The 144,179-nt window shown below is 29.6% G+C and overlaps 2 protein-coding genes across 2 annotated transcripts; both read right to left on the bottom strand.

Annotated features, from left to right (window-relative positions):
* Window positions 1–72,684: 72,684 nt before the first annotated feature.
* LOC129969191 (guanine nucleotide exchange factor DBS-like) lies at window positions 72,685–119,868 on the bottom strand. The gene is made up of 25 exons (XM_056083630.1): window positions 119,791–119,868; window positions 101,984–102,098; window positions 99,521–99,611; window positions 99,301–99,414; window positions 98,401–98,517; window positions 97,144–97,418; window positions 95,067–95,181; window positions 93,981–94,100; window positions 92,116–92,307; window positions 91,354–91,560; window positions 89,406–89,591; window positions 89,037–89,167; window positions 88,870–88,936; window positions 88,077–88,192; window positions 87,820–87,889; window positions 85,964–86,062; window positions 85,347–85,439; window positions 85,112–85,237; window positions 84,084–84,281; window positions 83,140–83,241; window positions 80,928–81,006; window positions 79,730–79,814; window positions 75,891–76,134; window positions 74,791–75,013; window positions 72,685–73,880 (listed from the first exon to the last, which is right to left on the bottom strand). Exons 1-25 carry the CDS (start codon window positions 119,864–119,866, stop codon window positions 73,804–73,806), a joined length of 3,318 nt encoding a protein of 1,105 aa, XP_055939605.1. The 5' UTR covers window positions 119,867–119,868; the 3' UTR covers window positions 72,685–73,803.
* On the bottom strand, window positions 103,120–105,179 carry LOC129969192 (transmembrane emp24 domain-containing protein 7-like). The gene has a single exon (XM_056083631.1). It carries the CDS (start codon window positions 105,065–105,067, stop codon window positions 104,465–104,467), a length of 603 nt encoding a protein of 200 aa, XP_055939606.1. The 5' UTR covers window positions 105,068–105,179; the 3' UTR covers window positions 103,120–104,464.
* Window positions 119,869–144,179: the final 24,311 nt, after the last annotated feature.

The raw sequence follows: 144,179 nt of genomic DNA, 5'->3' as shown, positions 1-144,179 counted from the left end.
CAAAATAATATCTGATATATTTATATTAACTCTCTACCTACTCAGCCGTAGTTTGTTTATTTTTGACATTTTTTGTTAAAAAAGCGTAAAAACTACATTTATTTTCAGCGCATTTGGATGAACTCATTTACAAGTACAATATCTATAAATGCGTTTTCTGGACAGGATATCTCAACAGGATATCTCAAAATTCAATCCACTAAAATTTCATGAAATTTGCTATGCATGTATCCAAAACTATTGAGAGTGTGGTAGACCGTGAAATTTAAGGTAGCTTCAATTAGATAGATTTTATAAACACTTTAATTTCAAAAAATAGACAAATGTTGGCAAAAAATCATTAACGGCCACTTCAGAAGCTCATAAAATTTTTATTTATTAAAATAATTTTTATCTTGTGGTCTGTTATAATTTATGTACAGCTATATGTTTGAGCTATATATAGGTGAAATAAAAATTAAATATTTCTATTATTTTTTAATTTACTCTGTTTTTCCTAACATTGAAAAGGTTGCCTTTCCTTAAATAAGAATTTTCCTTAAATAAGAATTTTTTTTTCAAAAACTAAAGGCAATAAGTGTATTTTTTTTCTTCTAATGGTGATCTTTCAAGTCTGTTTTAGTTATCTGAAACAATAAAAAAAAATTATATACATTTTTTTTTTTTAAATGTGTCACCAAACTTTGTCGGATATCTTAACTGAAATTCGTATCATACTGCTTTCACATAACATGTATTTCTTGGTATCCGGTCAAAAAAATCTAGTATATTTTCGCCCGGCGTCCTGGCCTAGGGATAGCGCGTCTTCCCCTTGATCTGGCCATCCCAGGTTCAAGTCCTGATTCAGGCATGGTTCTTCTTTACCCTGGGTTCCGTGTATAAAAGAGCCCCCCCCCCCCTGTAAAAAGGGGTTGTGCAAGTGAGTGTCATCTTCATATGAGCTAGAAGTCAGACTTCTGCCCTCGGATGCTCAGGGGCCTTTCCCTTCAGAAGCTATGCACAAACAAACTTCCTTAGTTGGCTTGTCGATGTCAAGTGCCATAAGTAACAACAACAACCACAGGGGCATGAAGATTTATTATGTTTTTCTAAGAACTCATTTGTTATATACTATTTTCTGATTTATTTTATTTTTTTATTTTTTTCGTTTACAGAATACAAAAATAATTTTTCTTCTTCTTTATATAAAAAAGTAAGAATTTTTTTGTTATTTTCAAGAGGAATTATCAAAAGCATCTCATGGGCTAAAAGCATCTCATGGGCATAATCCACTTTTATTTTTATCATTATTCCCTTATATATTTATCTCTTTACCGATATGTACCTTTATTTGAGAGCAATAATCGAAAAGATTTGTCTTTCTAACTTGCTATTACTATTGTTATTCGTATCTGTTCCGAAATGAAAAAAAGATAGCATTGAGATTTATTATCCGGCCAGTTAACAAATTCCATTCACACTCGCTTTAGCAGAGTAGTCATAAAAACAGGTTAATCGCAATCAAGAAAGGGCTTACAGATATGAAATGTCTTTTGCCGCACTTTCAATGAATTTTCTCGCGGAATAGGAAATTGTAAATAAAAGTGATGAATGGTTTTCTGCGAAATGCCTTCGCATTGCTTCGATGTTTGGAACATATATAACCCGTCTTTTCCATCAGGATATCATTATTTTTACGGAGTTTTTGGAAGTTCAATAACCTGTTAAAGAATTGTAGCGCAACGTTGTTTTTCTGTTTTGCTTTTGTTGAGTATTTCACGTCATAATGAAATACGGAACTCGAATTTTTAAACACCGATGGTCGGATTTGTACAAGAAGAAACTCATTCAATGCTGTATTCCTATCGTATAAAGACTTCCGGCTAAATGTTGGCCCATTAAATGATATTTTTGTTTAATTCCGAATTAACTTTTCAGAAAGATTGTAAAAGAATATTTCTTAAAATTAAACTAGCTGTAGGAATAGAATAGAATAAATGCCCGATTCTTCTTAAATCAGAAATATATTTTCATGTTTAACAGTTATTAGAAAGTCAACTCAGCAGTGTTTCAAATTTTAAAATTAAGAGTAACAATTTTAAAGATCTTGTTTATTATAAAAAAAAGGCTGCAAACTGCGAAGTAAATTCAATGAACTCATATTAACACGATAAAATTTAAGTCTATATTCGCGTAGACTCCATTTAGCTAGTGATATACGATTTTATTAACCCTTTACACTAGAAAGGTTCCTTTCATGCACCATTCAAGACGGTGCACCGTTTTAAAGTTTTTTTTTTTTTTTGTTAAAAAATACCTACGGAAAGACACTTCTGTTAATCCTCGGCTAATCCACTAAGGGTCATCAACCTTAGGGTACAACTTATTTCATAGGAGGTACGTCCCATCATCGATAGTGACCCTACATCCACCAGAATGGCGAGAACCTACTACTATAAAGAAAGCTTCTCATTCTCATATGTGATGTATCCCCCCCCTCCGATAGAAGTGATTTGAATGAGAAATATAGTATAAATTAATATGGAATGCATGACTGGAATGCATTTAGTACGTTAAAATACTAAATTTCCGGCGTCCTGGCTTAGGGTTAGCGCGTCTTCCCCTAGGATAGGTGATCTGGTTGGGCGATCCCGGAAGAAATGAAGTAATCTGGACGTCCCGGGTTCGAGTCCTGGTTCGGGTATGGTTGTTCTTCACCCTGTATTTTATCTGTGAGATGTGTGAAGATGTGTGAAAGAGCCCCTCCGTAAAAAGGGGTTGCGCAAGCGAGTGTGTGAGTGTCATCTTCATATGAGCTAGAAGTCAGGCTTCTACCCTCAGAAGATACTTGCACCCCCTGTCCGTGATTACGCGGACACGACATGATCAGATACTAAACTGTTCACAAATTGAGAACGTTTTTAAATAGAAAATGCTCCCAGTTTGTAAACGGCTATGCAAATACTTTCAATTTGCTAGCAGCGATAGTAAGAAAGAGAGCATAAGCTGCTTTAGGACGTCTGTGATCTCGATGACCTGGGGTCTTTTTCAAATACTTAAGTAAAACTATCCGAATCTCAATCCTGAATTGCATCCGCATTTGTTTTATTCGCGGCATAAACAGGAAAATCCGATCGAGACTTGCTGTTTTCGGATACATACGATTCCTTGTCTCCAGTTCAGTTATATCAAGGTCCCATTTTGAAACAACTCGAGAATTATTTAAGGGTAGACTTTTGAACCTCTGTTCAATGCGATTCCTGAACTGGTGAAAGCCACAGTGGCCTAGTGGTAAATGATTGATCTCGGAACCGGAGATATTGAAAACCCTATTTCACTGCCAATCCGGGTCTGGTCGTTAAATCTGATGTCGGGGATCAAATTTTAGTTTAGTTTAGTTTAGTTATATTAACGTCCCGTTTGAAGCAACACAAGGGCTATTTTGGGAAGGACCTCGTAATTTTGAACCACGGTCAGATGACGAGGACGATACCTGAGCTGGCACCCCCCTCTCCACACCACACCAGCGGGAGGACGTTTGGTCATGACGGATTTAACGTGCAACAGACCCCTTTACACGACGGTTCTTCGGTGGAATAGGGTCTCGAACCTGAAACCCTCCGGCTCCGAGCCGAGACTTTACCACCAGGTCACCGCGGCCCTGTCGGGGATCAAATATCCTTCTGTTGGTGTGGTATGGAAGTTTAGAGAGGAATGGCAGCACAAATGTCATCCTCGTCATCTGACCGGGGTTCAAAATTACGAAGTCCATCGGAAAATACCACTGGTGTTGCATGCAATCAGGACATTAGTGTAACTAAATAAAATTAAATAATCTTTGGATATCACCAATATTTTGGACCACACCAACAGAAAGATATTTGAGCCACGATATTAGTCCTCCAGTCCCACGTATACTACTGAGTGTAGTGGGCCATCGGGCTATGAGGATTAACATAGTCGAAACATGACCACTATGGCATCTACTCTTCTTTCGATTCCGATTTAACAGTTAAGTATTTGTACATTAAGTGAAGTGAATGACCCAAATAAGGACATTATTAAAAAAAATTATGGAAATGGTAAATATTTGTTTACATTTTCTGATGAGTGCATTATGAAAAAGAAAAGGCATTTCGAAATGTATTGTAATTACGAGAAATGAGAGAAATGTGAACTTTTTTGGAAAGAAGGGAAACTGTAAGTTACTTTTAATTTAATTTTTTTAGAAGTTCTAAGAATTCTGCATATACATTAAGAATTTTTCAATGAAAATTGTTAAAAACTAAGGACATTTCTTGAAATTAAACTGGTTCTAATGAAAAACAAATGAATTCATGAATTTGCAAAGTAGTGACCCATAAAGTAAATAAACTCTTGCACTAAAAAAAGACATAAAGCAATACTCATTCTATGAAATTTTAACAAAAATGTGAAAATGTCGAAACTATTTCGAGAAGAGATTATTTACATTAATTAGAGTGAAAAGAATTGAAAATTATCTAAACTAACCAGGAGTTATGTATAGATTATTTTAATTCATCCATAAACATTATATTGATTATAGATAGTTAAATTTAAGGAGTGAATTTAATATCATCATCATGTCAAATCATTGTTTATTTAATTTGAATTCACTGGTTAAATGATTTAATAATATTTCAGCTGTTTATATAATTTTTTAATTAATATGACTTTCACACAGGTAAAAGAACTTATTTGGAGTAAAAATTAGAAGTCACAATACCCCGCAATAATAACCCATTAACCATCAGGGCTATTACACGCCATTAAAAATTTATGAGGTATTCAGATTTATTTTCTTTATCCTAAATATTTTCGACAAAACAATGTATATGTCGTAGATTAATGGAAAACTCCTGCTTGCTGTAAACAGTGTCATTTTGCAACGCGCCAGGCTACTTCGAAAACTCTTTAGCATTTCCTAATTCAGCTTGTTATTTTTTAAATTCTTTTTAATGAACTCGATCATGCACCTTGAGGATAGTTATAAAATGTGCAATTATTCGCTTAAGTAGTCTGCTTAAATACAGGTTTATTGCAATCAGCCGGCTTACTTACGTTTCCACATAATAAAAAAGATATTGTTCTTTCGGTTCTTAATCTAATGGAATTTTGGAATAATTATTATGTAGATGATAATAAAAAACTGCAATATAGAAAAAGTACAACAATTATCTTTGTTTCATGTATTAATACTAATCAGAGAAATTTATACAATAAATGCTGTTTCCTAAATATAATGCTAAAATCAAAATTGAATATAATATATAATTAACGAGTCAGATTATGTATATTATCATTTTAAATAAAATTCGAAATATTATTAACAATAGACGAATCTGTAGGCAGCAAAACTAGAGCTTTTTGGATTATAGAGGCAACGGTTTATCATTTTACAATGACTTCGATTAAAATGGTGAGTAAGTTGAAAGTGATTTTTCAGGTTGTTTATGTTGCAAAACCTAACAGAAATTTTTTAAAAAAATTTTTGTCGAAAAAAAAATAAATAAACTTATGTTGTCAATTGAAATATTTTCATCACCTCTATTCTCAGTACCACAGTTAATAATATAAAACAAAATGCAGAAATTTAAATGAGAATACCCATGCGTAGGGTAGGATAGCTCAAATAAAATGAAATTTAAAAAATTTGAAGTATTTTATTTATGTAGTGGCACTGGGATATCTATCAAAGATATGGCAGTAGAACGTCTGTGCCCCTATTTCAAGATCAGATAAATTTTATTAATAAGATTAATTTCAGTGTCTGTGATTCAAACACTTAATAGATGAGGATTCATTCAATTTGCGTTATTTGTCTTTTCAATCTAAGTAAGAATATAAATTTCGAAGATTAATGCATTAAGTCGTTTTCTTATTTAAAAATATCCACTTAAATACAGAGAAGCCCCTAGAAGGGCATCTCAGGTATAGGGGGCCGCGGTGGTCTGGTTATAAGATCTCGGCTTCAGAACCGGAGGGTTTCAGATTCGAGATTCGATTCCACCGAAGAACCATCGTGTAAGCGGGTCAGGTGCACGTTAAATCTGTCGAGGTCAAATGTCCTCCCGCTGGTGTGGTTTGGAAGTTTGAAGAATGGGGTTGCCAGCTCAGATGTCGTCCTCGTCATTTGACCTCGGTTCAAACTTATGAGGTCCATCCCAAAATAGCCCTAGCATTGCTTTTAAAAGGGAGTTAATGTAACTAACTAACTAATTAATTAATTGATACTCCATTGTATCCGAGACATCAAAAAACCATTTTGAAGATATAGGAGATATTTTTATCGATAAAATTTATAATTTTAGGGAATAAAACAGCGATTCTCAACCTTTTTAAATTTTGCACCTCATAAATGGGATTCAGAAAGTGTTTATTTATACCTTCATAAAAGTATTTTCCATTTGGGAATCAACGCATCCTAAATGCTGAGTTCAGAGTCGAAAGAATTTATGTTATTCAATTAAATTCGTAAATCAAACTTTCACATTATAATAAAATATAAATATATTGCGTAAATAATTGGCTTTTGGGGTCTTTTTAGTTGTAACCAATTTCGATTTTTAGATCCATTTCTAACATAAATCAGGTTCAAGTTGCAACCATTTCTTATATTGATTTTAAATTGATTCCTGCACATGATGATTATTTCAAGATACATTATTTTTAAAGATATAATTTGAGAAGCATTAAAAAATTTTATCCCTTTATCAAAAATGTATTTATATAGTTTTTTTAACCCAGAATTGCACCACTGTTTTTAACTCTTTGTACTCGGAAAAGTAATCCGATGCATAATTATTCACCTAATACAAGGGCTTGTTTATTGTTCCAAAAAATAAATTAATATATAATTATTTTAAGTTGAATTTCCCGAAAAATTAATCTACGTCTTTTTACCATTCTGTAGGCATTTTTAATAATCGAATTTGAAAAATAGAGTCAAAATGATGCACTGTCTTGAATGGCGCCTGAGAAGTCATCAGAGTGCTAAGGGTTAACTCATTGTTGAGATTTATATCACATGAAATAACCCAAAACTGTTATCTCTCTTCTTTTATTAAAGCATATCTAGAAGTAATATTCTATCTTATGAGTAATCTGGTCACGGCAAAAGGCGCCAATTTAAGGAAGGAAAGAGGGAAGGAGGTAAAAGCGGAAAACATAAAAATTTATCTGAATATTAAATATTAAAGTAAAATGTTTAAAACAAATGTTCACCATAAATAATGTTTCGCTTGCATCCCATGTACCGTAGGTTTCAAGCTTGTAGAGAACCTTTGGATTAGAGGACGATGGGAACATGTAACTAAAGATATTTTTTAATCTCTACTAATATGATTTAATCATAAAAAATTGAGCATAAAATAACCATTTAATTTTAATTTAAAAAGGCATTCCATTTATAATTCATTCACTTTGTTAATTAATTTTATATTATTGATTTAAATAGAAGTAATTCATTGAGGAATATCAAAAATGGGAAATAGGACACATAGTAATAAATTTTCTTTTCTTCTGATTACTCGATTCTGATTATTTACACAATTTTGATTCTTCATAATAGCTCCAATTATCTTGAACATTAAATTGCTTTCTCATTTGAGAATTATGCAAAAAGGAAGTTTTAAAATTATCAAAAAATTCGAAACTGAGGTGGACGAACCTCAGCATTTCAGCCCACCCTGATACCAAAAAATATTTTTGAAATTGTGTAATATGTCAAATATGCTTTTGAAATAATTCAAATATGCTTCCAGCTAAACGAATAGCATTTTGCATGTGCTGATACATGAAATTTATAGATTTCTGCGAAATTTTGAATAAAATCCCTCTAGAAGAAATTGAAGAATTAAATGAAATCCCTCTAGAAGAAATTGAAGAATTAAATGAAATCCCTCTAGAAGAATTAAATGAAATCCCTTTTGAAGAATTAAATGAAATCCCTTTTGAATAATTAAATGAAATTCCTTTTGAAGAATTAAATGAAATTCCTTTTGAAGAATTAAATGAAATTCCTTTTGAAGAATGTGTTTATCGATATCAGAGATGTTTAAAACGTGGTGATTCGTCAAAATCTCGAGTTTGCATTTTTTGTCGATTTCAACATTTTCCCTTTGTGTACTTCATATACGAGAAATAAAAAAAATAATATCATGTCTTAAGGCCTCTCTCCCATTGTGTTCCACAGTTTTAAAAGCTATAAATGGTAAGTTCTTTCCAGTTAGGATGCAAGTATCACAAGTATTCACAAAAAGAAAGAAGAAAAAACATCACATGCCCTATATTATTATATTCAACACGAAATAAACATATTTAAACAAACGATTTATTTTGAACCCTCTTGCTTTTGTATTCGATCCTCAAAGTACTTTACATCATAGCCTATTTATATAGATGTCTGGTCCTGATTGTGTGGCATGAAAAATCGACGATTTGCTGGATTTGTCATTTTATTGCAGAGGCTAACCTTCACTTGCGTTAAAGTGTATCTGCAGTGATATCAGGTCTCGAACTATAAGCATCCGTTGGTTCCGAGACAATCATCGTTGCATTTGCAATCTTTCACGTACGAACATCGAAAATATCAATTATAAACAACGCAATCAAAGAAATCATAAAAATCGAAAGTTCTATTTGTACTTTTGGTATAAAGTATAAACAAAACACACAATGAAATAACGATAAAAATTAAGCTTGGGCAAAAATAGGATGTAGCCGGAAATTCTTACCATTTAATAGCGTAATAATTTTAAAATTTATTACATGGTTTTCAGGCTTAAATGTATCAGCAACTTCTAATATCTTTCAATAGCTGTAAGCAACAGGCATGCTGAAAACTGATATAAAAGATAATAAATGATTTTTCCAATGCGGGAAAACGAAATTTTTACAACAAATGTGAAAGTATTTACTTTCTGATATTTTTTTATTTCCATTTCTTGGCATTTGTCGAGAAATTTGTGCAATCGAACTCGTAAAAATCAAATAGGAAAAATCGTTTGAAGATGACTTTATTTTTATGATTTCCGTGATTGTTTAAAATGTTTAAGAAAACGGTTTTCTGAATGGCTATAAAAGAAACGAAAGACGTTGAAACTGAAGTTAAACAACTTGTTCTGGAAAATATTTTGGCCATGAAACTTCAGTATACAGTTACGGCAGTGACTAAGAAGCGATTTCGTTTAATTTTCGAAGAAAAAAAAATACTCAGATTTTTTTGAGGTTGTTTATCATAATTCGTGAACGAATTCGAAAAATCACCGTTCATTATTTTGTTCATTTTTAAATCACACCAAATATGGTGGTTCAGTATTATGAATTTTAATCAGTTAATTGTTTTTGGTGGGTATAATCGTCATGGAAAAAGTACAGTATTTTGCGTTATGACGAGTTTATTGAATGACAATTGTTATATTGATATAATAAGTGTTTAATTAATATATTTATAATCAATTATTTATTACATTTGTACAATATATGTTTATTATACGCATTTACAGATACAGATACGCATTTTCCAAACTTGTCGAAACAGTTAACTGGTTAAAAAACGAAATTTCATTTTTACATTTCTTTTTTTTTATCCACGGAAAAATAATTCGAAGTATTGGTAGAATTTGATTGCGCCAACATTTTAAAATACGACAGAAGATATAAAATATTTATTTGAAGCTGTTCAATTGAAAGGCGAATAAAAAGTAGAAAATATTAAATTAAGGTAAAAAGCACAAAATGATAGAAAGATAAAGATAGATAAAGAAATCAACATGATAATGGATAGAAGTATCTTGCATAAAATAGAATCACTCGAAATTTGTATTTGGTTGATTTATGAAATATTTAAATTTTTCTCAGTTGCAAGATTTCTGAAATACTAGCCGTCTTTGGCGACCAGCCGGTTCGCCAATCTTAATGCTCGTTAAAATTTTAATAATTAAATATTTTATGGAACTCCCATTTTAATTGCTTCTTCATTAAACTATTTTAAAACTTCAAATTTTAATAGTCATATAATTCACTCATATTATAAAGGTCTTCAGCCGTAACGTAATATGTATCTCTCTCATTTTCTGTTAGCACCCGTAGAATTTATGCTTTAAATTAAAGTGGAAAGAATTTATCTTCAATTAATATAATAATATTTTTTACTGAAACAAAGCATTTTTTTTAATAATATGATTATTGATAATGGAGTCACTGAGCGTTTAAACCTTATGGGCACTAAAGAATATTTTTCTTAATTTATATAATATCTCAAGAAGTTTTCAACAAAATTTTCTCAGATTCATCATGACCAGATCGATTCATTAACAATGTTTAGTTTTAAATGCATCAACCACTAAAAAAATAAACAGAATCGTTTGAAATAATCTGTCGAAAACATATTAAGCCTTCAAAAACAAGTCCGTATCAGTTGAAAATAGTTGTCAACAATCAGAACACAATGCGCATGCGTGAATTTTCAACGCCAATTATGGTAACTGAATTTTCTACTCCAGTTGGGGTAACGCTATGCAGATTAGAAATTTTAATTTCCTTTATTCTGTTTTATTTTAATTCAAAAGTACTTCAGAATGAATCTGAAAGATCGATTCATTAACAGTGTTTCATTTTAAATGCATCAAACATTAAGAAAATAAACAGAATCGTTTGAAATAATCGGCCCAAAATATCTTAAGCCTATCCTCATTAGCGTGGGGGAAGAAAACTAAAGTCTTACTCATTTGGCGGTGGGGAAATGAAGAGATTTTTTTGCCGGGAAAGTTAGGTTTTAATTAATAATTAAAATTCTAATTAAAAATTCAAAAAAGGGGACCCCAGGTGCACATTCCTGACCTCCAAGGTATGCCTGTGCCAAATTTGGTTGCTGTAGGTCCAACGGTCTGGCCTGTAGAGCGCCAACACACACACACACACACACATTGAGCTTTATTATAAGTATCGATGAATAAGACTATGTGAGAGTTTAGAATATTTTTAGGTGAAAGAAGATTAATATCAACTGAACGTGCACTTATAGTTTTTCCAAGTAAAGTTTCGAAAGAGGTAGTTATCTCAAATTTTGTTTTACTCGAATGGAGGAAGTATTGATTTTTTTCATTTATGATCATTTATTTTTTCAGTAATTAATGATAAAATCTATCCTCCCACCAATTAATAATAGAGTGCAAATTTAATTTTAGCAGTCCTAATTTATTTTCTGGATTTTTACTTCTTTTTGCAGACCGATTGACACCAAAATTTGATCGAAAAAAACAGTTGTAGACACATGATAACATTCTGAATTTCTTGAAGTCATGGAATATGAGTTATTGCATTTGCATGTGTGCGAAACTACAGATCAACAGACGGTCAAACGTTTGATGCATTTGATACAAAATTTGATTAAAAACGTATGTATTTAATTTTATCTATCTAGGTTTGTTTGTTTGTTTAATTATACTAATGTCCCGTTGTAAAGCAACACTAGGGCTATTTAGGGACGGCCCTCGTAATTTTGAACCGCGGTCAGATGACGAGGACACCTGAGCTGGCACCCCCCCCCCTCTTCCCCACCACACTAGTGGGAGGACAATTGGGCCCAACGTCTATCTATCTAGGTATTTATGTTTGCAGTTAACGAGTTCACTTGTACTCGAAGAACCAGATAGATAGACTTCCAGTTAATGAATTTCGTTCAAATTTTAATAGAAATCCGTGTTATGCGTTCTCTGGCATGACAAATTTATTAGAAATTATGCGAGAAAGTTTTGGGAAGACACCTCCCGCTGGTTTGTTGACAAACTCACTAACTGAAATTGGCTTTGACTTCACCATTTGCCCTTGGGATCAGAATCTGGGTCTCCTTGTGGTCAGTTCGGGAGATGGGTGATTTAAAGCTGACAAAATTCAAATAATGACTAGGAGAATTTTTAAAAGCTTGAAATTCATTGAAATTTAAAGGTAAAAATTAATTCATAATTTCTAAAACATAATGGTAATAAATTAATCGGTCTTATAAATCGTTTGATGAAATTCGATCTGAATTCTTCACTTTTCTTAAATTCTGATTTCCTGATATAAAGATCGTTCAAAGAAAAAAACCGGATATGCAATTCCTTCAGATACCCGAACACCTCCCCCCCCCCACTCCTCTTATTGACTTTTAAAAGCAATTCCATTATTAAAACTCCATCAATATTTAACTCTTTGACTGAGTGGAGTTATTGAAAGGTTGTTATGTTAAACCAATCATCTCCCAATTAAAAGATTAAACAGTAAATTTTAGGATGCCATCATTCATGAAAATAAGAAATCAATTAAAAACCTTTTTGAATCCAATGTTTACGAAACTAAACGAGGTTGGGAATCATTGTTAAGTTAAAAATGTTTGTTCAGTGGTTCATCAACCCATCGAGGATGTTTGCAATTGCTCCACCGGGCAAAGTGGGTGAAGAGAAATGCCAATGAATTCCCACTGGGCACTCGAGAGGATCTCAATGGGAGGAGGAACGACCTTCCAGAAGTGGAAATTCAGCAATTAATGCAGTTTGATTTGAAATTGGGTTCTTTTTTGTTCGAGAGTTGTGTTCTTATCCATAAGCTCTCGTTCCAAAAGAGCCCTTGTCCATTAAGCAGCTAAATGATCGCTAGAATGCGTTTGAAGAAAGGCTTTTAAGAGAATCAATGTTGAGAAAACTTCAGAATATTATACGCAGTGATGTTACTTAAACTTTATCATATATGACTAGGGGGCTTTGCCCTCTTCTCTTTCCCCTTTCCAAGCCCAATGTTGTCCGTTACATGATGTTCGTCAATTCTGGTTAGCAAGCTTTTAAACTCCACTGACCATTTCGTTCAATGCTAGAATCTCAATCTTTCCATGATGAGAACATACTTCGGTATATTCTGATTCAAAACTCAAAGCTCCACAATCGGAACATTTTTTGCTTATATATCCAATATCTAAATATTGAATTAATTTTTCTCATTTTGCAGCCAATGTAGCAGCTTTATATCAGCCAGATTCTCACTCGATATTCTTCTTCGTATTTTTCCTTCATCTGATATCGCTGGATGCTCCATTATTATTTTTAAAAAACAATGCAGGATTAACACGGGTATTGCTTAGGTTTCAGACGATTGTTAGCCAAGAGGAACAATTTCCATTATTCGAAAAAGATAAACAAACCAGAAAGCTATTCATTAGTGTTCATCGGTGTTTGTTAATTCAAAATTGAATTAACAAACAATATTGTTTTAAACTCATTTGTTATTAATTTTGTGTTAATTAAAGCCTTATTTCAAAGCTTTTTGACACCATTTCATCGTCTCAGTGCAACATCAATACTTACTACGACGTAATAATAATTTTTATTAAATATTTCAAACAATACTGGCAAACCAAACCTCAAATCTGAGAGGTCAAGTGACTTCCTATCTTCCAATCACAAAGTGAATAAAACGCGATGCTGTTTACATAATAATTTTTATATATATAATTTTGTATAGCTGAGTTACATGCGAATGAAGAAAGGTAGAGATATGCAAGTAATATCCAAATATAGCATGGAGGAAAGTTAACATGCCCTATCGATGTTCACCATTATGATGAATATAAAATGTGATGTAGAATTTTTAACATAATTTGGTTTCATTTAAATATGATTAACAAAATTTTGAACTTAAAGTTCAGCTTTTATATTAAAACTAAGTATTATCTCCCACAAAACATACTCTTTGTGGATCTTGAATGTGATACGATTGATACAATATACTATATATGCAATATGAAATAATTAGAAAAAGAGTATAGCCAAATCCCAATCCCAATCACTGGTCCGATTTCATCAACTTTCGTTTACTGTGAAAGTTCGTGAACCCTAGATATATCGTCAATGGCCTCCTGTCTCTTACAACCTTGATATTTTAAAGGTACCTCTAAATCATCATACGTTTTCTACTGAAGAAATACTCCAATTATACCTACTGTGCTATTTATGTTACTACTGTACGCATCTTTCATTTAATATGAAAAATATCAATCTAACTAAAACTCAACTATAGAGTTAATCAAAGGTCACCTGTTCTCCATCATTTAAAATAATGCAAAATGGAACTTGGCAGAATATCATGTTTTGACGGTTGGATTGATTTTGCCAATTTTCAAACATTGCTAAACAATCAAATTACTATATATATTTATTGTCCAACTTAATCAAAAATATTTTTGTTGTGATAAAATGTAGTTTTTCAAAGTTGGTTGACTCGACTATATTAATACTATTAATGTGTTTAGTAAATAGCTGGTAACTAAAATATAGTACAGTTTTTTGTTTTATTTCCTATTATCAACTTTACTATCATCTATTAGGTCATATGTAATATACTTCTTATACTTTATTGTTGTGTTTCTAGATATTGCGAGAAGCCAACATTAACAATAATTTGCAAACAAATAGGTTTAAAGGGCGCGCGTGCGAGTACTTCAAGGTTTCACCGAATTAATCAAATTAAAGAAATTAGATATTTCCTTAGAGAAAGCAAAATCTGGAATATTCAAAAAAGATATATGTTTAAAATAGCTGTATAAAAAAATAGCGACACATATAAGGGCCAATTTTGTTCTATATTATATGAAAAATTACTTCAGACAGAAACAAATCGCAATTCATTACTGTCACAAACAATTGCAGGTCTAGCGAGATGATATGATGCCTATCATGGCTGCGAACTCATTTATCTCATGAAACTTGACCCAGCTCACGTTGTAGCATGCAATAAGCACAAAGGATACACAAATGCAGTTTGAACAATCAGATTAAAGTAAGAGATAATACGTCAATGATCTGTAGATGGTTCATTCTTTCACAGAAAGCATTTATTTTATTTTAGCATGAAATCCGACTACTTTTTTTAAATTATAAAATGATATATCGGGATAAATTAGAGTTTGATAAATATAATAATATTATTTAGCCTAAAAATGTATGCCTTGAATGCGATGCACCTGAAAGTGGAAATACTCTTTTTCATTACCACATTATCCACGAGAGACGGGATTCAAGTCGGTTCTTAAACAGATAATTCCAAATGTTATTATGTTTCTTATTTGGTCAATTGTAGATATTAAAATTTTAAGACTTTATAGCATCATTATAGTGAAATTTGATACAAATGAGAGATTAAAAGCTGCTTTAATCTTTATAGACCAGTGATTCAGTGATTTCACGCAGTGCTGTTATAAGTATAAATGAATGTGTTCTCCCTGAATTCCTCTGGGGAAATATTAATAATTTCCTCACTATTGAATTAGATGCTATATTGAAAGAATGTATTTTTTTAAACCAAATCCTGTCAAAAGAATGCTGTACTATCAGATTTTTTTAATCTAAGCATAACATAGTACAGCTATTATACTGATTTTTCCTCTATATCTACAAATTGAATTGATTACCATAATAATTGAATTGTTTCTCACTTTTTAATAGCTTCTATAGCCACTGCATTAGTAAATTATAAAGATTTTGCCTTGGCTAAAATAATAAGTTGTTAGTCATCTTATTAAATGTAGTAAGTTTTCACCTCTTATCTTATTTACCATCCCATATATGGAGGTCCAGGTTACGTTTCCAATATGTGATGGGAATGGTTAACCATAATTAAATGTCCTATTATATATCATCCTATCTGTCGGGGAGCTAGGTTACATTCCCTATAAAGGGGGTTTGGTTGCCTTCCCTAATCTGAATAAATGTGGGGATCCGAGTTCTCATTTCTTGTACTATCTACGTCTCATATATCGGAAAAAGGCAGGTAGCATTCCCATATGTCATGGGAATTGTTAACTGTGATTAAATGTCCTATTATGTATCATACCATATGTGGAGACTAGATGACATTCCCATATGTGGGGGAGCTAGGTTACATTCTCTATAAAGGGGTTTAGGTTGCATTCCCTAATCTGAGTAAATGTGGGGGCCATCCGAGTTTTCATTGCTTGTACTATCTACGTCACATATATCGGAAGAAGGCAGGTTACATTTCCATATGTGATGGGAATGGTTAACCGTCATTAAATGTCCTATTATGTATCATCCCATATGTGGGAGGCTAGGTTATATTCCCATATGTGAAGATATCTGATTAAATAAGAATTCTTTTGCCCTGTCTATTAAATATCATCCCATATGTAGTGGCTAAGTTATTAAATGTTGTAGTTCTGTCTGGCCCTATTATATATCATCCCATATGTCGAGGCTATCCAATTAAATATTATAAGTTCTGTTTATTATTATAATCCTATGAGAGGGAGGGGGCTATATGATTAAATGTGGCAAATTCTTCTTCCGTATTCTATTATATGACATCCATATGTAAGTTTATTGTTTATGAAAAAAAAGGTAGAGGACACTTCCTATCTCTTCCCAAAATTACAAATGAATAATAGATGTATATTTACGAGTCTTACAGCTATGGAAGGAGATTTAAGAAATTTATTAATATATATAGAGAGAAAGCTTCTTGAAATATAATAAATATACTTTCATAATATAAAATATCAGTAAATAGTTTTGGAAGTGTAATTCAGTGAAAGAATGATATGTGATCTCCAGTATTCGGATAGATATTCATATTCAGAATGATAATCCATTACATACTTATTGACATGTAATAGAATAACAGACTGTCTATTAACACTCTTTCCACTAAGCATGCCAAAAATAATTCTATTCTATTCTATTTCTAAATAAAATATTAAGTATTTTTATTTTATTCAGTATAACATTTAGTTTTAAAATATTAATATATTTTGGAAAACAAATATTAAAACAAAACCAAAAATAAACGTGTTTGAAATAAATGTTTTCAGTTATCTTCGTATGTACTTTTTAAACAAGAAATTCGGCATAATTGGTACAAAAAGAATTTTCGAAATAAAGATTTTATGACCGGTCGATCATATGTCATCTACTGAAGCAAAATTTCATTGATTATGTTGGTTCAAAAATGACTTGTACTAATTGTAATTGTTCTATTGCTAGTACAAACCCATTCAATACTTTAAATGTTGACTTATAACTTAATGATAACTTTATCACTTTCAGAACTCAATTTTGTGTTCTATCACAATTCATATTAGCGCTTGGGTAATCTGTTTTTGCTAAACTGTACGCTAAATAAGGGCAACATCAATAAATTCCCATGTAAAGTTTTCCCCTTCAAACCCAGTTGACTCAGAGAACATTGAGCATGACATAGATTGTAAGGGAAAAAAATTGTGCCATTTTACAAATTTGTATTTTGAAGAGTTAAAAAAAAAAGACAGTGAAAAATGATTTTATAGAAATATAATTAAATGCCCACCCCCCCAAAAAATAAAGGAAATGACAGTTATCACATTATATAATGTCACGGTTCTTTTTTTTAACAATTTGTTATATTCGTTTTTGTCCTTAACTGCGTCTTGTTGATATTGATTATTTGAAATTTTCGAGAAGAAAACGATAACAAAAACGCACGCAATAAATGAATTATCCTTTTGCATTTTAAACGTGACTTTCTAGAAAGATGCGATGAAAAGGCTTTCGTATCTTCACGATATAATTCATTGATAAAAAAAATCCTATCAGAACAAAGATTGCGTGTCAGTGTGGATAGTAAAAGTAGTAAATTCGGAAAAGTAATATTTACCGTATAATTTGAGCAAAATAGAACTCACGAAATTGTTCTATCCTTGTATATTAGAGTAGCGGTAAATGTTTCATATAGACATAGACAAGCAAAAAAAAAAAAAAAATTTTTATAATTTTATTACATTTTTTTTTTTTTTTTTTTTTTTTTTTTTTTGTAATTTTGCATAATATAAGTTATAATTGAGAGTGGTTCAAATAATACTAAGAGTATTTACATCTCTCTCTTGACGTTCTACAAAGCGTTCGACGTTATCCGATTCGAACGAAAAGTTTCGGTTTTAGGTCATTGCATACCTAAGTCTATGAACATTATGCGACCCGTTTCTGTTACAAATGATCAAATTAATTTCAGATTTTAACACATTTTAAGTTTAATCACTATATTAATAATTTATCTTTTGCTAAATTCTTATTTTACTAACTTTGTAGAATATATGTTATTTATTTTTAATGTATATATTTTATCAAAAAATAACAAAAGGTATAAAATTCTAGTAAACCTTAAAAATGATTGGTAATTAATATTTTCTTTACTTATAAAATCATTTAATAATTGTGATAGTTAGGAAATAATAATAAACTTTTAAACCAATTAAAAACTATTATTTTACAGAACGAAAACGCCAAGACAAGTCTAAAATAACCAGTTAAATTAATAAGTAATAATTCCTTATAAAGAAGTAATTATATTTTATTATATTTAATAATGACTATAATATATCTAAATATGACACATTGCAGTCCTAATATTTGATAATTCATGGAAATTACGAATTTATTTATTTCTAAACTTAAACAAATAACATTTTTTAATCAACTGCTTTCGGTTCCCACAACCTAACTGCTCAAAGATATTTAAGTTTTCTAGTCTAAAATCCGTCACTAGGCATGAACTTAATGGAGAAAGTCGTTTCATATCTCTGATTTATTAAAGATTATTTAAATATTTAATAAATCAAAATTTAAATAACATTTTAACGTTTTTCTACAATTATAACAAAAGGAAGTTGCAGTGACGAAATGATTACATCTTTTTAAATTAAAAAAATGCTTATTACCTCTGCAATTTAAATAAAGTCCCCCCCAATTTCAATAAGTTTGAGAAATTATTTCCCGTATCTTTTGCAATGATACTTTTTTAATGCAATAAAATCGAATCGTTTTCATTTTTTCGTCCGCTTTATAATTTTAACAGTAAAAAAGAATTGATTTTCCCTGGCGAAATTTTTAGATTATCTTAACTTACAGTTTATCTCAGATAACACTTCATTTCCTAAATAAATATTCTGTTCTATAATACAAAAATGTCTGGTAATATTTTTGGAAATTGGAAAAAAATATTATTAGATAGTGACCGTTAAAATTTTCGAATTGATTTTCTTTGTAAATAAACATTTCATTCATCAAATAATATGGAATACACATTCATACATGCTTTGTTTATTCAATTCTTTAGAGTTTTACTGTTTATACAAAAACCTAAAATGAACGTAACCCATTGTTTAAAATAAAATTTTAAAAACTCAAATTTCATCCTTGCGCCTTTAATATTTACAACTATTCTTAAAAAACACAGTACTCTAAATCGATTGAATGCACATTTATTGAGAGACGTTTTTCAAAGTCAGGGAGATTCCCCTAATTTTTTCAGCATATTCTCTAATAAAAATGTTATAAACATGAAAACCACAACAATACTATTTTTATAAGGAACATACCTAAAACGTCTAATTTAAATTCTTTTAAATTTGAAACATCTTGCGAAGGCTTAAACAAAACAGTACTTTAAATATATTTCCAACGATTACATTTCTCTTCTAAAGGATGTATATTTACTTTATGATATATGTTTGTATTCATAAATATACATGTATATGTATATAGCAAATTTTATTTCATGTTCTTGGAATATATAGATAACAAAATTTACGGTTCATGTATCTTTCACTCGAATATTCTATCAAACGACGCTCAAACTCCAAAAGTACTTTCTTGCCTTTTTCGGAATAGATAAAATGTCAGAAAATTTTAAAACATCTGAAATTCTAATCAGAAATTATGTAAACTACAGAGGGAGGGATGTTTAAGAACGTCTCACGCAATTCATCGTTGATAATCTTGATCTTGCATGAAGTCTAAACCTCACTGCTATGACGTCTGTTCCAAGGAAGGACATTTCCTCAGCATTTTGAAATAAACTTCGTCATCTCGACTCCTTTTTTTTCTTCAAATTTCAACTTCTAAACGTAGACTGACGTATAGATAAGAAAATTTATTTGCAAGTGAAAAAAATGGTGCATCAACTTTCCTTCAATTGTCTAAATCATATATAGAATATAAATTTTAAAGGCTGAATGCATATGGCGTAAAGACCAAGACTTGTCAGATTATACTGACGAAAATGAATACATGTATTAAAATTAGAATAGGGACAGATGACTTATGTAAAATACACTGTAATGTCTTGATCTAGATTGATCAAATAACGAAGCAAAATTTCCAGAAAATTCTTTATTTTACAGCCCTATATATACAAAAACAACTTGTTCTTTTTATATATAGTATTATCTTGTATTATTATAATACTATATATAAAGTAATACTATATTACTTTGTATATATAGTATTATAGTATTATTTTGGTTAAATAGTTATTTACACCTGTAGTAGGAGATACAACAGTCAAAGTCGAAGGGTTTTCTTGAAACTCAGTTGGTTCTCGGACTCCGAACTCGTGGGCGTAGTCCAACAGTCTCTTACAATTCGTTTCTTCTCTCCACCTAAAAAAAAATCTCCGCGCTTTATTTCGGCGACAATCTCCGCCTCTTAATTTGCATTGGTCATTTGAGCTCTCTTTCGGCCAATCGGGGTTCAGCAATATGCTCTCTCAGTGGCGCCAGTGGGTCGTGGGAAGGTCCTTTCACAATGAGAAACATCTAGCATCCAGATGTTTGGACATCCCTTTCTCTTTGAAGGCACTATCAATACCTCTTGGACGAGGAATTTCACATGTGGTCTTTCATTATAGTCGCTAATGAACAGATGTGAGACCACCCAGGTGAAAATATCCACCATCTGGATATCTCGAGGAATTTAGCAAGTAACAGAAACGACGCAGCTGGCTGTAAATGTCTTATCAGTACTGGGAAACGGGGAATGTTACAAAATCATATCTAACTACTTTTAATTATAAAGTCGAGTTCTTGTTTCATTTATCCCTTTGCCCTCGAAAGGGGACTCTCGCTGACTACTTTGTATGGTGCGGAAATTCGATGTGCGACGATAACCATTGTTTCTTTAAAAAAGTCAGCATACATTTGAAATATCGAATATAGGTTTAAAGATTAATACAGCGTGTGAATATAAAAGTTTTATACGCTAAATTTGTGTGTGTAAACATTTTAAATTAGAGATAAGAAATTCAAAGTGCTACAAGCTATCTCGAGTTTCTGGTTAAATCCTTAAATTAACCCTTTCACGGCGACCGGCGCCTTTAGGCACTCAGCTATAGATGCTCAGTCTGAGCGAACATCATCTATAGGCGCTCAGGCAGAGTTGCTCTCTGCGAACGAACAACGCTTTTTAGCACCTATCATTTGTGACATATCTTTCAGTAAACACAAAAATCGAATCGAAACATGATTTGAATGTAAAGATTATAACATTGGATTATGTATTGATCCCTGCTTTAAATTATATCATATAAAGTAAAATTATTTAAAATTATCTAAGATTATTAAAGATTACTAAAATTGTTAGTATTCAGATTATTATTTGATCAGCGTACCAGCCTGCCGCTTCAGGGAAATGACCAGCAAAATCAGCTCCGCACACCGAGTTCAGAATGACTCGCGTATCGTGTTGTCGTTAGATCTTCCACCGTCACGGCAACCTAGAGCGCAATTCATTTCTGAGCGCTCCGCCGCGAAAGGGTTAATGAATACAGCGTGTTTAAATTCTTATTAAAAAATAGAAATAGCCTATAAATTTTGTGTATTTTCCTTTAAAATTGCTTAGAATTAATGAAAATCTCATATTAAATTAAATTATTTATTTAATTTTTTTCTATGAATCTTTACTAACATATACTTGCATAATAATGAGAAATAAGGACAATAAATAATGTATCATTTTCATTATTTACCAGTCGCTTTTAGCGACCAGTTGCTCGCTAAGAATATTTGCTGAATTTAATTTCATTAAAATTTTGTATGTCATTTCATATTCATAATAGTCTCATCTATTTCAGTCAATTGAGTCAGCATCAAATTGAGGCAGACATCAAAACTGTTTTATTTTAATAGCTTTACACCTTTTCTATTTATTGAGCATATATCCTTTCTTTATGTAGTAGAATTTCAATATATTATTTATAAAAAATTTACATGTCCAGATTATCTTTCTTCTGCTTTTCCCGGTATTGTATAACTTTTTTATATATTTCATGCTGTTTACACAAATATAAAATTGAATCCTTCATTAACTTTCAACAATGGAAGGAAATTACACAACTAATATTTGACGGAACGAACGGAAACGATTTGAATGTCACTTCAACAATGCAACCTATTGTTCATAAACATGCAAATAATATTATTAAAGAATTTCCAACATCCATTTTTACTTTCCCGTATGCGTAGTGTAGAAAAAATATCGTAATCGATTCTCCACATTTTAGATCTCCCGAATTCGAAAAATACATTTTTGGAACATTGATTGAATTCGCAGCAATAGTGCAGGGATGAAGTAGTTAAAATATTTACTACTACAATACAATACTGTGGAAAAATTCGAATGTATACTTGGAATTTCTTCCTATTCACTAATATACTTCAAAATTTGATACATATGTTCAATTTTGGTACCAAGACCAAATACCAAGTATTATATATCTATTTCGTTGTGTTTTTAAATTGTCACTGTTATAATTAATAAATGTGCATACCAACAAATGATCAACGATTAGACAAATTGAGTCCAAAATTTAATAAGAATCTATACTAAGATGATAAAACTGTAATCCAAATTTAATTTTCCTAAGTTGTTACATTTTTACTGTCTTGTATACGGTATACGAGATATTATAATAATTGTCAAAAAAAAAATTAGAAACCGAAATTTTGACGAATCTCCATGTTTTAGCCCTCTCTAAATTCGAAAAACACATTTTTTGAAAATGTCCAACTGTCTGTGACAAAGATAATTTAAGAATGATTTCAGTTGTACAGATGAAATTTGTTATATGCTCTTAATATTGAGTTTATAAATTTCTATCAAATGTTTGAATTAAGTACGTCCAGAGGGAGTCTATCTGCCCAGGTGTTCGAATATAACACGATAACTACAAAACGAAGAAAACTAGATGCATTCAGTAAACATATTTAGCAATTATACTATTGCAGACACCTGTCAAATTTTGAGCTAAATCCAATGCAGTTCGCAATGTGTTGATCTGTTCGATCAGAAACATGTAAACGCGATCATTCAAAAGCACATTGGCTGAAATATATCAAATTAGGCATGGGCTTTTGTGATTGTAAGTACAGCTTTATGTCAAAATTTTTTGTTTCAATCGCTTGAAAAAAACGTGTCTAAAACACTAATTGGAATTTTGGATACTATTAGTCGTATGCCAAGGATGAATCGCCAAAACATCGCCAAGATGTCACGATAGATTCAGTAAAAATGTTATATTAACGCCAAAGGTTCTTATTTCGTAACTATTGTAAGCTAATACTATGCATGAGTGTGCGAGAAATTGTGAGGGGGGGACCACTTCCGTTGGTTTAAATTTAAAATGGTGTAATAATTAGTTTTGTGTAATAAATATTCTCGGAGTTATCATAGAAAAATGCTAAATTCTTGATTATTTATTTTAATTAATTAAAATTCTAATTACATTTTTTAAAATTTTTGAAAGCTGTATATTTTCACCCTTTAAAGAGACTGTATTAAATTTGATAATTGTGGATTAAAAGTTCTGACATACAGATCGGCAACACATGCATTTCCCATTATTATTAGTAGAGATTAGTTGTCTTTGATGACTAAATGATTCGTCAGCATTAATGGTTGCTTCAGATGTCGATTAAATTCCTTATGTGTAATCTGTTTTTAATAACTACCTTCGTAAAATTATTCGTTAATTTCAAACTTTAATTGAACAAGCAATTCGTAACATTTTAGAAACTTTACATCTTGTTCATAAATTAGTACAGAACAAAAATAAGTTTCCTATATTTTTTAACTCATTAAGCTTTTATTCATCTAATATATATATATATATATATATATATATATATATATATATATATATATATATATATATATATATATATATATATATATATATTGTTGAGTGTAAGCATACTCATAAAAATATAAAGGTAGAAAATAGAACTATTCAGTATTGGAATTTTATATATTATATGCAAAAACAGAATATTTAACATTTTATGAAATATCTCATGTAATTATTCAATAAAAGTACCTTTGGTTCATTAAAAAATTTGATATATCACAATAAGAAAACAATTCTTTAGTGAATATATTCTTATTCAACTATTTATATTACAGAAAAGACCAACAGGGTTTAAAAATGGAATAAGTAACAAGAAAAAAAAATTATAATTACTTCTGTAAAATCTTAATTAAAGCACAACGAATAGACTTTTATTAAAAGCATGCTTTAAAAAATCTGTTCAATATGAAAGAATAAGCAGAATCTTTATACGTTGATCATGAAGAAGAAAAGTGCTGGGAGAAATATATTAACAACAATGAAAACGATTTGAGATTCGTTCAAGAAGGTAATATATTGTCGAAAATTCTTTCCGAAATATTCTACTTGATTAAAATTCTACAAAAAAAGATTCGTACCGCATTTAAATTTGTATCACTAAGAGATAAATCTTTGAATTTTGTAAACAAATTTTTGTATTATATTTTTGGAATTTGTTCTTTTCCATTTTCAATTCAATTTCTTTTAGTATTTAATCAATTCAAATTTTTACAAAATCTCTTCGAGAAATACATTTCTACCTTAAAATGTCTAGCTGGGGCAAATTTGGTTGCTTTAGGTCTAACAATTCCTTTTTAGAGAGCCATCATACATATACAAATACGTATCCCCCCTTCATTTTCCTAATGGAGACAAATATATGTCTTTGCTGATTGTAAATGAAGTTGAGTAATTCAATAACTGACTGGTCAAGAACGTGAAATTCGAGATATAATTGCAAACATAACATCAATAATGCGCTATAGAATTTATAAAATAAATGTATAAAATACTAAAACAGAAAATGAAATAAAAATAAAAATAAGAGTCTCTAAAAATAAAGTACCAATCCGAAAGGTTAATATGAAAGTCGGGTGCTTATATATAATTACAAAATATTACATAAATTACAATTTACTTGAATAGTTTGTGCATAACAAACAAGACTCTAGAATTTTGAAAACAAATAAAAAATTCCCAAGGCAATTAAAATCATTTTATTCAGAAAATTTCATTGCGGATTAATTCTGAGAAATGTTATGCAATTAATTTTATTTCAATGGAAGATTTTTATTGTTAATAAATCGTTTAAACCAAAAGATTTTTTTCTTCCATAATTACGTTTATAGCATCATTAATAAAGATGAAGTTAAACATATAATGGTATAATGGTCCACTCCAAGATGGTATCATTTGATTACTTTGATGCATTTCACAATTCACTTTCAAAATATTTAGTTCCAGCAATCTATTACCCCGGAAAAATCCAGTCATTGAACCTTCAAAATAGAATTCAAATTTCAATCACCGAGCTCTCAAAGTGACAAAAGTGAATCCATCAAATCTTAAAATGCATGATTAAAAGTTGATTGTCAAACCATTGTACAGATTATCCAATCTTTTCTATTACCAAACAAAAAATATATAGAACTGTTCCTTTCAAGGAAATAATTAGAAGTCAAAAACCTCACCGCAAAAGGTTTTTCCGAATAATTAAAAATAATAATAGCTTTCAGAAAACGACAGGCGATCATTTTCTTTTGAGAACTTTCTCTTGGACTCGCAATCGAATTCAGTTTAACGCTCTGGAAGGCTTTCACAGAGAAAATTATGTCACAACTATTTAAATGTGTCTTCGGGTTAATTATTATTTCCGACTCGCTTTCACTTCTTCCGGTTCCGGCTAGAAAGAAAATACAAAGCATCCTATGTGTGCTTTTCATCAAATCAATCAATAGATGTGTTTGTTTTATTTTTCTGAAAGAAAAAAATTTTTATACTCAAATCCATCTATGTCAACTTCTTTCATTTATGTTTCTTTTTTCGACCTATTTGTATGTGGTTATATCCTCGTCAATATGTTGAATATGGAGTATTACACTATGTGACGTCAGTCACGTAATACTAAAAAAAAGATGGTAATAATGTCAAGAAATGATGACAGACAAATATAGTCGGTAATTCTAAAAGATATTTCTCAAATGAAAACCATTATCGAATTTTTTTATTTTTTATTTCGACTGTGATGTTTTTTCAGTGGTGGATTTAAGCAATTTGTGCCCCTAGGCAGAGCAAGTTAAAAGATCTTTCTTTCAATAAATTAAACAACTTAATTTTATGTATCAATGCACTTTTAATCAATATGCCAATACTTTAACAATGATATTGTGGGAAGCGCTGACAGATCCCGTATCCTGTATGGCGCCATGCTGGCCATGTTGCGTCACGTCATTAATCACGTGATGCTTTCCCGCCATTATTGGCAGACGAGAGTTGGGCAGTGAGACTGCAAGACGTGCAGCTCACGCTCATGTATCTTTTATGTTCTATGTAGTAATGTTTTGTCCTTTGTACTTTAATCTTAATAAATATATTTCACATATTAATGCTGGTCGTTGCCTTTTCCCACATTTTTGGGGGCTCGGCCTTTCTCGTGAATACCCCTAGCAAATCCCGCCAAATTGTTGAAAAGCTGTGGACGTTAGTACAATTTAAGACGTTAAATTGATGCTAAGAATTTTGATAAGAGGGGATTTTTGCCGTGGATATTTTAATGGACGTTAGTGCACGTTTTGGATGGATATGATTCAAGTGGAAACGTTAAAGGCTCAATTACTTCGTGTTCTTGTGCAACTGTGCTGACATATACTGGCTGCTTTTAAAAAAAGAAACTTTTAAGAGTGAATAATTCGACTGCTCCCAACCAGGTAGGCGCAATTTTTTCCCAAGTTTGTAATTTATAGTATAGTACGTTACTTTATTCCATTCTCCCTTTAAATTTTAATCCCGAGTGAATGTGCATTAGTTCTGTTTTAATTCATTACAATGTCTTTAAAACTAGGCGATATTGAATTAATCGCTAACTCCCTTAAATATACAAAAACTAATTCCGTAAAATTGCTTAACTCTGTGTTAGGTTACAGTAATTTTGACCATTCTTCTCGAAAAAGAATGAGAAATTTTGAAAAATTTGAAAATTTTGATGTAGAAAAACATAAACAAGAATTGCTGAAGATTTTTTCTTTATCTGACTTTATCTCCGTTTCTAATTTATTACACTTAGAAGTAACTGAGACCGACAAAGATGCTTTGTGTGAAAATATTTTTAAAGCCCTAACAAATTTAAATGAATTTCAGAACTCGCTAGATACTAGTTTTTTATCGGAAACAGAAGAAAAACCTTTGTCTCCTCAAAAGGTTTCTCAAACCGAAAGTTCATCTATTAATAACAACTCTATGAGTAATACGGGTAATAATTCTTCCTTCCCCATCCCCGTAACTTCAGACGAAACATTAATAAATAACAGTCAGGCATTAATTACTGGCGCCAAAAGGGAATCACTCGAAAATGATCCCTCGAATAAACAAACGATGAATGAAATAAACCTTCAGTTTTGTTTTTTATTACGCGATCTCTGTGGTAGTAGCAGAAACTTCACAGGAAATGATTCCTATTCGATTAAAAGTTTTTTTTATGATGTTGAAGAGAATTTTTCTCTTTTTCCTTCTTTAAGCGAACAACAAAAATTAATCTTTGTAAAGAGATTAGTTTCCGGCCCAGCTAAATCTTTTTTATTCTCTCAAAGAAATCTAAATTCCTATCATGCTTTTAAAAGTGCATTCATTAATGAATTTTCCGATAAAGTAACTTCGATTGAAATACATAAACAACTAGAAAGACGTAAAATGCGCTCGAATGAAACTTTTATGCAATATTTTATTGCCATGCGTGAAATTGCGAATCAGTCTGAAACCCTTATTGATGAATGTTCTGTTATTCAATACACAATAAATGGGATACAGGGTTCTCCTTCTGATAAAATTATTCTTTATGGTGCAAAATGTTATTCTGAGTTTAAAGAAAAATTACGAATTTTCGAAACTATCGTAAGTGCAATGAACGCAAATAATTCAAAGATGTCGTATTCTAGATATGCTAATGACGGCCAAAGACGTGATACAATACATAAAATCCCTGTCCAACAAAGAGAATCAAAATTGAATCTTAGTAATCCGACTAACAGTAAGACGCGTTGTTTTAACTGTAACGATTTTAGACATATCGCAAAGTCTTGCCCTAATCGTAATCGTGGTCCTAAATGTCTTTCTTGTAATCTTTTCGGACATAAATCTTCCGATTGTCACCGTACTACTCGGAATGACAGTTCTACCCCACGTGATAATGTCAACACTTTACATTTATTGCATTCTCCGTCGAATATGCATAAAGAGGTTGTTATTCTTAATAATACACTTTCCGGATTAGTTGATACTGGTAGTTTTTCGACACTTCTCAAACATTCTGCATGGATTAAACTAGGATCGCCGCCGTTGACGAATAACAAGATGACACTAACTGGATTCGGTTTTTCCCAAACTAAAATAATAGGTTCCTTTGAATCTGAAATTATTATTGACAAACAAAGTTTTCCTGTTTTTATTTCTGTGGTACCTAATAATTGTACTACTTATGACCTAATAATAGGTTGCGACGTAATAAATCAGGCAAATTTGACAATTAAACCTGACGGTGTTGTATTTTCCAAAATTTCTAAATCTGATGATCCTGTTGAAACTGACAGTTTTATAATGGCTATTTCTGCCGAAACTCCCACGTTTGATATAGGTCCGAATATTTCTAAACAAACTCGCAATGAGGTTGAACAGATTTTGTTAGCCTATAAACCTAACAAAACTAAAACCACGAACATCGCACTTGATATAACGCTTACTGACGATGAGCCAATTTTCCACACTCCTCGACGTTTACCCTTTGCCGAACGTGATATAGTAAATGCGCAGATAGACGAGTGGTTAAAAAATGGAATTATAGAACCATGTTCTTCACCCTATGCTAGTCAAGTTGTCGTAGTTCGTAAGAAAGATGGAAAACATAGTCTGTATAGATTATAGAAAATTAAATCGTAAATTAGTTAAAGACTTTTATCCACTACCATTAATTGATGACATTTTAGATCGTCTTCAAAATGCTAAAATTTTCAGTACTCTCTATTTGCGTAACGGATTTTTTCATGTGCCGGTAAAAGAAAAAAGTCGTTGTTACACCAGTTTCGTCACAAATACAGGTCAATTTCAATTCCGTTATATGCCATTCGGTTTAAGTTCATGTCCTCCTGTCTTTATGCGATACATAAATGCCGTTTTTCGTGATCTTATTGCAAAAGGCATTGTCCTCCCGTATATGGATGACATCGTCATTCCCGCAAATAATGAATCTGAGGCTCTCGAACGCCTTAACACTGTTCTAAAAGTAGCTCGCGATTATGGACTAGATATAAACTTTAAAAAATGTCAATTTTTGCATAGTCAGATTGAATTTTTGGGTCACGTAGTAGAACACGGCAAATTGCTCCCTTCACCCTCCAAAACTAAAGCCGTTCTTAATTATCCTGAGTTAAAAAATGCAAAAGACGTACAACGTTTTCTAGGATACTTTAGAAAATTTATTCCCTCATACTCTACTATAGCAAAACCACTTAGTGATCTTCTTCGTAAGGACAGCCCCTTTCTATTTCAAGCTCAGCAAAAAATTGCGTTTTTACGCTTAAAACAGCTACTTTCTGATAAACCCGTTTTAACTATTTTTAATCAAGGCAGTCCCATTGAAATTCATACAGACGCGTCAATTGATGGTTTGGGGGCAGTCCTACTACAAAAATCCAAAGATGATAACAAATTCCATCCAGTGTATTATATGTCCAAGAAAACGTTTGACAGCGAAAGAAAATACACCAGCTATGAACTGGAGGTACTCGCCATTGTAGAAGCTCTTAAAAAATTCCGAATTTACATCCTCGGATCACACTTTAAAATTATCACTGACTGTAATGCATTCGTCAAAACGTTAAATAAAAAAGAAATGAATTCCCGCATTTCGCGATGGGCATTATACCTTCAGGATTTTGACTACGAAATAGAGCATCGAACCGGTTCAAAGATGACTCATGTCGACGCTCTTAGCCGAAGCCCATGCTGCATGATCATTCAAGACTGTGTCAATCTTCAAATTTTCAAAGCTCAACAGACAGATGAGCATATTACAGCTATAAAAGCATTACTTCAAAATGCACCTTACGAGAACTACATAGTCAAAAACAACATTTTATATAAGAACTTAGACGGAATCGATATATTTGTCGTACCTGATGATATGCAGGCCAACATTATTAAATCCTGTCATGAACGAGGCCATTTTGCAGTAAAACGCACGCAGGAAATGTTAAACAAAGAATTCTTTATTCCGAACTTGAAAGAGAAAATTGAACGATGCATACGCAACTGTGTAACATGCATTCTAAATAACAGAAAACGTGGCAAATTAGATGGCACTTTGCATCCACTTGACAAAGACGATACTCCCTTTCATACATATCATATTGATCATTTGGGTCCTCTTCCCAGCACTTCTAAGAAATATAAGCATATTCTGGCGATCATCGATTCCTTTACGAAGTTTGTGTGGCTTTACCCGACCAAGTCCACCGACACCGCTGAAGTTCTCAATAAGCTCGAATGCCAAAGATCAGTTTTCGGTAATCCTTCAAGGATTATTACGGACAGAGGTACCGCTTTCACATCTACGTCATTCAAAGAATATTGTGAACATCAGCATATCACCCACATTGCTATTACAGCTGAACTTCCTAGATCAAACGGTCAGGTAGAAAGACTTAATTCTACTATCATATCTGTAATCTCCAAGCTATCCATAGAAAACCCTGAGAAATGGTATAGCCATGTTGCTTCCGTTCAGCAAATTATTAATTCTACATTTCAACGAAGTATCAATTCTACTCCATTCGAAATTCTGTTTGGAACTAAAATGAAATCTGATCATGATATAAAAATCCTCGAAATCGTCAACGAAGAGATCCAGTCTGCATTTCTCCAACAGCGTGATGAGCTCCCTAAAGATGCAAAACAACAAATCCTCAAAATCCAAGAAGAAAATCGCCGTACCTACAATCTGCGTAGGAAACATGCTCAAAAATTTCAATTGAATGATCTCGTCGCAATCAAGCGCACTCAATTTGGCCCTGGTCTGAAATTGAAACAAAAATTTCTCGGACCATATAAAGTGATCAAAATTAAAGCAAACGACACATACGATGTTGAAAAGTATGATTTCTTCGATGGACCATCAAAAACTTCAACTTGTGCAGAATATATGAAACCATGGTCCAGCAATATAGAACATATCACTTGAATTGTGTTTCAAAAGAAAACACTGAACACTACTTAAAGAGAAAGAGAACTATTTTCCTTCTTTTTGTGTGTATATTTGGACGATATAGACTTTGATGTTTTTTTCTCTGTTTATTTTGTGTTATTATATTTTTATATGTTCAACACTAATATTATTTTTATTTTTAGTTAGTTATTCGATATTTCCAGTGCACACTATTGTATTGCTATATACTTATGCTGTCACGGATGGTATGACTATTTTATTTGTTTTATCTTGTGAATATTTCAATTTTACATATTATTATTTTCCTGTATTTGCTGTTTGTTTTATATATTTACTTCATTGTACTGTATACCATAAGGCGAGGTCGCCTATCCTGTCATGATGGCCGATGTGGGAAGCGCTGACAGATCCCGTATCCTGTATGGCGCCATGCTGGCCATGTTGCGTCACGTCATTAATCACGTGATGCTTTCCCGCCATTATTGGCAGACGAGAGTTGGGCAGTGAGACTGCAAGACGTGCAGCTCACACTCATGTATCTTTTATGTTCTATGTAGTAATGTTTTGTCCTTTGTACTTTAATCTTAATAAATATATTTCACATATTAATGCTGGTCGTTGCCTTTTCCCACAATATTTTTATTTTCTCGTGCACTAAGTATAAAGAAAGTATTGTTATCGCCAAAAAATTCGAACTAAGGCTTTTGTTGAATTTCTACTTTCTCTGAGTTCAAAAAACTTTTTTTTTTGACATTATGTTTGTCTATCTGTCTGTGAACACGATAATTAAAAAGGATTTGAGCGAAAGGGATGAAATTTAATATATGGGGTTATAGCTAATTTGTAGATTTCTGTCAAATTTTGAATGGAATCCATCCAAAGGAAGTCTGGTTGTTCGAATACAAGGTAACACGATAATTTGATAAATGAAATTTGGTACGCAGATTTAACATATTTAACGCAGGTTCTTATCAAATTTAGAATCAAATCTATTGGAGGAAGTGGCAGCGGTGGCCTGGTGGTAAGGTCTCGGCTTGTGAGCCGTAGGGTTTCAGGTTCGTGACACGATTCCACCGAAGAACCGTCGTGTAAGGGGGTCTGTTGCACGTTAAATTCGTCCTGCGAAACGTCCTCCCGCTGGTGTGGTGTGGAGTGGAGAGGGGGTGTCAGCTCAGGTGTCATCCTCGTCATCTGACCGAGGTTCAAAATTACGAGATCGTCCCAAAATAGCCCTAGTGTTGCTTTATAACGGGACGTTAATATAACTAAACTAAAATCTGTTGAAGGACAAAAAATTCATTATTCATTCGGTCTGTACTTTCGCATACCTACAAGCGCAATAATTCATACAGCAGAAACATAAATGAAAGAAATTTGGCATGTGATCTTGTGATTACAATTATAATTCCGTGTTCGAATTTTTATGCCTTTTGACCGGCAAAAAGGCTTACAAAATATATAATCATAGCAAATTCAGTATAAATTCTGCATTTATGCAAAAGATCTATATTTCGCTACTATTCTTCACTCATTCCACGTAAATCATTCTTAAATAAGTTCTACAATTTTATGTTCGATTATTATTTTATATTCTAGTAACTGTGTAGAAATTATTTATTTGGCAATTTTATAGGCTTCATATTTATTTATTTATTTATTCATTGTGACTCCTTAGACTCATGATCTTTTAATAAAGACTTCCTGTATTAGCTAATAAAAATTACGAGACGATAATGAACTGACATTACCTCCCCTCTTTATATTAATAGTTTATTAATATTATCATAATATAGTATAATTCGTAAAATTTTCGTTTTCCATAATTTTTTGATATATTATAGCATTTTTAATCGGCCTGCCTAATGTGCCTAACTGGAAATCCACCTAAGTTTACTTCCTGTACTAGCAAATTTGCATGGTCTTGTTAAAGCACTATGCAAATCATAAAATAGAATGTTATATAAATAACATAATATTGAGTTGTATTATTCATTAATGTATTATTGATTAAATTCTGATAAATTAATTCATAAACTAAGAATAAGTTATTTCCTTTCATTTAACTATAGTATATATTTCATTACATACATCATCTTTCTTTTTATTAGGCCTATATATATCTTTGGTTTCAATATTAAGCCTATTCTTGGGTATCGTATTTTTTATGAGTCATGGATATAAAAATTTCATGATAATTAACTTATTTATATTATGTCTTTGTGTGAATTACCTTAACGAATTATCAACCGAAAAGAAGAGTTTGGGTACATTTTTTATTACAGTATTTATAGTTTGAATAGTGTGCGGGTCAATGTTCGACTAAAACTTAAAAGATTAAAGTGTGTAAATCAACTGATAAAACTTAAAACTTAACCTTTTTTTTTATCAAAGTTCTCCAGCTATTTTAAATAAATATTCCTGCATGCCTTAGACATTGTTATCTAATGGAGTGATTAAAGATGATTAAAACTCAACATATTTTTAGTTCAAACGTACTGAAACTGTAGATGAAGTATCATTTAGATTTTGGTCTTGTTATAGGAGTTTTAAATACCCCTTTCTAAACTTCGATCTTGGGTAAAATCTCATTTGCCTCTAAATTATTTTTAATTATTCACTTTACAAGCATATGTGCCGGCGTCCTGGCATAGGGATAGCGCGTCTTCCCCGTGATCTGGGCGTCCCGGGTTCGAGTCCCGGTTTGGGCATGGTTGCTCTTCCGTTATTCTATCTGTGAGATGTGTGAATGTGCACTCCTGTAAAAAGGTGTTGTACAAGCGAATGAGTAAGGCGTGAATAGCAAAGTCGTACTCTTGGCCCTAGTTGGCGCTACTATAAAAACAAGAGGCACTCCCCCTCAGGCTTAAAATCGCTGTCTTCGTAACAGCGGGCTTGTCCGTGGCAAGTGCCATAAGAAACAACAACAAGCATATGTTCAATGTAGTATCAAAATATCTCCAATTTGACCAAAATTTATGCCTATCTGCCCATAACCAATCGCCCGATAATCCCGATTTTTTTTTTTTTTTCAAAAAGTGTTTAAATTTTTACAATATGTTATTGCTTTTAAAACATAATAATATCAAATCAGAATTATTACAATTCAGGAGAAATAAGGATTTTTTTTATAAGTTTTCTTTTTCACTTAGAAACATGTATTACAAATAAGAAAATATTTATTGTTCCCATTTTTATAACAAAATATAAGTACATTTTGTTAATTCAAAGAGAGCTCGCTCAAAATCAGGATGGTGCTTTTCGTGCTTTTGCGAAACTGCTGAACATATCTGGGAAATAACTGATATGTTTCCGAATCAGCTTGAATACCACGTTTTAGTATTCCTCGACGAGCATGAGAAAAATATGAAACATTTTCATCTATACACAGTAGAAAATATTCACGACACATTATTCACAAGATTAATAAATTGTCCAAAAGTTACGAAAATTTAGTTGTAATTTTACATAAGTAGAAAATGACAATTTAATTGAAAGGGAAGCCAATGAATTCCAAATCCTGTTCTTAGTAGTTTGTGACAGATTACGCAAGCTGATTATTTATTTGATACTAAAACATTGAACGTGGCATTGAGTCATTTTTTATTTGATTGACAAAACTTACATTTATTCTTTCATCACTGACAGCGCTATCTTGCATAATTAAAAACGCCCTCCAACTGTCAGGAAGTTTTCGAAATCTTGACATAAACCTTTAAAATATTCAAGGAATCTCTCTCTTCCTTAACACAATGAAGTTTTTCTCCTTTAATAATAGCCATCCACTTCCAGTCTGGAAGACAATTTATAAGCATGTTGAATGAAATTGCATTATACGGTCACAGCTTTACAGTACAAATTAAGTGTTTATCTGTCAAATTATAACATAGAAAAAAAAAGAAAAGAAAAACATTGGAACAATTCACTGACCACAATCACTTGACCTGCATTCTGAAACAAAAACAAAAAGATTTTTCTGAGAGGTTCTATGGCTGGAACAACAGAAACAAACAGTTACTGGTGAAAGAAGCGGTCCAGTTGATGAATACCGAAGTAAATAGTGCCGCAGTTGGAGCTGTCAGGCCTCAGAAAAAACCTCAGCCAAGATAAAAGAACTGGTCTTAATGATTATAATAATGAAGTCATAATAATACTCTTTTCCTCATTACTTGCAACATTTTTTTGCCATTCTTGTGCGCGAGACAGCGCAAATAATTACAGGGATTACACCACTGAAAGAGGCAGGAGTGGCGCTAGATTTTGAAATCAGATCACTTTTTATTTTTCCTTTTTTTCTCTACCCTATTCATAGATTACTTTTTCCATGTCACAGAGTTCCTTTATCAGAATATTTATTTATTAATTTCTATTGCGTAAAAATTAATAAAGGTACATATTTATCATTAAAAGCATTTGAACAACAAACATCGATCATTTTGCTAATATATATTTCTTGTGTGTCTCAGTAGAATGGACAAAGAGATAAGAACTTAATCGACCGCACAGAGGAGAGGTTCTATTCTTAATAGATTAGGATACGATTTCGAAAAGTTCATATAGGGTGGAGCAATTTCTCTGTATTTATAGTGAGAAATGTGTCGATTGAAAGAAATTCAGATCTTAATTGTTATGCAAGGGATACCATAACCACTTCATCACCATGTAGAAATCGACTTAGTGAGATTTATTATTAAAAAAAGACGCGATTCCATGTTATTTAAACTAAGGCGATAAAAATAAGAGGACCGTTATTTTTTTAAAGTTCCGATGGAGTATAAAAGCCATATCTCTGACTCTCATGGATAAAATAACTGAATGACCGGACCGCTGCAACAACAGCACTGGTGGGAACTGTGGTTGAGTCTTAAGGGCCATCACCGACCACGGTACAACCCTTCCCAAAAGAAGAACGCCCCATCATCGATGGGAGGAGCCAGACCCTCACCTTTTCGTATACCCTCCAGAATGGCGAAAATCAACCACCATGCAGGAAGCTTCTCATCCTCGTTTCGAGATCCCCCTGGGGGGAACGATAAGCTATAAGAAAAGACAAGTTGAAAACAAAGTGAATTTAATTAGTAAAAGTGATGCATAATCCTGGTTACTTTTAGACGTATAAGCACTGTCGTTAACTTCATTCACATTCAAGGACGCAAGACTATAGTAGCAGACTATATTGTTCATTGATTGTGCTGATCAAGTAGTTGAAAGAATCATCAAATGCTGGAATTTCAGATAAAGAGTTGGTGGTCAGCGTAGCAATATTGCGACTGTGGAGGGTTAATGTCCCACATTTTTGTTGCATAATCTTTCTTTAAAAGATAATTAAATTCTAATGAAGAGCTTCAAAAGAGTGTTAAGGGCATCTCACAATATCAGCGGTAACGCTCTTCGAAAAGTGAGCCCACCGATGATTTCGTCATCAGTATCAATCATCGTGGCAATTATGTTGAAAAGTTGCTATGTTTGTGTTTAACTCTTGATAATAAATTCATTTTATTCTCTACACTTATTTCAGGGTCCTTCGGAATTAAAAAAAATATATATCCATATATACACAATATTATAAACGCCTTCAATAAGGATTGTCAAATTTGAATTGTAGGGCCGTGAAAAAAAATTGATAGTAATAATAGTCTATCCCCTCAAACAAAAGAAAAAAAGAACAAAATGAAGAATGGGGGAAAAAAAGAAAAAAATTATTAAATGCAAAATTTTCGTCTTTTCCGTGGGTTAAGTATCGTATCTCTTACTGTTATTTGATCATAAATGTATACAATATTGTTCGCCTTTTCTGTGAAGACGTCACCTTCAGACGGTACTATTAATTTATCGTTTGGTATCTTATTTTTAATGAAGTAAGAATTTCATATGTATTACTACTTATTGTTTGGTTTCTTACTTTTAATTAATTGATTTCCCACCACAAAGAATCGCGAGAAGATCGTTTGGTGTTTCCGAACTTTTTTTTATAGTTTTAATTATTGAACTTTTATAATGCACACCTTCTGTTTATTCATTAACGACTTTTTTTATATATATTCCGTGTAGGAAGACTACATATTGTATACTTTATAACCACACATTTACCACTTTAATCGCCCTCTTACGAATTCTGTTCCTGAAAGATTCTATAAATATGTTGTAAATATTAGAATATAATTTTAAAATCAAATAGCATTATATTCATTATATTTATCATATAATTATAGCTTCCAGAATCTTCCAGAACTTGTGATCAAATTATTTGCTGTTACTAATTTGTTACTTTCAACTATTACAACACATACTAATCTATATTTGTTTAGATTTCAAATAAATGTCGATTCTATGTTTTCTATTCTTCAAGAACTTGCGAACGATTATGATATCTTGTGGTAATTGAAGTTACTGAGGTGCAGAAGTTCATGCGTTTTGAGAAATATTGCATCTCTTAATGTTATTTGATCATAAATATATACAGTATTAAATCTCTTTTATTTAAAGTTAAAGGAAAATAAAATGTATAATAGGAATAATTTGTTTTTCTACTGTTTTGTTGAGTGGAGATTTTTTTTCTATTGTGTAGAAGCGAATATATAATATTCCTAACTAGCAAAAAAAAAAAAACTTCTAAAAGCTTGATAAGAACTCGAATCATGTTTTAATAAAAGAACAGTATTACGAATACCTTTTAAGAATCGAAAAAATAACAGAAGAGGTTTCTTTTCGAGTGCTTATTATTTTCAGTAAATGAATGATTGCCGTTTCTCTTAAACATTTGAAATTCCAACTTCTAGGTTCATTATCCATAGCGGAATTTTATGTTAAAATAGTTAAACTCATCCATTTTAAAAATAATAATTTTTTTTTCAAAATAACCGAAATATCCGCTGTTGTGGTCTGGAATATTAATACATGTACAACTTTGCTTTCGTCGGGGTTTTTTCAAATGAGACTTATTCTTTAAAAGTGATTACCTATTCATGATTCAAAGTAATGTCCATCGCTGGCTGCTACTTTTTGACATCTTTATGGCAATTTTCTGATACCATCTCGAAAAAGCAATGATCATTATCGTATAATCAGTTAACTCATTACAGTCATTCAAGAGATTGGGATTTGTTGTTGTTGTTAAGTTTTCGAACCAATTACTTGCTTTCGAACTTTAGGTTGATAAAAGCAAAATTTACTAAAAAACAAAATAAATGAGATAATATTAATTTATAACAAAAGATTAAAAAGTTTCGTGAAATGAAAATTTAAGTTAAAAGGGCTTTGATGTAAGGACTCTGTAGGTAAAAAATATTAACCAAAATAAAAAGGTCAGTTTTACAGGAAAATGTAAATGTTCCCTACATTTAAGAGGTACGTCATAGCATCTCTAAATGAAACAACACACGGATATACACCTTTTCATATATAAATTTTATAAAATGATGTATAAATTTTTAAAGTATCGAATTTTACAAAAAAATCCTTTTAAAAATGTATTTTTTGAATACAAGAAAAGGACATTTATAAAAATTCGTAAATATAGGACGGCAACATCTTTTTTTAATCTGACATTGTTTACATTCTCAAAGTACACTGGAGTGGAGAGAATGGAATTTCTGATTCAGAAAGTTGAAAAAGGTTGAAAACCTCGCTCTTGAAACATTTTGCAATTATGTATATTTGTTTACGGAAGTTTATTGGAGAGGATAAAGATTCCACGAGTAATAATACGGAACCAAATGTACATTTAAAAAAACCGAAAGAAAAAAAAAATTCTACTTTTAAGTCTCTTTCTAACAGGTTTCCTTAACTAGAACACTCCATTCTTGAAAAGAACTCTGAACTCAACTTTTTCCAGATGAACTCATTGACGAAGACACGTGACAAGTGAAAGGAATCGCATTGAAAGGCGTTTAAATTCCATCATCATCTTTTCGAAGGTTGCCAACCATTTATTTATCTTTGGAACCCTTTCACCGCGCTCATAGCAGGAAGCGATTTTGAACCCTTTTTCCGGGCGGCACCCGCAACAAAAGTGAGGCTTCGGAACACTTTCTCTGCAACAAAAAGCCTCCCTGCAACCGTTGCTAATGGTTTCTGGAATGCTGAATGCGGCCTTTCGAACAATCATAATGGTGGATTCTTCCTTGGCGCCATTAGCTGACACCTTCGGTCCACAACCTCGAAGAAATCAGTCGTGTATGCATAAAGGGGAACCATTTTGATCTCTTGGAATTTGGTAAATGGTTCGAAACCTGCACATTTTTGTACATCAGGAGTTTTTCATTCTTTTAAGGCTTTGTATCACACACACGTCATCATATAAACATTTTGCGATTGGAATTAAATGTATGTAATAAATCACAAAATGTGTGTGTGTGTGTGTGTGTGTGTAATATATTAATAGAAACTGTACGACGTTGCTTGCAACATGATAAATATTAGCAAAATTAAAATCACAACAATATAAATTAAAGGCATGAAAACAAAAACAAAAAAAAGATAATGATTTTTTCAGTTTATTTTCTTTGTGATAATAATATTGCTTGATCAATTACAGACGGAAAAAATAATTTAAATAATTAAAAAAATAAGACGCTTTAATGAAAAGTGAATGATAATGAAATTAAAAAGTTCTTACAAACGATGCTGCTAAAATTTCAATTTTATAACTATTTTCATGATTTCTCAGTTTGGCTCCTGGTCAAATCAACGAAGAAGTAAAACTTCATTTGCAGATCAACATTTCTGCCGTGAATCTGTAAAAAATAAACAAACTTAGAATTCACCAAAAAAAAATAGTTAAAGAAGAATGAAAAAAAATATTTTAATCTTTCTTGTTTGTTAGAAAAAAAAAATGTTTAAATAATCACCTGAATGAATTTGGAAAAGACAACGAATTTGGGTTTTCGATGCAGGAATTTTAATTCCTAACTAAAGTGAATAGTTTTTAAATTTTTCTCAAAATTCAGTAAATGATGTCAGAGGTGCAAAACCAATTTATTTAGTACAAAGATTGATTGATCTCTTCGATGAGACAATTTTTATATAATCATTAGAAACAATTCCCGTTCAAAATGTCTGTTTGTTTTAATAATAATTTTAGATTTTTACTTGTCTGTTTAGTATATTTAATATAATTTATTATAAAATATCGATACTCTCTGAAATCGATTTTTTAAGATATTTAAATTACACGAAGCACTTATAAAAAAAGTAAAGAAATTACCATATTTAATTTTGAAATACCTCTTCAAATAATAATAATTTGTTAAAATTTATTGATAATAATTGAAACTTTTACTTTTTCAGTTCCTTTCGGATAATCGGAAGATGCTTATGCCTCTACCCAAATGCTTAATTGAAAAAATTACGTTATGAAAATTGTAAGTGCAATTAAGATTATATTCATAACTATATCTAAACATTATTAAGTTTTATTAATTAATTGCAGATATTTCCAATTCGAATCGGAAATTAATAAATAAGTAAAATCAATTTAGAAGCAAAATAATTATAGAATGAATAAATGGCGCAAAACCGGTCAGAATTAAACAGCATATTATAGAATTTTGATAACATATATAATATATAGAATATTATACTCTAGATCCTACCGCCATTTATGGTTGAAATGCACAAAATCCACTATATTTATGTATTTTAATTATTAATTTCAAATATACATTTTGAAATTTCAACCATACTACACTGAAAAAGGATGAATTTGAATAGAATGATAAGCATAGCAAAGGAGTAAGATTTAAAATAAATCAACCTAAAGCACCTCATGAAAATATAACAAATTTTGGCTTTTCTTTTCCATATACGTAAAAAAAGATTTCATTTTTAAAAGAAAAGAAATGAAATACATAATTTTAGGTAAATAAAACATGCATGCATCTCTCTATTTTAATAAATATTTTTCTTCAATGTTGCATTTTTTTAACCATTTTAGTTCGATTTTCCAAAACTAAATTTCATTTCATTTAGGAACTAGGTAAATTTTTGATCTAGCATCTACATTATACAAAGTTTAATTTAATTTTTTTATTTAAAATTTATTTTTTGATGTGTAAATAATAATAAATCTCCACAATGATGCATTTTTGAAGTAAAAGATTTTTTAAATATGTCATTAGGTTTTGTTTTTTTTAATTATTACTAGTCACCTTTGGTGGCCTTTTAGTCACCTTTTCGTATAGAGAATAGTGGATTTCTTTTACTCATCAAATTATGATAAACATTTAAACTGTGTTATTTTATTAGTCTTACAACTGTTCTTTTTATTATCTATATGCAGAGTGTACCTACATAAACTGGTATCCAATATCCAGTGTCAAAACAACGACTTTCCTTTCCCTTTAAACCCTCCCTCCTGCAATATATATATTTATTATTCCCCCCATCAACTTTATTGAATAACTAACGTCTCGGGTGACCAGCCAATTCTCCAGGAATAGAGGTTATATTTGTTTTCATATAAATTTAGCTATTTCTAGATTTAATTAACTAAAAAAGTGAAGATTGGATCAAGGAAAAAAAGAGGACATTTTAGAATAAAGGGATATATTAATATGGACTAAATAACGATAAAAATTAGGAAATTAATTAATATTTAAATTAGATTTTAAAATATCATTACAAATATATTTCATGGCGAAACGGGCTTTTTACCTTTGTCATTTATGTGGAATTCTGATCTTTCTGAAGAATCGAAACAGGAAATTTTCGCAGTAGGTAAAATTCCTTCGCTTAATCCATGGCAACCATTCATTTCAATTTTTTTAACCTTCATTTTCCCTTTTCTTCCTTATTCCTGATGGCATGTTGAAATCAGATATGTTTTTTCTTTGGTCGCTTTATTAAAATTATATGTTTAAAAAAAGTATTACCATCACCATTACTAATGTTTATATTAAGTTGTTAGATTTGGACAAGCATGTGAATGATAAGGTGCTCTTGAAATTTTTCATTACCTAGATAATAAGGTATTACCGTTTATTTTCTACTTATATGCTGTAGATTGGCAACAGCTTTTAGTGAACGATCGACATGTTAAGAAGTCTTCCGAATAAGATGTTCTGTAGAATTCTTTTTGTAAATATAGTTAAAACATTTTATAACTTTAAGCCATATTTCCCCTTTTTCCAAAAGAATGTTAATATATTATGTTAGAAATGTCCTTGCAAAGAAAACAATTCGTCTTCTAAAAATGTTAACAAATTATTGAATGAGAATAAGAATTACAATTTATGAGAATTCAGAATTAATTTTACTTACATGGTATAGGTTGGCAACAGCTTTTGGTGAACGATCGACATGTTGTTAAGAAATACGATAAAATTCTTAGGTGTAAGAAGTTCTGTAGAATTCTTTTTGTAAACATAATTTAAATATTTTATAACTTTAAAACGTGTTTTCTATCCTTTCAAAAGATTGTTAGTATATTACGTTATATTTGCTATAAACAATTAATCTTTTAAAATATTAATAAATGAGAATAAGAATTACAATTAATGAGAACTAAGAATTAATTAGTTAATTAATTTCTGTTTATGTGCTATAGGTTGGCAACAGCTTTCTTCCAAATAAAAAGTTCTGTAGAATCCTTTTTGTAAATATAGTTTAGGCTTTTTGTAGTTTTAAAAGGTGTTTTCTATCCTTTCAAATGAATGTTAATATATTATATTAAAATTGCCATTGGGAAGAAGAAATTAATCTTTTTAAAATATTTAGAAATTAATGAATGAGAATAAGAATTATAAAATTAAAAATGAACCAAGAATTAGTTAATTAATTCATTATCCTCTTGAAGTCAAAAATTAAAAACATCGCATGAAACATAATCATCATTAATATATTATGTTAGATTTTTATACGCATGGAAATGGTAAGAGGTACATAAATTTTTCTATACCTACACATTATATTACCAATTATTACTTTCTCGTATACGTAGTGTAAAGTATAGTAATCGTCAAGAAATTCGAACTCGAGATTTTGTTGAATCTCCACATTTCAGATCTTCTTGAGTTCGAAAAACCTTGTTTAGGAAAATTTCCGTCTGTCTGTCTGTGACATATATAACTCAAAAATACTTTGAGCCAGAGGGGTGAAAATTGGTGTATGAAAATTGGTCTTTACACCACATTTGCATTTTTCTGTAAGAATTATGAACAAAATATGCTCAGAGGAACTCCGGTTGTTCGATTATAAGTTAACACGATAGATACAAAACAAAGAGAGCTAAATAGATAAAATTTGGCACACTAATTTAACTTCTATAGTATAGACAGCTATCAAAGTTTGAGCCAAATCCATTTACAGGTTGACTGTCTGTCGGTATGTACTTTCAGAAACATGTAGACGCGATAATAGAAAACGGAATGACTTTAATATATGAAATTATTATATAAGTATTGAATTTTGTGACTACATGTGCAGTTTTTGTGTAAATCTTTTGTTTCAATCGGTTGAGAAAAATGTATCTAAACCCACATATTTTTTGGGGGATATTTTTAATGACTGCCAGGCATTAATCGCCAAAAATATCTGCGAAAATTTTAAATTTACGCCAAAAGCTAATATGTCGTTACTATTTTACACCAATGTCATGTAAAGCGTTTTCTGGCATGATAAGTTTATTAGAGAATATGCTAGAAAGTTTTGGGAAGACCAGATCCGCTGATTTTATAAGTTGTAAGTTGCCAACAGCTTTTTGTAAATGATGAGAATGCTCTTCAGAAGAAATATGAATTATAAAATGTAAGTAAAAATATTCTGCAGAATTCTTTTTGTAAATATACATTAAGAATTTTATATCTTTGAGTCATGCTATCTATCTTCTAAAAGCATCTTAATATGTTATACTAGAATTGTTGAAAACATTTACGAATTAATGAATCAATCTCGTCAAAAAATAAATTGGGCTTTATTAGATTTGATGGTGGTAAGATCCCCTTAACACCCGTGCAAGTGGGTGTTAAGGGGTTCATCAATTTTTTTCAACCTGGGGAGCCGCCAGTCTTGATACTGATTTAAATTAAATGACGTCTCACGATGTTTAATATATAAAAAGGAATTTTTGTTTGTTCGTACCTTATGTGCTGTCGTATCATTAAATTATATCAACGATTTTATGGCGTAAATATATTTTCCACGTTTAATCAATTTTAAAAGAAAATATTTTAATCATATTTTCTTACATTAATCTTGAGAATTCTGAACGAATATTAAACGAATCACGAAAGATACAAAAAATAGTTTCTTTCGTTACAATTCTGATAGAGCACCAAACATTACAATCCCAAAAGAATACAAAAATCTAATATATAAATATGAATTTTTGTTTGTTCGTATTTTACCGCTGCAGTACCGTTCCTCTGATTGCGATAAAACTTTGCCAATTTATTTCTTGCACTTGCATGAAGGTTATAGGTATTGTACAATAGCACCTAGTAATAAGTAAATTCGAACTTCTCAAACAAACAAGGAACGATAAGCCAGCAATGAAGTAGATCGTTTACGAATTGCAAATTCATGTGCTTCAGAATTCGAAGATCAAAATGCGGCAACGAAACGGGAAATCGAATGGAGAAGATGTGCTCATTCCATGCATTCCCATTATTCCCACCGACATGCCTTTTGATTTCAAACGACTGCAGTTCCCCATTCGATATGCATTCTCGATGACCATCAATAAGGAGAAAGGTCAATCATTTCAAGTGTGAGGATTGAATTTAGAAAATCCATGTTTTTCACATGGCCAGTTGTATGTTGCATGCTCACGAAGTGGGCAGCCCAGAAATGTACTTGTTTTTGCTGCAGACGGAAAAAAAAATATCGTCTACCCTAAAACACTTGAATAATAGAGTTAAAAAAAACAGATTTTATATTTCTCCTTTACATATCATTAAATTTCAATGAATATATTCGTTATCGATACATTAATTAAACAAGATAGCTATTTCAAACGATATTTCCAAAATTATTTCATCAGCGGCAGCAACACGCCGGTTACTAGCTAGTTAGAAATAAATGTTTATCCTATCCGAAATTATCTATTTTATATATTGGATACTTTAAGAAGTTCCCGTTTTTTTCCAAACTCAGAACGATAAGTGTTATTGAAACTATACAATCTTCTTTTCTCAAACTCAAAACGATAAATACCTGTCGCAACAATAGCGTCTACCAAAAATAGAATTAAGTGATCTCGTCCTTCAAATCGTTCGCTTCTAAGCAAAATCGTTTGTGGAAGGGCGAGGACGGGCGGAATCGGTATCATTAAATAAACGCCATCTTCTGTTCCGTCATTCATTAACTCGTTCCCCTTCCCTTCCTCTCCCCCTACCTATATTCTACCGGTCACTCACCTCGCACTGACCGAAGTCCTGCTTTTATTATCCCCCGCCCGTGGTTATCTCCTCTCTTTTCTTCGGGCCTGCCCTTTCTTTTCAAAGATGGACTCGGCGATAATGGAAAAAATTCTTTGATTTGTTTTTGTTGTGGTTTGATGGTGAGCAGACATAAAAGATTTCGATTGATCCGAACAGATTTCTGTTGAATCGTATCGAGTGTGAAATCGTTTGCTCTCGTTTCGAATTTAGCCATTTCTTTCTTTTTTTAATTCTCAATGAAACAAAGAAGCTGTGGTGGAAATGTAAATTGTTCTAAAGTGCAAGGATGCAATAGGTGAATACGAAGGTGGAAAGGGAGGAGGGGAGAAAGAATAGAATGCCCTGGATAATGAATTCTATTGTAGGGAGATATCTACTAAAAAAATGTTGCCATAGAATGTGAAACAATATTTAAATGTTGCGAATATTTTCGACAATGTTAGTTAATAGAATTCATGGGCTCTGTTTAATTTTTTTAACTTTTAAAAATATATAACTTTTAACATTATAAAATTTAATAATCCTAAAATTTTATTTAATATATATATATATATATATATATATATATATATAATATATAATATAGTTTTAAAATATTGCATACGATGCGATTTTGCATTATATATAATGATATATAGTTAATAACTGAAAAACCAAGCTTCGCTCGGCAATTTTTTTGTAAAATTCTGTTTTTTCAGAGAAAATATTTAGATACGAATCACATATTAATTACATATGAATATTTTTCAATTTTACCTACATATGAATTGGTCATTTAAATAAAAAAAAATCTTGAATGCACTTAGTTTAACATGTTATTCAAAGCAATCTGTTATATTACAGTATTAATTTTATCGTTTGTCTAACGATTACTTATATTTTTGAATTTACAACAATGCAAGTACCACAAAAATTTACTAGATGGCGCTATAAAACATTATCAGCATGAAAGCAGATAGAAAAAGGCTCGAATAATTATGTATATATATATATATATATATATATGTGTGTGTGTGTGTGTATATGTAAAATCACATTTTTTTCAAGGAAGACATCTATATTGATAAACTTAAAAAGCAAAATGCTATCTAAATATAAAATTTGACCAAATCATTAGAGCTGTTTCCAAGATACACGAAATAAATTTATGTTTATACAAGATTTGCTTGTTTAAAGTTATAAGATATATTATATTTACAAGACAAGACATTATATATACAACAAGACAAGATATATAAGATATATTTTTCGAGAGTAATGAGATTTATATGTAAGATTATCTGTAATATTTAAAATGTTCATTGAAAATTAATCGCTAAGAAAATATATTCATAAATCTCTAACTTATAAAATCAGAAATGTTTTTTTTAAATAAAAATTTTGGAATGTGCTTTCACCTTAATACTTTTGTGTGCAAATAAGTTAATTTTTAATTAACATATAATAATTTTATTTTTGTCATTTAAATGATTGTGCCTATCCATCAGGCAGCCAAAATTCCTCCAGTAGTATCTATAGAAATACTGAAAAAAATTAATTCAAAATTACCTTTACCTCAGACAATTTATTACATTTATGCTTTTAATTTTATACTTATGATGCATTCTTTCGATAATCTTGGAAGTCATTATTCGATTATTATGCAATTTTTAAGCCATTTTAAAATTCGCACTGTTACCAATTCATTTCCTTCTATTTTGTTACCTTTCTAATTTTATAATTTCCACAATGAAAAATCTTTTAGTGTATCTCCAAACTAAGGAAAAGAATTAAAGGAGATTCGATCCTCAACTTTAAAGCAACATCCCATGATAATGCTTTAGAATTGATTCTCTATGCTTATCTTATTTTTTTTATATTCTTCTTAATAATAATAATTTGCGCACAATCAAAATTATATTTCATATCGCTATAATTAATAATTTTTGACGGTTACAATAGTTTCTCCACTTTTCGTATATGCAAATGCAAAAATTTGAACGTTTTATGCCGTTTGCGACCTTGCCGAATGTCACACAATTTTTACAGAATGTGTAAAAAAATTTTGGGGAAGACTCCTGCAAGTAGTTTTTATCTCATTTTCACAGCTTTATCGTACGTTATTGTGTTTTTGATTTTGCTCACAGTCATTGTGTCACATATAACACGTGTCTACTTTGATATTTATTGTTTAGGAAATGATTTGTCTTTCAAATGAAGTAGAACATGATCTATTGAAAATCAAGCAACACGTTTCTTGAAAGGCACTTAATCGTCATGTGACATGCAACTTCGAAAGTAGTTAAACAGGGTACCGTCAACTAAAAAGAAATATGATTAGTTCTCGATAGTTCCAGTTCAGTCCAGTATTACACGCAAGATAAATTTAACATTACACACACGCACGCACGTGCGCGCGCACACACACACACACTAATTTGTTAATTGCGAAGTAACGATATTGAAACGTCAAAAATTTCACGTGTTTTAGATGCCCCTGAGTACGAAAAACACATTTTTAACGTTTGTGGTGAAAGCTTATAAGCCAGTTAACAACTACGCTACCCGAGCAATTGCTTTTGTATCGTGGTCATGTTACTGGACAGCGAACCACAAGATCCCAGATTCTATCCTCGCGCATCCCATACCGCCACACTGGTGAGTGACCTCGGACAATGAACCTTCAACCTTCGTATAGCTCTTGTGGCGCCATCTACCCGCAACCAAAGTCGTCAGACTCACTTGGCGCAGCAACCCAAAGTCGTCAAATTCACTTGAAGCAGCAACATACACACACACACACAAAAAAAAAAGGCCGCAGCAACCCAAAATCGTCAGCAACAGCAAACACTCAGCCACACACGCTCGCCATAACGCTTGGCGCTACTCAAATGGGTGCAGGTGCATTAGAATCAACAGATCACCATTCAACAGCCATATCGTTCGTCTCACCTCCGACTCATTGGAGGGAGAGTCTGTGGTGAAAGCTCATAAACCAGTTAACAACTACGCTACCCGAGCAATTGCTTTTGTATCGTGGTCATGTTACTGGACTGCGAACCACAAGGTCCCAGGTTCTATCCTCGCTCATCAGATACCGGCACACGTTATATCTGTCCGTAAACACGATCATTCAAAAACATATTGAGCTAAATGGATGAAATTTTATATGTAGATTATACACCATATTTGTAGATTGATATCCGATTTTGAATAAAATCAATTCTGAGGAAGTGCTCTCTCTCTCTCACCGGCCGTCCAAGTACAAAAATGCAAGTAAACGCGATAACTACAAAGGAAGAAAAGCTAGATGGATGAAATTCTGTATTCAGATATGGTATCTAAAAAAACCATTGATTAAATGTGCTTTTCCGGTGTTACAGAATTTCATGAAATTTTATTGAAAGGTAATTTCATATCGATAAATCAATTCGACAAAAAAAATCGAGATAGTAATTAAACTATGCTAATCAACTCGGTTAATTAATATGTCAATTGCAACAAATCTGTTCCTTCGAATTACTTTCAGCAACATCAATTTTGTGAGGATGTGACAGTAAATAACATAATTATAGAGGTTTTCTTTTTTTTCTACCACTACACAAAAAAGTAAAAATTGATACTCAGGAGTCAGGTCTGTCCATATCACGCCCCTATACGGCGCAATACTCAAAAATTTTCAAAAAAAGGAAGGAAGGAAGAATGTTCTTGAGATTATTCGTTATGAAATAAACTTGAGTGTAAAAACTAAGAGAATAAAATTCTTTTTTTAATTTCGACAAAGCACTAAAAGTATTATAAGGATAGAGCAAATATTAGACTAGAAAATTGTAATATTAAAAAGCTGACGTCAGTTTTCGTTGGTAAACAATGCTGTCTGTGCCTTTGACTTTAACCTTAAAACTTTTCTCTTAAACTGAAGGTTAATGTTACAGCTGTTTCACAGAAAGAAGAAAGCACTCCACTATGAAAGCAGAAATAAACTGAAATTGAAGAAAAATATTTATTTAAGAAGTTTCCAGAGAAGAAGCAATTCACGTGATAAAGTTTACAAACCAAAATAACGTGTACGTTGGAGAGTCAATTAAGTAATAAACTTCATATTACTAAGCATCGTTACGTGGCTATCTTTACAGTCTTATATTTGAAGAAAATAAAGCAATAATTTTTTTAAGATGTTGCTAGTCAGATGTATTTAATAATAATAGAAAATGGAGGGAAAAAATGATATGTTATATCTTGTAAAAGCAATGGTTTTGGAAATTTTTTTAGCTATGCAACATTCAACTTTTAATTTAATTATTATTTTCTCGTATACTTAATATTGTGACGAACCTGTGATGCGGCTTCCCAGCATAGCAGGTTCCATAGGAGGTCCCAGAGCTTGGCGACAAACTTGGCAACCATTTGGCGACTTTGGCGCCAAAATAGATTATACCCGAAACATCGAACTTTCCCGATCCGTCGAATAGGAACGGAGATACGCCTCGAACGTTCCTGATTGGTTGAGAGGCTTCTAGCCCCGCCTCCTAAGACCTATAAAAGGAGATGCAACTGCCGGAGGTCATTCTCCCACCCAGCAAAGAAACGTTTCCTATTCGCCACCCGGGAACAGTAGCCTAGCCTCGAAAACGTACAACTCAACTGCTTAAAACATCTCTCTGGGTCTTTTCACTACGCACTAGACTGACTCCGCCCCCTGCTGGAACAACGATCTCCTACTGGCTGACCAGGCTCACTCCCGCTCCTACTCCCCTGTCTCCGATCTAGGGTACAGCAACAACCGAGATCTCTTGCTCTTTTCACTCTCCGATCCAGACCCATGCAAACAACTACCCGACCAGCTACCTGCTACAGCTCACAATTTACTATCCAAGTTAAGGGCATACCACACCGCCAGGCCTTCATTACAAGGATCTTGGAGATAGCCTTGCTGCGCAAGGCGGGTGCTCCGGTCAACCTACCAAATTTCGGAGGTCATTCTAGCTCAAGCCAGGCTTCTATCCACATTGCTATGTTGGAGGTAGCCCACACCGGGCGGGAACTCCATTAATCGTTGCTATTTAAAGGGGAGTGACGGTGAAGATCTGGTCTTCCAGGGACTAGCGGAGCAGCGACCGAGTCGAGCTGCTGTGTATGCTGTTGTTGCTGCACGAATCCGCTGAAGATAATCGTCTTCTGTGCTGTATATAGTTGTCGTCTTTGTGCTGTCCCGCGTGTCTTCGTGTAAATAAACGTCGTTGTTTTATTTTCTACTGCTGACTGAGTGTTCTCCACACCATATAACTCCCACTATCCAAAAGAACCCCTGGGAAATTTCGTAACAATATAAATAAACTATAGTAATAGTCAAAACATTCGAACTGGAGATTTTGATGAAACCCTACTTTTTAGGTCATCCTGAGTGCAAAAAATACATTTTTGAAAAATGTCTGTCTGTCTGTGACAAAGATAACCTAAAAAACGCTTTCAGGTAAATCGATGAAATTTGGTATACGGTCTTTACATGAAATTTGTAGATTTCTGTCAGATTTTGAGCAAAATCCATTCTTAAGAAGACTGTCTGTCCGGCTCGTGGAATATAATTAACACGATAAATTAAACGAGGAGAGAAGATGCATAAAATTCGACACCCACATTTAACATCTACAGTATAGACACTTATCAAGTTTTAAGCTAAATCCAACGAGGGGATGAGAGTCTGTCGGTCTGTACGTTCAGAAACATATAAACGAAAAAATTCAAAAACACATTGACTTAAATATATTAAATTTGGTATGGGATTTTGCTGCTATAAGTCTAGTTTTTTAAGAAAAGTACCATCATTTCAGTCGATTGGGAGGAATGCATTTAAAATACAGTTTCGATTTTTGGATGTCATGAGCCGCATGCTTAGGGTTTAATCGCCAAATAATTCGCCAAGGATAACAGAATAGATTCAGTAAAAATGCTAAATTCACGCCAAAGGTTAATATTTCGTAACTGTTGCACGCCAATGCCACGAGAGGCTTTATATGGTATAACACCTTTATTGGGGAGTATACTTGAAAGTTTTTGTCCGAGTACAATAACTACCAAACTTAAAGGATAAAATTAGCATCTAAAGAAGAGATTCCGGTCAAAAATTAAGCCAAATTCGTCTAAATGTGAACTTCTATTGTTTTAAATATCTGAGTGGATTTAAAAACCTTGCTGAAAATTGATACAATTTTGATAAATGAAATTTGGTGTATATTGGTTATATTTATTTTCTTTTAAAACATTTAGATAGACATATCCACAATTCCTTTGAATGATCAGACTGTACGACTATGTTTTTTAATTGCTTTGCATGAATTCTATTCAATGCGTAGATGAACTTCTTTAATGGAGATTAGTCCCACTACATCATAACTCTATATAAGCATAAAAGTGCGTTCATCAATCTACTAAATTTCATAGTATTGGAACTTCACCTTTTTTAAAAATTAGTTTCTCATGAATGAAGTATAGAGAAAGTATTGCAATAGTCATAAAATTCGAATCCAAGATTTTGGCGAATCTCCACCTTTTAGACCGCCCTGAGTTCGAAAAATATCATTTTTGGCATTATGTCTGCCTCTCTGATCCAATAATAATTAAAAAATGCTTTGATCTAGACTAATAAAATTTGGTATATGGTGTTTACACCTAATTTGTAAATTTCTATCAAAGTTTGAGCGAAGATCCGTTCATAGGAAATCTGTCTGTCCGATTGTTCGAATACAAACTGGCATGATAACTATGAGAGAGCGAGATAGATAAAATTTGGTATACAAATATAGCATCTAAAGTTTAGACATCATTCAAATTTGGAACCAAAGCCATCAAGTAGTTGACTTTCTATCGGCCTGCGTTTTCACAAGCATATAAAAACACATTTTGTAAGTATCAAAAGCAAACACATTTTGGTTTCAATCGATTGGAAATACGTGTCTAAAACACAAATTCGGTTTTCGGGTACCTGTGGCCAAATGCTTGGAATTAATCGCCAGAAAAGCGCCAAGGGGCATACGATAGATACAGAAAAAACATTAAATTTATAGCCGAATATTAATATTTCTTATCTATTGAAAACCAATGCCATGCAAAGTATTCGTGGTCTTACTCAAGAATTACAAATTTTATGCAGGAGCAGAGAAATAATGCATTTATTAGGATGTGTGTGAGATAGTTTTGGGGACACCATTTCCACTGGTTAGTCTTGTAATTTGCGTAATAAAATTGAATCTAATTCTCCATCTTTTGTATTAAAACAATGGAAGAAAATAACGCGATTAAATATTTGATTAAAGAATGAAAATGATTTGTATTTCAGGCTAACAGCGTAATCTGTTGTTCAACATTAGATTTTCAAAAAAAAAAAAAAAAAAATAAGAATGTAACTTTAGTTGGCGATAAATCGTCAAATGGGACAACATTCTACATTATTTTCTAATAACCCTAAAAGCGAAAAATTGATGCCTCAAAAGCTATAAATTGCCAATTTGTTGCCCACGCATTTTGAGGCTTCAACAATTTGTCGCCTACGCATTTTAAGGCTTCAAAAACCTCAAACCAAAACATCATGTTCTCACATGATAAAAAAAAAAAAAAACACTTTTAGACGAATTTCAAAATTTAGAAAACTTTGCCCGATTATTAAATTGGTATTATTAAAAACAATTTTTTTAAATTTGAAATTATTTTAATTTTTTGTGCAATAAATCGCGGAAGAACACCAAAATTCGGCTTAATTTTTAATTAATTAAAATTTCAAAAAATCGTTTATTGATACATCTTCGCCCTTCAAGGCATATATGTGCCACTTTTGGTAGTAGTACGTCAAACGGTCTGGTTTGTAGAGAGGCAACACACACACTCATCTGTAATATTAGTAAGGATTGCAGTTTTGTGTTAAATATTGTTTCAATAGAAGGAAAGATGTTGACATTGCTTCGATTTTTTGCGCAGATGCTAATTTCAAGAAGATGTCAAAAATTGTCGGTTTTCTTCGCTATGCTACGATGCATAAAACATTCAAGCGCGGAATTCTGAAATAAACTCATCATGGCATTGCCCAACAAAAATTTAAAAATTCTGTGTTTTTTTTTGGGGGGGGGGGTAAGATGGAGTAGAAGTGAGATAATAGATTTATTAGGGAATTCCAGAAAAATTTTCAGGAAGACAACTACTGCGTATTTTGTTTCGACATAAAACTAAAAGTGTATTGATGATGGGGGAAAAAGCACTAAACTAGCCATTACTAATATTAATAAGAGCTGACGTAGGCTTTCATTGGTAAACAGTGCCGTTTATATCTGAGTTTAACCTTAAGTCTATTCTCTTAAAATTGAAGGTTAATGTTGCAGCTGTCACAAAGATAGAGTCCTACAGTGCAAATTTTTATGTTGGAAAGTAAATTCAGTTATAAAGCTGATATAAGAAATATAAGTATCATTATTTGCCATATTGAAAAAATATAAAGCATTATTTTTTAAGACGCTGCTAGTCATATTTGTCACACTACATATGTGTCAAGAAAAGGCAATTACATGAATAAGGAAATTGAATTAAGGTTGTCAGTAGGCCCGAATTTCATCAGCGCGATATATCGTCCAACACATATCGATATTTTTCGATATATCGTGATATATCACGATAATGATATATCGTGATATCATTATTTATTTATAGCTATTATAAGTTATAAATAGCATCTCTTAAAATATTGACTGATCAGAGCGACTCCAAATAAAAGGAAGTTTGATTTTATATAGTAAAAATATTTTCTTCCTTTTAAATAAAAATAGGTAGAAAATAATTGTATTAAAACCCCTTTAATAAACTGTGTCAATGACAAAGAAATGCATGTTATAATTCATAAAATTGAGTTTTTTTAATGTAACATATTTTTAAAATTTTACTCTTTTTACTGCTGACTTGAAAAAAAAAAACCCTTTAGTTTCTTTCATTCTCCATTAAAGAAGAAGAAGAAGAAGAAGAAGAAGAAAAAAAAAAAAAACTTCATAATTAGGGATTGCAATACTGGTATACCGGGATACCGAATACCGGTATTTTGAGCCATTTGTACAATTTCGTAATACCGGTATTCACAAGTTTAAATACCGGTTTTTCGGTATTTACTAGAAATTTTTAAAATTGTCTCCACTATATGTTCAAGTATCGCGAACATAGCAAAATAGTATGCGTTTTTGTTTTTATGTCTCCATAACGGGCGAAATTAATTAGCTAATTAACGACTTAATTAATTGCTTAAATCTAAATGAGCGAAACATGCATTATCCCTGAAAGAAAATATTGTATCCTTAACGACTGATGGAGCAACAATTATGAAAAAAGTTGGAAAGTTGATGGGTGCAAATCAGTAGTTGTGCTATGCACATGGAATTCAATAAGTAGTAATAGATGTATTGTATTAAAAAAATAAAGAACAGAGGAATCCAAATACTGTGGATATAGAAATTTCGGATTCCAACTTTGAAAAGAGTAAGAGTGAGAGTGATATTGACAATGAAGATAATGACAATGTAATTCTTGAAGAAGATATTGCTAATGAGGATGAAATATTAACCTATCAAGAATTGCTTCCTATAATTTATAAAGTTCGAAAAATTGTTAAAATATTTAAACGTTCCCCTGTAAAAATGATATATTACTAAAATATATACTAACTGAAAATAAAACAGAATATATGTTAATATTAGATTCTAAAACCCATTGGAACAGTTTACTCCTAATGATGGAACGATTTTTGAAACTGAGAATTCCAATCCAAAAAACAATAATCGACTTAAACCTGTAAATTAATTTTTCAGATAGTGAATTCGACTTAATATCCAGAACTGTATGAGCTCTATTTCCAATAAAACTGACTATTGAGACATGATGTCGAAGAGATTCTAATTTATTAACAGCTAATGCAACAATACATTTTATGTTGCAGTCACTGAAAGAACAGTACACATCACTATCTGAAGAATTATATATTACATTGAAAAATCACACAGAAGATAGGCATACCGAAATAGAAAATGTCTTATGGTATTTACATAATTATAATGATTTTAAAAATAAAAAAGAAGAAATGAAAATAACAAATTCAAATCTGATTAAGTTAAGAGTAAATTTTCTTCAAATTTTTTACCCAAAAACCTTTCCACATTCAGAAGAATTCGGTTCAATTATCGAAGATTATGTTGTCACTACTGTCGATAGTGAAATGGAATTGTCTCTTGAACAAAAATTAGAATTAGCGATAAATCAAAAAAATTTCAACGAACCAAAATACAATACAGAAATCAGCTATTTCCAAAACCATCCGACGAGAAATCGATTTGTTTGAAGATGAGCGATTTAGATGTAAATACTTGGAAAAAGTATATCGCGCATTGCTAACAGTACCACCAACTAGCGTAGATGTCGAAAGAGTTTTTTCGACAGCTGGTCATTTTTACACAAAATTACTTTTCAGGCTTAATGACAGTATAATTGATGATTATGTTTTTTAAGATCACATTTCAAAAATTTGTAATAGTATCACAGACTGAATAGTGATATTTACACTTTCTTTGTGATTTAAATAAATAAAATATTTCTTTACTTTTTTGTGATTATATACTGTTATAATTTATAAGTTACAAATTATTTTTTGTGATATTTACGCTCTCTAACAAAACTGGCAAATAAAACAAAGAAACATCTGTGTTTTCTTTCATTTTCTAAAATTTCTAATACCGGTATTAAGATTTAAAAAATACCGAATACCGGTATTGAAATTTTGGTCCGGTATTGCAATCCCTATAATGCCTTTAACAAATAAATTTAAGTAGTTTTAACAAATCATTAAGTCAAAATCTGATGTCTTGAAAAATTAATTTTATATATGAATTAGATAAATTTTTATTCTTATTTTAATAGAATTAATGGCAGATTTCATTTAAATATGCACTAGAATTTTAACAATAGATATGCTACATAACTAAAATGAATCATTCCATTTTCTATTTCAAAACTCAAAAAGAGAAAAAATAGTAATTCCAAAATCATTAAAGCATTAATAATAAGTATTATGGAGGGTAAATTTATTCCAAAACGACATGCTTAAAACAAGTATTTTTATGTCTTAAAATATGACAGTATTTATAGAAATATTAACAAAAATTCTGCATGAAGGTCAATAAGAATGAAAAGCAACAAAAACAACACTAACCGATAACCAAAACGTAAACGATTTCAATAAGTAGACATTTTTCGAAAAATCGATTTCTCAAAAATATCGATTTTTTCTAAACTAAAATTCTAACATCGACACAGTCCTAGTTAACAATTAAAGAAATTTCTATTAGTTATGCTTATTATTCTTTCAATTTCACTTTTGCTTTTTCACATACGAGGTATCGTAATAAAAAAAAAGACCTCATTATATACATCCCTAAAGCCGCAAAATACCTATATTAGCCACTGATGATAACTAAAGAATACTTTGAGCTAGATGGCTGAAATTGGGTGTGTGGTCTTAACACCGCCTTTGTAGATTTCTATCAAATGTTGAACGAAATTGAATCATCGAAAGTTTGTCTATTTGGCTGCTCGAATACAATAGAGACGATAAGCTCATAAAAGTAAAGGGCAATGAATAAAATTTAGCACACAAATTTAAGGCATAAAGTATAGATCTTGATTAGATTTGAGCTAAATCCGTAGAGGGGTTGGTCGCATTTCTGTCTGTATTTACGCATGCATGCAAACGCGATCATTCTAAAACTCAACAGCTTAGATAAATAACTGAAATTTTTGATGCAATTGAATCGTTCTAAAGTATGGATCTTTACCAAATTTTGAATCATATCTGCCCATGGGTTGGCAGTCTGCAGTGGGTGGGTCTATCGGTTTGGATATAAGATGCATAAAAATCCTGTAACTCAAAAATGCAACAAGTTAAATAAATGAAATTCAATATGGGATCATGGTAAAATCTATAACAAATTTTGGTTTTAATCGAAATAAAGGTGTCTTAAATGCATGCGCATTCCCCCCCCCCCCCCAAGTATACCGCGAAATACAAAACGATCAAGTGCAGTCAAATAAAAATCCAAGCTTTCGTGTTGTTTCTGTTTAAAGTTCTTCTGTTCTGGCTTTTGTTTAAAGTTCACAAATTTATGTAAATAATAATAAATAATAGGATAATAACATCTTTACGTAGTATGCGTGGAAGTGTTGGAGAAGTCATTCTCCCGTTAGTTTATTACTGTCTTGATTTATCATTTATTTGTGTGCGCGTGTTTTATGTTAGTAGCTTTCATTTTAAATTCCGATTATTTGTGGGGTTTTTTTTATCTTTAAAAAATAAAATTCAACCTCCATCTACCCAAATCGGAAACATGCTTTTATTTAACTTTGAAAACGATGATGTAGATAATGGAATGGAATGTCTAAGTTCACGATATTTCATAAAGAGAAAGGAACTAGATACTAGAACGAAATGTGGTGTTCAGTCTCTGTTATGTCCAATATCTATATCAAATGTTAAACAGCCGGCGTCCTGGCATAGGAGTAGCGCATCTTCGCATCTTCCACGTGATCAGGGAGTCCCGGGTTCGAATCCCGGTTCGGGCATGGTTGTTCTTCATCTGTGTTCTATCTGTGAGGTGTGTGAATGTGCCCCCCCCCTTCCCCTGTAAAAAGGGGTTGTGCAAGCGAATGTGTGAGTTTCCTCTTCATATGAGCTAGAAGTCAGACTTCTGCCCTCGGGTGCTCTGGGGTCTTTACCCTCAGAAGTTACTGCACTCCCTTTCGGTGGTAACGCGGGCACGACATCATCATCATCAAATGTTGAACAAAATTCATAAAAAAGAAGTTTGTTTTACTTTTTTTCATGAGAAGAAGAAAATACGAACTCTCCAAGAAATAGATCATTGAAATTTGGCGTAAGATTTTATCATTTGATTTGTAGGTATGAATTAAATTTGAAGTCAAATTCTTCTAAAAAATGGGCGTGCTTAGGTCTGTTGATTCATATCCACGTAAATACGATATTTCGAATCTGCAAATATATAAGTGAAATGAATTCTAATCTTGACATCAGAATTGTAGATATCTCTCAAATTTTCGATCCAGTTGATACATTCGAGGTCAAATAAAAAGGCTCGAAATGCATATCCGATTTTCTTCATTATATAAAAACAAAAGATAATGGTCTCTTTAATTCTTTCTAGCAAACTCTCCAATAAAAATTTTATCACCTTTCTCCCCTCATAAAATTGTAGATCTTGGCTAAGGCAATGAGTTCTGCGAACATATAGAATTTTATTTTCACACATCATATGACTTCGCACAATAGTAAAGAAAATCAGTACTTGTATGCTATTGGAGAATAATCATTACGAAAGATTAACATTTGACATGAAGTCTAGCGTTTTTATTTATTCCAGCATGCGATCTTTGGCAAATGGTATTTACGATTAATCGTTGACATGAGGTTAGTACATATATAAACGCATTTTTTCCTAACTGATTGAAACCAAAATTTGACATCGAATTATAATCGTAATCGCATGATACCAAATTTCTGTTAAGGTATTGCGCCTATGAGCTGTCATGTTACCATGCAAGCGAAAGTACGGACTCATCAATTGCTAATCCCTTGATGATTTGGTTCCAAATTTTATACAGATTCACATTATAGATGCTATTATGGCTGTGTACTAAATTTTATCTTTCTAACTCTTAATGTTTTGTAATTATCGTGTCAGCCGGACAGATATGCTTCCTGCGAATAGATTTCGTTCAAAATTTGAAAAGATAGAAATCTTCAAATATGTAAAGTATATTTATCAAATTTCATTTACTTAATGGTAGTGATATTTGAAAGAGTTTTTTTAACTATTATTTTCCCAGACAGACATTATTCCAGAAATGTGTTTCTCGGACTCCAAGAGGTTTCAGATCCGCAGATTCATTAACATCTCGAGTTCAAAATTTTTAATGATAACAATATTTTATCTTTGTATATTTCGAATACAAAGAAAATAAGAAGGAATTTTATACATTACATCGATTTAATAATGAGTTCTCTCAACAATTTTCTTTATTTATTTTGGCGAGAATTTCGCGTATTGTACTATATATTTGGAGTAACATGCCCCGATTTGGATCTTGCACATTCATTTATCTTTTCTCATATACAAAGTATACGACGAGAAACTATTATAATCGTCGTCGGAAAATTTAAATTCGTGTTGATATCGATTGATTCAGTCTCTCTTTGCATACCTCGTAAAGTAGAAACTAAAAATCCAAATCCAAATATTATGGAAGTATGCTCGAAAGTGAATGTGAGACCCCTTTCCCCCGATTTAACCGCTTAAATGTCGTGTCCATGCCTCATACGGGCATTGAATATTGCTTCTTTAGCTTATAAGCCATTATTAAACCATTCAAAGATGCATAATTTTATGCAAAAATTACATATAATCCACAAGCGCTTCAATTGTTCTATGGATCCTAAATTGAATTAATAAGACGTCATATTAATGAAACAGGTGCCTTCTAATTAGATAATAAAGAAAGGAAAACGTGTAAGGGGCTAAGCATTATTCATAACAAAATGAAAATATTTAGAGTAATGAAAGGTAAAGCGAAAGATTGAAGTCTGACTTATACAGAAATTATTTAATTCCATTTTTATTTCACCATTATCTGTAAAATGAGCGAATTAGGAAAAATTGAGTATGAAATAATAATAATAAAAAAAATCTGGCCTCAGTAATTTGCGGGTATTTTTTAAAAGTAGGATCGAGCATTATTCGAGGATATTGAAAATAAGTAAATCTAACTTTTTTTTAAGAAAATTTCTGAATGATGCTAAAGATTGCTGATGTGACACTAATATTGAAATCTCCTAAGAAAATATTAACTATAACTAATATTCTGTTTTTATTTCCTTATTCTTTTCTCAGTTTTTGATTTATATAATATTCTTTTATTCCCTTTGTTGATAACCTCAACATTTTTAACCTATTGCACTTTCACCAGTCAAGTTAATTTCACAGGTATATTAGAGCATAAATGCCCTAAAACGCAAATTAATTTCTTACCAGGCTAATGTGCAATGTGAAGCACCTTGTCATCTTTCCACTCATAAATGGCAACATAAGATGACAGAACACAGAAAATTGTTAACTTCAGTATCCAGCAATTAGTACTTTTAGAACATTTTCCTTCGCAAAGGGTTAATGTCAAATAAGAAGAGCTCATTTCCGTATTGTTTGCTTGACCTTGACTTGCGTCAAGGTATGTATTTTTCTTCGATTCTTTCTTCTCCTGTTTTATTTTAAATCAAGGGTTGGGTCGCGGTGGCCTGATGGGAAGGCCTCGGTTCATGAGCCGTAGGGTTTCAGGTGCGAGACCCGATTCCACCAAAGAACCGTCGTGTAAAGGGGTCTGCTGCACGTTAAATCTGCCAGGGCCAAACGTCCTCCCACTGGTGTAGAGAGGGGGGTGCCAGTTCAAGTGTCGTCCTCGTCATCTGACCGCTGTTGAAAATTACAAGATCTGTCCCAAATTAGCCCTAATGTTGCTTTACAAAGGGATGTTAATATAACTAAACTAAACTAAACTTTAAATCAACGCTTGTGTATTGCAAATAAACAGAATTCACTTTATTGTGAACGTCTTCATCCCCCCCCCCACACACACACACTTATTTCGGTGAAATAAGCCTTCTGAAGCATGCGTAAAAGCGCGGAGGGTTTCAACACCTAAGAATTAACATTGTGAATAAACGCAAAACAGAATTAATTTTTACAATTTCACGCATGGAGAATTCTGTGCTTCATTGAACGGAAGATGAAAAAGCCGAATAACTTTTTTTCCACAGATTGGAACCAAAATTTGTTAGAGTACAATTTTGGTAAGAATATCATACTGAAAATCGTTGCTTTTTTTTTTATCGTTGCCTTTTAAATTCAGATTGATAAATGGTAAACCCCTTGATGAATTTCATTCAATGAGTGATACATTTGACAAAAACCTATACCAAATTTTAATCATCTAGCTCAAATTGTTTTTGAATTATCTTTGTAACAGACGGACATCTTTCAAACATGTGTTTTTCGAAACCTTGGAGGTCTAAAACGTGGAGATTCGTCAAACTCTCGAGTTCGAATTTTTCGTCGATTACTGTACGTATACGAGAAAATAAAAATATTACTCAGATTTGCTGATTTCTGTTAGATTCTATTGAAAATGAAATTTTAAATGCGTGCAATATAATGAATGATTGTTTGGTAACTGGCTTCAAAACCATAGAATAATCTTTTGACTGAATACATGTTAAAATGATCGTCTCTGAGAAATAAAAAGAATGCAACTTTTTGATTGTTGCCATTGAAGAATAGAGTGAATTATTTTTTTAAATCGTCTGCGGAAAAAAAATTGCTGCAAAAACATTTTTTTAAATCGTCTGCAGAAGAAAAATTGTAGCAAAAGACATTTTTTAAATCGTCTGCAGAAGAAAAATTGTAGCAAAAGACATTTTTTAAATCGTCTGCAGAAGAAAAATTGTAGCAAAAGACATTTTTTAAATCGTCTGCAGAAGAAAAATTGTAGCAAAAGACATTTTTTAAATCGTCTGCAGAAGAAAAATGGCAGCAAAAAAACAGACACAAAAATGGTTAACTTATTTTATTCAGGTTATTTACACGTTAGCAACAAATGTTTAAACAAGCACTAAAATATACTTATTACAGCTGCTCTATATAGTATTGAAAAATCTTTATATACACAAGTTAACAAACGAATCAAATGCCAAATTAAACTGGCAAAGGACCCACATTTTTTTTTATTCTTTTCGAATTTTAGAGAATAAAAGAAATAAAAATGTAAAAAAAGTTTTTTTTTTTTCTTTCTTAATTTCTTAACTATAGCTGAGCAAATGACATGTATTCATAAGATATACAAGAAGGATATAGCATCAAAAGAGAACTCAATATTTCTGTTTCCTTTTAAATAATACTTCAAAACTGCATATCACTCTTGAATCACAATATTTTATTTCATTATTAGAGAAACAGACCAAAATTTGAAGCTTGTCTTCATTAACTAAGAGCTAATTGATATAAAGAAAAGTAATTATATCACGGTTTACGTGCTCGCACATCCCACTAAACAAGCTATACACTCGTTCGTACTGAGAATATTGTTCCAAACATAAAGATAAGCGAATATAATACTAGCTGAACAAATTTTGGTCCATTTAATGATTTACAAACAATTTACAGAGCTTTCTGGATACTTCCTTCGCGGTATGCGAAAATTATACTCCATTAAGAGCAAGTGGAACATAAAATGTTTACATTTAGATTAAACAAAACATTAACATTTCAATAATAAAATTTAAAAAAAATGCTCGTTCCTTAAAAATTTTTATAAGCCTAATTTCTCATCGTTCTTTTCAATTTTATTTATAATCAAATTAATAATGAATTCTTCTTTACTTTTTTTAATTATGTTTTATTTTGAATAAAATTTAAAAGAAGAACCCATGCTAGTTAAACGTAAAATAATACATAAATACAAAGGTGTTTAAAATGAGGTAATTTATTAATTACCACTCATTATAATTATAACAGAGGTATACTATAACTATAATAAGTTGTTTATAATTATAATAAGTGGTTTTATAATTATAATAAGTGGTAGCTGGGTATAGAGGTAGCTGTTCAAGTCCTATACTTATTTGTAATCTCAACGGGGTGGTATGATTTTCGTTTGCTCTGTAAGAAGTAAACTCATACTAATATACATAAAGTGCTTCTTGAATTTTGGAATCCTTAGCACACCTTCAAGGAGAGAAAATAAAGTTACATGACGGCGTAGACTGAAACAATATGCATCTGCATTTTTTATGTACCACTGACACTTCATTAAATAATCACATGTTAATAGAACTTCAAAAATACACTGGAAACGGCCTAATTTCCTATAGTCACTACTACGTTCTAATAATTTAACATCTAGATAAGAAATTCTTCCACGTACTTTTCGTTAAAAAGAAATCTACATCATGTAAGATTATTTAATTTTTATTTCCCTAAAATATACTTACTATAATTTTAATCGAATATTTTTCAGTAAAATGACCCATTTGATTAATTCGAGTTATTTAACTTAAGACGAATTTAATTTAAATTCGAAAGGAATATTCTATATTTAAAAGCTATGACTGAAAGATGTCTTGACGGAGAGAATAAAAGTAACTATATAAGATAATAACTGTGAATTTCATTATAGCCATTTGAATCCCTTGCCTTATACTGAATTAAAATATGAAAAAAATATATTTAACTAAATAATAGGAAGTTTTTTTTTGTTTCCCATAAATAAAATTTGGATGACATTAAATAACTTTAAAAATAAAAATCGTTCAATTCAAACTGCCTGGCTAGCTTTTTTAAACCAGCATAACATAAAAACAGTATAATTAAATTCTTTTCTGTCAACTAATAAGTCAATTAAAGAATTCAGTTGATAAAACTGAACTTTTGTATAGGGAATGAAAAATTCTTTTTCCCGCTTAAAACAAATAATGAAGTTTTGTAAAGCTTTCAGAAAGGATTTGTGTTTTTAGGTTATTCATAGTTTTTCAACATATGACACAGTTTTAAATTCTCCCCCAAAAAATATTCTGTTCATAAATAATTCCAAACGTATGAAAACAATTTTTTTAAGGATTATAAAATTCTAATTCATCTTTTAAAGCAATTAGGTGTAATTAAAAATATAATAAAAACTGATTAAATTAATACATTAATTTAATGGACTCAACTAATTCACCAATAATACTGCAACGCCAATTTAATTTTGCAATAAATTGTGCAGTCTAAAGAAAAGTATGTGATGTCAATCCAAACAATAATATGTTGTTGTATAATGTGTGTAATTACGTCTGTCATGTGATGCAACATGCATCGACTCTCTTCAAAATATTTTTTTAACTTCTCTTTCATTGAGTAGTATTTTATCAAACAAACAATTATCCAATAGCAAGTTTGTAAGCCATGCAATTCAATAATCTGAAAGTATTAGAGAAAGACAATAAACCAAAAAGATATTATTTTCATGTATTTCCTGCCTCTTTTTGGCAACAAATCTTAGCTTGGATTAAATAAGTAATGTCTGCAATATAAACATACATGAAAAAAAAAAAAAAAACCCTAACGACATCGCGTTAAAAGAACCCAGAAAGCTCTGCAAATTGGACATTCTGCAAGTTATATACAGTACTATACAAACGACAACACTGTTTTTCAACCATATTTACTTTACAAGCTGGTAAATGCAATGACTGGAATGTAAGAAATTTCAGCATCAAAAATCTAGATACTTGATATTCCTGTAAAATATAGAAGTTTGCAGAAACAGTCAAACGGCAGGAACTATGGATCTCTCTATACAGTTCACTTACGAAATCAAACAAACAAACTTCAGTTAATTCTTTATTTATTCTTATAACGGGCAACACTGAGTAAAACAGTAATCGGCTTTGTTTGTATCCAAACTCATACTAAGTAAAACTAACACAAAACTTTGTCTGAAATATCTGATGCGATTAAAAGGTTTGAAAGTGTTAAAATGATGGTTTTATTTATTCACAAATGGAAGAATATTTTGAAATAAGATCAACAATTCATTTCTTATTAGAATTAAAAATGTCCAGTACAGAGTGGGAAAGATGGATATAAAAATGAGTAGGCCAACGTTTTATATAAAAGTGATATTTAATGAATTAACATTCAATAATAACATTCTTACCATATCTGGCATTATTCCTCCATTTTTTTTCATTTTTTAAGATTAATTCTTAATTTAATTAGTACAAATATTTCGAATTTGCTGCCAACTGCTTTCAAAATAAAACTGCGATTCGAAGTTGATTAAAAACATTAAAAAAAAAAGAATTGTTTTAGAAGTTTTGAGAGCAAAAGATTTCTGTGCAAAAAAAATTAATTTAAGAATAACATAAACAAGAAAGTTTTCTAGCAGAATTGTTGTAAACTTTAAATAAAAATTCCTAAAAAATAAAAATTTGCAAGGAATTTCTAAAAAATAAATTCTAGCAGAATAATTGTAAATTTTTTTTCTAAGAATTCCTAAAAATAAAAATTAAAATTACCAGAAGAAAACTGCAGATTATCTTGTGTTAGCAAGAATTTTGGTGAGAATTTATGTTGTGTGCATCTATTAAATAATTTTAACAAATGCACCATAATGTGGAACCTATGACTGAATTGCTATTCAGTCATTCATAGACCTTCTTTCATTAGTACAAAAATATTAAACATCTGTAATATGTCAACAAATATTTGAATACTGCAGATTAGAGTTCTTGGATATTCATCTATCAGATGCTTTAATTTTGTTTTAAAATAGTCCAGAATCGCATTTTTTTTCCCCCATTTAAATCCTTTAACTCGTCATTTGAAAACATTTCGAATAATGCGTTTTTATATTCGGAAAACGTAAAATTTAAGTTTGGCGGCACTATTTTCTTTTCCAAAAGTCGCGAAGTTCAAGATTACTTATTAATATGGAAATAGTTCTGTTTAAACATATCATAAATCGATCGAATGCGATGCATGTAATATAACACAATATTTTTGTGCAATATTGGTCATTTTTTTTTCTTTTCGTTTTTGTGTAAATAGAGAAAAAAAGTTATCATCAATTAACTGATAGCAAAAATCGTTTATCTGACTTCTGTATTTCTTGTTTTAGAGGCATATTTAAATGTATACATGCAGTTATGAGCGATTTAAAAAATTAAAATCTTCATTTTTATTAATTCTTATTATCTATGTCACTGCTCGCTATTAATTCTACTTATCACAAACAAAAATCATTCATTAAATCTAGAAATTAAATCAAATGTAAAACTAAATAGTAGTCATTTTACAAGAGGAAATACTTAGAAAATGACAGTGAAATATGATACATAGTATCTGAAGAAATAATTTGTTCATATTTAAAATATCTGTATTGTTGCAAGTTTGTTCCAAAAATTGCCCAACTACTCTACAACAAATGGCTACTAATATTAATCTAATGAATGACGTTTTAAAAAAGAAATTTAAATCGATTTAAAGAAACATTTAAAGCAAAATATATGATCTTTCCCACTACTGTACTGCTGATCATTTTTTTAAAAATTTGGTTTTGAAGTTAGGAAATGGAAAACACAATAACAGTTTGTCATTTTCTTCATTAGTAAATGAAATCCACGTCTATCAAATGTTTGGTAGATTATTTTCAGCTCTGATTCATTAACATCAGATTTTCCGACTGTCAAAAAATCTACAGAAAGCAGCATAACCATCAAATCAAGCACAGCATGCAAGTATCATAGAACTCTGTGAAACTAAACATGACATCAATAGCTATATTAAGCTCGACATAGATAAAAAATTTGCGTATTAAAGTTAGTAACTACATTTGATGTATTAACTTTGCTATGAACTGATTATTTTCAAAATCATGGTTGCAGTTAAGCAGTCAACAGGTTTATATTTTCACCAATTGCAGTAAAAGCAAAATATATAAATCACATATCTTACAAACGATACATAAAACTCTATCAAATTCAATAAATAGTTAACATGACATAAACCATCATATCTATGTAATAATGAAATATAGCTAACGACAACACCAAAATTGGTTCAGTTCGCTAAGCTACATAGTAAGTTCATGAACTTCTCCCCCCCTGCACAAATGTAAAGGGCACACAAATACATCTAATGAACAATATAACATTCCTACAAATCTGTCAACAAATGATACACCAAACAACAATAGGTTATGCAATGCATAACTTTACAAAAATGAAATTGGCATTTGGTCGTGACAATATAGTGCAGAATGGCACATGGATATTGTGCTTAACAATTAACAGGGAACATATATGAGAGAATAATACATTTTGTGGTTTTGTTTATCATATCAACACTTCAGATGTTTTTCAGTGTATGAAGTACACAGTGGTCCCCCATTAACTATCTAACAATCAAGGTGTTCACGATTATGTAAAAGAAAATGGCAGTATGAAGGAATCAAATAAGTTGGTGCACAGCTATGCAAATTATACAATAAATAAACATATAGAATCATTTATCTTAATTTACCAACACAGAAAATAACTATATATATATATATTACATACTTTTTCACTGCATTATAAGAATAAATAAACAGTTCATAATAATTAGAGGCTTTGAGGGTATTCATGAGACATTCATTGTTATCTACACAACAAAGCAGGAAAATCCAAATACAACCTTTTTTTTTCTTTTTTTCTTCTCTTTTTATTAAAGATGATTAAAAATGTTCAATAAAAAAAAGCAAAATCTTTTTTGAAATTTTAATTTTTATCAAATTTATTACAGAGAATAAATTTGAATAAAAATAATCAGAAATATCCAAAATTAATCTAATTAGAGCTTAAATTTAAATAAATCACAAAAAATCTATTAATAATTACAAAAACTAAATATGGCATAAAAATTATCATAAATATTTTTAGCACAATTAGTACAGATTTACCAAAATACTAAAAGATCAGGGGAATATTTCATTTAAATTTTTTGACCAACTTTTTGAATTCAAAACTGCTAAAAAGATCTAGATTTCCTGCATTTTGTGATATTTATATCTATATATAAAGGTGCATAAATAAAAGCACATTCAGATTTTAAAAGCAATAACTCAAAAATAAATTGTTACTATCATCAATAAAAAAGGCAATTAAAGCATCAGAACAATCAAATATAAAGTAAGGTTGGCTTAAAAAATGAATATAAATGTGATTAATGAATGTATAAATAAAGTATTGCATTTGCTTTTAAACTAATATAAGATTTTCTGAAATCCAGTGTTTCTGTCTTTTTAAGAAGAGCATTTTTGATGATGTAAATTCTGGTTGTTAATTGTTCTTCAATTATTATTGCTCTATTTTAAAATTATTTAAAGAATGGAATCATACTGAATCTTGCTATCAGGTATATGTTAAAAATGAAATTTCTAACTTATTTCTTAATTTTTTGATATAGCAGACATTAATGTATTAGAAAAAAAATTATTTTATACATATAAATGGGAAAAATTATTATAATTTTATATCCATTTTCAATTTTTTCTTTTATTATTGTTATAGATAATATAATATACCATACCAATAAATTATATATATATATATATATATATATTAGTTTTTTATATGGTCACAAATAATTGATATATATCACTAAGTGATTAGGATTTCACTATCCTCTTGGAATCAATTTGTCTCTCTCCTTAAACACTTGACAGATAGTTTTATTTCCCCATCTTTTCAATTGTTTTATGTGTTTTGGATGGATGAATTGCAAATGAGAAATGTTCAAAATAGTAATTCAACATGGAATAAAAAAAAAAAAAAAAAATGACCACATTTATTTTCTTCCAATTATTTGAAAAGAGGATAATTGGAAGAAAAGGATTGCAGGAAAGTCCATTTTCACTTGACCAAAATCGCCATTTTAAGATTGCACTTTAAATGCCATATAACCCTTAACTAATGGTTAAAATTATATGAATTCAAGAAATGTCAAATCAATAATGTGTTATATTCATTAGTAATAATATAAAGATGGAAAGGATTTTTCAGAGGTATTTTAGCAATTTTAAAGAATAGATCCTTGACTGATTAAAACAGATTTTCTTTACGAAAGTCATCTTCATATTCTATATTGATTCTTTGTTATGTTTGCAAATAATGTTATTTTCAATATGAAAAACAACATCAGCAGTTAGATTCTTTCTAGAAAGAATTTAACAGTGAGTGAATGCTTTTATCTCAATATTCAGTTTGATAATTAAATTGTGACTTGTTTCAAATGCTTTGAACAATTTAACATTTTCGTCACAGTTGCGCAATAACTGTTTACTCGATAGACAATTTAACTCAATTGTCCTACAGTATCACTCTATGTAAAGTAGCTTTTTTTTTTTTAAGTAAAGGGGGGGGGGATAAAACCACAAAAGAGTGAAAAACCCCACAGCTTTCTTCTACAAATATGAAAAGAGGGAAGCCACTTTCTTGCATCTTATTCAAAACTGATATTTTGAGAATAGGGTTTGAGATTTACTTTCCTATAATAATCCACAGTTTAAAATAATATCAAATTAAAATTTTAAACAAATTTTCAAATTTTAATTAATTTATCCCAAAACCTTTACTACCCTTCTTATTACAAAGAAAAAAAATTAATAATAATGGGATATATTTTATAAAACAATGTTTAATATAAATGTGGAGAAAATATAATGACTGTGAAAGTGTACACAAATTTATTAATACTGATAATTGAACAATTGCTTTCAGAACACAGAAAGAATGCAATATGCAAATGCTCTATTATTAATAAAGCATTAATATTAATAGAAATTTGAATAATATTTTAAAAACTAACAATTTTTTGAAACAATATTTGGCTTAAAAATATTTTTTATTGTTGATGGTTATAAAAAAAAAAAATTTTTTTTTTTAATTTACCTAAAAAACATAATTAACACATTTGTGTTAAAAATGAAATAAACTCTGTATTTTTAAATGAAGAGTACTTAAATGTTGCATAATAAGATTTCTAAATAAAATCATTGTTTAAGATGTTTTACTGTGATTAAAAATTAAACATAAACAATAGTCACAAGAACAAATTTGAATTTATGCAAGGGATTTTCAAAACGATTAAAATTAAATCCTTACATCTTCATCCTCTTTCAAATATTCAACACAATTCAAACAAAAACAGTTTAATAACATAATCTGCTAGAAGAAAAGTCTTTTGAAAACTTAATAGTGTTTAAGCTTGATAATAACAAGCTCTCACAAAGCAGAAATTTCCCTGAGTTGATGTCAAATATGCATTTCCTAATGTTAAATTAAAACAAATTTCTTATTATCAAGATACCAAAGCTTGAAAATAATTATTTCAAAGAAAATATGATAATGAATAAAAATCAGATAAAACTATACATGAATAAAATGAAAAATGATTATAACTTTATACTTAAATTGATGAGCTGCTTTATAGTTTCATGCATTCTTATTCATTAATTTATGAATATTTTCAAAAATGAACAATAAAATTGAAAAATCTCATGTAAAAATAGTTGAAGTAGAATGAATATGTTTAATAGTAAAAGAATAATTTGGATTGTAAATCGCCTTTTTTATTAAATTTTATAGCTGGATTCGTGAAGTTGGCACTTTGCAGATCCATGTATGTTGGTTTAAAAGATTTTCTTATTGCATTATGCATTGAAAATCCTTTTTATATATGCTATGATAAGCATTTTATAAGGTAAGAAATATTCTTTTATTGTATTAATTGATGCTTATAACAACATATTTATTGAAATTTTCTTTTTGAAATATGCTTTAAACTTTCTAAATATAATACTGAGAGATTAAACAAAATAGATACTTATTTTCAGGATTACAATACTGGATAATGATTATTTTGCATACTGCATAATTATGGCTGAAATATGGCTTTACATATTCTTAAATATGTAAAAACATATTTAAGAATTTTTAATGAAGCCTATATCAGACATAGAACGGATTTTTTTAGATCATACTAGTAACGGAATTATTATAAGTACTTGTTTGTTACTTAGTACTTGTGTTTAGTTCCATTTAAATCTTTTAAAATCACTATTACCTCAGAAAATATTTTTAATTTGTAATAGACATCTTCTGTTTATTGTGTACAAATACATTCCTAACAGAGCCAAGTTCTGTGATATCACTGTGTCAATATAAACTGTAACTGTCCAAATCTTCATCCTATCTACTAACTTTTGCAATACTGTACTTTATTTTACTTTTTAATTACTCATGTAAACTTAGTAAAATCTTTTTTCCTTAGTTTTCAACAACTGAAGAAAATCACCTGATTAAATATTTGACAGAACATTGAAAATGGCTTGAATTTTAATTCAATTCTGAAATTTGTTGAAAAAAATAATGCAAATAATGCACTGTATTTTTTAAAAAAATACCTACAATAAAGGAAAAAATTATGCAAGAATTAAATAAAAAAATTTTTTAATTTTAAAATAGTGTAAAAATTAGCTTTCAGAGTAATATTTTTGTGTATAACCGATTTAAAAAAATGTGAGTTTGTACTTCAGAAAACATTTTCTTAACGTACAATGGTAACAAATTTGACAGGTCAAAAGATGTCATATAGAGGGCCAACACATACATTCTCCATTAGTATTAGTATAGATAGATATTTATCTATTCATTTTATTGCTTTTTTTACATATTTGATTGATACACACATATACATGTGATAATACATTGTTTAAGCTTATAGTTGAATGCTTATTTCTGATTCATTTATATCTACTTTATGTCAATAAAGAATTCATCCAGTACATATTCAGATTAAAAGTTACAAAGCAATAAAAAAGAATTTCTTTTAATTTTGTAAAACTGAAATTTACCATAAGAATTCAAATAAGTGCTGTTTCAACCTTTTGGTTGCTATTACAATAACAATGCAGATGGCCCTTTTAAAATTTAATTTCAAAACACAAAATTCTTTTAATTTTCATTTAAAGATGTTGAAATATAATGTCTTTAAAGGATAATCTTATTTAATATATTCATTCTAATTTAACAATTGTTTTGGAAGAATAAGGCTCTATTCATATAATTTATTACCAAATTTTAAGAAATATAAGTATTTAAATTCAAAAATTATCTTTTCAGTTTTAAAGTTTATTGAGAAATAAATGATTAGATAAATTTGCAAACACTAGCATAAACTTGTAAATAACAAAGTAGATATTATAGTATCATTTCTCTCATACTCTTTTATACAGACATCATTAATCAAATCAGAGTCTGATTTTGGCTTTTTTCTTTTTGCATGTTCGTTTTAGTGTGAAATTGATGGCAATCAACCTCCTTTATTTATTCAATGCCTTTGCTATGCAAAAATTAATAATCGCAACAGAATATTGTCCAAATTTTGCCTTTAAAAAAACATAGGTGCAAAAGAGCATAATCTTGAAGAATAGCCCAATCATAGAGGTTTAATCAATAAATTCTTTTTGGTAAATAGTTTATCTTAAATATATAATAGATATCGTGTTTATCAACTTTGATAACTGAGTATTTAGAATAATTGATAAGCTTAACTCTTTAGTTACCATTTAAATATCCATATGCCACTTTCATAAGAGGCAGGTTTATAATATAAATGTACAAACTTAAACACACTCCATTTCCCTAAAAAATATTCTTTAGTTGAAAACTTAAGCCGACTGTAAACCAAATAAGTAACATTTATATGCATCAAAAAAGCCAACCTTCTGTTAAAACTTATAAACTATTAGGGTAGAGTGTAGAATTGTTGCATATTTGATCTGATTAGAATATGCATACTATATACAAAGGCGAAGAGCGCATTATCATATGGAGTTATCTACTTCTACTGCAGTCAATTATAGAGCTACATATATTTCTGTATACCATTTTGTGTAGTGTAGAGTTGTATCACCAGAAATAAATTTTAAAGTTTATTATCCATATTCTAAGGTTTCAAAACTATCTCAGTAGCTAACATATGAAAAACTTGACATGGGAAAAAAATCACAGAAATTTGAATCTTTGCAGCAAAAAATCCACTTTTTGTACTTTTGTCATAAGTTTCTGAGAACTTCTTATATGCACATGTTAACAGGTTAATTAATAAAATAATGAGTTTCTTAAATAGGAAAAAATGAATAATGTTTATTTAGAATTTTAACTTTTTTTTTCCTTCTTTTTGTAGCAAAAGATCTACCTGTAATCTCACTTTATTCATGAGGAAAAGGTCTCCAGAATGACTTTGATGAAAAAGTGTTTGGCTCTTTTTTGAAAGAGAGAACAAGCCAGTTTCACTTGTTGCTTTCGCTTACATTTTGTATGAAAAAGAATTTGTTTTAACTTGTTTCAAATGTTGAGCCAGTTATACTGGTTTTAACACCTGCAGCATGTAGAAGGCATCCTGTTATGGAATCTGCAGAAAAGAAAAAAAAAAAAAAAAAATTGAAATTCAGATTGTACACACGTCATAAATTCAATAATGAAAGATTAAAATTTGTTCAGCAGTAATTTATAACTAAACCATTCATCATCACAAAAAATTAAACAAAATAAATTTTCCATACTTTATAATTTCGAAAGAAATCAGGAGCTGATTCAGGTAATGTATTTTATGAGGCATCCCCTTTTCATAAAGTGGTCAATTTAGTTTCATATTTCAGTACTTTTTAAATTTAATTAACATGTAAATGGCTTATTTTTTGTAACTTTGTGAAGATACAATTATTTGTTATGACTGTTGCATTCATATTTTATACGTAAAAAAATTATTTAAACAGAAATTTATTGTTTATTAAAGGAATCGAGCCAATCATGCTTGGCAAAATATTAATATTATCCTAATATATTATATTATATAGAATTAATATTTTTTATTTGACAATAAGACATTAATATTTTTTTAATCGACCAACGTGCAGCCCTCTCTTAGCCTAGTGGTCTTCCAACTAGGCTAACTGCCTAATATGAAATCCATCGCTATATTTCAAAAACATAAGAAAAAGTGTTTAGTTATATTAATGTCCCATTTTAAAGCAACACTAGGGCTATTTTGGGACAGATCTTGTAATTTCAAAAAATGGTCAGATGACGAGGGCAACACCTCATTTGGCACCTCCCTCTCCAAACTTCTAAACCACACCAGCGGAAGGACATTTGGCCCCGATGGATTTAAAGTGCATCACACCCGCCTACATGACGGTTCTTCAGTGGAATCAGGTCTCGAGCCAGAAACACTCCTGTTCCGAGGCTGAGACCTGGCCACTGTGGTCCCATATAAGAAAAAGGGAGGTGATTAACTAAGCAGAGCAGCAACTGTGTCTTACCTTGGCTACTAACTGAAGGAGATGAGTGTGAGCCACTTTTACCATTGGGCTGCCCCAAATAAGAAGCAGGGACCCAACCTCTTTTGGATGTGTCTAATACACGGACATACCACCAGCCTGCACAGCCTACTTTCTCAACCTCAACAGTTTCTCCTTCTTTCAGAGAAGCTTCTCCAACATCTACAGCTTCATAGTCTCCAAGTGCAACATAACGTCCACCAACCTTAGAAAAGAAATAATTTTTAAAGCAAAATTAATACTTATTAAGTTAATATATTTGCACACTCTAAGTAATTTTAGAAAAATTAATCAGAAAGAGAATATAGGAGAATTTAACATATTGAATGCTATTTTAATTTCACATGACTTGCCCATCTGGCCAGCATGAGTTTCTTATTATACATTGAATATTTTGGTTAAATATTAATTACAACAGACAAGTTAATTTGTATAATCATTCATAATTAATTTTACTCTTCTAAAGGTTTTTACCCCCCATGGTAATAAAATGCAGTCGTTTATGCCTGTAGTATGTTCTATTTTACATTAATTTTTATACCATTTTAATAATAATGATAATAGTGAAAAACATTAACTTGAATTATATGTTTTTAGTGATCTTGACTTTGCCAATTACTGGTGATCCTTGTGACACTATGAATAAATTAAATGGCTATGATATTCAACATGTTAAAGAAAAACAAATTTTACACTTATCTCTACCTTTTGATGACTAGAAACATAATTATTTATCAGATTTCTGAACAAAATATTTCAAGCTGTTTTTTCACAATTAATGAGGATTAAGGGAAAAAATAAAATAAAAGTTCATTAATTTTGTAATCGAATTTAAGACAAATTTCAACTCAATATTTCAAGGAATAAAAATTGTAAAAGATGCATTATATTATTGTAATATCATACATTACATTTTAAGAAGGCATAACAATTAGTTCACCTTCATGATGCTCAAATAGTAAATATTTTTAATAGTGCTAAAATACTACTTGTTTGTTTTTCTTTACAATTCTACTTATTATTCCAAAAATTATAAAATTAGTACTGATATTTAGTAAAAAAAAATAATTTACACAAGTCACCTCAGTAGTAATAACAAAAACATCTCCCTCGTCATCTTCATCTTCTGTCTGGGAGAAATCATCAGCCGATGACCACCCATCATCTGAGTAGGAGGTGCTATTTCTTTCCTCCCTGCGATAGGGCAAAGAGGCTACAGTTGCTCTACGACCCAACTCTCCTGGCTGCCGTGTGGTCACTGGACTTGTACGATAGGAGGTTGGTCCATTATGCCAACTGAAACTGCTCCTATTACTTCGAGATCGACTAGAATAAATGAAAAAGAATAACAAATATATTTATGAATAAGTCTCAACATAAAAAAATACGATCTAATATGCCAATAGACATTGTCCCTTTGATTGACTGGATTCAAAATTTAATAAAGAACTACAGCTTTGGTATCAAAATTATATAGCAAAAATTTCATATAATTTTCAGATTTTGTTTCTTAGCAATCAACCCATTTGACGAAACTAACTTAAAATTCGATTCAGATTTACAATTCCAGTGATAAACAAAATGATATTTCTCCCACCTAACACATTTTTTTATTTATCTTATTTACATGCATATGGTAGAGCAGATTTCCCTTAGCCAGATTTTGCCCAAAATTGGACAGATAGAATAATTAAATGTAATAAAATTGCTTAATAAACTACAGGACTTTAAATTACTCTATTATTTTAGTTCCATTAAGGTAGATTAATGTAATTCAAAAATGAATTTTTTAATACTTTTCAGACAGAAAAATAATTGCTTCCTGCAAATATTGTTTATACCATAAATATTTCCTATGTGTAGTTCCTTCTAATTTATAGATTAATTTCAGAATAAAAATCATTAAATATTTGATGTTTACTTATCCTACTGATCTTAATAAAATATTTTTGATTTCTCTTTAAAAACTAAATGCATTATTAGGGAAATTAACTTAAATTTCTTAATATCTGATTAATAACAGTTTCCATCTGAAAGTAAAAAATTTCTTTCCCTTAAATTTGTTGGCTTAAGATACTTGTGTTTCTCCAATCAGTTATTTTTCTAAAAGACAAGAACAATGCATTTCATTCATAATAAGGGCTTAAATATGCAGGGGTGTTTGTGGGACCCCAAAAAATCCCCTGAAACTTTTACGGACTTACTACCGGCATTTTGGAGTTTCGAGAAGGGGGGGGGGATAAATGAAAAATTACAATTATGAAGTATTGAATGACCTAATTATAAAAGTTCAATGAATTACTTTTTTTGCAAAATTAATAACCATAAATTTTCAAACATATAAACTACTACATTTTATGCAAATCTTTTAAATTACCTGAATTAATTCTTTTAAAAAAAATTATCTAATTTCTGCTGCTTTTTTTTTAATTTTCTGATGTTTGTGGGCTTGTCTTTCTTTTGTGGTGAACTTCATAATTGCAGGAAGGTTGACTTTTATTTTCCTCATTTACAGTTGAAGAAATTTCCTCGAGAACTGCACATGCAGAGGTAGAAGCAGTTTGCTTTTCTGCTAATGTAGAAGGTTTTTCAGAGACTTTTATAGGTGACTCATCTGAAATACATGTTTTTAAGTCCTCTTGATATGTTTTCCAACTTCTGTTCATATTCAGTAAGAGATCTTTGTGAATTGGATCAGTCATTGGATTTTTTGAGCCATATTTTTCACATGAGGTTTCTTTAGAAGCCATTAAATCATATTTAATAGTCTGCACTGCATCTAGGGAATCAATCTTAAGAGAGGTTCTATAGTCAGTGACAAGTGTATCCATTAAGTTGAATGCACTTTCCATTAATGGGCCATGGAAGCAGCTAAGGCAGGCTTTGACCAATTTAGCCAATGTAGGATACTTATAATCATTTGTGAAATCATCTTTTAAATTAAAAACTTTAGACCAATATTTATCAATTGTACACTTGACTTGATTTCCACTTTCATCAGATGTGTAGAGCATTTCTTTGGTGATATCAATATCACTCTGGTATAACCTTATTTCAGCTTCTACTTTTGACTTTTCATTATCACTAAAAATATGGGACATAAAAGATGATAATTTTTCAAAAGCTAATATTGTACTGGTTTTACCTCTTAGCTCTGGATCTAATGCTGTAAAACTAATTAGATATGAATTTTTAAGGGGTAATTTCTGTTTCATATGCTGAAATTTCTAAATGAAATTCTCTTGCGTACATAAATAAAAAAATATTTCAATAAGCGAAACGAAAAATTTACACGTGCATCAATAAATGAAACGAAAATTTTACACAGCGAAGAAAAAAAAGTTCCGAAGCGATCAATGACAAATAGCTAATACGGCGAAAAATCCCCCTTCTCTACTTATTGGCGCCACGCCAGTAGAGATAAGACCTTTGAACCCAGAGTCACGTGATCGCACATCTGGTCGAACGAAGTCTCCCCCTTTTTTTTCTGCCGCGCCTACTTGCCGAAAAGAATCCAGAAGAGAATGTCCGAGAACCGGGGGAATGAGTCATAACTCGCAATAAGGAAAGAACAAAAAAGAAGTTTTTTCCCCCTTTTCACGCATTATCACTGCCTTTGGAGAAAGAAAGGAAAAGTTTTCACCACACACACTGACCTTGCGTTTTCTGCTTTAAAAGCAAACAAAATTACCCAGATCAAAATAAATAATTCATTATTATTCCTACTTCCTTTTGAACGACGATCCCCGGAAATTCCGGGGATCAAAGTTCAAAATCCCCGGAATTCCGGGGTTTCCCCGGAGCACAAACACCCCTGAATATGTTAGTGTTTGTTGCTTTCATCTCAAAAAATTATCATAAAATAATTTAAAATGCAATGGAAATACCTCAAATAGAAATAAGAAACATAAAATGTTTATTATTATTATTATTAACTCTTGAGTTTCAAAAATAATGTAATATTAAAGATAAAACTAAATCATGCTTGCTTATTTTATTGAAATTTTTTTCTGAATAAAAATAAACTATGCCCCTTCCTTTTTTCTTCCTTTGCTGTCAATAAGCTGAGGTTTTCTCAAGATACATTGCCTAGTAGTTTGACTATATTCAGGCAAAGCTTTGTGCACACAAAATTAATAGAAATAATTAATAGAAGGTGAAAGGTTAGAAATAATTATTGTACAATATTGGATAACCTATAGCAAAAAAAGCAAATCAAATCAATTACTAAAAAAATTTGATATAAAATACATTAATTAACTCGGTTAATCAATTTGAGTAAATCTGTCCTCTCAAAGTGCTCCATTTTCAAACATGTACTATTGTCTTTTCATGTTTCATCCATCTTTTTGTTTTTAATAGGCCTGCATAGAATTTGAATATGCTTATGAGCAGTTCTTCTCCACAATTGCTAATAAAGATACACTGGATGCAGATATATAGATAATTTTGGTTAGATTATAACTATTCAATGTTGTAAATCAAAGAGTAATTTAATAAAATTCTGCAGAGAAGATGTTTAACCTCTCATTTGAACATTAAAATTTTTCAATTGATGTAATAATCTATGAATCAAATATTTGCTTCAGACAAAATTTGAGAGAGATATTAGATTTACATTTCACAAATAAAAAGAAAAATGTCTAAGAAAATTGAGATAATCAATACTTATGCATTATTGCAATCTAAACCAATGACAGAATCTAGTATTCTAAAAAGATTGTATTTTTTAAAAGAATAAAATAAAAGTAAAGGTATATTTAAAAAAAAAATTAGATATCATATCTTATGTATTTTCTGCAGATCACAAAAATTAATTTCATATCAATATTTTCTGCAGAAAAGGTAATAAAACAAAAATCAATTTGGAATGTAAAGACAAGATTGAATGTGTGCGAATAAGCTTTTTCTTTTTTCTTACCTGTGAGTGATTCCTTGAGATGGAGTAATGCCATTGATGTATCCAAGCTTTTGTATCTTATCAGAATGCTGTTTCAGATTTTCATCTGAAATTAATGAATAAATAGGATATTTAATCAATTCAGTACATCTAAGTGGTTAAATATGTTTCTCAAAAAAATAAATCTTACAAAAATGGAGCATCCTGTTCTTATGAAAATTTGAAGAACAGATTTTTGAGAGTCCATTATCCAAAAGTAACCTATTTTTCAGTAATCTCTTTCTAGTATGGTAAAGCCAATATTTACAGTACATTATATAAGGTGTCCTTAAATGTAACTTATAACTATCAACAGTAGTTGTATACAAAACCAAGTTACTTGTGCAGTAGAATAGATGGTCGAAAATAGAAAAGGATATGTATGATGCAATGTATTTGTATGAAAGGCTCTTTATCGATAAATTCAGCATAGATACATAAGATGCAATGCAGAACATACATTTTATTGAATGCGATTTTGAAATTACAACACAAGGGAAGCATATATCATTTCAAATGGCAAGGCCATTGAACAGTTTAAGTACTTTAAAGGTTTGTTGTTAATACTGCATTCTATTTGACATTATAGTATCTCTTATACTGCATATAACTTGTTAGGCTATTCATGTACCTGTGTTATACTAGTGTGGATTAAATTAGTGTATCTTTTCTTATTACAAAATCCATTGACAGAATCCCAGCAGCACCTTTGCTTTTCCAATCTGCATGTTTTATTACAAAACAATGATTCATGTCTGTATACCTGACTTTCCCTTAAAAATTTTAAAGAAGCTTTTGGAACACTGCATATACAACAAAACTTGTAATATATAACTATATAATGGAAAATTGCAAATATATTCCACTGAAAATGCTAATTTCTCCTTTCTGATATTATATTTCCATAAAATGAATTTCTATTGCATATAAAATGAATACATGAAAACCAAAGATATCAGCTTAGCTACTGAGTTTGAAAAGCAAGATAGAGGAATAATTTGAGTAAAATCATCCCAACATATTTGAATTACTATGACAAAATAAAACTAGCATGAATTAAATGTGTAAATTTTTAAGGCTGTTATAAATTATATTTTTCTGCAATATTTTAAACGCAACAAATATTGTAGGAAAGAAGGGGAAAATCTCAAAGAATTGTAAAATTAAAGAAAATCTTTACCTTTTAAATGTTCAAACTGCAGTAACAACACTTTCTTAATTTCTTTCACCCAGATTTCTTTTACCTCTACCGAAGGTGCCTGCATTTTAAAAATCACAAAATAACATTGAGAGATTTTTTAGTATATTCTAATATTCAACATTTTTTAAAATCACATTCTATGAACAAATTAAATTATAAAATTATATATCCATCAACCAATTTAAGATGAAATATTTCAGAAATAATACAATAATTTTAATGTTTAAAATTTAGCAAATAATTTTTATAGCATTAAACTACCTTTTTCTTAAAAAGAAAACCCTGGATCTTTATAATTATATAAATTGATTATGATGATTATATATCAATACTGTAAATATACAATTTCCATGGAACAAGCAATTCATGTTTCAGAAAATCAATAAGTATATAACAGAAATTGGAAAAAGTTCCAAAACTAATAACAGAAATTCAAAATTATAATATCTTTACAATGTATAGCAACATTTAAATTCTCTTATTGGCAATCAAATTTAAAATATAGATTTCTGTAAATTTTTAATATAATATGTTATAACTAAACATCAAGATAAATGTAAAGCAATATTAAATTCCAAAAACTATCTTTTTATAGAAATTATTCAAAAATCAATTAAAAAAATCATTTTATATATATGTATTAAAAGATATTCTTAAATAAAAAAAAAATGAAGATTAATTTTTAATTTCTTCCATTACCTCGAATAAAAAGCAAAAAATAGCAAAATGGCAACCCTTAGGTTCCAAATCCAACCCATATATACACAAGTTGCAAAAACTTATTGACTTGTTAGACAAAGCAAAAAGGAAACAATGTACTGCATTCATTTAGCTGGGGAAATGAAAAATGTAAACGGATTACAGCGATTTTCATAAAAAAATATGAAATTCTAAATAATTAGTTTCCCCATCATCCTTATTCAATAATTACTAAGGATGTTTTTTTTTTTTTTGACATGGTATTTTTATCTTCTAAACCTTTTTCATCATTATCTCAATTTCCATTCCGTATTCAGGATCTCTCAGCACAAAGATTCCTATAAATCGAAAAAACCTTAAATATTTCCTGCTACGGAGCTAAGAACTTATTAATTTTATTTAAAACTTCATGATTTTCTCATAAAAGGATTTAGGAAATAAAGCTCCAATAGTTCAGCTAACAGTAGCTTTTTTAAAAGATATTTTTCAGAAAGATTTTTTTTTCATGTGCTATTCTGCTTTTAATCATGCTGACATACTCTTCTGGACATTCTTAAGAACCTCTTTTCTCTTAAAAACTCTAAAATTCCATATTGTGTGAGCATTTCTCGAATCAGGATTGGAGTAGCCTTGTAGCAAAATTTTGGCATCACAAATTAAGTGTCACATATTTGACTTTCATAAATAAATCTGTGAAAAAAGTGAACCACGTACATCTGAAATTTGCTTTTAAAAGTTAAACAAAGGTATAATATTGATGTTTTAGGAATGTAGTAATACCTAATATGTTGACTTTATTAACTAAATATAGTACAATAAAATGAGGTCCATCCTAAAATAATATTTGTGTAGCTTAAAATTGGATGTTAAATTTATTTTAAGATAGCGTTAGAGTAAAACTATATTCTAGGAAGACATATTATATAAAGTTTTCAGTAATTTGCAAACCACATAAAAAAAAATTGCTATCATGTAAATATTATTGATATACCACACATATAAAAAGAAGTGGGTAAAGGACAGCAAACATTTACAAAAGCAGTAACTAAATTTCAGTACTGAAATAAAATCTTTAGTGATTTGAAAATCAGAAAGTTCTAGAGGTGGGAGTTTCAACAAAATCAAAAAAAAAAAAAAAAAAAAAATGCATGCAATCTAAGAATTGTACCTGATAATCCTTAAATATTTGCATTTTCATAAGCTATTTCTCCATACTATTTTTAAAAATTTGAAATCATAAAGTAGCTTAGCTTTTGAAAATACATTCAAAAGCTAAGTTTTCTTCTAAGTTTATTCATAATTTAGTTTTTGAAAAGTTGATTTTTAATTTAGTTGTTGAAAAGTTGATTCATAATTTGGAACAATAAGAAACACAAGTCTTACAAAAATAGGTTAAATATGTAAACAATAGGCAATATAATTTTTTAAGCATATGAAGACAGATTAGCTTTAAAGTCAAAGATAGTGAAAATTAATTTTAAAATGTTATTACCTGTATTATGAATACTTGGGAGCGGCCATGTAACCACAATTCAAATTTCCTTTTATCACCACGGTAGCCTTTCATGTTTTCTGTCAAACCTATTTGGGATGTCTGAAATGTAAAAAGGAATTTTTAGATCAGTTATACCTTCTATATCTTGATAACAGAAGGAGAAATTGTAAAAATTATTAATGGAATTTTTCAATAAATATATCAAAACAGTTTTTTAATTTAATTTTTTTTATTGTTTATTAGTTAATTTTTTAAAATTTACTTATAATTTTATTCATTTTTATATAAAATATATTTGATTTCTCTTGCATCCATAAAGAATGGACTAATCATAAAATATTTTTCAAAAAGAGTCTCTAATCAAATAATAATAGTAATATTTAAAACAGTATTTAAATATTTTTTCAAAAGAAAAAGTAGAATTAATGTATTGTTAGAAATCCTTGTCATAGTTATAAAGCAAATTTATGGTAGTGAACTGAACAAAATATACAGAATGAATAGACAATATTCATCATATAAGCAAGTAATGGTATACTTGGCATTTATATTCTAACTAAAATTACTCATTTAATACAGTTAATCATAAACACTTTAAAAAGACAGATAACCTGAAAAACAATTGTACTTTAAAAGGTTTTCATCAGCAGATAATATTATTATTTGCTTAAATGCCTTGCCCTAATGAAAATGATTCATCAAAATGCTAAACATTTTCAGACATTTAAATAGGATTATTAAGATTTAGTAAAAATTTTTTAATAATCTAAACATACTTTTACACAAATAAAATAGAACATGATATTTTTACATGGTTGCAAAGAATTCTTAAAATTTTCACTGCAAAAGTTATAGCACAAATATTGCATAAATATGAAAAATTAAATATAGTTATTAGTTAGCATAAATGCACTTTCAATAAATAATTTTCAGCTACAAACCTTTAAAGCATTTTTAAATGCATAGCTAGGGTTGTCATCTCTACCATATTTCTTAGTAAAAAGAACTAACTGCTCATATAAAAAAATGTAACGTGAACGAGGCTTAAAGCGCAGTTCACGTATTCTTTCCTTTTTTCTCTCCATCCAAACGCTAAATGCACACTGTAGTAAGAGTTTTCCATAATCAGCCAAGCTGCCCTAAAAATAGACATAAGATATGTCATAAATGCTAATAATTCATGTTGAACATTTTCAATATTTTTTATTTTTTTATTTTAATAGTTGAACAGAAGAAACTCTTAAGATTATTTGCTTATAATTTAAAACTGAAGAGGCAAAGGTACAACCTTCTGGTAAGACAAATATTGCAATATAGAAATATGCAGTTTTATAATGAGAAAAACAATTAATCAAAATGAAAACTGTATATGCACCAAACCAACAGAGACAACAATATTATATTAAATGTTAAAGAGAAAAATTATAAATTTTATTACAACCAGTTTATTAAATTAATGTATATAAATATATCAATAGTTTCTTACTCTTATATAGAGAAAGGTAAGAAATTTTATAAATGGAAATTGAAGCAGCATGATAAATATATTTGTCAGAAGATCGTGTATGTAATAGATGGTAAAAAAGAAGACCCTATTCCTTATAATCACATTTGTCTTAACATAAACCTATTAATTATAGTCTTTAAATTATTCGAACAATACATTTAAAATGTTGATAAGTACAAACCCTCTAAAAAAGTAAAAATGTAAGATATTACAAAATGCTAATATTTCTACTTCATTAAAAAAATTGTATTTAATAGTCTATAGAACGAAGAAATCAAACTAGAAATTACTAAAACATTATATTTTAAATATTTAAAATAATAATAACAACCATATTCTTAAAAAGAAATCTAGTAATACAAGTCTATTAATAAATGAATAATAAGATTATTTTTATTGCATAATAGATAAGCAAACTACATTATTTCAGTTTAAAGAGAAAAATGGAAGTAAACAACTTACATAGAAACCTGTAATTGCAATCTGATGCATACTGTCATTAACATATTTAAGAACTTCTAACATTGCATCTACTGCCTGTTGCAGATCAGATTGACCAGTGCCTTCATCTACACACTTTAACAAATCCTGGATACAAAGAAAAAAAAGGAAAAGGTCATTTATGAGAGATAATATATATATATATATATTGAAACAAATAATTATAATAAAAATTTTGAAATAATTGAAAAAGCACCTTCAAAAGTAATTGATACTTTGTAATCCTTTGGACAGGTTTCAATAAATAAGCTCCAAGAGGCAACTTATGGCCTAAATTTTTTTGACATTCCTAAAGGGAAGTAAGAAAAAATAATTAAGATGAATAAAAAATAAGATTTTTTTTCAAAGCACGGATTTCATAATAAGATTAAAAAATTCACCTAATTAAAATTATTAAAAATGGTTGAAATATCTATAAAATATTAGTGACAAATTCATATACTTTTAGGATTTTAAATTTAACAACTTAATTAAGCTATGTAAATTTCAAACACTAAACTTGTAGGCATAAGAATCCAGAACATATATATATATATATATGAATATAATTAAAAATGTTATCAGATATAATTATTAAAATTGCATTAATTATTTTGCTTTTTGATTAAAATATGTCTAGCATTAAAGAGATTTGAAAAAATTAAATTTAGAACAGTATTACAAATATAAATGCTGTTTTTCAAAACTACATATTATATATCAAAATATTATATATAATGTATTATATTTATATTTTTAAAATATATTTTTTCTTTTTGTCAGATTATGAGATACTTAAAATATATAAGAAATAAATTTTGTAATATATGTTACCTTAAAAAACAGGTTATCATCTCCACACTGTCTACGTAAGGCTTCAGACTTGGGCTTGTTGAGACAGTACGTAGTGTACAGTTTATGGAAGGCATCCCGCTGAAAATAAAATCAAGAAAACTCAAACTATAATTAGCGCTTTTCTTTTCTTACTTCATAAACAGAAATTATAGGAAACAGTAAAATTTAAAATAATGCATTCTTATTTTTAAATTACAAAATTAGCACTGCAGAGCAAATTTAAGTTTCAGGTTTTTGTCTTCAATATTCAGTATTTCAAAGATTAAATATGACTTTATAATTTTCCAAAATAGCATAAAAAAGAATTTCAACAGCTAAACAAACAGCAATAGAGAAAGTTTCGCTTCAAGATTTTTAATGAATCAATAAACAATGTTAATTTTTATGATGGTTTCATAGACCTTAATGTTAGCTCAAAAATTTATTTAAGTTTTTGTTTTGTTTTAAAATTTTTTTTTTTTTTTTTTTTTTTCCTTAGAGGAATATTTAGAAAATAATGAAATGAAAAATTTGGAATAAGAATTCAAACCAATTCAAAATTCACTGTTATGCTTTGAACAAATTAAGTGGAATAAGAAATAAACAAAAATCTGCTTTCAAATTATATAGTTGCCATGTCATCAAATAAAATAAGAAATATTCAACTTTTTGAATGCAGAAAAAAGTTCTCCCATTAAAAATAAAAAAAGAATCAAATTCAAAGCCACACTTAATGAATTCACATAAATAAATATTAGGTATATATATTTAATTAAGGAGAGGGCAAAATGTATATATACATGATTACTAATTATTACTTATTACAACATGCAAAGTGTTTGTGATGGATCACAGTGTTACATATTTAAATTTTTGAAATTCACTCTTTAAATAAGTTAATGAAGCATGTGACTTAAAAATTATTTTTATAAATTTAAAACAAATATGTAAGAATTCAATAATGAAATAGGTTACAAAATAAATAAAAAACTAATAGTAAATCAGATATTTTAACAAGAAATTTAACCTGAGATAATAAAATTAATTCCATATATCTCAATAATGATGAATTTCACGCAACTCATCAGGATATTATAAAAGTCAATATCATGAATATATTCATACCTGCGTCAAGCATCAAACTATTAGAAAGAATATATAACTTTTTTTTTTCTTTTTCAAAATCTTATACGCAAGTAAGAAAAAGAAAATCAATATATGTGATTTAGTTAAAATTCAACAGCTTTAGTGCAAACTATACAAAAATGCATAGTTTCTTAGTGATAAAAAAATGGTTTAAAATTTTTAAATAAAACTTCTGATATTACAAAAAAAATCATTATTATGATTCCTCTGTTTATTTCTCCCATTTAGTAAACAATTCACAATTGCTTGAATTCTGCGCTAAAATAAATTGGACAAAATTTTTCCAAATGTAATTTGATTAATGCATCGTCATTGCTTAATATTTTCATAATATTAAGAGAAAGTTTTATTAATTAATTACATAACAATTATTAAATACATAGTTTACAGTCCTGCAGAAATTTGAATGTCATCAAGCAAAAATTATATTATTCAAACCAATACTGATTACTTAATAAATTATATAAATTCATTCTATTTTGTAATTCTATATTCGAATATCTTCACTAAGTAAGAAGTATTGCAAAAGTTGCTAAAATAAGAATTACTGCAAAAGTTATTGTAAAAGCAATTGAACAAAGTTGAGTTCCAAAGTATTCTAACATAAAAGTAATACTTTTGTGCAAACAAAATTTTTAACATGTCAGTTTTAAAAATATATATATCACAATTACAAAACATTCATATATTATTTCCCATAAAATACTTACCCTGTTTACAAAACAATGCCCAACTAACTCTGGGGTACTGCTACAGGCTTGGAGGTCTCTAAGGAAGACACTGAAAAAAAAGAGAAATCTTCAGTAACTGAATACATATCCACAACAAAAACAACATCTATAAAACGGACATAAAAAATTAAACTAATATTTGAAATAAAATATTTTATGCATATTCCTATAGCAAATTCTGTATTCTATTACAAAGAAGAAGAAAAAAATGATATCAAGGCTTATAGACAGCTTACTTGCTGTGGAATGAGTAGATATCCTCCATGTTTCCAAACAGGATGTCAGCCTTGCCATAGAGAGAAGAAGGCACTAAATCTTTCATTGCACTATTGTTCATCTCACGTTTGTAGCCCTAAAAATGACAAAATTTCATAAATAATGAGAAATATTATAATGAGTGATAAGAAAAAGAAAAGCAAATAAATTGGTTCCTATTGCAATTGTTAAACTCTTGTGATACAGAAGAAAGACATGGAAGCATCTGAAATATTTTAGAAGAAATTTTAAAAAATGAAATTATTTACAAAATTTACATTTTACTATATTACAAGTAATAAAGAACTGAAAAGTATTTCAGTATTCACATCACTACTTTTAGGCAATACATATTTTAAGTACATATTCTGTTTTAAACATTTATTTTATTTCAAAGATTGATTTTTTTTTTTTCAAAAAATGTTAAAAATTTTATTTTTATATTGAAAACACTGAAATTATAAAATGAATCTATTAAGAATAGAAAAAAAATTCATAAATAATAAAAACAAATCTGTAATCATTGAATAATGCAAAACAGTTTTACAGAATTGTGTAACATAGTAATCGCAGAAAATATTTGGTATTTTATACTTAAGAAACAGATAACAAGTTTGCACAATTTAAATACCAAATAATCTAATAAGCTTCATAAGAAGCAGTCATTCACAAAGTCATTCAAAGCATGGCATAATGATAGAATATATTACAATCTGATACATTTATTCAACATGTTATAAATGAAAAATCATATTAAAAATAATTTTGACATACCTGAATTATACTATCTAGTTCTGAGACATATGCTTTTTCTGTTTCTATGAGTTCAGACATCACATGACTAAAAATAGAAATGAAATATATTGCACGATTTTAGAGATGAAAAACTCAGTTTCAACTATATACCAAAAATAGCATTTAAATATTAATTGGAAACTTACTTCCTTTTATTTTGTAACATTTCTTGACAGCTTTTAGGTGATGGTGATCTAGATTCACTACTGTAATCAGGTATTTGTAATAAGTTATTTGGCTCTGATTGTTGGTCTCCAAAGCGCACTTCAATTTTAACCTAAGAAATACCAAACAATATTGCTGAGAAAATAGCAATACTTCATTCATATCAACAGAACTCATCTTTTAAAATAATATGAAATTTATTTCTATAAATATTTCCAAAATTAGAAAAAGTACAATTTAAACTTATAAAAAAAAGCATTTCACAGTAAATAATTAGATTGCTTAAAATATTAAAGAAGAGATATATATGACAATATTATCAATTAAGTCGTAAAATAATATGAATTTACTTTAGGCACAGTCTTTGTCTTTCTAACAATTTTCCGTCTTCCTTCTGGAGATTTTCCAGAAGCAGGTGGAACAGCTGGTTCAGGAACAACAGCTTGAACTGGAACTTTATTTCTAGAGACTATCCGCTGCAAACTACACTGTCGCTTTTCACACATCATTTGTACATCTTCTATTCTTTTGAGCACCTTTTAAAAATTTACACAATAAACAAACATTATAAACTTTATATACCTCTACTATAATATAGAAGAATGTGTGTCTGCCTGTTGGTAGTCTATAACAGGCCAGATTGTGTGATTTAGAACTACTAAATTTGGTACAAATATATTTAGAGGAAGAGGATACACACAAGAAGAGGATATATTTAAAGGATTTAGAGGAAGAAAATGTGTAACTCAGAATTTTTTTTTTTTTTTTTTTAGAATTTCAATTAATAAAAAAATATCAAGTGAGATTTTGGAACTTTACTGAGATAACTTCCAAAATAATGTTACATAAAACAGATTTTCACACATTTGTAAAATACAAAATTTGTTTTTTAATTGTCATGAAATTTTTTAACCATAACTTTTTGCACAATTTTCAGCAACACTTTTCATTATTGTAATGAAAATCAAACTATTTTTATTGTTTCATCAAATATTTTTTTCTATTGCTGTAAGTTACAGAGGAAAAATTTTGCTTATATTCTGTACAATTTACATAAAGAAAAAGAAGATCAGAATAATGTTAATGCAAAAGATAATGAGCAATTTATTAAAGGTATCAAGGTACTTATAATTTTAATGGCATTATGATGTAATGGGAATAAACTCCATTAAGAAGTTCAAGTGCATGTAATCAAAACAAGTGTAAGACTATTAAAATAATACTGCTTTGATATCTGCCAAAATTAATAATTAAAAATATTGTTGAACTAATAATGAAAGATTTAAATAAAATCAAATACTACCAATATTTCCAGTAAATGAGTTTCTCACAGCAGACAGCAGTAGAACATTAAAAAAAAAAAAAGAATATTGGATAGAGCAGATATCTTATAAGAGTTGACATCAGTGCATTGTCGATTGATATATCATGAAAAATAAATGAAAGATTAAATCAAGAGTTTCTGATAATATTTAGGTTGGAATCAGATTCATATTGTCATCAACTCAGAAAATGAATCTCCCTCTCACCATTTAGAAAGTGAATTCTTAAATTAGACTTTCAATATTCGGTAGAATAAACAATGGATCTACGAAAGTAAGTAAATTTACAACTATTAGCCTTTGAGAAGCACAGATTTAAAAAAATCAAATTTATCTATACGTTTAAAATAAATTCAATCACATATTTGGTTCTGAACGATTCAAATATCAAATATTAATCTATCAGATATTACACAGTTCGTATTGCAAGGTACAATAAAATACAAATCAAAATCAACTCTGAATGAAGGCACCATAGATTAAAACAATACTTCTCAGGTTAATAACTGGAAAAATTATAATGTAATCATCTAAAAAAGTCTTTTATCCTGAGGATTTTTTAAAACACGTGCATTACCACATTTAAAAAAATCTGAACATTAGAATATAAGTTAATAAAGATTTTTACCAGAACAATTAAAATCATTCAATTTTGATTTGTGGTCATTTTAAGAAAGAATTTAAGCAACCTTTACAGTAACAAATAGAAATTGGAATGCATGGCTTTCAAAAGTAAACAATACGAATGGTATATTCAAAAATTTATTTATTATCTTAAAATAAAAGATAATAAATATATTTCATACAATTATAAAATATAATTCATACTAACATGTTTCATAATACAAAATAATCAATAAAGATGTGAAGTTCATTCAAACTTTCAGCACAACTGAATGTATTAAAAACTATCAAATTTAAAATATTTAATACAAAGAGCTGTAAAAATTGCTTTCAATTGAACTTTTGGGCTTACCTGCTGAACAAGTGCTCTGGATTCAGGAGTTATCACTCCCTTGAAAAGTGAATGAATTTCTTTTGGGTCCTTGAGGCCAAATTCATTTGAGCTCTCTAAAAAATATTCTATTTCACGTAAGGCAGCCTGAGCAAAAGTTGGTGAGGAGTACTTTTCTATTTGCTGACCAGCTAACAGGTTCACACCTCTTGTACACCATTTGTTAGCCTGAAAACAATTATAAAAATTAAATTTCTGAACAAAACATTGAATTTCATATTCCAAACTTAAAATTGCACTTATAAATATAGAACATGACTACAAGGAGATACTTAGTAATAGATCCTAAGTAATAGATAGTAACAAATACTAATAATGTATACTAAATAATAGATAAAAGATACTTAAAAGAACATGAATAAAATTTAGTTTTTAGATCATGCATCAAAAAAATCACATATTATCAAATTATTTGAAAATAAGAAATTTTACTTTTTCAAATCTCTAAGGAGTTATTAAAATCTAGATTTTTTTAAAAATCTGTAATCTGATATAAAAATGAGAGAAATTATAAAATTATCAACTAAACACATGGCTTTAATAATATTGATAAAGATGGCTAGATTTAAATATAGACTGAACAATTCTAAGGGATTTTGTAATGTAAAAGATTTCAAAGTGTACTAATAAATCTATGAGAATTAAAGTAATAGGAATAAGTGAACAAATAAAGAGTGAAACAATTATCCTCATAAAACCAAAAAAATAAATAAAATAAACAACCTTTTCAATTCTGGCTTGGAGATCTCTACTCTTTCTCAAAATCTCAATACGGAATGCTAGCTGTTGACGAATATCAGCAACAATCCGTTCTAGCTCAATGCACTTTGGTGCAATAGAATCAACAGCATAGTGATTGGCAGCAATCAACTTTTCACCATCCTGTTGAAGCTGATCAGCTTTATCTAAATCATCCTGTTTAAAATAAACAATGTACTATAAAAAACACTATTTTATATGTGCTTATGTCACAAAAAAGAAGCACACATAAAATAAAACTTGATTTTATGATAAATATAAAATCTTTCTCAATGTTTATTATGCTAAAAAAATAAAGTATTAATCTAAAAGTTGCCAGGGGATACTATCAATACATTTAAACTATACAAATACTGACATTAATTTTCATTACAAAAAAAAAAAAAAATCTCTATGTTTATTTCAGTATGTGACTACAGACAAAAATAATAAATATGAAATAGTTTTAGAAATCATTTTTTGAGATACTAATTTTTTTAGATGAAAGTTTCTTATTTTAGTTAATTAGCAAAACTTCAACTAAAGAGTTGATGCAATAACTGAAATATCAACTCGAATGGCCTAATAATTAGGGATACAGTAAGAATAAAATACAGTGATAAAAGACAAGATCATATAATTAATAATCATTTTGATTTTTTATTTATTTATTTATTTTTTGTATAGGGAACAAATGATTCACTTCATTAATTTTAATAATTTTGTATTATATCCATTTTTTCAATAGTCAGATAAAACATATTAGCAAATGCATCATGAATGCAAAATAAATAGTTAGTTCTGTAATAAGCCTCCTCCGATTAAAAAAAAATTCCTAAAAAAAGATATTTCAGCTCTTAAAGCTGTTTCATCTTTTTATAAAATAAAATGCAACTTCATGTTATTTGATTGCACATTTACATTATGAGTCAGAACTTCCATTGACGTAACTAGATATGTTTTTTATTTCATTTTCTTACACATTTTATCTTTAAAAAGAGTTTTTGAAATTGGAAATGCTTATAAATTTCAATGATGTTTGATGTTTCTGGCACTTAATTTGCTAATACAAAGAATCTTTTAAGGAACAAAATTTTTAAAACTGTCATAATTAAATTGTTTTGTTATAGAGAGCCCACCTCTAACTTTCACACAAAAGTTAACTTCTCACCCCATAGAAATAAGCAAATACTTGCACACAGAAAAATATGTTATATGATACAAAGAATTATATTTTACATATCTGGAGTTCAATAAATAAAATGAGGGAAAATTACAAAGTTTAAAATTTATGCAGTCTCTTATTTCTATAAGTTATGCTTGGTTAAATTATTTTTGACAAACTAATATTTTAAACAAACAAACAACGAAAAAAATGTTTTATTCTTTAGTGACTAAATGAGTGATGAAATTTGGAATATGACTACTTGAAATAATTTTAAGTCCTTTCACAAGCTTATATCAAAGGTTATCAACCAGTCAATGGTGATAACTTACAGACCTAAAATAATGAAATTCAAAACTTTAAAATTGAGCTAGTATGCTAGAAATTGAGCAATTCATTGCAAAAGGGATTAACTTTTTTTTCTTTTTCTTTTTATTCTGTCATTTTTTTTTTTTTTTTTTGAAATCTTAGTGTGCCAAAAATAATTTATTAAATAAGACCAGGGTATTGAACAAAAATTTAGACTTCATAATTTTTTTCAGCAGTACATTTAACGGCTCAAATTTAAAAATAATTTTTTGCTCAAAGCATTTTTACAATTGGAAGCATATATCTATCCACAATGGTTTATAAATTATCAACTGGAACACAATTAATATGTTGCATATGTTACAAAACAACTTACCTCTGTATCACTACGGAACCTTTCTAAAGCAGCAAGTAGTGAATCAACTTCAGAAACAGAGTCACCCGTTTCAGGAATTTCAGCCAATTCTCTGAGATTTCCAGCAAGAGTGACTTGCAACTAAGAAATATCAAAATGAATTCTACAATATTTATAAAATTTTAGTTTCACAATGGTAATATTTTGATTCACACTATGTTTGTCTTATATAAATTATATTTTAACTTTTCTCTTTAACACCTATCAGAGGAAGACATTATTGAATGAAACATAGGATACTGTTAGTTTATTTCCAACAAACATAAAATTAACAAATAAAATAAAATTGTGTAAATATCATGTTAATGCTTATTAATAAAAATTAATTTGCAACACCCTTGAAAATAATTACTTTATAAAAGATATTTATGAAAAAGTGATTGTATAAATATGTTTAAACTGAATACTTGTAATCTTTTTTTATATATATATAGTAATGCATTTATATATAGAAAAAAATAACTAGACTATTCTAAAAATCAAGAAATTCAGAAACTTAATGGAAAATGTAATTAGATGCTATTTTAAACAAGGAGATTTGATGCATAAAATAACTGATAAATAATAATCTACATAATAATATAAACATATATATCAATAAATAACAATATGTATAATCAATTAATAATCTATAACAATAAATTATTAATAATTTCTATATAATAATTATCAGTCATATTCAAATAACTGAAGTGCTTGATAACAATTAATTAGGATAATAAAGAAATAATCTTGGCTATAATCTTTCTTATTCAATATATATCTTATATCTAACACTGTTGTTCAGCTGTGAAAAACTTAGCCTTTAATTCCTTTCATATTAGAATGATCAGAAAATCATTGTTAGGAAAAACATATTAATATTTGAACGCATAAATATTACTTGATTATAAGAATATGAAAGAATTTTATTGAGATTTTCATAAAGCAACAACAATTTTAAATTGCATTATTTTCACTTTTTTTTAAAAAAAAAACATTTGAGTAAATACTTCATCCCCTCAGCTAAAACACAAAAAGAAAGAGCACTAATATTTCTTCACATACTTCTTTAAACTCTTGTTCAAATTTTCTAAGTTCAAGGCACTGACTGAGCCGCTTTTCATGTTGAGACCAAAATGTATCAAAGCCCTTTTCAGTCTCATCTAATTGAAGCAACAACCTGAAAATATGCATATATATGAAAAAAGTTGAAAAAACAAAAACAGAAAATGATAGTTTTACATAGGAGTTTCTTTCAAAATATCTAAATTGACAAAAAATTCAGTACAAAAAAAAAAAAAAAAAAGAAGAAGAAGAAGAAGTAAAACTAAATTATATAATTTGAGGTGTTTTTAAGTGATTGCAGCTCAGCCTTGTCAATATCATATTGTTTCCTTTATTCCGGTATTATTCAGATTTTGTGCTAAAAAATACCTTTCAATAAGATTTAAACTGACAAAATTTTCCACCAAAAGTTTTCATTTTAGACCCCATGATGAGCTTAAAAGATTTATGAAGACACACGTCAATTCATTTAAGGTTGCATCGTTTGTTGTTTCAAATATTCTACTAGGGAATAATTAGTTAAATTTACATTTGAATATGATGAAAGTATGATTACCCTTTTCACTGATTTGCATTTACTTATCAATATTATCCATATTATGATAGATAAAGCATCAAATCTTGATTAATGATTGCTATTAATACTTTTCTTAATGGGGAAGATTAAAAAAAAAAAAACTTTTAGTTTAAAATGTGCAGCACCTTTACTTTGAATAAATAAATGAACTTAAAATGGACATATAAACTTTTACAAAACTGATCAATCAATATTAAATAACTAAAAATTTCTGATCTTGAAAATTTAAAATATTTATATAATATAGGAATGCATCACTTTTTAGATAATCAAAGGATTACAGATACAAAATACAAGGTACATTTAAATAAAGTTTTGCAATGTTTAAAACTATGTTAATCATAGATATAGTAAAATAAATTGCACATTCAGAGAAAGTGTAATATAAATATGTATGCCACATTATACTCTAGAATGTGAGATTTGTCAAAACAAGGTACCAGACAAAGAAAGACAAAAAATAAATAAATAAAGCCTAGTCAATAACCTGGATTTTATATAATTCTAAGCAGACAGGAATAAATGGAATTAATCTTCCTAAAAACATTATAACCATAAAATGGAAGATAGATCTGCTAATCTATATACTGACTTATTTCTTCATTAATAACAGAAATGAAATTTATTGGATTGTTTAATTGTATTGAGGTTTAATATGTCAGAATTGCCCTTTCTCAAAATTCTGTGAATCCCCATCTCTTACTTCTAGGTATAAATAAAGAACCGTTGGATAAAAACCCTTTCATAACAAATTAATAAATTCTCTCATATCATTTACAACTGTACTAATTTTTGAATTCCTGTCTCTGCTAAAATCTATTTAAATTCTTTAATCTTAATTATGATAAAAAGTAAAAACAGCTTTTACAGAAAATTAAAAAAAAAAAAAAAAGTACAATTATTCCTTGAGTAAAATAATGTGCAAATTGTTTGAATACTCATTTTTTTAATAAATTCTGTAAACATAGGAATATTTTTATTCTATGCGACTACATCTTATTTTAATATCTTTATAGATGCCTTTATAAAAACAGAAATAAACTTAACTATTTAGAGATTTATTCGCAGTTTAAATTTTTTTTTTTTTTTCACTCTGCATTCTAATTCTTAATTTAAGAAAAATTTTAATCAGTGGACTTAAACCATATTCTAAATCCATGCGAATTTTTGAATAAGGAATAAAAAGAATTTACAGATAAATTATGCTATGAAATGAATGATAGATCAAAAGATAGTGTAAATAAATATCCTAATATAGGCGAAATTAAATCGTTAAAATATTATGTGAAAGATTAATACTATAAGATGCAATTTCTTCAAACGGCATATAAATTGAATTGTATTATTTGAAATATTCATTAAAGTTTATCTAATTTTCCTTTACATATTACAGCATCATGGTTTATAGATACAAATTAAACTTATGCAAAGGTTTTCAAAATGCATTTCTTATATATTTTAATACAATCATATATATGGTCAAAAAATAAAACTGTTTACCTTTGTACTGCTGCTGCGTTAATAAATCTATCAGAGCACTTAACATGGTGGAGGCTATGAGTTGTGGGTCGTCTGATGCAACTGAGCAAAGTTTCTCCATGCTTGGCTGCATTTCGTAAGTCTTCTTTCAAATTTTGATATTCTCCACCCTGGTTTTCTAAAAGTGACAAGGTAGATTGAACATCATTGGGGAACTCAGTTTCCTGCAATCTTCTTGTCATTTCTCTAAGTGAAGATGATATCTCTTGGAGATTGCTGGTAAAGTTTTCAACAGCCTGAAATTTAAAGTAATTTCATTAAAATTCAGAAAGAATATACATGTAGTTAAAAACTATCATGATTTTAACTACAACAGAAAGAATATGTTACGTATTATTTCAGTAATGAAAACAACTAATAAATGCAATTATATACATTATCAACCAGATTTAGTTATGCAATGCATAACAAACTCCAACTACTCATTTTAAAACATAACTATTTTGATAAAACACTTCAGAAAAATTTTAAATATTACATTATATAAAAAAATTAATCATTTGACTACAAGTAATCTATCACATAACTCACAAAAGTAATTCAGTTTTACAAAACAAAACAAACAACTCAATTTTAAATATAATTTAAAATAATTAGCCATAACAGTAAAGTTTTGCTCCAAATTGCTTAAATATCCAGTTAATACGTTATTTCCCCTATAGTATTAAAATACCGAGTTAAAAAAAATTTTTGCATTAAGGTCCTAATTATGGGAAAAAAAAAAAAAAAACTGGAAATGAATCTGCTGAATTATAAAAAAAGATATTTAATATTAAAAATATAAACATTACATTTCTTACATAAAATGCCATATAATTATGTAGCAGTTAAATTTAAATTAAATACATCAAAGAACAAAATTAAGATATGAATACAACTAATTATCATAACATGCAATGTCTTAAAAAAGACAAATTCAATCAAAATTATATGAGCATTATTAGAATTCTTTGCAAAATTCCTGTTATTAAAACAAATGCTAAGCCAATGAAATGTTTTAATTAAATGTTTAATAAAATTAATTATTTTAAGACAAGATAATTAAATATGATACATTCAGGTATTCAATTTTAAGTTCTTGTTCAATGTTTTAAGTTTTTTTTTTCTTGCTCAAAATGACAAGTATAAAAAATGTATGCAAATAATATAAAACATGAACCAAGTAAATTTGCAAATGAAGTCTGAAGCAGACTATTTTAATAGTAATTTAATTCTCACCACTCTTTGTTGTATCCATTCTTCATGATTGTAAGGTATGGTACCACCTAAATCAGTAGTCAACTGACTAGCATTAATGTACTGATGTAAATCTTCAACACTACTTAAAATCACAAGCTGCAAATATATTAAAATAATTAAATTGTGATTGGTTTACATACTAAAAATAATTCTATAATAGAAATATATATTATGTGCATTATATTTTGGTTATATATAGATACACAAAAATCTGTATACATTGTGAATAAGAGTTTTATTCAGATTTTGAATTGTTATTAAACAAGTAATCAAAGTGCTCTTTAAAAACTGCAATTTCATCTCCATATAATTTTTGTAACTTTAAAAATCCTATGAGGCATAACATAAGGTAAACCAATTAAACATTAATTAAACTACGACAAATTTGCTTATATATGGATACATATTTGTTTATATATTAGGAATATTTTAGTAGTTCCTTTTCAATTAGGATAATCTTTAATATCACATTCCTTTCTATCACTGCTGAGTCTGGTAGAAACGGATATTCTCCATATCTTAACAACCCAGATATTTATATATATATAAATCCACATTGTGAACTTTGTCACATAATTTTAGCTTTGCATTCCACCCAAATCAATTGCATAAAACAATCTTAAAATTTAAGTAAAAAAAAAAAGAAAAAGAAACTAAATAAAGAATACTTATTTTATAATAGTAAGTTCTGTCCTTTTTTTTTTTTTTTTTATAAATATCATATACTTGATAACTTTGTCAAACTTCAAGTAAAAAAGTCATACAAATAAAAGACTAGTCATTTTTAAAATTTTCTTAAAATTTTTTATAATTTTATTCTTTATTTCAATCCTAGACAATAATGTTTATAGCTTCCATAGTAAAATGCCTCATTCTTACCCGAAATTTAAAGTCTTCCCTAAAGAATTTGTTGCTAACTTCCGAAATAGCTTTCTGTAAAAAACCCAATGGACGAAGGACAAACACCACTTGTATTAACCCTGGAAAATATCCCTAAAAAAAAAAAAAAAAATTAATGGAATAGGTTTATATTTTTTTTAAAAAAATATATAATATTGAAACTCATTTTTAAAAATAAGTAGGCATTTCAAAATATTACCGAAATTTTTAAAAGAACTGTTTTAACAGTACTCCATTTATCATTTCTTCTGTCTATGATGAGGACAAATCCTAGGTCCGCATCTTGTAACCTATAATAAATGTACAAAATATTAAGAAATTAAATAGAAAATGTAACATCATCATCAAAAATATAAAAATATACAATTAAAAAAGATAGCAAAAATAAGCTGTATTAAGAAACCATGTAAATGATATAATCAATGCATTAATAGCATTTTACATAACAGGACACTGACTTGTAGTAGTGTAGTTTCGAAATCATTCATATTTAATAATAATAATAAAAAAGAATGTGGATTTTCTAATTAAATGTAAGTAAGTCAGAGATAAAATAATTTTTTTTAAAGAAATTTTCAAAAAAGTATGTGTGTTTCTTTTTTAGAATAAACAAGATGAAATGTTTATATAAACAAATCATTAAAAAGTATTAAACTTAGATTAGTAAGAATAAAAGATAATTTTTCATAAAAACTACAAAATTTTATTATTATTATTTTTCAAGTATTTTGGTACAGTTAAGTTTTTTTCTAAAAATTAATTAAGAAAAAATGCTTTTTTTAATTAAAAAAATGGTAACTCAAAAAATCAACTAGAAGGCAGCTGTTTGACAAACTTTAAACAAAGGTTGTAATACAATTATAAGTAATATTATATATATATATAATAATTGCTTGATGAAAAATGTATATCTAATCACACATTTTGCCTAGTTCTGATCATTTTGTAATAAGGTTGTATAATTTAGATGCATTCCATAGTATGCAGTATGTTGTTTGTAAAAAGCATTTAGCCATAAATTTTTCTTCACTTGTTGAACAATATTAACTTGAACTGTTAATAATACATTTGAATTATAATAGAGTGAAATGTAATATATTATGAATAAAATTAATTAATTAGATAAACTTCAGCAAATAAAAAATAAAATGCTTCAATTTTTATAAATATTAAAGCTTCTTGGTGATTAATTTTTTGAGAAGAATGCTTACAAAATATGCATTTTGTAATTATAATTTACAAATAATAATTACATAAATTAATCTAGAATTATGCTAGCATCAGTTTTTGATAAGAACTGAATAATTTCTAGCATAACACTGTAAGGACAATATTATGATAAGAATTATTAATATTTAAATAATAGAAATGATCAGCATATGTTAAATATAGCAACTAAAATCGGAAGAAAAAAATTAAATAAATAGCATCATTATTGTTTAAGGTAAGAATAGATATGGTTGCAAAATAATAGCCTTCCCCTCCCTTCTTTGGAATGGAAAGGAGAGCTGAAATTTAACTAAAGGCACAAGAAGTAAAACAATTTTAAGAATTTTATTTTATTTTAGATTGTCAAGCTTACTCTAAAATGTAATAGAATAAAATATTTTTAATCATTATTTTAAGATACACATTTAATTAATACACTTACATAAGAACATAATGACAAATAATAATAAAAAATGAAACTTTGATAATTTTATAACAACTTTAAATATAATTTCAGAAATGTAAAGTGAGAGTAAAGAAAAATTTAAAACAAAATTTCTGCTAGTGGGTTACATGTTTCAAGCTATTCAAAAAGAAATATAAAGGGAAAAAATTATTTTGATTTGAATACAAAAATAATTACCAAACAATAAGTTAACAGTTAATAAAAACAAATAATAATTCAAATAGAATGTAGATAATATTTTAAATGGAAGGAATCGGGTGCCTTAATACTTTTGAGTCATTCATTATTGAAAAATGAATCCTTTTATCTATTATACATTAAATCTCTTTTTATGGTGTTTCTGAAAAAAAAAAAAGATTAAAGATTAATAAAAGAAAGCATATTCTCAAATTAAAATATTCCCATAAGAAGAATAAAATAAATAGTGGATTTAAACTTTTTTTCCCCCCATTACAGATGCTAGGGAAACTGTATTTAGAGATTTCTTTTTATAGGTTGTATAGATGCTGTATTGTGGAAAAAATTAAATTCTCAAATTTACTTGAATGAAAACTTTAATAATCTCAAAAATAATTTCAAACTATTTATTTAAGGTTAGTACTAGGTAAAGTTACATTTATAAATAATGAGGAGAAATAGCAATAAACTACTATATGCATGACTGAAAGGCATAGCTTTTATTAAATTACCCACAAAAATACACACACACACACACACAAAAAAAAAAAAAGAGAGAGAGATAAACGAATTTCTTTTACTCTCTTATAATCCCATCTTCAAAAAAAATATCTTGAGAATCAATCATCATATCATAAATTAATGATAAGTTGAATGCCACTAAGAAAAGTTATTATAATCCAATTCTAGACAATAATTAAAATAGCAGCATTTGAGAAACATGATGATCACATGTTCCGAGGATCCAGGAAGAATTTTGCATTTAGTTACTTTTCCATAAATTTATGCCATAAGGATTTTTTCACTTACGTAGGCACATTGGTGAGGTAAAGAATCAACTTGCGGTAGTCTTCATCAGAGAGACTCCAAAAGGCTCCAGTGTCAGGAAATATAATGATGGGGTAACCTTCTGCTGTCCGACCACCTGGTGACAAATTGCATGTTAGAATACTTTATAAAATGAACAAACCTTTGTAACATAATTACATACATTTACAATTCCTAATGCAAACTATCTATCAGTAAAAAAAAATTAAGAGAAAGAAAATTTAAAATAAGAAAGGGCCAAAATTAAGAAAAAAATGTGTCGGATAAAAAATATTAAAAGTTTATATGCATGAAATTATCATAAATGACATGTCTTCTCGTATCTGACATGCTCAATATTTTAAATGATGATGTGCAGAACACAATATTGAAAAAGAATGGGATTGTTTAAGTTTTGGAAATTATTAATGAAAGGTAAAAATCATAATGAAATTCATATTTACACAATTAAATCACTTCAAAGCATTAAAACAAACAAGCTAAATTTTTCTCAAATAAAATTTATAGAATTATTTTCAAATACAGACTTTTTTTTCAACTTTTCTTATATTACATTAGAAAATATGAACAGAAATATTTCATGAAAATATGTTCAGAGAAAAATATCATTAATTAATATTGACTAAATTACAAATGAAACCATTCTATCAATTTTTTTTTTTTTTGGCAACTATGCATAAGAGCAAATTAATTTTTTTTTCAATTGTTTTTATACAATCTTTACAAGGAATAAAAACTTAAAAAAATCTGCCAATTTTATGTCTTAAAAAATAGAATTACAATATAAAAGATATTTAAAAAATTGCGAAATAAAATATTTAATTAAAATTATAAGCCATACTTTTTATAATGTAATAGAAATTATAGCAAAATGTTATAGATTATATTTTTAATAGAAATTCATTATTTTGTAATAATGCCACGATATTTTTACAAAAATTGCAAAGTAATAATTGAATTTAAAATATATTTTATGTGTGACAAGATAATTTTATATTTAATTCAAGTTACTGCAATACACAATAAATGAAAAATTTCTTATAAAAAGAAGTGCTTTTTTATGACAATGCATATATTTTACATGACAAAATAGATTAATAATAAATACAACACTGATATTTAAAAATAATATCTTTATTGTATCCTTTTTATATTTTATACATACATTTTTTTTAAAAAATGTTTGATAGATTTTGACATTTATGTATATTACTTCCCTCACAGAGGAAAACAAGGTAGTTTTTCAGATCAATCAGATGAGTCACTTTGAAATGGAAAAGCATTTTGTACACTATATTTTCTTTGGCATGGATAGCACCATTTCTATTCTTTTAAAGCTTAATTTAATTTATTCTAAGTAATAAACTTTGATATGACAAAATTTTCATAATTTGAAACTTAAATTATAGATCACCATTTTTAATTTCTTTTCTTCTAATTTTAAATAAACCAAAATGGATAAAAAATACTTCAAATATAAATGTTAATATAAAAATGTTATTTAATGACAGAAAAAGTATGATGAAATTTCTAAAGCAGATAAAAATAGATTTTATATTAATATATCATTTATAGTAACCAATTAAAGTTACATAAATCAAATCTTTGAGAGGTCAGTAAATCTTTTAAAAACAGCAGTGCTTATGCATTTACTGGAAAAGAAGACACACCCAAGATATGTCGTCATTAACTATATTTGCCAACAACATATGGTTAAGCTAATAATTTACCAATGGAACGTGGTTAATACACAAGTATCAAAATAGCTATACAAGAATATATTCTGTCAATTTAATATTCTTAAGTAAGATTTTTTTTCTAAAATATATCAGATACATATAGACTAGAACTCATCACAACTTCTCTATAATACTTCAATAAATAACATTTCATATAATATTCACAATAAATATCAAAAGAAAACTTTAGAATATTAAATAAGTAACATAAATAAATCTATAATCAACTAAAAGCATGTTTAATTTCTTTAAATCAATCTGGATAAAAAAAAAGCAATTTAATTTCAATTAAGTCATCAATAATTTTTTTATGGTCAGCTTTTTAAATATAGATAAACAGCAGTTTTATTTCTCTTAAATTCTCTTTAAAAGCTAATGAAAGGAATTTTACTTATTCTTTTGTTTTAAAATGCAGATTACTAAAAAGTGTGAAAAAAATAGAGTTAAATGCAAATTTATAAATAAAAGCTTCTGAAATAACAACAGAATACTAAACAAATATTTTAATGCAATATTTTTAATAAAGACAATAAATTTATTAAGACACAGTTGGCATTTTTTTTAAAAAAATCAAATTCTCAGTTTAAAATCAAAAACCCAGTTAGCAACCATATGAGTCAAGAAAAAAATAAATGCACAACCTTAAACAAAATTCTAAAAAGTTAAAACTACATGCAGTTTCACATGAAATAAATATATATTTGATCTATGATGGAATTCTAGATCACTTTTTGTCAGAAAAAAAGCTTTTCAAAATAAAAGCTTGTCCTATGCCGATTATTATGATAACAACCATTTCGGCAATTGACCAGTACATAACATGATCACATAAATCTTCTGCATATTTCCTGCCTTTAGATTCCATAAGACGATGGTGGGTTTGGTAGTCAACGATAGTGTTCAAATGTTCGTGAATATTCACAGAACTTTGTTCCATTTTTGTCATTTGAGGCAAATGTTCCTCTAGTCCAGGAAGTGGTTTTTCTTCCCCAACTTCAAAGTCCATGTACACAAGTTTGTGACTAAAGGTAGAAAATTCATTACTGAAGCATAATGAATAGACCCCAGTTGTATCTGCTTTCCATGTGTAAGTATCAGCTTGCTTTTTGATGCCTCTAAATATGATCTGTCCAGTAGGTGCTTCCAGAGAAACATCAACATCATAATTTCCACCATCTAATACTTGGAAATCAACAACTGCTTGCACTCCTTGTTCAATAACTTCATGAAAACATTGTTTCTCACTCTCATCTAACTCAAAAGTCAATTCTACAGCAGTTATAAAACTAATGGATAAAAATAAGATTGCACACGACATAAAATGCATGATTAAAAATAATGAAATAACAGCTGTCAAGATCGATCAATGTTACATTCAAATTTGAAATATGTTAATTCGGTGTTTCGTTTCACTGTTTGTTGATCATCGTCATCGCCTCCTCTTAATAATGTTGCCAACTTTTAATAAAAAAAATATTGGAAACGCTTTTGAAGTTGCCATCTGTTACTTGAAATAAAATTTAGACACTGCTATTTTGAAGGATTCATAGAAAAGTTGAATTACTCATAAACAGAAAAATGTTATGCATTTAATGCAGCATTTTAATTACTGTTATCTATGCTAAAACATAAAACTTCTTTCCTGAATTTTTATACAATTTTTGAAAAATATTTTTAATGAAATATCCAAATGAATATTTTTTTTTTTATCATTTTAATGAAATTAAACCATTTTCATTGTTTCTATAAATATTTATTAGCTTGTTTTTCTTCCATTCTTAAGAGTTAAGGAATAAGATTTCCATTTATTCATTTTATAAAATAAAGTTTTATTTTATTATTTTGGTTTTCATTTCTTGTGTATAATAATCTATCTATATACTATGCTGAATAATTATACTTCTTATTTTTCTCATATTTGTGTTATTATCAAGCATAAGTTTCTCTAGGACCAACAATACAGTCAGTTCAACCATCTGGAGACCACTTTCTCTAAGATATATTCGGAGTTTAGTACCAGTGTAGAGAACTAATGAAAATAATAGATTTTCCTTAGTATGCGCGATGGAATGCCGTACGCATTTCATAACCTGTCAGAACTACTTGAAAATCGCTTCATCTCTTTCCAATAAAAACTCTAGATTCATAACGAACAAATTTATGATCAACCAATTCCACGTTCAATAATATTTTTAAAATATGAAATAAAGGGTGCAACATAATATTGAATCAAGTATTTGAGAATTTCTCATACAACAACAGGCACTCTGTTACAACAATGCAGTCGATGTGAGTTTCGACTTCTCAAAGTTTATTTTGTTTAGGCAAAGGATCTAAAACAACAACAAGAATCCTGCATTTTTTTTTTTTTTTTTTTTTGCATATATTTATTAAAATATACCAAAAATTATTTTCAAAATGATTTTTCCAACGTTTTGTTAAATTAAATTTTCAACTGGAACTATTAATAACTAACGAAATTGAAAGAACTATTCAAAATCAGATGCAGAAATGTAATGATAATTCGCATCAATTAGGATTCTAAAAGTCATTTCATTACCAAAGCAGTTGTAATATAACTGACGTAAAAATAAATAATGATTAGATGAAAAAAACTTAAATGCATCGCAAAATGGCTGCTTTGTTTAAATTTACGTAATTTTTTTAAATGTAAAGAAATTGGGATATTAAAAGATATTACTCTAATAAAAATCTTATAGATCCAGTGGGAGAGGTCTTCCCGAAACTTTCTAGCATATTCACTAATAAAGTTATTATACTCCTTCCCCTGCCACAAAAATTGTGAATCTTGGACAAATCCATGAATGCCATGGGGGATTCAATTTTTTTGAAGGTTGCACATATGAGTTTTGTGAATCGCAGTAAGTGAAGAAAAGCAAGTATGCAGTATGGACACTTTTTTGTCGGCCAATTGAACTCAAAATTTGACAAATAACTGTAAAAAAATTAAGATAACAAATCCCATTTACCTAATCTTGCTGTGTTTTGGAGTTATTGTGTTTATATGCATGCACATGTATATACCAACAGAAGGCTAACCCATTGACGGATTTAAGTAAAACGTTGATATGAATATCTAATTTAGATGATAATACCGAGTTCCACATTTCATCCACGTAGCTCGTTGGTTTTTTTCATTTATCATGTTCAATTGAGCACGAACAAGAAACTTCCTGCGTTTAGATTACATTCAAAATTTGAAAGAATTCTTACTATTTGCTGTAAAAACTATAGATCACATTTCATCCGGCTTGCTTAAAGCGTCTTGAGTTATCGCATTAGCGGACTAACAGACAGGAATGATTTCAAACATATGTTTTTCGGACTCAGGGATTGGATAGTGGAGATTTGTTAAAACTCAATTTAAAATTTTGAGAAGACTATATTTTATATAATTCGAATACTAGGAAACAAACATTTTATGATTTTGTGAGTTCGATTCCATGATCTAGAAAATATGAACATTTTATTCTGTCCTTCATAAATCTTTTAACCGTTTAAGGATCGAATTTATTTATATATATATATACGTACAAACGTAGAACGAACAAATTAACTTTGCTTCTTTTAGCAGTTAAATAAACTGATTCAGAATAATCATTCATACTTCTCATAATATTTCTTAAAGAACATTCATTCTATTTGGATTTGATATATCTTCAACCACGATTAAGAAGTGAAGACCGATTTTTACGATTCATTCCTACAAATAGAAATTCGAAGCACGCATTGCAGAAGACCCAACACAAACGAATTTGAAGCAATCTTTTGGAACATTGTGAAAAGTTGTTAAAATTAAATTAAGTGCTATGAAATCTCAATAGACAGAGTTTATCGAAAATGCAGCCAATTGTAATTTTTCTACATCTATTGTACCAATTAAATTGAAATTATTTAATTTTAAATATAAATTCTTTATTTGTTTTTTTTTTTATTGCTATGTTTGTGAACACGATAACTCGCAAACGTTTTGAGTTGGGAAGTTGAAATTCAGTATATGACCTTTGCGGCAAATTCGTAAATTTTTTATTAAATTCTAAACGATATGCATTACGAGAAAGCCTGTTCGTCCGAATACAAGTTAGTACATAAGCAAGAGAACATAAAGAGCTAATGAGTAAAATTGGTTATACATTTTTAATATCTAAAATGTAGACCTATATCAAATTTTGAACCAAATCCGTAAAGCAAACTCAAATACACAATGACTTAGATATATGAAATTTGGTATTTGATATTTACTAAATTTCTTCTTCTGAATGAACTTTTGATTCCGGTTTGACAGTAAATTTTGCTCAAAATGTATACTCGATTTTCTTCACAATACTATGAAGTTTCAAGTAAACCGATCCAGCTAGTATGCACAAAAAAAGTTCTGAAGTATTCAAAATTTTCGATATTTTGGGAAATCTGGTTTTGGATCTCTCCGCACCCCCAAAATACATTTCGGTAATAATGATTGATTTCCATTAATCTATGAATACATTTTCACAAAAACGTATTAGGCTGGATGGATGAAATTTGGTGCGTGAATTTTTCACCAAATTTCCAAATTTCTCTCAAATTTTAAACGAAATCCATCATTTGAAAGATGTCTCTTTTCTTTGATCGTAACTTATAGCTATTGCGTTCAAATGAAACTAACAAGCGTATAAATTTATCATCAGTGTTGAAGTATAAAAATTTAGAGCCAATTCGTCAAAAAGTTGACCATCCATTCGTCAAAAGTTGACCATCTGCAGTTCTTGTCGCCAACATTGTCGATATCCTTTAATCCGGTTGTCGATATCCTTAGATCCGATTGGTGGAAAGGAAGGCAACCAAAATTCACATTCATTTATTTGCTGTTCTTCACTGTACTACAGATTACTTAACTATCCATATTGTGTTGCTATACGAAAAAGTCGAAGGGAGACACTTCCTTGTGATTATAGTTAAATTTAGCGACTTCTGATGTTTAAGTGTGCATTCAATTTTCCTAATTTCCAAAGAATTATTAGAAATAAATAAAATAATTTCGCATAAATTAATTTTTTCCATTTTTATTCGTTTTGTCTAGCAATAAAGAGTATTTTAAATAACTTTGCAACTAGTTTTAATAGAACAGAATGCCACTATTGAAAGAGAATACTTCTTGTGCCAAAAGCAGTTACTTTTAAATAGATTATAATATACAATTATTGTCATTCGTGAGAATGCAATAAAAATGTATTAGAATACATGCAGTGACTTCTTAAAGTGTTTGTACATTTAACGAATTTTAATGAAATGCTATTCTATCTATTTATAAAAATTGATATTTCAGAGCGAGATTTTTTTTTTTTTTTTTCAATATCCAAATATTTAATTTTACAATATCGAAATATGAATTTTTCAATTTTTTAAACATAAATATTACATTCAATTAATTTTATTGAATGACCCTTTCTTACTATGTTTTCAACCCGATTCTCTTCTTTAAAGAATTTTATCATAAACTGCACTGCAGAATAGGATATTTTTTTATTTTAGCAATAAGCCGCATTGATTTATCTCTACTGTCTTAAAGGGAAAAATAATCCCTTTTCGAATGCTGATTGTTTTTTCTCATAATTACGAATCATTTTAAAGTGATAAATAGAATACAAAGAAGTAAGCAAACAAATATTAAAATCAAAGGATTTTTAAAATGTCACCAAAATGTAAAAATGAAAAAAAGTGTCAGACAATAGTTTTATTTAGGAATGTATACGAAAATTTTCCAATATGCAATTTCTTTTGTAACGCGTTTTATCTCTATTTTATTATCTATACTTATATAAAGCTCAATGTGTGTGTGTGTGTGTGTGTTGGCGCTCTACAGGCCAGACCGTTTGACCTACAGCTCCAAATTTGGTACATGTATACCTTAGAGGTCGGGAATGTGCACCTGGGGTCCTTTTTTGAATTATAATTTTAATTATTAATTAAAAACTAACTTTCCCGCCAAAAATATCTTCCATTTTCCCTTCTCAGGCTTCAGTTTTTTTTTTCCAACAATAATGAGACTAGGGTTAACATTTTTCGGCCGATTATTTCAAACGTTTCTGTTTATTTTCTTAATGTTTGATGCATTTAAAATTAAACATCATTAATTAATCGATCTTTCAGATTGAATAATTAATGATACTGAGTACCTTTGAATTAAAATAAAACAGAATAAAGGAAATTAAAAATTTCTAATCTGCATAGCGCTACCCCAACTGGCGTAGAAAAATTCACGCATTTGCGTTTCCGTAACTGGCGTTGAAAATTCACGCATGCGCATTGTGTTCTGATTGTTGACAATATTATCGACGGATGATTCTTGATTTAAATTATTTTTAGGTTAGTTGCATGCTTTTGTAATTAAATTGTATTTATGTTAGTTATATATTTTTTATATATGCTTATAGTTTTAAGTACATCGTTTTTTAAGTAGTTTTTTTAAACCTGTTTTCGACCGATTATTTTAAACAATTCATTTAATTTTCTTAGTGTTGGATGCATTTAAATTAAACATTGTTAATTAATGATGAATCTGAGAAAATTTTGTTGACAAATTCTTGAGATATTACATAAATTAAGAAAGATATTCTTTAGTGCCCATAAAGTTTAAACGCTCAGTGACTCTGTTATCAATAATCATATTATAAAAAAATGCTTTGTTTCAGTAAAAGATATTATATTAATTGCAGATTAATTCTTTCCACTTTAATTTCAAGCATAAATTCTACGGGAACTAACAGAAAATTAGAGAGATACATATTACGTTATAACTGAAGGCCTTTATAATATTATGAGCGAATTATATGACTATCAAAATTTGAAGTTTTAAAATATTTTGATGAAGAATTTATTAAAGTAGGAATTGCGTAAAATATTTAATTATTAAAATTTAAACGAACAATAAGATTGGCGAACTATCTGGTCGCCAAAAGTGGCTAGTATTTAATAAAATAAAAATAATAAAATTGATATTTTTCAGAATCACATGGAAATGTTATAAAAAATTCTGGACTTCATGATCAAAATCAATTCCAGACTACAACGCTTTTTCTACGTATTTCAAAGGCGTATGAGCTCTTTTGGAATCCACTGTACTTTGAAACTAGATGTTCAAGGCTCATGGTCAAACGAATGTCGCAAAATTTTTATAATCACTGAAAATGTACCAGTATTAAAATCATATGTGAATTTATTGAGTAAAAAAAAAGGTGAAAAAGAAAAGTATTATGCTTTTTGACCTGAATAAATATAATCTACTGAAAAATGTATCTTTTTCCTAGTATAATGTATCTTATTCCTGGAATTCTGTTTATTTTCATGGTGTAAGGTATGCATTCTTGTAAAAGCAAATAACTTTATCTCATGAAATGGGCTTTTGATGAGCAGATGGTGTGCATTTGGCACGATTCAGAAAATGTTACCAGCTGCTCACAATTAAGACGTAGATTTACAGGTATATGAAAGAAAAGAATAACTTCCTGATTCCTTTTCTATTTATTGTATTTAATTCAGATTTTTCGTGTCTTCTGTTTATTTATTTCGAAATGCAATTATATTATTTTCAAAATTTCAAATTCTTTAACAAATTTGATTATTATTGGATTTATTTATAATAAAAGATCTATATTATGAATTCGAACAGTTTGCAATTCAGTAAATCAAAAAGAAGCAGAATTGAATTTAAAAAAAAAGAGAAATGTATTAATTTTCTTTAAAAATTATAAAAACAAGAAATAACACATACAAGCAAAAATATTTTTATAGCCTTCTTAATGTTATTTGTATTTCTAGATGTTAAAACAATTTCATAATTCTAGCCAAGTGCAAAACACAAAATTTAATTAATTTATTGTAAACAGATTTCAACATAGAGCTACGAAAAAGAACATTTTAATAACAAGAGAACTAATATTTAAGAACAAGGTCAGAATTGGCTGCCTTATAATATTTTTTTTTATCAGATTCGTTTTCGAATTATATAATGCTTATCTTTCTTTTTATTTGTAATGCAAGGTCTCCCAGATTATGGATTTCGAGGCAATTCTTAGTGGATCATGGCAAGCTCTTGAATTAATGTATATCTTTCTACAATTTACAAAGATGTGATATGGGCTCACAATCTTCTTCATTCTAAACATTAGAAATATTTTTTATAAAATTTAATTTCATGATACAAGATACTTTTCTTCAATAAAGTTCCTTTTTGAAACATAAAAAATCTTTCAGAAAGAACGAGTGCTGTTCGACTCTGAATAAATTCCTTCACCGAGGATGAAGTGGGTAGCTATAGATTCGATTTCCAAAAAGTGGATTGTTTAAAAGTTTTAAAACCTCTGTTTTAACATATTTACAATTTTTCAAAAATTGCCCACGAACATCTTATTAAATAATGACTAGAACTGAATAATTAAATCTGCAAATATAAAAAATAAAACAGTAATATTTCAAGCTGCTCAAGGCGGTCTTGTGCTAAGAGATAATTCATTCGATTATTTTCCATCATTTAAGAGTAAAAGTGCCTACTTTTAAGGTACAACCGTAAATGCAAATCTGAGAAACCTTTTTCATTTTTCTAAATTATTTCCAACATAACAAAGAAAAAAAAAAGATCTACGATGTGCGCGTCAAGATAATTATTATCAATTATTTGTCTACCTTTAATTCTCAACTAAAAAAATGAGTTCTTTTCTTTCAATAATTTAAAATCTTTTATGTTTTAAGACGGAAAAAAACTTTTATTTTATCTCTTCGATATGAGAAATTGCTCCTCACACCAAAGATGAATTTTTTTTTTATTTTTCTAAGTAATATTTAAGGATTAATACTTCATTGCGAATTATGAAATACTTAATAATTCAGTTCAATGCTTGGTAATTATTAAATACTTAATTTAATTCTGATATTGAGATAAGAGTTTCACTGTTCTCATCTCAATATCGTAAATTTGACTCCGTTGCCAGTTAAAATCACTAAATCTTGCTAAATAAAAAAAAATGAATAGTTAAAATGTTTAATTATGATGAAAATAAATAAAAATGGTCTCAATAAAATAAACGATAAACTGGGAAACAAAATAATTACTTTTTAAATTAAAGCTTACCTGATCAATTCCAAAGTTCTAATTATTGGCTGAAATTATTTCTGAAGAAAGCAAAAACTCCAAAATCTTTGGCGATCCTACTTGTATGGCAACAATACATAAAAATAAGTAAGGATTTATTAATAGTAAATTTAACGAACGACTCTATTCAATAATTGTTAACATTATAAGCATTACGACATACGTAGCAATGAAAAAAAATCTAGCCTATATTTCAAATTTCAGAATCCGCACATTCCATTTCCATTTTGAGAAAATTCACTTCGACAATTGATTTCGCTATCTGATTCTGTAGAAAATATAAAATTAAAACTCTATAGTTAATTATAAAATATATGGTTTTAACATGAAATTATCAAAAAATTCATCAGTGTGAAGATAATAGTAAAGATTTTGATCAACTTTAAAGATAATTCAACTCAGAAGTTTACCCTTTACGTATTGTTGCCATAAGAGTAGGATCGCCATTAGAAGCACACAGTGTGACAAATGCCTAAATGAAATACAGTATCAGATCCAGCAAAATATATACGAGCTATGAATCACAGAGGGACTTCCCCTGCTTCCGGAAAACCAATGAATCACATTGGGGAGAATGTTAACATTGTTCATGGCACATGAGATTGATTTCTATTTTCGTTTATACGAAGAATAAAAAATATTGTCATTGCTTAAAAATTCCGACTCGATTTTGGTAAATCTTTATGTATCAGACTTCCTTGAGTTTCAAAAAATATTTTTTTTTAAAGTTTTGCTTATGTGTTGATCTATTTGTCTGTAAACATATGTGGTCTTTGCTAAAAGATTTAGATTTCTATCTCGTATTGGATGAAAGCAAAGCTTTTGATGGTTACGATAGATTTTCTGTGCACAGCGAGAGTGGTCCCTCTGAAACTTTCTTGCAATACTACTTCCAATAAATATATTTGAGTATTATTAGCCGTATGTCATTGTGAACAATAATTATTAAGAAACTTATTGACTTGAGAAATTTGGCGATTTTTATCGATTAATCAATGGGATGCCGTTAATACCAGAAAATCGAACGTATCTGGTTGATACATTCGCTTGGACTTTTTTTTCCCCTCCAACCAATTAAAATCAAATTTGACTCTTAACTAAAATTTTAATCATAAAATCACATAGTGAATTTCGTATATTTTAATCAACACACTTACATAATTATGAAAGTCAGACCTACAGACGATCCATTACTTAATGGATTTAGTTCCAAATTTCCATCCGTCCAAGGAATTATCTATTGTTATCTTTTCACATTAGCAACAATCGTATATGTGTTTATGAAATAGCAGAGATGAGCAAAACTATTTCTAGGGTGATTAGAACTTTCCCTAGTTAAGTTCTCAAGATAGAAAATTTTAACAAGTTACTGTTGCAATCATCGCATCAAATTCAGAACACTTAAATGTGAAAAACTATTGTTGCAATAGTTTTGTTTAAGTTGAGCTTTTCAGAATAATATTTCAATTAATGATTCCAAAAATGCATGAATGAAACATACACCACAAAAATATTTGAAATAGAATTTGCTTCAAAGAATAAATAAAAGGTAAAGTTGGTCTCAGATATTTTTACACACTTTTATTTAATTTATTTATGTTTGAAAAAATGGCATTTCGTACTTGTGGCTTTACTTCCTTTCTGGTGTAGTAGAAATTTGCCAACCTTTCTGTTCTGAATGACAACATGCTGCTTCAACATTTTCTGAACTTAATTATCAGTCGATTGATTAATATAGTTAAATTTTGATTCCGTAAGAGTGGCGTCACCTAACGGTGTTTTCAAGGAAAAAACGATAATTATTTATTATAAATTACATAATAAAAATAGAAAACAATTAAAATAAAATAATTTTGTTATTTAGCACGTTAATGAAAATTAATTTTCAAAAACTGGTTTTATTAAGTTTATTTATTAAATAAGAAAATTTAGATTATCTTGTAGGATTGGAAAAAAAATTGTAAGAAAAACTTATTTCGTAGAATATTCTTCTTGATTAAAAGAAATGAAGTTGTAATTTGGTTTTATTTTACTAGCAAAACTCCCAAATATTAAAGAAAATAATTATATTTCCTAAAATAGTAAAATATTTGAGGCATCAAGTTTTTTGTTTGTTTGTTTGTTACTTTGAGCAAGAATTTGTCTGGTGGATGTCTTAACTACTTAATAGCATATTTAGAACTTTTCTTTTTCCCACTCTCTCGTCTGGTTCTTGTATTAATCGAAAAACTTTATCAATAGAAACGTTCTGCCATCATTTCGAAATTATTTTGCCTTGGGAAAATGTAGAATATGCACTTCCGTCAGCAGTTTCGAAATTCCTTTACGCAATGTTTCCATCGAATAACTGATGCCACTTTATCCTCGTACCGTTAAAGATTTCTCTTAGTCATAAAATCTTTTTTCTTATATCCGTTAAAAATCGATTGAAAAAATGCATTATTAGAGAAGTTCATTTAAATAAAGGTTTGTATGCAAACAAAATCGCATGATTTAAACCTCTTGACGCAAACAAAATTGAATGGTTTAAAATTTTAATTAAAAATAAATGTAATCTAGCAAAACAAGGACAGATTCTTAGGATTATCAGCTGCTTAGAGTGTAAGTCATGGGGAAGGGAGGGAAATGGGGGTTGTAATTCTCCCTAATGAATGATGTGAATTAAATGTTTAAACAAGTAAATTTGAATACAAATAATTTTTTATTTAATTAATACATATTTTCATCTTTGTTAGGTATAGGTTTGTTTTCATAAAAATATCTAAGTTTTCTAACAATGCAGTAGAATTGCTTTAAGATGTTTTGAATCTTGAGATCACCGAACCTAGAATAATCAAAAGATAAAATTACCGATGCAACCCAAAACCCAGAATAACAGAACAACGCTATCAATCTGCTATTTTTTGTCATTTCTTGACTATTTTGTAAATGAAATAAATGAACAGCTGCTAAAACTCAAAACACTTCTAGAAAGTTTCATGACCTTCTTTTAGATAGTATTTACACAAATGAATTTTCAGTTATTTGAAAGATGCAACATTTAGTACAAAAATACCAAGAGGACGTCCATTACAGAGAACTTACAGCCCCGAAGGAGTTTGAACTGTGGTACAGACGAGTAATCAGCTTAGAAAAATCATTGAAATCTCCCGTGTAAGCTCTGCATGTGTGTAATACTTAACAATTTCCATGAGTAAGAAAAATTCTAAACTTATTAATATATATACTATTGCTTCGAATGAAAGTTTTTTTTTTCATTTCAATTACTAAAATTCTTTTTGAGAAATAGAAAGGGACCAAGATCGAATGAATCTGCTTGTTGCGTTATATATACATTGTGATATTTCTCTAGATACCAAAGATGTTTTGACTCTTCTTAACAAGAAGAAAAGATGTCTGGCAATTAACTTGAGTAATAAAATATTTTATACTAAAACATGATAAATTTTACATTTAACTTTTATAAAAATACTTCTAACTTTTATACGTCTCTCTCAGAAAAAAGAACAACTAATATTCGAATTTATGTATTCTACAAGATATTCCTTTGAAATTTGAAATTAATTTTTGTGATATAAGTTGAAATGCGAGATCCTCCATCCCCCTAAAGAAAAAAATTTATCGTCACTCGACTGCCAACCGTGTTGCATTGAACTTTCTGAATGAAGGCTCTTTTGCTTCTTATAATGTTTGTAAGTTATTTTGCATTTTGATTTCGTTTTAAGATTATAAATGTTAAATTTCGAATGATCATATCTGCCTTGACATGTTTCCTATCTTAAAATTTTATTTCACATAGGGCTTTTAACATTAATATTTTTATTTGGTAATGTTACGAGAACTGAAAATTTGCTTACTGAGTTTATTCGAAATTTGAGTATTTCCTTACGTTGCTTTTTTGCATATGAACTCAGAACTGATGTGACTTCTTTTATAATACTGATTTTTTTGTTACAATTCTGTACCATCTGAATCAATTTCTTGCACTATCGGGATAAGTTGTGTCGGCTCAGACAAATAAAAACATTACTTTTCGTGCAATGTAATTCGTTAAAGTGAAAAAAGGAAGAAAGAATATTATTCTTTAAGTTAGATAAAAAAAAACCCACCGATAATTACATTATTATTATTTCCCGCCTAATGCTAATTTAAGATTTTGCTTCCAATATTATATTTTAAAATAAACAATTATTGTCTAATTTTATTGAAACAAATCTGAAGAATTAAAGCTGTCTAATTTACATTAATTCTTCTAAATAATTCTCGAAATTCTTTGTAGCAATTTGAAGTCTCAAGCATTTATTTTCTTTGAGCTTTAAGAAATTGGAAGTTAATTTTGGTGGAAAAAAAAAGCAAAAACATGCAATATTTCTTAATTCAATTTCTGAATTCTGAAAAAAAAATGGAATGGAAGAAAAGATAAAACAAAAATATGTTAAAAAATATACAATAAATACCGGAAAGTAAAAAAAGTTCATATTACCATAAAAAAATGTCCTATAATAACACATCCTTATAACAGCCGGTAATATTTATTATAGATAAGAGTATTACAAGTCATTCAGCACTTTTTTCTAACTTACTCAGCCCTTTATTTTCATTCTCATTCAGTTTAATTGAGACCTCACTTAGCAACAATCATAAGCCTTTTTAAAAATATTCAACACACTTATCTTTTTGTAACAATTAAACAAAGCAGGCATAACTTTGAGCGGAAAATTTTTGTTAGAAGTCTATGCAATCGATTAATAACAAGAAACAATACATTGCATCTAAATTATATTTTAAATGGTAGACACAAGAGTAGAAATCAGATCAATTGCAAAGCAACAATCTTCATTCACAAAACGAAATAAGAGCCAGGTTATTTCTTCTGTTATTTATTTATTCTTTCTCTCTCTCTTAAACACGTACACATTGTGATGGTACAAATGCGCTGTTTCAATTAAATCTATGATCCACGGCACATCTTGCGAGGGGAAAAGAGACGTAATGTCTCATCGTGATATGAGATAATGCGCAGGTGGACATTAATTATTATGAGCACGTAAGTTCATTTAACAACTGTTCTGAATCTCATGCTTGTTAATTTAAGAGATTTTATAAGACATGGGTAGCATTCATTTATAAATTTTTTAAAAAATCAAGAAAAATAATAAAACTATAAATATATTTAAAAAAAAAACGTCCTTAGCAATCATAATATAAAACAAAATATAATAAAGAAAATATCTGCATACATGCTGAAATTTTTAATGATTATTTGATTATATATCAATAACGACTATTGCTTAAAATTATTAGATAAAAATAATTCATCTAAGTTAACCATCCATAAGTAAAACATTAATAAAAGAATTTTTATTAACAAAAAAAATTATGCAATTCTGAACTAACTATTAAATATACATTTTGTGATACTGCTGCTTTAAACAAGCATTACAAAACTTTTGACCATTAGATTCTGAAATGATTTTCTTCATGCTGCGACATTGTTGAAATTACGGTGGATGATCTATTATCATCAGAAGTTGTTGTCTTAGTTTTACTCTTGAAAAGCATGGCTAACATTTCTTTGCAGCAATTGTAGTAAATGTACACAAATATACAATTAGGAACTTATTCCAATGTCAGATTAAAACTTGATGTATTTTGCTTCAAAGACATGGATAGTTATGTCGAGAATGTGGATATTCGAAGTTCAGTTTAATTTTGCATATTTTTAGTAACAACAAACTCTACAAAATAGTTGGGTAGTATATTTAATTTTCTTGTTGTTATCCTTTACAATTGTCGGAGCCGTCATATCTTATAGAAACAGCAATTTTTTAAAATATGTTCCGAGCAATACTACTCATTTCAAATTAAATTGCTGAATTAAATGTCAAGTGCCATAAATGAATGGAGTTATTTATATAACCAAATCATTTGGCGCCATAGTACATGACATAAATAATTGCGCATATCACCACTCATATTATGGTTTGTTGTTCTGTGATATCTTTATTCTTTTCGCAATATATGCTATGAGCAAAACGAAATTACAGCACTCTGTTTAATGCGTTTCACATCCACGAAAACTGATTTCGTAATCAAACCTACTCCAGAATACATAGACTATACTGTTTTCACAAAACAGTATAGAAAGAGTTCAAATTCTACATATTTCTAATTTATTACACTATAAGTAGACTTGTTAAACTTATTGCCATTGTATAGGATGGATAGTTTTTCGCAATCTTGTTGGATAGATATTATTACACAATTCGTATAATAGAAAACTTTCAATTAAGTTTAATGAGTTTTAACAAATCTACAACTATGTCTGAGATTTCCAAGCACTAAAGTGAATCCTTATAATCACACACACACACACACACACACACACACACACACACACACACACACACACACACACACACACACACACACACACACACACACACACATATATATTTATATAATAAATCTCATCACTTTCGGAGTGCAAAATTTTGAGTAAGACCACTAATATCACACAAATATTGTATAATATTATATGACATTGATCTATATTCACAATATTGTTTAATACCGAATGATATCGCACAATATTATACAATATTGTGCGACAAGCTGTGCTACCCGGGACAGTGAAATAGTTCCATTTTTCATAATGAAACCCCACAACCATTCCGAGAACCTTTGATCGATAGTTCCTCACTGCCTATCCACTGAGCAGAAATGTCTAGAGCTTTGGGTATCCAAGATAGCCATTTGACATTTTTGACTATATTTCAAATCAAAACTTTCAACCAAACAAAATCTTTGCTTGAAAGCTTTCCACAGTTTGAAGAGTAAGTGGATTGGTTCCACCCCTCTGATTTCTATTCTCTGCGGAATGTGGAAGGAGAGCAACTCACCAGTGATGATAGCGTGCCTGGCCCGAAGGAGATCCGCCACATCCTTGACAGTCAAGTGACAGCCGGTTTCCTCCATCGCCTCATCTGAAAAGACAAAGAAGGAGATCTTACTTGCCATTCATCATTTACCCGCAAATGAATCGGAGAACTTAATGAACCTTGTCCCCCAACAATCAAAAGGATCCAGAAACAAATACTCTCGATTCCGCCGCGTTATCGACAGAATTTGGGTGTAATTAATCAAAAATCTCTTCTTTGCTCCGGACAGAGCTCGCTAGCTTCGACGGGTGATTGGAATTTTAGATAAATGTTTAAGCACATTTTTTTTAAAAAATTCGTAAAATGCATAGAAATATGTTTTAAATATATTATTGCACATTTATAATTAAATATCGAAATATGAGAGATTTATGTTGTTAAATTTTATATTTACAGTTAATTTTTATAATACTTTAAGCAGAATTTCAATTATCGATTTCTGCACTGTATGTTTGAATGTTCTGTTCTGTTCTGTAAAGGGGACTTACGTTATAATCTAATACTTTTAAAATAATTTTTTTAATAGTTTTAACATATTTTAAAAATATGTGTTGCTTGTTGTTTGCACATGTTCTTCTTCATAATTTTTACTCAAATAAAAAAAAGAAACATTTATTTATATCAGTTTAAATCACCCATCGATTCAAAAAAATTTATTTGAATTCCTATTCTTGTTGAATATTTACATAGAATCAAATGAAAATTTCACAGAATCATAATAGGATTTTTATGTGATTATTATATTTTGTATCAATTTAGCAAGCACTGCACAAAATATATACGATAAACTTGATTTATTGATGATACATGTTTATTGTTATTGCTGGATTTTTTTATGCATTGGTTTACAAATGTTCTCAACAGATGATATCACATATAGCCACATTTCAAATTTTTAATTCATTAGAAAATACACAAGAAAGATTCATGCTTGATGAATTATTACGTTATAATTAAAATATTAATAATTGAACTATTTCAAAAGCAAAAATAAGGAGTAAATTCGCAAAGAATTAGCTTGAATAACGGATTTAAATGCAGGACTTCATTGTACTAATAGAAATTATTTCATACTAGGAAAAAAGAATTTCATTTACCAAAATTATTTTTGGCGTAAATGTGAAGCATTTTTAAATTTAACTGTTTAAAGTTAAAAACTGTTTACGTTTAATTAAAAAAAGGCGACGAAAAAAATACATTCAAATATATCAAAAATATTTCAGAAATGAGAATTAAACAGTTGAAAAGGAAGGTTAAATATTTTAGAAATGCTAAAGGCGTCATTTCAGTTTTTTTACTTATTCGGAAATTATAAAAACTGACCATAGGTATAAGAAGAATACTGTAAAATACTACCCTAGGTACTACAACCTGATGTACAATATTGTATCATATTATAAGATATTGCTCCATTAGCACAAAATGCCTAGCAACATTATTTCGATATCCTCAGAATATTGTAAGGTATTCACAATATCGAAAAGCATCGTGCTACTAGGGTATATTATATTATTCAACATTCAACAATATTATACAATATTGTGAACAACAATATTATACAATATTGTGTGACGCAATAAGTATCGGTCCCTTCACCAACATGCAACATATTTTGTTTATCGATGGACCTGTGATAAATTATAACACTTACAATATTATAATCTATCAAAAATCTACAATTTATGAGTAAGTCAAATATAATTTTCCATTAAGATTCATTAAATTTCGAAGTCTAATTTCTGAAGAATTGCAACATTTCCTTTTTATATGCTTCATATTCGAGAAAGAAGAAAGGATACTTTAATAAGTAGATTATGAACAGACCAATCCTCGATATGGCTCATAATACAGAGATTTTAGCAGAGAAACACGAAGATGGGTTCTCCCTTTTAAAACTATTGCAAAATAAGGTTTGTCTTTTTAATCCAGCCGGCCATCACAAATGAAGTTATTTATCACACATGTCCTTATTTGCACAAGATATTGTATGCTATCTTCAAACATGTTCGATATTCAGAATGCTGGATAATGCCAAGAAGATATTTTAATAATGATGTTGGGTATTTAAGACTAATAGAGAATATGCACATGGACATTTTAAAAAAAAATCTCTTCTAGTACTGCCTTTCCATCATTCCTAAAGAAAAGTAAAATCAGTTTAACCTTTTCTTTAAGGTAAAATACCTCCCTGACAGGGCTGCTTTCGTCTTTAGGCGAAAAACAGCCTCCACTGTGATTATTATATACTTCATAGAATAGTCAAACAAACGCCATCGCTTCTTGATAGCCAACATTCAACTATTCAGTGAACATTACACAACCTACTGTGGGAAAAATAGCTTCGGAAAAAAATTAACCTCTAGGCTAGCCGCTCGCCTTTTAAACGCGTTAAATAACTCATCTTTCAAAGTCAGCTAGCAGCGGGGGATATTTAATTTCGAAGAAGCGGCGAGCCCTATCTTCATTGAAAAGTATCCCACCGAAAATGTGTTTTGTAGAAGATAAAGGCACCTCGCCCCGGAGTTCTAGGAGTGTATATATATTAAATATAAAACCCCCCTCGCTTTTCGGGCGGTAAACTTTTAGTTGATCGCAGCTGTCGCCGAGATATGACAAAATGGGAAATATTTTGAATATCTGCGTCACAGCCGACGTCATTGGTGGACGCGATAAAAGGGGTGGAGTAAAAACTAAGAGAGAGGATATCGGTCAGAGGGCTCGGATTAAAGCTTTTATTTAAAATTTTAGGCATAAGAAAAGGGTTATTTAAGAATAAGAGGGGAGATATGACTTTTTATGAGTTATGAGCAGAATGTTGGGTTTGGTGAAGACTTCATTTATGATTTGACTCAAGGTTTTAAAACTTTTTCTACTATGGTAAGGAAAAATAAGACAACACAGCTGATGCAGAAACTATATTGATATGGAATTAAAACGTTTATTACTGATACAAGGTTACAATACTTTTTTCTGAAGAATTTTATAGTGACACCAGGCTTAAAAAGGAAACTGTGACGATTTGGTTATAAGTCCGTAATTAATTTGATAAAAACTTGTTAAGAACTTATGTTTACTAAAAAACAGAATTTCTTTCTTTTCTTCTTTTTAACTTACTGTTGATTATTAAAAACAGCATGGGATACTGAAATGTTTTTTTTTCTCAAGTTCCATGTGGAAAATTTTTAATTAAAATCAATCAATTAACTGATGATTAATCCTCTAAATATTTAATAATGGTGTTTTTTCATCGAGAACACACTGTGTGTCCAATTTTAAAACTAGCACCTTCGGGAAGTGAGTACATAATAATTACAAAATCCTGTGTTTACAAACTTGGGAAGTAAAAATCAAAGAAAAATTATTAAATAAAGTTATATTAAATAGTAATTCAAAAGATTTTAATGACATTTTTTGTAATGAAAATATTTATAGGCTGGTTATTATGTGTAGTTTATAACGTCATGTGAAATTGGTGATGTAAAAATCGAGGAAAACATATTACATGATGCCCTACTGAACTTAAGTCTACCTAATTTGGCATGTAACTACTTCTTGGATAATAGACACTGGCTAAAACGATGGACTTCCTGAGTTCTTTTGAAAGTTTGAACAAGTAAAAAATAATGTTTTTCTTTCATAGCTTCAGAATTTGTTAATACGGATAAATTACTTTTATATCACTTTAAAATTTAAAAAAAACTTTGTGTAATATCAATTTTATCTTTCGTACAATTTTTTTTTTCTTTAAATTAAAATAATCCAACTCCTTAATATATTTTATCAGAAATATTTTCATTTTTATACTAATTACATTTACACACGTTACGACAATATTAACTTTGTTCGATTCATTGTCTAACAGTGTGTTTATTAGTGCGTGTTTGAACCTAGTAACTCAAAAGCACTTTAAGATAAATGCATAGATTTTGGTATATTATATTCACATAAAAAATGTAGAAATTTGTCTAGTTTTTGGATCAGTTTGGTACAATGGAAAAGTGCCTTCCAAAATATATACTTGTCATATGACGAAATTGAATACAAACTTGACATACTGTATAATAGAATGTCCAGGAAAGACTACTCGCACTCGTTCAGGTTTTGAAAAATAGGAAATATGCAATGCTCTTGTGCGGGTTGAGGTTCGAACTCGCAACGTTAGGGTTCATAGCCGAGTAACAAAGCCACTAGACAAAAGTGTACACTCTTCTCCGGAAGTTGTTATCTGGCTTATGATGTTACCACCACAATAGTCCCCCACCAGTGAGTCGGTAGAGTTTATCGCGCCAGTTATGGTGAGCGACGAACGTGATTATCGCGCCAGGCGTTATGGCGAGCGACGAACGTTGTAATCACGCCAAGTTATGGCGGCGACGGCGAGCGTGTGTGAGTGGTTGCTGCCGGTAGATGGAGCCACGACAGCTGAATGAAGGATGCGGTTGTTCAGAACCAGGGTCACCAATGTGCGGGTTGAGGTTCGAACTCGCAACGTTAGGGTTCACAGCCGAGTAACAAAGCCACTAGACAAAAGTGTACACTCTTCTCCGGAAGTTGTTATCTGGCTTATGATGTTACCACCACACTCTTTTTAAAAGTGTCCGCTATTCCATTTGAGATGTCAAATTACATATTGAGATTCCCGATTTAAAGGCAATAGATTTATTTTTGTGATATCAACTGAGTTCAGTGTAGAAATACGATGAGAAACCCTTTCTTTTATTACATTTACATTTTACTTTGTTATAATAAGATGACTATTATATTAGAGTTATCATTACAGGCACATTTGTTGCTTTATTTATTAACAAGGCTATAATTACATTTGTAAAGATGCAACAAGGGATTATTGTTCATTGGGAATGCATCGCATCCTACTGAGTTACAATAAGAATAGAATAATTTTTTTGTCTGCCTTTTAAAACATTTGCAACACTAGATATTCTTGGATTTGAAGCAAATATGCATAAAACAATTTAGCAGAGTTCATATACAATAACTGTTTCTTTACAGTTTTCATTTTTCTGAAACCTCAAAGCTAGTAAAAAAATAAAAGAACACTAAGGTTTTTGAAACGGCATTTTCATAGTTATCTTCTTTTTCTTTCTTTCTTCCTTTTTTTTGAAGTTATTTTTCTGAGAATATCCCTCCCCCCCCCCTTCAAACAGGCGGTAATCTTTTGAAGATTTATTAGAGAAAATTGATTTTTAATTCCTAATGAAGACAACAGATGGCAGCATGGGGCCTAATTTTTCTTACAGATTTATGTGTCTGTGAAAGAAAAATGTGTTATTTCTTCTACAATTGTGGACAGCGATGTACAGTTGGGTCTCGGAAAATTTAAAGAAAAACTGTTCTTTTTAAAATATTTTTCAAAATATACGAAGAATAGATAAATTATTAAAATTAAAATCAGTTAAATAAATATCTAAAACAAAATTTCATTAAAAAATTTTTTTTATTTATTGCCCAGCTCTTGATTTATTTTCCAGTTTTGACACCAGAACAAAATTTTTAGTAAAAAATGAGGTCACAAGGAATTATTTATTTATTTTTTGTCGTCAAAGAAGTTTCATGCGGAAAAGAAGATCTGACAGAAATCGCTTAGCACAGTTGACAAAAAGACGTAAATAGAGCAAAGAAGTTACATATCTTCCGCCCTATTTATGCAGCTAAAGTTACAGACTCAAAGATGTAAAAATTGAATTATTTTTCTGTCTCCAGAATTGTCTGCTCTTTCTTTTTTTTTTACTTATTAATAAAGATTATTCATTCCACATCAATGTCTTATAACAAATATAAATTCCCATATTTTCTTGATAAAAATTTGAATTTTTATCAAAAACTTACAATTTTGAATATTTCATTCCAATTTTGATCTAGATGACATAAATGAATGATCGTAATTAATCATTTGATTCTTAGACTACGAATTAAAACAAATATGTTTTTATATTTGCTTTATTTATTACAAAGAAATTAGAGTTCTTTGAAATAAATATTATAATACATCAATCAAAAGCGGAAAATGGCAAAAATTGGCACCTGGATTTTTAGTAGATGTTAAGTGTGTGCTCGCCACAAATAACCTTATTGCAGTATTTGCATATAATTTGTGCCATGTTGTGTTTCTAAGATTGGCAGGAAATAAAAATTCTAAGTTTGATTATTTTTTTTTTTTTTTTTTTTTTTTTTTTTTTTTTTTAGAATCCAGTTTTTATAAAAAAAACGTTTAGGTTAGTAAAGGTTAAATTACGTTAGGTGAGTAAAATGCAGGGAAAAAGAAAGAAAAAAATATTTACCTTTGCCATTATGAAGTTAATACTATCATTAAACATTAGAAATATCTTTCGGTCATTCATTTTATTAGTTGTGAAGGTATTGTGAGTGAGCGAAACAGGACATCTTGAATTCGAAAAGGAAAGATTTCAAATTCGCAAGGGTCAGTAATCTGTTAGAGGAATGTTTAATTACCTATGGTTAAAATATCATCAAACTTATGATTTCTGATAAATGAATAAATAAATATTGGAAGTGCTATAGCATTAGCATTTCTTTTAACTTATGCAAAATAATTACCAGTGGTATAAACAAGAGCTTTGAAATTACCATATTAATTCGTTAAAACCCAATAATTCTACAATTATAAAGAACCTACAAGGAATTCAATTTTCTAATTTAAAATTAAAAAAAATGGAAAAAAAGCCCACTATTTCTAAGAAAAAAAATCCACATAAAATTCAAGTAGATACAAATTTTATATATTTTTCACCATAAAAAGATTTATAATTCTTCCATTTGAAGTAATTTTTTATTTCTTCCCACACAATGAGAATACAAAATATGAAAGATAAAATGTTATAATGATCAAAAAATTCGAAATTAAAATGCTTAAATCCCCACGTTTTAAATCTCTCTGAGTCCGAAAAACACATGTTTGGAATTATACCTGCCTATCTTGAAATATGATAAATGGATTTAATGCCAAATCTGGAGTCTTATATAACATAGGATTTCCGGCCACACGCCAACAGAATACATATGTTAACCTCTTACAAGGGCAACGAAAGTATCACTTTCATTTGATACGTAGTACTGATGGCGCATTATTTTTACAAAGGGATTAAATAAACCGAAAGTGGAATTGGATCACGAAATAAGAGAATATTTTCAATCTATCTGTCCCACTGTCCGAGTACAAGTGGACAGGATAGCTATAAAGCACATAAAATTACGTAGAGTAAAATTTAGTTTATGGACTTATTAATTAATACAGATCCGTATAAATTGTCGAACAAAGTCCGCAAGAGGGTTGACTGTCCGTCGTTCCATACTTCTGTATGCATATAAACGCGTTAAATCAAAAACGTATCAACTTAGATAAATGAAATTTGGTTCATAGGTTTCAGAATCTAAAGTATAGAATTACGCCAAATTTCAAAACAAATCAATCAAAGGGTTGATCTTCTGTCGGTTTGTGCTTTTGCTTGCATATAAACAGAATAATTCCAAAACTTGATGACATATAAATGGAATTTGGATGTGAGCTTGTGGCAACAACAGTAGTTCTATTTTCAATTTCGGTTTCAATAAATTAAATATATATTTAATTTTCTAATATTAAATATTTGTTTAATTTTTAATTAATAATTAATAACACATTTAATTATTAATTATTTCAATTTTCTGGTTCTTGTGTATTTACAGCCAGGGAATGATTGCTAGACTCAAACCAAAATTCGCTTGTTCCAAATTATTAATGTTCGCCTCTGTCATCCAAGACATTCATCATTTTATTCAAGTTCCACACTTTTATACGAGGGGGAGGGGGGGAGAACGCTTTTATTACAGAGTACCGGAGACAACATCACTTCCGCTGGTTCTTTAGATAAGTTATAAAACGCACTTTGTCAGAAATAATGAAGAAAATTTGTTTTAATACGTATTTTGCATTACAAAACTGTAAATTTTTCAAAACGACTGTCCCATCTGAGAAGCAGACTTTACTTAGAAAGGTGGACACTATAGAGAAGCTTTATCCCGGCAAGGAAAGGTAACTCAGCATTGTGATAAAAAATAGCACACCCACTTCCAATTACAGGGTATTAACTATCTAACAGAACTTGAAAGGGAATTGTACTATTTAATCTTCTGCAAGTAAATTGTATTAAGCAAACAAAGAGAGTAAAAATGCCCAGTCCCATTCATTTCTAAAGAAAGGAAAGCTCTTCCACGACATAACAATTTCTTTTTCCACAACAAAACAGCAAGCAACTTGTAGTGGCATCTGCTAGAACATGTTTGTGAAGGATTTCCGTGGAGTTAGACTACTGTTCGAGCTTAACCAATCAGAAAACTAACAAGTTCACAAGGTGATCTTTTTTAGCCAATCAAGCTTAAGTTGCAACACATGAAAGCAGATCGTGGAGCGAGAGGGTGGAGAATTGTAAAGAAAAGTCTGATTTCCGGTGAAACGAAAGGACCATTAACTAAAACCCGAAGGAAGCAACTTCTTTTTACCTGGGGGTGGGGGATGGGGGTGGACGATGTTCTTTGTACGAAAGGTTTCATTTGGTGGAAGATTTTATTGATGCCACTGAGATGGTAAATAAAGTTTTGAAAAAAAACTTTTGAAATGTCAGAGTCCATTTTCTCTGTTATGCTAATTATAAGCATTCCAAAATTTATTTACAATCATAATAAGTCCATGTGTTATTGCTGTATGATATTTGATTTATATGAGGAAAATATGATAAAATTCTGATTTAAAACTGACGCGAGTACATGAGCTTATTATTTTCTCTGTCATTATCTCTTTAGCAGAATAGTCATGTCTAGTCACAATATCTTTGTACAAAATTTAATTTTCCTTCTTTTGAAACCGAATATGTAAGCGTGTCTGTCAATTCTTGGATTACCATTGGATAATCCATCCACCCTCCCCCAAAATTAGATGTTATGAATATGTAAGCTTGTCAGTCTATTCCAGGATTATTTCTAAAGAAGCTCCCATCCCCGAAAAAAAATGGAGGTTGTGAATATATAAGCTTGTCAGTCATTTATTGGATTACCTCTAGATACCCCCCCCCACACACACACACCAAAAAAAAAAAAAAGAAAAAAATTATGTTGTGTTTGCAGGTAGGCTGTATCAAACCTGTAGTGAGTTATAATTTTGATAAGACAGCTTGTTTAATAATGCTATTGTATAAAAACAACGAAGGTTGCTTAACTCTTTTGACCCAAATTTTGTAAAATTAGTATTTTAAATTCCGTGTAAAAAGGGTTCTTTCCACTTTAATCCATGCAACAACAGGATTTATTTACCCACAAGGAATCATACTCCTACCCACCCTAAGGCACACACAAAAAAACTGAACATCCGGACCGCCGCAACAGCTACACTGGCGGGAAAATGTTGTCGAGTCCTACGATCCATCACCAGCCACGGTACAACCTTTCCCGTAGGATGTACGTCCCATCATCGATGGGAGGTAGTCAATCCCTAGCTTTTCCGTACCCACTAGGATGGCTATTACCAACCACGCCCCCTCTCCCTAGTGGGAGAGGAAAATAATAGGAATAGGATTATTGTCTGATCTGAGAGACTTATATACTCCTTAGGGTCAGAAGGGTTAAGCGAGGATTTTATGATCACTTAAATGTGGTTAATTGCGATTACATAGACATTTCACAAACATCTGAGATTAGCTCTGTAGAGCTTCAAAAATGGAAGCAAAAATTACAGTATTGATCTCAATAATACAGTGTACAAAGATTTAGTTGTCTATTGATAAGGAGGAAAATGTGAAACGGTTAGCGGACTTGTGGTATCGTAAGCACCAATTTTCAATCCTTGTTATGAATATTAATTTTTAGCACTAGGAAAAGTAATTCGATGCATAATTATTCACTTAATACAAAGATTTGTTTATTGCTCCGAAAAGTAAATATATATAATTGTTTTAAATTGAATTCCCCCTTTCAATTAATTTGCACCTTCTTACTGCTTTGCAGATATTTTTAACAATCAAAATTAAATAAATAAATAAAATATTAAAATAATGCACCGTCTTGAATGGTGACCATGAATCATCATCCCAGTGCAAAGGGTTAATTAATGCCTTTCTTTTACCTTTTAAAGGCAAATGTGACAAGTGGGAATAGAAATATTGCTATTTTCTAACCGAGTGCTTATTCTCTATAGACTACTGTCAGCTTGAATTTTTGTATTAAAAGCAAAAGCAGTTCATAATGAAAGCATGATTTAGTTTTTCATGTATTTCCATATATATGCAATTAGACTCTTCCATCCGGTGGGGTAGCAACAGGGGGTAAGAGTGTGTAGCTGGTCATGGAAGTAGTCTTAGGCAGAGTTGTGATCGAGGCAAAAACAATCATGTCACTTTTCAAAATCCAATATGATGAAGGATCAGTCTCTAATGGCGATTTAACAATGAAAAATTTATGGAGTTTTAATCTTTCGAACTTCAATCGGATATGATAGAAAGGACCTACTTTTATCATTAATAGACATTCTTCACAATAGGCAACAATTCATATTTTACAAAAATGAATTAATATTTTATAAGATGTACTGAAAAAATATTGCTTTATATGCGATACAAAATAAAGAATAATTCTGAACACTAGGACAACAGATTATCTTGATATCGAACTCTACCATAATACTACTAATACATATGACAATAGTTATCACGGCAATGTCTCGGCTTTTCTTCTTAGGGGTTCCCTTCGATCGGATGCAGCTGTCATCCAGAGTAAATAATCCTTCTTTGCCCACAATAATGTCTACGAAAATCTATGTTGTCTCTCACCATAAAGATGTTAAGGCACCTAAGAAATAAATTGTTAATAGTATTGCACCGATTTATCCTTACGTCCCAAAAATACTATATCAATCTAATATTTTTCTGGCTTCTGAATAAGAAGTTAAAATAAGTTAGCAAATAGCTGGGTTGATTGGAAAAAACTTTTGGATTTCATAGAATTTTTTTTAAAAAAATTTAATTTTGTAACTGCTTACGTTTCAGTAATGCGTAGAAATGGTTTAGTTTAGTTATATTAACGTCCCGTTTTAACCCTTTAAAGGGCCTTTTTTTTCTAATCATATTATGTTAAAATATTTTTAGGCTTGAAATTGGAATAAGAAAAGAGATTCATTTAGCTTATTAGATAAATTTAATTTGATTAATTAATTAATTAATTTGGTTAATTAACAATTAAGTAACATATCAAGACACATCATTTTGTGTGAGATAAAGAACTGAAGCATGTAAATTTCTGTCTTTCTAAAAAAATTTTGTCAGAACTTACGCCAACCTACATAATTTCATACAAATATTGATAAATTTGGTGGGAAGCATACTTCCCACTGCCCTAAGAAGGGTTAAAGCAACACTAAGGTCCTTTTGGGACGAACCTCGTAATTTTGAATGATGACAGTGACGACACCTGAGCTAGCACCCCCTCTCCAAACTTCCACGGCGCACCAGTGGAAGAACGTTTGGCCCCGACGGATTTAACGTGAACCAGACCCGCTTACACGATGGTACTTTGGTGTAATTGGGTCACGTACCTGAAACTCTTCGGTTTCGAAGCCGAGACCCTACCACCGCGGCCATGTAATTGCCACAAAGTTCAATTTTGAGATTTTGTCGAATTTTCACTTTTCAACAACCCCGAATTGTAATTAAAACATTTTTCTGAATCATATCTCTTCGTCTACATATAGGTGTGTTTGCGAATAAAATAATTCGAGAACAAATAAGAGATGGAGTTATGAATGCGGTCTTTCAGCAAAAACTGCATATATCCGTACACTATTGGACGAAATTTAGTAATGAAAAACCCATTTTTGTCCATCAATATGTCTGGAGATATAATTCTAAATTCAACGAGCTAAATAGAGGAAATCTGACAAGTGAAGTTTTTGGCAGAATCATAGATTTGAATGAAATTTTAAACCATATTCGTCAGTCAGCAAATTAATTGTCCACTTTCTTATACGTCAACTAGATGACTGAGAAACTGAAAACAAGTTAGATAAATGAAAATTTCTGTGTGGTATTTCACCATGATTATTGATACAACTCAAATTTCACACCCAGTAGGAAACAATTTAAAAACTCATACTTACACGACGAAGTTTTCCATATTGATGAACAAGATTTTCAATATTGCAAAATTTCTGTTTATACGTATTTAAACAACACTAGCCACTTTGGGCGACCAACTCATTTGTCAGAGATATTAATTATATTTATAATCGAACCTAAAATCCTCCATTTCCGAAGCCGAGATTTGGCGGATTGCGATGAGCGAGAACAGAACCTGGGACCTTGTGGTTCGCAGTCTAGTAACATGACCATGATACAAAAGCAATTGCTCGGTTAGCGTAGTTGTTAACTGGCTTATAAACTATTTACCACAAGACCTTACCACCAGCCACCTCGGGTCAGGGTAGAGAGGGCAAATATCTTTCATGGCATGGAACATATTATGCTTGGACATTGTTAAGACTTTGAAAAACAAACAACAACTAAAAATACTGATTCTGTGGCACACATACCTGCCCGACATACTTTTCGTAACGCCACTGCATGTCTAAATGAAGATATGTTTTCTACATAATCAATTTAATGCGCTTACCAGTAGCGAATTTGGACATTTTGCTGCTTCTTTGTAATGTCATTTCATGTATAAACAGATACATTTTCCATACTATCAATTTAATGCGAGAACTAGTAGCAAATTCATTCAATTTGCTGTCCCAGGTAGGATAAATTATTAGGCCCCTCTTTTAATAACTGATTTACTTAATTTCACACCACAAATTTTTAACATTATGAACAAGTAACTGATTTATTTTTGTTAAATAATTACTTTTTAAACTTTTTTAAGTAACTTTGTGAATATATATTCTTATGATTATGATTCTTTTCTTACATGACTGAAGTCAAGTAATCCTTAAAAAATAAAATATAGTTATTAGTCAATATTTTTTTAGTTACCAATGAGGGCATTTAGTTATTATGATTGATTGGAAAGCTTTAAAAATATAATATTAAAATTTATTATTTTACAGAATCTGCCAAATATGATATAATATAACCAGTTTAATAAATAAATATAATTTACAATATTATTAAGAAATTAATAATAATTTACTATTAATCGTTATTAATAATTTATTTCATTAAATAATGATTTTAATAATTAACTGTAAATACACATTTAATATTTCATAATTCAAAGAATTAGTATTTTTGAACATATTTATTTATTTATTTGGTAATTAGGCTAGTAACATTTTTTAATCGACATGCCTGTAATTTCCTCATCCTACTGACCCTGAGCATTGGTTTATAACATCTAGTTTAAGCGGACATTCATTGAACAAAAATGATTCAACAGCGAAGATGTTTACTTTCCATTCCTTTGCATTGGCTGCTGTGGCACCACCTGGAGGTATGAATGATAACTAGATTCCTTAATTTATATTCACTGAAATTTTCATAGAGAAATTGTTTTCACGTTTCAGAGAAAACTAACGTTGGAAACAGACAGTAAGAAATAAATAATAGTTTTCAGATACAAACTTCATCATATAATTAGTCTTTTAATATCAAATAAATACAGTAAATAAAAGTAAGGAGATTTAGAACATAGAAATATCGTTGCATGATAATTTTTATATTTAAAAAAATAATTACAATAATGAAACGTGGAAACGTATCATTATTTAATATAATCAGAATCTATTGCATAAAATCAATATCTAAAGCAATCAGATGTATCAGAAGGAGTAAAGTGTACTTAAAAGTAGTTTGAAAATTTAATAAAATGTGGGGTAAAAAGGAGAGAGAGAACCTGGATACCTGAAAAGTAAACTGTTCAGTAAACTGAAAAGTGCTGTAAAAATAGCTTTTGTGTAATGCTTCGAAGCCACTGAGAAAAATTGTTATAATTTTTATTAATTTGTAATTAAGAATCTGATCTAAATAATTAAGAGCCTTTTCTTAAAGAGCACCTACTATTCAAGAAAATATTATGTGCCAAATTTGGTATCCTTGTATCCTTCTACAAAGAGTTTGGAACGACTTTTCTTTCAAATTTTCAGATAATGAGCCAATCTGTAAACGCTATTATGATAGAAAAGATAAAACTTTTTTTTCAGTTGTTATAAAAGATTGAAATTTAATACTGCATGACAAATTTAAGTTTTTCAAACTGATAAGAACTCACGGGATTAATTACGATCTTGCAGATATTTTCTTCGTTTCAGTAGCCGAAAACTACCATTTTTCGATGATTCTACTTTGCTAAGGGACGAGATACGAAAGGATGGTCGTATTTACAGAATTCTTTGACTTCGATTTCATCTCCATTAAATACTTTTTCACTCAGTTTTTTCCCCACCTGTATGTGAATATCGTGTTGTTTCTTATCGTATTGTTTTCTTTGAACTCGAATTTGCGTATTGACTCCTTATAGGGCCAGTTCAAGTAACAAAAAAAAAGTTTTCAGGTGTGGTCCCAAAAAATATTTTATTTAATATCATTATATGTGTTTCCCAGATTATCCTTTATTGTTAAACTTAAAATGTTATCAAAATAATTCAAGCACAAAGCAAAAGTATTTTAACATAAAAAATTATTATTTCGCAAAAAAGGCAAATTACCAAATTAAAAAAAATATTTATTCTACATAATTTAATATTTATTCCTTTACAGCGAATAAAAATTGTTCTAAAATATTTTATAATAAATTAATATTTTCCCGACAATATTAGAAGCTATCCGCAATTTTTTCGGCTCTCAAGATCGCGGAGAATCCAAGTTTATCGTACTTTCCATTCGTCTTTCCTCTCATCCCCATATTCAACAAATAAACAGATCCTGAAGCATGCGCAAAAGCGCGGAGTATTTTCGCATTCGAGAGCATTGATCATTTCACTGTAAAATAATTGACGCCATTAGTCTTTCTCAGTTTAGTCAGAACCATTTTGGAGTTACACGAGGGCTGTTTAAGGGCGGACCACGTAATTTTACGCCACGAAAGATGAAAAGAGCGACACCATAGGCAATGTCCACTTTCTAAAGTTTCACAACTCATAAAGATGAGGGTGTTTTTCTCTAATTCCATTGCAAAGTGCAGCATGCATTAAGTGGAAAGTGCACACGGTGAATCTTTGATGAACTGTCATCCCGAATTTGCAGTCCTTGTTTTGTAGTATTGATAGTTTTAATTCGCGATCTTCCAATTTCGGATATAAAGGTATCATGGCTTCTGATCAATTCTGCCATATGAATTTCTACTCTTCTTACTAATGTTACGGAAATCGTTGGAGGAGTTTAGGTGCAAGAACAAGAGGAGCTCGGTAAAAGATGCCCTATTAGAACAAGATATTGTACGATATCTCTACGATGTTGTCCGATGCTCTGAAAGCGGGGAAATACCATAAAGATATTGTAAACAATGTTTTTGTGTATTTTTTGAATCTTAATCTACAAAAATTATGAAATACAGGTAGCAAAAACCCAGTAAAGACGGACACAAAGAACAATACAAGTAGAAACTCACAACACAAGCAGACAACAAATTGCTAACTCACAAACAGTCGTAGCAGCAGTGCTTAGAGTGCACAGCAACAACTCTCTACAGCATGCTCATTTTGATACACAGAATTGACTGAATTGCATCAATTTCTTGCTTTTGTATAGATTTTCCGATGGAGTATGGAACTTATCAGAAGAATCTCCAGATCTTGGTTCCTAATAAGAATGGAGCTAAAATTATTACATATTTCAGAGTCTTCTTCTTCCCAAAAATCAAGAATTATCCGCTCAACATCCTATTTTCAATTATCATGGCAAATAATTGAAAAGGTGATAAACTAGGTGAATAAAACTGCATAGAAAACATAATTCAAAATCTCGGTATACAATCTGGTTAAACCTAAAATATCCAAATTTAAAATATAGAGATTGAATACTTTGTTGAACAAACTATTTTCTTTCGATATACTTCAATTATGAAAAAATAAAAGAAATTATATTCAACGCCCTTAAATAATCAGAATAATGTACTGAGAAACTTAAAAATTCTTAGTGGAATTCCTATTAAAAAGCACACCACGGTTTCAGCTTTTCTACATTACTACTCCCATGAATAAATATACTTTGAACGGAATCCAGATACTTCCAAAAAAAGTTACTTAGAAAAGAATACTTTATGACTTATCTTGAAATAAGACAGTCTGACCTCACAATGAGACACACTAACAAACCGCGGCCCGGGGGTATTTCTTCTAAGCCCCAACCATATCGCCATATTTCATCGGATGACTTTCACGATGGCAAACAGCCGGATGTGTGCGTGTCTCACTCTCTCTCTCCTCTGCCCTCGGTCGCCCCTTTCGAATACCAGATAAGGGATGGAAAAATAAAGTTCATATTCGAACTTTCTTTCTCGAGTTAAAAGCTGATGTGTATGCGAACGATCCGGCGAGTTCGCAGCCGGCGGCAGAAGAAAAGAGAACGATTTTCGGGTGTTTACGAAGGGGCAGAGGAGGGGGGGGGGGCTAGACGGAGGAAGATATTCGATTTTTCTCTTAGTTCTTTCTTCTTCCACAATCTGCGTCAGTGGGATTGAAACTTTAAGTTAAGTACGTGTCTATCTTGCGATAGTAGGGAGGACTGGCCTGGTAAGTATGTAAAAACTGTGACATGTTCTGCCGATTGATTCTACGATGAAAAAGTGCCATTTTTTATAGTTTTCAAGGTTTCTAGGTGTAGTTACTTGAAAAAGGAGAATACAATGATAAAATTTTCATGCAATTGTTCTATATTAATGAATGATATATGCTAATAAATAAAGAAAGGAACGGTATTTTTGGTGTCATGTAATTTCCAAGTTGATACTGGTTATTATTAATATACTAGGGCATTTTCTTTTCTTTATTTAAACTCCAATGGATCATAAAAAAAAGAAAAGGAGTGCAGAACAAAATTAATATATTACGAAGAGTTACCTGCAAACATAGCTATTTTTAGGTTAAGTTCAGGCATTCGCGATATAAGATAAGGCATAAAGATTCAGACATTTGCCACATAATATAAGGCATAAAGATTTGGAAATTTACCACATAAGGCATAAAGATTCAGGCATTTACAAGGCGTAAATATTCGAACATTTACCACATAAGGCATAAAGATTCAGGCATTTACCACATAAGATAAGGCATAAAGATCCAGGCATTTGTTATTTAAGATAAGGCATAAAGATTCAGGCATTTGTCATATAAGATATAGCATAAATATTCAGGCATTTGTCATATAAAATATGGCATAAAGATCCAGGCATTTGTCATATAAAATATGGCATAAAGATCCAGGCATTTGTCATTTAAGATAAGGCATAAAGATTCAAGCATTTGTCATATAAGATATGGCATAAAGATGCAGGCATTTGTCACATAAGATATGGCATAAAGATGCAGGCATTTTTCATCTAAGATAAGGCATAAAGATTTAGGCATTTTGATAAATGCCTGAATCTTTATATTTTATCTATAAAAATAATATTGGGCTAAGTTTCTTCTCTCCTTTTAAACAAATGCCTCTAGTGATGTCAGCTGGGCCTTACCGTTTCTTTGAAGTTTCTCGTTAGTCTGGAAGTTCTTTTAAGGAAAGAATATGAAACAAGAAATATTAGTAGGCCAGATCGTTGCCTGGGATTGCAGCATTCTTTAGAACGATTATATCAATCCATTAAATAAAATCTTGTATTGTGATAGTATTGCGTCCTTGTCCCACATTATAGAGAAAGTGGCTTAGAGCCGAGTTATTTTCATCTCTGCTCTGAATTAAAGAACTGGTTGGGAGGCTAAAACAATAATTCTAAGCTAACACGGCGCTTAAAAGGAATATTAAGATCCATCTCACATTACTGACGGCATTTTTCCGGGAGGGTATAAAAAACCCTGATCCTTCATTATTACAAATGCCTGAATCTTCATGGCAAATATGTCATAAAATAAATGTGATTGTTCATCACCTTTGATAATAAATTCATATTGTTTTTTTATTCTTGTCTTTTATGATCCATTGGAATAAAAATGAAAGACTGTCCTCATATTCCATTTCTCATTGCAGAATGATATATATTCCAAATCATTTAATTATTAAATGATGAATTTATTTTTACAGAAAAGTAACACTACAAACATTCCTATCATTCTGTGCCCTAAAATTAACAATCAAAGAATTTAAAAGTTGTGGGCACAAAAAAAATAATTTAAATGACTAAAAATCAAATGATATATTATGAATTTAAAAGTTGTAAATACTCAATTTTGAAAATATTAAGCGGTATATAAAAAACAAGATCTTTAGAAAATGAATTAAACGTTTTAAGAAATTTGTAGAGAGAGAGAAATTACATCCAAAAATCAACTTTAACAAACACGCACATTCATAATTGAATATCTTTATTTATAAAAGCTATTGTCGGTGCAGAAATTGAACTCAGTGAAATATGTCAGCATAATAAATCTTATGATCGATCACTTAAAAAAATAAAAATATACAAAAAATAATAAAATAAAACAAATATAAAACAAATAAAAAATAAATTATAAAAATATCTTAATAAGTAAAACTAAAATATTATATAAAATATATCTCGTTGGGATTTTAAATTAACAAAATCAAAATATACAGAATAAAAAAACAACACTGATAACATAAAAGAAGAAAATTTGTATAATAAACAATATATGAATTTAAAATTCTAATTGTTTTAACCCTTTGTATTTTTTTATATAAGAAATGCAAAGACAAAGTACTGCATTTGTCAAAAAATACGAAATCGAAATTTTGGCCGATCTCTATATTTTAGATTTCCATGAGTTCGATTCCCTCCCCTCTTTTTTAGTTACGTCTCAATCTACCCGTCTGTAAACACAGTACTTCACACTTTGAGCTATAAGGAGGGAATTTGGTATATGGAATTTAAACAAAATGTGTAGATTTCCATTAAATTTTGAATGAAGACCTTCCTGAGAAAGTCTGTCTATCCGGAGTTAACTACAAAACGAAGAGAGCTAAATGGATAAAATTCGATATATTAATGTGACATCTAAAGTGCAGATACATATCAAGCTCCGAAAGGTATATCCTTTTTCACCGCCCATATTCTGGCGGTGACTGTAGGCCTTTTAATAAATAAATAATGGTTCTCTCCCCGGGTTCAAGGTCCTACACCCTTTCGGGTAGATGGATCGTCTTGGGGTAGACCAAGACCAAGCTTCAAAGGTTTGACTGTCTGTCAGTATGTACTTTTAAAGCATGTAAATGCATTAATTCAAAAACTCAGTGACTTAAATAAATACAAATTGAAATTTGGTATATGATTGTGTTGTGGTGAAAGCTTATAAGCCAGTTAACAGCTACGCTGCACGAGCAATTGCTTTTGTATCATTGTCATGTTACTGGACGGCGAACCACAAGGTCTCAGGTTCTATCCTCACTCTCTCATCACAATTCGCTACAGGCGACCGGACGTGATTTTAACACGCAACCTTCTGACAATTCGTTACAGTGTAGAAATATAAAATTTTGCCTTCAGTCAGTAGAAAAAAAAATGTTCAAAATGAAAATTTGATTCTGGTTCTTGTGTAATAACCGCATTTCTGCAATTAATCACCAAAAAACGTCACCAGAGTTGACATGCTAATTGGTTCTTTTGTAATTATTGTTAACCAACAGCATGCGAGTTAGCCTGCAGAGTGTGTACATATGCGTGTAGAAAATATTGCTATTTTTCTCACTTCATCTAGGACATTTTTTTCTGCAAATACTTCCAAATGGAATAATGGAATAACAAATGATGAATTAAATGAATTTGCTTAAAAAATATTACATTTCTAATTTGTTTTAACCATTTCGTATTGTTTGATAAATGTACTTCATTTTAAAATGCATATTAAATATTTCTAGAAATGTTCTGGGGATTTTACGGACATTTGGCGATATTTCAGTGATAAAGACTTGGAAACATCAAAAGGCAATTTCAATGATATCATAGTGAATGGCACATAACATGTGATGCTTAAGAATTTATTTCTGCAGTTGTGAAGTTACAACATTATTTATTTGAAGGTGGAGGCCTATTATAATTGCCTTTTATTTATAGAATTTTCACATTTTTAGTTAAATTAAATTCACGATTAAGTTATTAAATGAAATATAGGAAATACTATAATCAATATTATGCCAATGGAAATTCAATTCAAATACAAGTTATCACTACGAATTAGTTTTTTAGATACATTTACCAAAATTTGCGCAATTCTGTTAATGCCGCTAAAGCAAACTTGAAAATCAAACTTCGTAAACCAAAAGTCGATATTAAAACAACCAAAAAACAAATATCTCTTCCTTCCACTCGAACAAAAATTTCTACATCGGAACTTCATTAACTTTTCGACTCCTCGCAAACTCTCTGTTCCCATCTTCCTGCCCTACAGCACTAGTTGCCAGATCTGGAGGCTTTTTTAAAACAAGCGTCTGCCAGTGTGTCCCCCAATCTTTGTTTTTGTTATTGGGCCTTCTTCAAGGAAAACTCGCTCAATAAATCGATAGTCATAGAGTTCTTCTTAGGGGCAGAAATGCAAACGGGCAAGGAGGGTCTTTATTACTGAATGGAGTGGAATAATCGTCCGGCGACGGAAATTTGACATTGCCATGCAGCGAAATATTGTTTAATGCCAGAATCAATGTGCACGTGTGATTGTCCGCATAAATATTTCTTTCCTCTAGACTAGATACAAAGTTTTTTTTTTCTAGCTCCATATTGCTACAAGCAATCTTTTTGGAAGAATTATCTGGGGAAGAAAGTATAAGCAAAATCCATTTTTATCAAAAGGATGCTTTTTAAACATTTATTCTCTTTTGATGCTTTAGATTTTTTTTATTTATTAATAAGTATTAATAAAATTCTAAAGAAAGTGATTATGGTATGGTAAATAGTATATTTGAAAATTTATTTTAAAACTATTAAATATATTTTTTAATTTTTTGTTTGTGTGATTAGAACTTTTGCAAACGATTTTTAGCATTTATTTATTTAATTATTTAGTATTCTTCGAACTAATTGCGTTATTGCAGGCGATTTATTTATTTCTGCATAAATTGTATATGTTATGGCGGTATAGGAATTCTTTTAGTTTATAAATATTTTGTAAATTATTTATGACATTACAAATAAATTTATATATACTATATGAATATTTTGAGCAAATCTCTGAATAGATCTGCTGAGAGTTCTAATGACATTTCTTTTGAATTAAGCTACAAAACACGAACTCCAATCGAGAAGCTTTTATTCATAGAATTATTATAGGTTGGTAACTTTTCATATCATCCAGTTTATTTCAATTTTTAATTACAGCCAGTCATTCTGTTACCACAAAACTAAGCTGTATAAACAAAGATTGTTGTGATTGGTTGTTTAACTCATTAGCTTACCAGCTTTTGTTAAGAGGGCAACAGCCAACAAAAGTGAAAAAAAAAAATCTTCAGACTGTTGGTAAAAGGCTAGAAATCTTTTCCAGTATTTTTTTAATGTTTTTAAATTTTCAAAGTATTGTAATCGTTTGTTAATCTCCATACATAAATTCAATGAAATTAGAAGAAAACTTATTAACACATTCTGTTATGTAGTGCTGGATCGAATCTATTTAACCACATATAAATCTGTTGTTTTGCATCCTACCGAATCTTCAGAAGTATTCAGGAAATCTTATATATTCTGATATAAACTGTACTAGTATCGGATGAAATATTCGTTTATATGATTTTTGGTATGAATTGATATGTAATGCGTCCTTTGTACGACATTATCCATCTATCTTGCTACTGTATCTCTCTCCTAATTTTCTTTAACATTTGGAATGATGTTGGGACTACAATATCTATTTGGTCTTTCTGTGCAGCCACCTTTGCATATTCATCTGCTCTCTCGTTTCCGCATATTCCGATGTGAGCCTTAATTCAATTTATTCTAACCCATTTGGTCTCTTTATCCTTTCTCAAGTTTTCTTACATTTTCCAGATTTCCTTATTTTTGGTGTTCGTGAATTGTACTGCCTGAAGGGTTGACACAGAGTTTGACAATATAGACCATCTATGCCAATTCTCCAGCCCCTCACAATAATCAACTGCTATTTGTATCGCCAAGACTTCAGCTTGGTAATTTGTAGCATGATTAGAAATACTAACCTTTTTTTTTTATCTATTTCGCTACTGTAGAAATACACTATCATCGCCGTAAGTTCGTTTCATTTCAAGTGGGATGCTTTGATTTTTTTTTATTAGAGAGAGACAACAAGAATAAGCAATCAAACGGGAAATGGAAAGAAGCTTGATCTTATCTTTGAATGATTTGAAAAGGAGATGAAAACAAGTTCTTGTTCCTTATCCAAAATTTCCACTTTAACTCGTTGACAGCCAAGTATATTTTTAAAGAATACCAAGTACGATTTAGTTTGAGATTGGAAATTAACGAGATAAAAGATAAATTCGAGAATGATTCACTTATAATCTGAAGATGACCTCAAAAATAGTACGCAATCGAATCAAAACAAAGCTATAATTCAAGGAAAGAAGTCAATCTTCATCGAGTTACCTTGCGAATGTCAGTCCATAGGCCAAAGGGTCATTTATCTTCTCCAGTAATATAACTATTAGTCTGAAATTCAAAGTAATATTCTCAATTACAGCATGAACCTCAAAACTGAGCATTCATCAAAAGGAGTTAGTCATCCTTTCTGTTCGATAAATCTTCAAAAAGGTAATAACTTAATTTTCATTTTATATTTCTCCGCTAATAAAGTAATTTATTGTTCCATATTTATTTCAGTTAAGAAACAATTAATACAAAACGTGCTATTTTTATACTTTTTGTCAGCATTCCACAGAAAGGTGTCACGAGTACAGAGCTTTACAGAACGGTCCACTTAATTGTGCCTCTATTTACACACATAGCTTTGTTAAAAAAGGCGTCACGTATAATAAGGCGAAAGAGGCGGGATTAGGATGCAAATGAAGGCAGTTTGATTTCATTTGTATTCCCCAAGTAAATGACTTGGTTTCGTCATTTCCATAAAACAGCAGTGGCGTGCCCAAGATATTTAACTTGAGAGCAAAATGGACGGAATGGTAAACAAGGAAAAATTACTCTTAAAGAGAATGTCGAAGCAGTTTGGTTATAAAGACAATTACGGTCATTAATTCCCGTTAAAACCATCGAACATCTATTTGCATTTTTAAAGTCTGAATCTTATCCTTTTTTAACATCTATTTTGAAGCTAAGTATGCTAAGAAGCTTTTATACAATTTGTAAACTGAAACAGTGGCTTCCGCGAATGCATTTTTTTAAGAATAAGAACCGTGCCATTTTTTTCGGTTTTATTACAGTTCAGTTATATTAAATTTTCTTTTAAAGCTTTGAGATAGGTATTAATAGATGGTTCTCGTAACTTTCAATTATGGAGATAGGCGAGAGGATAATATCTGAGTAAATATCCATCTCTCAAACATAAATATATCACATAGGAGAAATCTTTGATTCTCTAAATCAGATTTTAAGGGAAACAGTTCGATATGCATTCTCATTCCATTGCATACTCTATAGATTTTGTGTGGAAATGGAATTTCAAATTTCGAATTTTGTACCTTTAGAAAGTGGGGTCCAGATAAAAACTCCAGATCAATACGATCCTGATGGGTCTTGAGATTTTGGTTAAGCGAAATACAGGGTGTCCCAAAAAAATGTATACACACTTTAAATAATTGCAGATTTGGGGTTTATTATAATTCGAATAATTTTCAACGTGTAAAAGATTCTACAAATATCATTCTATTGTCTTGTTATCGCATGTTCTCAAACTGATGTCCGTTCTGCTCCAGACACTACTGACAACGCGAAGCGATGGAATAGCACACATGATGGAACAATTCCCTTGGGATATTCGTTCATTCATGTTCAATGGTTGCCCTCAATTGAACAACTGTTGCAGGTTTATGGACGTCCTGAACAGTTCCATCAGCTTCAAACTTATCCCTAATTCGAGTGATGGTAACTCGTGTAGGTGGTTCTTTGTTAAACTCCCTCTTAAATTGTCTTTGCACTTCTACTGCATTTTCATACTTCCAGTAGCATTTTAGAATAAATTTCTTTTCTTCAAATTCAAGTCTGTTCTGGAGGGAACTCGGTTCAATGGGTTCAGTTTGTAAAGAAAGAAGAAATAGTTATCATCTGCTAAA

This window comes from Argiope bruennichi, chromosome 5 (genome assembly GCF_947563725.1).
Source record: "Argiope bruennichi chromosome 5, qqArgBrue1.1, whole genome shotgun sequence".
Lineage (NCBI taxonomy): Eukaryota > Metazoa > Arthropoda > Arachnida > Araneae > Araneidae > Argiope > Argiope bruennichi.
This window is presented reverse-complemented; position numbering and strand designations above follow the sequence as displayed.

Excerpts from the sequence above, each read along its gene's own strand:
- LOC129969192 (XM_056083631.1), bottom strand. The coding sequence starts at position 105,067 with ATGCATTTTATGTCGTGTGCAATCTTATTTTTATCCATTAGTTTTATA.
- LOC129969191 (XM_056083630.1), bottom strand. The coding sequence starts at position 119,866 with ATGGAGGAAACCGGCTGTCACTTGACTGTCAAGGATGTGGCGGATCTC. Across the intron at positions 98,518-99,300 it reads GGGAAGACTTTAAATTTCGG|CTTGTGATTTTAAGTAGTGT; the intron begins GTAAGAATGAGG and ends ATATATTTGCAG. Across the intron at positions 73,881-74,790 it reads TCCTTCAGTTAGTAGCCAAG|ATTCCATAACAGGATGCCTT; the intron begins GTAAGACACAGT and ends TCTTTTCTGCAG.